Genomic DNA, 142,198 nt, shown 5'->3' with positions numbered 1-142,198 from the left:
AATTGATAACGTCGCCAATGAAGCACTTATTACCCACCTCAGATGCAGGAATCATCACATCCTTGCGTCATCTCCTGCACTGCCTCCTTTGCTGGAATGCCATCCTTAAGTGTCAAGGATTGTTTTCTCAAGGGCACATTTTACATGAAAGGAAATAATGAAAGAACATCAGTGTCAGAGCTTCCCTCCCTCCAATGAAATTACTGTTGCGCATGCTTTATGCTCTGCAGTATAGGCCAATGAATCACTTAGTACCCACCTCAGCTGTAGGAGTCAGGATGATGTAACTGCCCCTATCTCGTGATGGTTCACTGCTGCTCTCAGGGAAAACATGAATGATGTGAGGGTGCTGGAAAAAGAAGCACATTTCTTTTGGACTATGAACATAAAGCAGGCCATTTAGCCCAGCTGTTCCCTGCTAGTGGTTATGCTACTCGTGCGTCTTCCCATCCATTCCCATTTAATCCTGCCTACTACTATCAGCATCATCTTCCATTTCTTTCACTCTTATCTACCTTTGCCTTAAAGCAACACTGAGGATGGAGAATGGTGTGGCTGCACTCCCACCTCACCAGTTGTGTACGCAGCAAGAGCATTCACATTTGTGCTACCACTGGACACGGCATGCTTGTTTCTTTTAGTGCTCAGTCTCTTCTTGCTGAATGTTCCCCAAGTGCTTGACCCCTTTGGACGCCTTCTCTGCTTGACAGGCAGCAGCTGGCAATTGCGGAGTCTCACAAGGCTCTGCATGGTTGTTTCAAGGGCGGATGGGGAAACATGTGGCTGTGTGTCCACGTGCACTGCTTGGATGGGTGCAGGAACAGGTGACTGTGTAACTGAACAGCAAGGAGAGGGTACCGCAGGTGGGGGAAGTGGAGCTTTGAACAGGCAGGCGTATGTATGGTCCATCAGATCATTAGGCCAGGGGGTGAAACGCTCAGGATCCATGGATTGTGGCACGCGACTGATGTCCAGCGCGTGGCCACCTCCATCCGAAGGTGCTTCCGGGCAATTGTTGGGCAAATTAATTGGCTCCATCTCATCAGCAGTCCTTGTGTTTATGGCGCATGCACAGAAAAAGGCACTCCCCTTCCGCTCCGCTGCTCCCCCCCCGTCCCTCCCTTCCCCCTCCTTCCTCCTTCCCCCCCCTCCGTTGCCCCCTCCCTTGAAATGTATTTTCAGAGCAACTTACCTTGGAACAATCTCCTCTGTCTAATAAATATGAAGCAAATGTCCAAAATGACTAAATAATTGAGATAAAATGCCCGACGAAACCTCTCCTCCTTCCATTTTCAAAAACTCGCGCCGAAGCTTTCGGAAGATTGACGCACATGGGGCTCCGGTCATCTGCGCATGCGCTGCGGTCCGGATTGCCAGGACCAGTTTGCGCATGCGCAAAGGCCAACCTGGCGTGTTCCCCGAGGAAGATGACATTACGCGATGACGTCATCTGCGCATGCGCAAACTGGTCCTGGCAATCCGGACCGCAGTGCATGCGCAGAGGACCTGAGACCGTGTGCGCATGTGCGCACCGCGGCGCATCCTGATGACGTAGCGTTGTCATCAATCACTTTGTGTATATGTATGTATATATATATATATATATATATAAAATAGTCACCAATTACAACAACTTGCATTTATGTAGCACCTTTTAACATCGTAAAACATCCCAAAGTGTTTCACAGGAGTGATTATCAAACAAAATTTGACACTGAGCCAGGCAGATATTAGGCCAGGTGGCAAAAGCTTCGTCAAAGAGGCAGGATTTAAGGAACATCTTAAAAGGAGGGAGAGGGAGAGGTGGAGAGGTTTAGGGAAGGATTTCCAGAGTGTAGGGCCTAGGCAGCTGAAGGCACGGTTCCCCATGGATAGGGCAATTCAAATCGGGGATGTGCAAGAGCCCAGAATTGCAGGAGCAGAGATCTCAATACATCTCTACTTTTAAATCCTATATCTCTTGGCATAAAACTCAGTATTTAATGTGTTTTTAAAAAAATATATAATGGCCTTCTTCACTTGAGGTGCTGCTTTTTAATCTCTTTTGAACCCGAACCCCTAAATCCCTGATTTTCCACCTTGGCTAGCAGTCCCTCCATTCAAATTCTAATTATCACTTCCAAACAAAAAAAAAACAAAGTCTTTCACCTAACATTTACCGAAGTTGAATTCAACAAGTCATAGGTGTGGCCCATTCAACATTTTATCAATATACCTTTGCTACATCTTTGATTCTCAAATTATTTACAATGCATTCTATTTTTAATGTTGTCCCCATGTTTGGATACCACTCCTAAGTCCCAATCATTACAATCATAAAATGGTTACAGTACAGATGGCCATTCAGCCCGTCGACTCCATGCCTGTCTTCTGCAAGAGCAATCCAGCTAGCCCCACTCCCCCATCCTTTCTCCATGGTTCTACAAAGGTTTTCCCTTCAAGTACATATCTAATGCCCTTTTGAAAGCTACAACTGAATTCGTCTCCACCACCCTTTCAGGCAGTGCATTCCAGAACAGAACCCCGTGAGTCACCATTATCCGCAGCTAACCACTCCAAGAAACTGCCAGTAATTTCTACTCGTGCAATGGATTTTTCATCCAATTAGTATCCTCCCTAAAATTTAGGGTTGCCACCTCTAGTTGACGTATTCCTGGAGGTTTTGTCACATGACTTGCATTTCCAACTGCCTCATCCCCACACTTGCGCTATTGGTCGCCTGACATGTCCAACCTTCCCACAGCCAACTGGAAAGTGAACAAAATGCTCACCATCTGATTTGATGGACAGTCAACATTCATCCAAGCAGCCTTTATTCTCCCATCTCTAATTTTTTTTTTTAATAACTAAAAATATTAAACAAAATTAACATGTTTTTAATGCTATGATTTTTCTGCTGGGTTGTTTACAATATCGAGGTGATTAACTATTAATTCCTGCAGGTTCCAGGGCAATCCTGTACTGTTGAACCCTACAATAACTCCATACCCCTTAATCTTCTCCAGTATTGTCCTGTGTGGGTTCTCAAATTCTATCTGCATTTCCCTCCTGAAAGAACTCTGTCAATCACAATCTGCATTTCTGAAAATCAGTGTTGGCGGCTTCCAATAATTACACTTAGCTTTAAAATGAATTTACACATTTTAAGCTTCACATCAATTTGTATCTGCCAAATAGCAAGAGGTTACCAGTATTCTGCCTGAGAATACTGCCCCCTTAAAAAGGTACATCGTTGAAGTGTGGCATGACAAGTCACATATCTGGGACCTTATGACACATACCCCATTTTTAACAAACAGACAGCATGCTGTATGCTTCATTCAAGAGCTATGAGTGGAATCTCAAATATTGTGATTCTGTTTGTAATGAATTATGCCTGTGGAATACAAATCTGCAAATTCTGGGCAAAATTTGAACTCCATTTCTCAGGCAGACCACAACACAGGGAAAGACATGATAACACTATAACTGATCCAGATACAGAATGAAGTCGGATTGGATTTATGGGAGTACACTAATTTAACTTAAAGTTCAATTTTTTTAAAAAACATTTATTGAAATGCCTTGGCAACTACATGGAATATTAATAAAAAGACACTTAATTTATTTGCTTGCCTGGATAACAACACCACATTTCTTGACTCAAAGAAAAAAATCCTGACTGTGCTTTCATTGTTAGTTGCAGATATGACGTGGCTACTCTTTATATTAGCTTGACTTGCAATTTTCCGAGCTTAGTAATTTTTTTTAAAGAATAAAACAGCAGTGTGCTTCAGGCCAAATATTTTGCCAGTTAAGTGTCTTTAATGTTGTTACGCAATTAGGAAGAAGAATTTTCCCAAGGAATGCAAAACTTTCAATATGGCAAAAATATATATGTATTGACGTCAAATAACCTTTAGGTACATTGGAGTTAATAATTATTGCACAAAATGCAATCAAAAACAATAAAATACCACCCAATACTACAAATTAATGTGCTTGTGATTTGAATGCTTTTCTTTGTTCATAATAATTGGTACCTTCTCCCCACGTCACTTTAAACAAATATATTTACTGCCTAATGCTTTAAATTAATATTTGTCTAAAATGACGTGGGGAGGAAGTAATTATTACAACACTTGTGTTTATATAGCACCTTTAATGTAATAAAACAACCCAAGGTGCTTCACAGGAGCATTAACAAAATTTAACACTGAGCCACACGAGGAGTTAATAGGACAGGTGACCAAATGCTCGGTCAAACAGGGAGGTTTAAGGAAGCATCTTAAAGGGAGAGAGGTGGAGAGGCAGAGGGGTTTATGGAGGGAATTCCCTAGCTTATAGCCTAGGCCATTCAATAAGATCCTGGTTGATCGCCTACCTCAATTCCACCTTCCTGCACTATCCCTTCTCATGGTTCTAGGACTGTAACAGGTTACAGAAATAGGGAGGGATTCGAAAACAAGGATGAGAATTTTCAAAATTGAGGCATTGCGTAATTGGGAGCCAAGATAGGTCAGTGAGCACAGGGGTGATAGGTAAATGGGACTTGGAGAGAGTTAGGATTCGGGCAGCAGAGTTTTGGATGAGCTCAAGTTTATGTAGGGTGGAAGTTGGGAGGCTGGACAGGACAGCATTGGAATAGTTAAGTCCAGATGTAATAAAGGATGAGGGTTTCAGCAACAGATGAACTGAGGCAGGGGCAGAGTTAGGAGATGCTACAGAGGTGGAATTAGGCATACACTGATACCACTAAAACATTGTAGTAGTAGGCAGTAAACATATTTGTCTAAACTGTTGTGGTAAGTATTTGTAGGTCAAATTTAATTTTGCTGTTTGATGAAAACAATGAGTCGAACCATTTCTGGTTCATGAATTAACCTTAAAAAAAACCTCAGTCTGTACAAACTATAAAAACTATGCAAAATATATTTGAGATGAAACATATCCTGGGAATTTCAAACATATAATGTTTGAAAATATGCTGCATTTCAGAAAATAACTTTGGATTCCAAATTCTCCCTTTATAATTCAAACTATAAACAAATAGAGAAGGTGCAAATTTTGAACCTGTTTCATATACAAAGGGCATTTTGACACTAATAAAACACGAGTATTTTATACAGTGGGAACAGAATTGTCCCTTGATGTGAACTTGAGTCTACAGTCATAAATATTGAAATGTTATGCTAGTGTTTTTTTTTAAAACTTCTTTTGTGTGACCTTTAGGCTATCTGAAAAATAGCAAAATGTGTTCAGAAAAATAGAGCGAGTTTCCTTGGAGATGTTAATTATTATTTTCCCTTATTGTATTCTGTGAAGAATTTATCATTTTCTAGTCTGTTGGGTGGGAAGAGTTTGAGCAGGATAGATGGTGTGGGAGGAAGAGGTAAAGAGACTTTGATTAAGTTGACTTTGGTGACAAAGTAAATTACTTCTGCAAAACTTTCCTTCAGAAGATTAGGAACATAAGAATATAAGAAATAGGAGCAGGTGTAGGCCATTTGGCCCCTCAAGCCTGCCCCGCCATTCAATCGGATCATGACTGATCTGCCCCAGACCTCAACTCCGCTTTCGTGCCAGCTCCTCATAGCCCTCAACTCCCCGATATTTCAAAAATCTATCTACCTCCTCTTTAAATGCTTTGTGATCTAGCCTCCACAACTCTGAGGGTAGAAAATGCCAGACTTTCACTACCCTCTGACAGAAGAAAATTCCTTCGCATCTCAGTTTTAAATGAGTGTCCCCTTATTCTGTAACTATGCCCCTAGTTTGAGATTCCCCCATTAGTGGAAACATCTTCTCAACATCTACCCTGTCAAACCCCCTCAGAATAAAGGCCTGCTTGGGTCTGGAAAAAAAACCCCGACCCGAACCAGACAAACCACATCGGACCCGAACCCACCCCCGCCCTAGTCCTTCCACGTTTTCCCACACCCAGCCCGACCCGACCACCGGAATGTTTACTTTCTCCAGTTGACAGCATTCATTTTACATCCATAGTGCACTCACCATACGTACCACTTTTGGATGGATGGAATGGAAGGAAGCTGCAGCATGACCATGATGACATCATAGAGACGCTCACTGTGCAGACTCATATTGAAATGTTATGCTAGTCCGGAATCACGATTCCCTCCTCGATGTCCCGTACTCCCAGCTCAGTCAGGCTTTTCAAATTTTGACACTTACTTGCTCAACTTCCCTTTTCCTCCCAGCAGAGCAAAAGGTAGTAGTGTGTGTGTCCAACCCAGACCTGGACCAGGCCCAAGCCGGAAGAGCAACCCAACCCGACCCGAACCAGACACGTTGTCGGGTCCTGTCGGGTTCGGGTCGGGTCGGGTCGCGTCACAGGCCTTTACCTCAGAATCTTGTACGTTTCAATAAGATCGCCCCTCATTCTTCTAAACTCTAATGAATAAAGGCCTAACCTGTTTAGCCAATCTCGATACTGTAAACAACCCAGCAGAAAAATCATAGCATTAAAAACATGTTAATTTTTCTTTAATATTTTACCTCTAATGGCTATGTCAATCCCTTCATCCCAGGAATCAGCCTAGTGAATCTCTTTTGAACTGCCTCCAATGCCAGTATATCCTTTCTTAAATACGGGGAACAAAACTGTACACAGTACTCCTGGTGTGGGCTCACCAACACCCTGTATAGTTGTAACAAGACTTCCCTATTTTTAAACTCCAACCCCCTAGCAATAAAGGCCAAAATTCCATTTACCACCTTAATTTCTTACTGCACCTGCATGCTAACTTTTTGTGTTTCATGCACAAGAACACCCAGATCCCTCTGTGCTGCACTTTTTTGGAGTCTCTCTCCATTTAAATAATAGTCTGCCTTTTGATTCTTCCTACCAAAGTGCATAAGCTCACACTTTCCTACATTAAATTTCATCTGCCAAGTTTTTGCCCACTCACTCAACCTATCTAGATCCCCATGCATCTGCATCCTTATGTCATCACATGCCCTCCCAGCTATTTTTGTATCATCAAATTTGGATATATTACACTCTGCCCCCTCCTCCAAGTCATTTATATAGATAGTAAATAATTGAGGCCTTAGGACTGATCCTTGTGGCATTCCACTAGTTACATCTTTCCAGCCTGAAAAAGACCCATCAATCCTGACTTTCTGTCTTCTGTGAGTTAACCAATCCTCAATCCATGCTAATACATTAACCCCCAATACCGTGTGTTCCTATCTTGTGCAATAATCTTTTATGTGGCCCCTTATCGAATGCCTTCCGGAAATCCAAATTCACTACATCTACCGGTTCCCCTTTATCAACTCTGCTCGTTACATCCTCAAAGAACTCTAGCATGATCCCAGTTCCAGAATGGATGGGAGGATTGTAGGGCCTCTAAAATTTTGATTTTAAATTCAAGATAAAATATGCATATTAAATAATATAGAATTTTGAAGAAAGAGCAATTGATTGTCAGAACAGAGGATAAAGGTTTGTGAAACTTAATTCCCCATAGCTTAAATATCGCAGTGAATAAAAGTTGCTTTTACCTCTGCAGTTTCATTGTAATTAGGGGATTGTCAGTCACATGGTGAGCCAGCTGAATAGTGATCAGCCCAAATGTAAAGTTGTATAAGTTATTAATGATTAAAACATGCAGTTAGGTCACAGCAACACTCTCATTGAATGACAGAGCAGGCTCAAGCAGCTTACAGTGTATTCCGTTTTCCAATGTTCCTAGCAAGTCTCTTTTTTTTTAAAGTCCATTCTCAAAGGAAGAAAAAGGACTTGCATTTAAATGGTGCCTTTTACAACCATCAGACATCCCAAATTGCTTTGCAGCCAATGAAGTATTTTTGAAGTGCAGCCACTGTTGTAATGTTGGGAACGCACCAATTTGCACAAAGCAAGCTCACACAAACAGCAATGCAATTATGACCTGATAATCTGTATTTCTTCATGATATTGATTGAGGGATAAATGTTGGCTAGGGCACCGAGGAGAACTCCGCTGCTCTTCTTGGAAATAGTGCCACGGGATCTTTTACGTCTACCGGAGACGAAAGACGGCACCTCTGACAGCGCAGCGCTCCCTCAGTGTGGCACAGGAGTGTCAGTTGAGATTGTTGTGCTTAAGTCCTGGACTAGGACCTCCTGACTAAGAGGCAAGGGTGTTACCAATTGAGCCACGTCTTTCAAGATTCTACTGGAAAAGTTTGATAAACTGTATACACATTAAATGTTTTAGTTGGACAAAATCCCAATCTTAAAAACTATTCAAAAAACACGCTCTCTAAAGAAAATAGTGCAGGGTGACCCTATTGCAGAATTACTACTTAATTCTAGAAGTACTAATGTCATAATTAGTAACAAATACTTATACAACATGTCACACACAACCATAATTAGTACTGAACATTTACACATTTCACAAAATGTGTGCAGCTAAACAGAGGGTGCAATAAATGGCATATGCAAACTTATAACCTAGTTAATTACTATATAATCTTCAACAGCAGTTCAATATTTAACACAACCAACATGATGCCTGCAATTTTTATATAAAACACCTGATCAAATCATTTGAACAGAAATCAGTAAATTCTAACCAGTTAAAAGTGTTTGTATTGTCATGTCTGCATAAAGTGATTTCACAATCCACTTAAGTTATGTTCCTTTTCTGTTCACACTTTGCATCAACACTCTACTTTTTGGCATCTTCATTTAAGAATTGGTAATATGGGATGGCCCCATGTTCCAAATAAACTCAAACACTGCAGCTGGCCATCCGTTTTCTTCACCGCAACCTAAAAAGTATCTGGTGTCTTCTGATGGCATAGCTTTAGTATTCAAAGCTATCATATTTTAATAAGAGAAAGAACAAAATTTATGTAATTCTGTGGTCTTTTTGAAATGCATGTTGTAATTACTGAGTACTGTGCACAGTTATTGTGTGCACATTATAAAAAGTGGACAGAGGCACTGGAGTATGGTGTAAACAAGATTCACAAGGATGATACCAGAACTGAGGGGATATACTTTTCAGGAAAGGTTGAACAGGCTGGGGCTCTTTTCTCTCCAAAAGCAATGACTGAGGGGTGACCTCATAGATGTCTTTAAAATTATGAAAGGGTTTGATAGAGTAGACAGAGATGTTTCCATTGGTGGAGCAGTCCAACACTAGGGGCCATCAATATAAGATAGTCACTAATAAATCCAACCGGAAATTCAGGATAAACTATTTTCCCAGAGAGTGGTGAGAATGTGGAACTCACTTGGAGTGGTTGAGATAAATAGCATAGATGCATTTAAGCAGAAGCTAGATAAACACGAGGGAGAAAGGAATAGAAGGATAGACTGATAGGGTGAGATGAAGAGGGGTGGGAGGAGACTCGTACGGAGCATAAACTAGTTGGGTTAAATTACCCATTTTCAGTGATGCAGACTCAATGTAACCAATGTAATTGGCAGTTAGCCATTACTTCAAACCTTCTTTGACATTCAGTCTTCCACTTGACAGCCTATATAATCCAGGCAAGTAACAACTGTCAATTACTTGGCTTTTGGGCAAAGGTTAGAGTCAATTGAATGTCATCCACCATAGGAGTGCTTTAAAACACCACAACTAAACATCTAAATGATAGAACGTTAAATTAAATATATTTTTAAAAGAGGGAAAAATGGAAAGCACTGTCTATTAGGAATGAGTGACCCAAAGGATTTTCTGAATAATGCCTCCATGTTTCATTGTATGAGCATTCTCTTCAGTGTTAAAAATGTCAAAACTGAGATTGATAGATTGTTGTTAGATAAGGGTATTAAGGGGCATGTAACCAATGGGGGATCTGGAGTCAAGATACAAATCAGCCATGAGTTGATTCAATGGTAGAACAAGCTCGAGGGGCTGAATGGTCTCCTCCTGCTCCTATATGTCTAGTTCATATACCTGTCAAAGTTATCCTTAGATGATTAAGTTATTGCAAAATTAAAACTACCATGCAAGCACCCATCCTTGCCAAAATAGTTTTACATCATCTAGTAGGAAGCTCTTTCTTTAAAAAAAAACCCTGCTTCCTAACTCCAGAATCAGAAACTTACACACTCAAATTACAAGAGTGGCGCAGTGGTTAGCACCGCAACCTCACAGCTCCAGCAACCCGGGTTCGATTCTGGGTACTGCCTGTGCGGAGTTTGCAAGTTCTCCCTGTGACCATGTGGGTTTTCGCCGGGTGCTCCGGTTTCCTCCCACAGCTAAAGACTTGCAGGTTGATAGGTAAATTGGCCATTATAAATTGCCCCCCAGTATAGGTAGGTGGTAGGGGAATTGAGGGAAGGTGGGGATGTGAGAGGGTAATGGGATTAATGTAGGATTAGTATAAATGGGTGGTTGATGGTCGGCACAGACTCGGTGGGCCGAAGGGCCTGTTTCAGTGCTGTATCTCTAAATAAAAATAAATTTTTTTTTTTTTAAAAGAGTTAGACGTAACTGGGGGCCCCTCCCAACAAGTAAATCTAAATTCAAATAGTTGAATGCTGTATTGGGAACAGGCACAAGTTAGGGATTGAGTAACTGATTTGTTACCATAGAAAGCAAGTTTACTCCACACCCTGAAAAGAAATGTGGTCTTTCTACTCACTTTCCTGAAGTTTCTGTTTATGTATCCAGACTAAATACCGACATTAATTACCATTTGTCAGCGTGCAGCAGGCTACTGTCAAGTTCCTGCATACAGGTCAGAGTAGTTCAAACAAAGTGGTGAAGCCATTTGTTGCTAGGGATACTTCCGACAAAAGGCTATGTGTTTTTGTAATAATTAAGCACCAGTTCATTTGCATTATACTGCTCCAAATTACAGTGGAACTCAATGTGTAATGGATTTCTGACAAACTTTCACGGCACTGCTGTAACACTGAACCAAACTCAAAATCTGAAGAGGAGGAAGTAAGCAAGCAAGGTAAAATTCAGCCAATGTTTTGGATTCAAACCACCTGAGCAGTGATAAACTTTCCAAAAACATTCACCATGCTTCTGTTTCCAGTAACGGGAGGGTCTGTAACCGGAACATACAGATTTTGCTTCTGCTTTGACTAATATCTGTATTCTGCCAACAGGGATAGGGCGAAGAGGCAAGCCCTCAGATCTACCTCAGACGGAATAGGAATTGAACCCACGCTGTTGCCGTTATTCTGAACCACACACTAGCCATATAGCCAACTGAGCTAACCTTTTGATTTAAGGTCATTGGGGGGGGGGGGGGGGGGGGGGGGGGGAAAGTCAGAGGCGTGATCAGGAGAATTTTTTTAAAAATGCAGCAAGTTATGATGATACACTGCCTGAAAAGGTGGTAGAAGTAGATTCAAGGAAATTGGATAAATATTTGCAGGGGGAAGAATTGCAGAGTATTGGGGAAAAGAGCAGGGGGAGTGGGGCTAATTTTAAGAAGCATCTCAAAAACATATCTAAAATTAAATAGAGCATGGTTTCCCATGGTGAACTTCAAAAGTCAATCTGGTCCTCAGTACATTTTAAAATTCTGACAGTTAATGAGTTCAACAAGTGTAACACTAGCCCACTGAGAGCAACAACTTGTATTTATGATTCAGAGATACAGCACTGAAACAGGCCCTTTGGCCCACCGAGTCTGTGCTAACCATTAACCACCCATTTCTACTAATCCTACACTAATCCCATATTCCTACCACATCCTCACTTGTCCTTATATTCCCCTACCACCTACTTATACTAGTGACAATTTATAATGGCCAATTTACCTATCAACCTGCAAGTCTTTTGACTGTGGGAGGAAACCGGAGCACCCGGAGGAAACCCACGCAGACACAGGGAGAACTTGCAAACTCCACACAGGCAGTACCCAGAATTGAACCCAGGTCGCTAGAGCTGTGAGGCTGCGGTGCTAACCACTGCGCCGCCCCTTATGTAGCATCTTCAACATAATAAAATGTCCAAAGATGCTTCAGAGGAGCGATTATTGAGCAGAATTGGACACAGCCACAGAGAGATATTGGGGCAGCTGATCAAAGTGGTAGGCTTTAAGGCGCATCTTAAAAGGAGGAGAGAACGAGGTAGAGGGGTTCAGGGAGAGAATTCCAGAGGTAAGGATCTAGACAGCTGGGGGAATGGCCGCCAATGGTGGAGAGATGAAAATCGGGGACGCACGAGAGGCCAGAAACAGAGGAGCGTAAAGATCTCAAGAGGATTGTGGGGCTGGAGAAATGGGGAGGGGCAAGGCCATGGAGGGATTTGAAAATAAGGATGAGAATTTTAAAATTGAGAAGTTGAATTGAAAACGAAGATATCTGATTAAGCTTTGAACATTATAAAGGAGATTCATTACCTGTGTTATAAAAGCTTCCAGTAACATTCTTTTTTTCTTTTGGGCCTCCTTATCTCGAGAGACAATGGATACGCGCCTGGAGGTGGTCAGTGGTTTGTGAAGCAGCGCCTGGAGTGGCTATAAAGGCCAATTCTGGAGTGACAGGCTCTTCCACAGGTGCTGCAGAGAAATTTGTTTGTTGGGGCTGTTGCACAGTTGGCTCTCCCCTTGCGCCTCTGTCTTTTTTCCTGCCAACTACTAAGTCTCTTCGACTCGCCACAATTTAGCCCTGTCTTTATGGCTGCCCGCCAGCTCTGGCGAATGCTGGCAACTGACTCCCACGACTTGTGATCAATGTCACACGATTTCATGTCGCGTTTGCAGACGTCTTTATAACGGAGACATGGACGGCCGGTGGGTCTGATACCAGTGGCGAGCTCGCTGTACAATGTGTCTTTGGGGATCCTGCCATCTTCCATGCGGTTCACATGGCCAAGCCATCTCAAGCGCCGCTGACTCAGTAGTGTGTATAAGCTGGGGGTGTTGGCCGCTTCAAGGACTTCTGTGTTGGAGATATAGTCCTGCCACCTGATGCCAAGTATTCTCCGAAGGCAGCGAAGATGGAATGAATTGAGACGTCGCTCTTGGCTGGCATACGTTGTCCAGGCCTCGCTGCCGTAGAGCAAGGTACTGAGGACACAGGCCTGATACACTCGGACTTTTGTGTTCCGTGTCAGTGCGCCATTTTCCCACACTCTCTTGGCCAGTCTGGACATAGCAGTGGAAGCCTTACCCATGCGCTTGTTGATTTCTGCATCTAGAGACAGGTTACTGGTGATAGTTGAGCCTAGGTAGGTGAACTCTTGAACCACTTCCAGAGCGTGGTCGCCAATATTGATGGATGGAGCTTTTCTGACATCCTGCCCCATGATGTTCGTTTTCTTGAGGCTGATAGTTAGGCCAAATTCATTGCAGGCAGACGCAAACCTGTCGATGAGACTCTGCAGGCATTCTTCAGTGTGAGATGTTAAAGCAGCATCGTCAGCAAAGAGGAGTTCTCTGATGAGGACTTTCTGTGCTTTGGACTTCGCTCTTAGACGGGCAAGGTTGAACAACCTGCCCCCTGATCTTGTGTGGAGGAAAATTCCTTCTTCAGAGGATTTGAACGCATGTGAAAGCAGCAGGGAGAAGAAAATCCCAAAAAGTGTGGGTGCGAGAACACAGCCCTGTTTCACACCACTCAGGATAGGAAAGGGCTCTGATGAGGAGCCACCATGTTGAATTGTGCCTTTCATATTGTCATGGAATGAGGTGATGATACTTAGTAGCTTTGGTGGACATCCGATCTTTTCTAGTAGTCTGAAGAGACCACGTCTGCTGACGAGGTCAAAGGCTTTGGTGAGATCAATGAAAGCAATGTAGAGGGGCATCTGTTGTTCACGGCATTTCTCCTGTATCTGACGAAGGGAGAACAGCATGTCAATAGTCGATCTCTCTGCACGAAAGCCACACTGTGCCTCAGGGTAGACGCGCTCGGCCAGCTTCTGGAGCCTGTTCAGAGCGACTCGAGCAAAGACTTTCCCCACTATGCTGAGCAGGGAGATTCCACGGTAGTTGTTGCAGTCACCGCGGTCACCTTTGTTTTTATAGAGGGTGATGATGTTGGCATCGCGCATGTCCTGGGGTACTGCTCCCTCGTCCCAGCACAGGCATAGCAGTTCATGTAGTGCTGAGAGTATAGCAGGCTTGGCACTCTTGATTATTTCAGGGGTAATGCTGTCCTTCCCAGGGGCTTTTCCGCTGGCTAGGGAATCAATGGCATCACTGAGTTCCGATTTGGTTGGCTGTATGTCCAGCTCATCCATGACTGGTAGAGGCTGGGCTGCATTGAGGGCAGTCTCAGTGACAGCATTCTCCCTGGAGTACAGTTCTAGGTAGTGCTCAATCCAGCGGTCCATCTGTTTGCGTTGGTCAGTGATTATGTCCCCCGATTTACATTTGAGGGGGGTGATCTTCTTGATGGTTGGCCCAAGAGCTCTCTTCATGCCATCATACATTCCTCTGATGTTTCCGGTGTCTGAGGCCAGCTGAATATGACTGCATAGGTGTTGCCAGTAGTCGTTTGCGCAACGCCTAGCTGTTCTTTGTGCAGTACTTCTGGCTGCTTTAAGTGCTGCGGATGTTAAATTGCTGGGGGCTTTCTTGTAGTTCAAAAGTGCAATGCGCTTAGCGGCTATGACAGGTTCCAGCTCTTCATTATGAGATTGAAACCAGTCTGCATTTCTCTTCGCACTTTTGCCGTAGGTGGTCAAAGCTGACTCATAGATGGCGTCTCTGATGTGGGCCCACTTGGTCTCAGCATCCCCTGTGGGAGTGTTTTGAAGGGCTGTTACAAGTGAATTTAGAAATTTTTGTAACAGCTGTGGGTGAGAAATTCTGCTCGTGTTGATGCGCGGGTGGCCCTTCTGCTTGGAATGATGCAACTTCTTTGGTCTGAGTCTAACCTTGCTGCACACCAGGGAGTGGTCGGTGTCGCAGTCCGCACTGTGGAAGCTGCGTGTGATTTGAACACTGTTTAAGGCGGCTCGCCTTGTGACAATGAGGTCTAGCTGGTGCCAACGACGTGATCTTGGGTGCCTCCATGAAACCTGGTGACAGGGTTTAGTGTGAAAGAACGAGTTGGTGATGCAGAGGTTATGATAGGTACACAACTCAAGCAGTCTCTGCCCGTTCTCATTCATCCTTCCAACGCCATAGCGCCCAAGGCAGGAGGGCCATGAGTAACATACACATTACAAATAAGCTGGACATTGCTCCATTTAAGAGAGATGGTAGGTTCATTTAACAGGAATTCTTCTACCCTGAATTAGTGAATAATGGATCCATTCAAACCACAATTACATGGCATAATTCTATACAGGTTTGATAATATGACAGCTACAATGACAACTGCACAAAACTATCTGCCATGGAAATAAATTATGCAAAACATAACTCATTAAGAGTGCTTTGAGATACTTCCACGATATAAAATCCTTGTGCTTCACTTGTCGTGGTTATGATTACCATCCAAGGCCTTTCAAAATAAACTGAGCAGTCTCAATCATCTCAGGTGAGTTTCTACTTTTATATCAAGAGTATATCACAGAATTGTTTAAATTATGGACTTGCATTACTTAGAATTTATAGCACAGAAAAAGGCTATTCAGCCCAACCAGTTCATGCCGATGTTTATGCTCCATCTTAGCCTCCTCCCATCCTCCTTCATCTAAGTCTGTCAGCATAACCTTCTATTCCCTTCTCCTTCATGTTTATCTAGATTCTCCTTAAATGCATCTATGCTATCCACCTCAACTACTCCCTGTGGCAGCTAGTTCCACATCCTCACCACTGTCTGGGTGAGGAATTTTCTCCTGAATTCCTTTTTCGATTTCTTGATGACTATTTTAAATTGATGGCCTTTAGTTTTGCTCTTTCCCACGAGCGGAAACACTCACTCTGTATCTCGTCTATCAAAACCCTTCATAATATTAATGATCTTTATTAGGTCACCTCAAAGTTTCTCTTTTAAAGGCAAAAGAGACCCAAGCCTTTTCATCCTTTTCTGATAAGCATGCCGTCACAGTTCTGGTATCATCCTTGTAAATCTTTTTATGCACCCTCTCCAGTACCTCTGTATCCTTTTTGTCATATGACAACCAGAACGGTACACAATACTCCAAGTGTGGTCTAACCAAGGTTTAGCATAACTTCACTACTTTTCAATTCTAACCCTCTAGAAAAGAAATAAGCCCTAATGCTTGGTTTGCTTTTGTTAAAGCCTTACTAACTTGTGTCACAACTATTAGAGTTGTGTATATTTACTCCCAGATCCATTTACCCCATTTAGATTGTTATTTTTCCGAGTAATATCTGACCTTATTTTCCTTACCAAAATTAATATCTCACACTATTTATGTTGAAAATCATTTGCCAATTATATGCTCATTCTGCAAGTTTATTAATGTTTCTGCAATTGCACTCTGTATTGAATATCCCTCCCAATTTGGTGTCGCCCGCAAATTTAGAAATTGTGATTTTGATTCCAAAATCTAAATCATTAATATAAATTGTGAACAACAATGGTACCGGCACTGATCCTTGGGGGACCCCATTTCCACCTTCTGAATAGCCAACCTTTACCCCCCACTCCCTGCTTTCATTCTTGCAGCCAGATAGCTATTCATTTGGCTACTGTCCCCTGGTACTACATGCTCTGACCTTATTCATTCATCTATTATGTGGTACCTTATTGAAGGACTTTTGGAAATCTAGATATATTACATCTACCACATTACCTTTGTCCACTTGTTTCCTTACATCTTCAAGGAATTCAATGAGGTTGGTTAAGCGAGACTTTCTTTTTTGAAATTCATGCTGACTATTCATAATCATATTCTTGGTTTCTAGGAGTTTTTTTTATTTTCTCCTTTAGTAAGGATTCCATTATTTTTCCTACTACCGATGTTAAACTGATCGGTCTATAGTTCTAGACGTGTTCGATTTCCCTTCTTAAATATAGGTTATAAGGTTAGTTATCCACCAGTCTTCTGGCACTACACCTTTTTCTAATGAATTAAATGTGTAATAATGCCTCTGCTATCTCTTCCCTCGATTCTTTTAAAATGCACAGATGAAATCTATCCGAACCAGGGGTTTTATCCTGTTGAGTTTGATTAGTTTATTTAATATCTTTCCTCTTTATTTTAAAATGGAGTTCTCTCATTTCTAATCTCATCTTCTGATGTCAAGTCCATCTGATCCATCTCCCTGGTAAATAATGAAGCAAAGTATTTAATTAATAATTCTGCCATTTCACTATCATGCCTGAGATTTTATCCTGACTGTTCTTTAGTGGCTCTATTCCCAGCCCAGCTTTTTTTTAATGTGCCTGTGGAATATTTAAAATTTTTTTGTACTTGATAATTTATTTTCAGAGTTCCTCTTTGTCTTTCCAAATGTTTTTTTTTTAAATGTCTCTCCTAATCTCTTCGTATTCTCCCCGGTTCTCCACTTACTTAACGTACTCCCCTATCCTTAACTTCAATTTTACCTTCTGTCTTTATTCATCCATTATGGCATTCCATTATAAGCTTTTCCTGTCATACAGATGTTGTAGTAGTATTCATCCATTGAAATAGTCACTTAATGTCTTGTAGACACAATGCATTTGATGCACCTCAAGTTTCTTCATTACAAAAACATGCATTTAAATTGTTCGGTGTTAAAGGAACTACTCACCAAGACAATGTAAACAGCAAGAAAAAAAACTGGACCCTTGAGTCAAAGGAGATAATAGGAGGAGAGACTAAAAATTTAGTGGGTTTTAAAAGAGGGGTCTTAAAGGAGAAGACGGATGTGTGGCAGCAGAGAGGGTAGGGAGGGAAAGAACTCCAGAGTGGGGCCTGCCAGATAAGGAAGTGGGGATGCACAAGAGGCCAGGGTAAGATGGAATGGAGAGTTTGGGAAAGGAGCTGGCTCTAGCACTGGCAAAGGTCACAGAGATCGAGAGAGGGAGGCTACGGAAGAAGTTGAACACAAAGAGAAGAATTTTATGTCAATATATCTTACTTCAATAACAGGCACCAAAGTGGTGCCAAGGCCATGAACAAAACAATCTTCAAGCAAGCTTGCCAAGATTAGTCCAGCAAAGCGTGACCACATAAACTAACTGCCTGTTTTAGATTTAACTTTTCCAAGTATAAAATGTGTCTGGGAGAAGGGCATTAATGTCGTCAATTGCCCATATGCAGTAAAGACAGCAGTGGATGAATAATATGCAAACAATGTGATCCCGTGGTGGTGATGAGTGTAAAGAGATTTCCCCCCATTCCCATCGATATCAACTCCTGTCACAATGCAGTTTCATAGATGGATCTTTCGATTTTCTAACCCTTCATTGACCAGGAACATCAAGATCCATCTCAGTGCCCTCACTCACGTCTTGGCTATCAGCTAAACTCGACAGAGCTAGAAACAAGCTTTGTGTGGGCTGTGACAGCTCAATACCACTCAAAGAGGTGCATGAGTCAAACAAACGGAGTCCTGCCCTCCATACCCTCACCCCATGCAATTTGATTTCAACTACCCAAGTACTTCCAATGCTTTGTACAATTGCTCTGAGACAAAAGCAGAGTATTAGGAGTGACACCTGTTTGGTTGTGGTTTGGATTTGCTAGTGATAAGAGACCCCAAGAATAGCTTCATCATTGTGATGCATAAACTTAGCTTCACATTATTCTGATGATCGCTCATTCATCCAGAAAAATTAGAATATTTCAGTCTCATCATATGGTATTTAGAATTCACATTTACTTTGATAGTGGGATGAAAAAGTGCAGTTTCTACCCTTCCTCAACCAAAAGCTGCCAATTTTTGTGAAGGCTAATGAGATTTACAGGACTTGAGATCAATACATGCTCACGGGACCACTATGACTTTAGTACTAGAACTGGTACATAATGGCAGTGACAATTCCACTGAATGCATTCAGACAGCAACGAATACTTCTTGTATGGTGAACTTACACAAGGGAAATTTCTGGCGCAGGCCATTTCCAAACTGTGTTAATTTATTTCCCATTTGATTTCAATTAGCTATTGTCCCTGTGGCTTTAATTTAGCATGCTAATTTGTACTAATTATGCTTATAGTTGTCAATTGTGCTCATTGCAAATAAGGACCTGTTCCTTCAACTCAAAAATACACAAACTACCTTTGTCTGACTTGGAGGATAGATCGGCAGTTCTAAAAAAAGCATATGGCCAATGGATGCAAATCAGACCCAATGTGCATTCATACAAGAACGTCAACAAATAAGATTGAGTCACAGGAGATAACTAAACTTTGCATTTAGGATGATTATGCTACTAACATTAATTGGATCCAATGTCCCTGTGCATAGGTACATTAGAAACTAGATCTTTCACTGAAATTTGAAACACGGAGTCTTCTTCTTCTTCTTTGGCCTCCTTGTCTCGAGAGACAATGGGTAAGCACCTGGAGGGGGTCAGTGGTTTGTGGAGCAGTGCCTGGAGTGGCTATAAAGGCCAATATTAGAGTGACAGGCTCTTCCACAGGTGCTGCAGATAAAATCGGTTGTTGGGGCTGTTACACAGTTGGCTCTCCCCTTGCGCTTCTGCCTTTTTTCCTGCCAACTACTAAGTCTCTTCAACTCGCCACACTTTAGCCCCGCCTTTATGGCTGCCCGCCAGCTCTGGCGATCACTGGCAACTGACTCCCACGACTTGTGATCAATGTCACAGGACTTCATGTCGCGTTTGCAGACATCTTTAAAGTGGAGACATGGACAGCCGGTGGGTCTGATACCAGTGGCGAGCTCGCTGTACAATGTGTCCTAAGGGATCCTGCCATCTTCCATGCGGCTCACATGGCCAAGCCATCTCAAGCGCCGCTGGCTCAGTAGGGTGTATGTGCGGGGGATGTTGGCTGCCTCGAGGACTTCTGTGTTGGAGATACGGTCCTGCCACCTGATGCCAAGGATTCTCCGGAAGCAGTGAAGATGGAATGAATTGAGACGTTGCTCTTGGCAGACATATGTTGTCCAGACCTCGCTGCCATAGAGCAAGGTACTGAGGACACAGGCTTGATACACTCGGACTTTTGTGTTCTGTGTCAGTGCGCCATTTTCCCACACTCTCTTGGCCAGTCTGGACATAGCAGTGGAAGCCTTTCCCATGCGCTTGTTGATTTCTGCATTGAGAGACAGGTTACTAGTGATAGTTGAGCCTAGGTAGGTGAACTCTTGAACCACTTCCAGAGCGTGGTCGCTGATATTGATGGATGGAACATTTCTGACGTCCTGTCCCATGATGTTCGTTTTCTTGAGGCTGATGGTTAGGCCAAATTCATTGCAGGCAGACGCAAACCTGTCGATGAGTCTCGGCTGATACTCTTCAATGTGAAGATGTTAATGCAGCATCTTCAGCAAAGAGGAGTTCCCTGATGAGGACTTTCTGTACTTTGGTCCGCTCAAAGACGGGCAAGGTTGAACAAGCTGCCATATGATCTTGTGTGGAGGAAAATTCCTTCTTCTGAAAACTTGAACGCATGTGAGAGCAGCAGTGAGAAGATGATCCCAAACAGTGTAGGTGCGAGAACACAGCCCTGTTTCATGCCACTCAGGATAGGAAAGGGGTCTGGTGAGGCACCGCTATGCTAAATTGTGCCTTTCATATTATCATGGAATGAGTGCTTGTTACATAACAGAAGTACCCTCATGTTCACAAACATAAGCAAGGATGGATCTTCTATTCAACTAGTTCATCCTTCTATAGTATCCACAGTCTCATCACAACTGCCTTTTGAAAGACTCCAATATTTTCCTCCTCTAGCCTAACCAAAAATATACTGTCCTTGCATTAAGCAATTTGGTGAATGAGCATACAGTTAAACAATGCCTCAATTTCAAATTTCTCATCCTTGTTTTCAAATCCCTCCATGGCCTCACCCCTCCCTATCTCAGTATTCTCCTCCAACCCCACAACCCTCTGAGATCTCTGCGCTCCTCCAACTCTGGCCTCTTGCACCGCTCTGATTTGAATCACTCCACCATTGTTGGACCTGCCTTCAGCTGCCGAGGCCCTAAGCTCTGGAATTCCCTCCCTACACTCCTCCACCTCTTGTCCTCTCTTTCCTCCTTTAAGATGCTCCATTAAGCATAGCTCTTTGATCATCTGTCCTAACATCTCATGTTGCTCAGTATCGAGTTTTGTATTATAATGCTCCTGTGAAGATGCCATATAAATACAAGTTCTTGTTGCATTAATCCTGAACTTGCCTCCAACAAAGGACGTACATTTGAAATTATTTAACCCATAATCATACAATCTTACAGCACAATGGAGGCCATTCAGCCCATCATGCCTGTGCCGGCTCTTTGAAAGAGCTATCCAATTAGGCCCCACTCACCTGCTGTTTCCCCACAGCCCTGTAATGTTTTTCCTTTTCACTTGTACATCCAATTGCCTTTTGAAAGTTACTGTAACCTTTTCTCTTTCACATATAAAAGACCCCCTTTCATTGACCTCTTTTCAAGGCTGAAAAGTTGGAATTTTTCCTAATCTTTCCTTATAATTTAAGTCTTCAGACATTACCGTTTGCGGCCCTTCTCGAAACAGCTTCAGGACTTGGGAGGTGTCCCTTCAACTTCAAATAATTTGAAAGATGCAGCCTTACCAGAACACTGCAGCTCCAGCATGAGCCCTTCAGGCTTGCACTGCACTGACCTGAATGTTGCACTGCAACATTCTTTGTACTTCGACTGTTGCTATGGACATGGCCAGAATAACCACTGCTATCACTCCCAGATCTATTACTGCCTTTCCTTGAGTCAGTTTGACACCATTGATTACATTTCGCTGCTCACTGCACACCCCACCCCCCCCCCCCCACCCCCACTACTTTTTCTTCTAATGTGCAATACATTGAAAAACTGTGTAGTTGTGTAATAGAATCACAAATTGTTACAGCACAGGAGGCGACCATTCGACCCATCATGTCCATCCCGGCTCTTGAGAAATAGCTAGTCCCACTCCCCCCAACCCTACAACTTTTTTTCCCCCTTCAGGTGGTTTTCCAATTCTCTTTTGAAAACCATGATTGAATTTGTCTCCACAGGCTGTGCATTCCAGATCCTAACCACTCGCTGCATAAAAAGTTTACCCCATGTTGCCTCTGGTTCTTTTGCCATTCACCCTCAATTGGGGTCCTCTTGTTCTCAACCCTTCTGCTATTGGGAACAGTTTCTCCCTATCTACTCTGTCTCGACCCTTCATGATTTTGAACACCTCTATCACATCTCCTCTCAACCTTCTCTAAGGAGAACAACCCCAGCTTCTCCAACCTATCTTCGTAATCCCTCATCGCTGGGATGAGGGATTACCTCATAAATTATCATAAATCTTTTCTGCACTCTCTGTCAAGCTTTCATATCCTTCCTAAATGATGAAACTTTACCACATTTTAACGTTTACATTCTACTTAAAAAGGCAATGGGGTTTCAATTAAGTTGTGAAAGTAGGTAATTACTATATCATAGAATTATACAGCATAGAAGGCAGCCATTCAGCCCATCACGCCTGTACTGGGTCCTTAAAAGAGCTATCTAATTGCTCCCACTCATCTCTTTCCAGACAGCTCTAAAAGTTTCTCCTTTTCAAGCATATATCAAATTACTATTTGAAAGTTACTACTGAATCTGTTTCCACCACCATTTCCGGCAGCGCTATCCAGATCACAACATTTCACGGCGTAATAAAAAATTCTCATCTCCTCTCAATTATCTTAAATCTATGTCTTCTGATTACTGACCCTCCTGCCAGTGGAAACAGCTTCTCCCCATCAAAGCTCCTTCATAATTTTGAACAACTACTAAAGGTGGTACTGAAACCAGGAGTGATCGCCTTGTCTTAAACAAAGGATTTTTATTTTGTAATTTAATTTTTTTGCAAAGTTATATGTACAGAAAAAAGATAAATTGTTGCAGACATTCTGTACAAACTGTCCCATGACATTAAAAAAAAGTTAACTCTTAACAGCTCATCTTACAACAGCTGAAAATTACATATGCATTTAAGGTTGCCTACTCAGGTTCAATGTATTCTTGGAGCTTTCATCACATGACCTCCCACCTCCAGATGCCCCACCTACACTCTCCCGTCATTGATCAATCGACACATCCATCCTCACCCCGCCTTACCTTCCCATAGCAAATGGGAGAGTGAAGAGATTCTTAGCTTCCTTATTGACAGTCAAGAACCATCCAATCAAACAGCCTTTAATAACTCCCCTTCCCCCAATTGCCCAATAGACAGAAGTGTTCAAAGAAAAGGAAAGATACTTCTTTTTTAATGCCCCTATGATATTTCTCTTAGGTTTTTGCTCGCAGCAATGTCCTGGAGATCAATCTTAAAATCTGGGCGACTCCAGGCCAATCTTATATACATTAGGAAGAGGAGCAGAAATTGTCCTATAACTCCTCTGTCTAGAAATGGAATCAAAGTCTTAGCCTACATGCCAAAGGTACATTATAATTTCTTGAGCCAAGTTTTCATCCTAATTAGGTGATGATTGCAGTTTTGCACAACAGCCAAAAAATCATTTTTAAAAGTACTCTCCATGGAGACTAATACAAGGTTTCCTAGGCAACAGAATGCTCCCATATTTGATAAACAAGTCAGCTGGTTTGTTTGATTTTTCTTTTAAAAAGTAATTTTCACAGAAAATATTTAAAGGTTCATCTGTGACCAACATTGTTGAAGCAGTCTAACTGACGCCATCTGCTAATGTTGCAGGCCTCGGCAGTGTTTCCCACTGGAGTTTGTATTACAGCTTAAAATGTGCTAGATCTTCTTTGGCCTCCTTATCTCGAGAGACAATGGATAAGCGCCTGGAGGTGGTCAGTGGTTTGTGAAGCAGCGCCTGGAGTGGCCATAAAGGCCAATTCTAGAGCGACAGGCTCTTCCACAGGTGCTGCAGAAAAATTTGTTTGTCGGGGCTGTTACACAGTTGGCTCTCCCCTTGCGCCTCTGTCTTTTTTCCTGCCAACTGCTAAGTCTCTTCGACTCGCCACACTTTAGCCCCGCCTTTATGGCTGCCCGCCAGCTCTGGCGAACTGGATGCAGTTTGCAATACAAACAGGCTCATGTAGACCATTTTCAGCAATACCTGTCCAGAACCATTATCGACATGAACTAAATCACAAACTTAATGGCCTACATATAGTCCAGCACTGTTACTTCTAAAGGAAGTGAGGAAGAGAAACAAAGATCAAGTAAATGCTTGGATTTAACAGTAGAAATGTTAACCTATGAAAGCTATATTTTTCTCCAACCCTTGTGGATGTGAAAGACTTGCATTTATATAACACCATTCATAACCTCAGGATGTCGCAAAGCACTTTACAACCAATAAAGTATTTTTTGAAGTGTAGTCACTGTTGTAATGTAGGAAACATGGCAGCCAATTTGTGCACAGTAAGCTCCCACAAAAAGCAATGTGAAAGTCAGTTTCAGTGATGTTGGTTGAGGGATAAATATTTGCCCAGGACGCCAGGGGGAACTTCGCTGATCATCTTCATAATAGCACTGAGATCTTTTACATCCAGGTGAGGACAGACAAGACCTTGGTTTAAAGTCTCATTTGAAAGACAGTGATCATAGCAGAACAACTTAAAAGATGAAGCTATACATCTGACTTTCAAAATAGTGGGTCACGAGATGGAATAATGGCTTGGCAGACTTGGGCGCCAGTGATCAGAGCAGAAATAAGGTTTTATGGACTGGTGATTTTATATAAAAAGCTTGTGGGATGAAAAATAATCCCAGAGAAAATTCAATTTTAAAACAAGGCAATCAAAAGAGAACAAAACAGGAAAGACAACTCATCTAGGGCACAAGAGGAGAGAGGGAAAACCACACAGAATCAGACACACAAGGCTGATGAATAATGAAAGCAAAATTAGTGGAATTGGTGGGGAATCAGAAATGACTGACACGAAAGGGGAGACAAAGAATGTAGTCAAAATACTCCAATACACAACTGGAGTTCTGTGTCCAATTCAGGGCACTGCACTTTAGGAAGGATGTGAAGGATTTAGAAAGAGTGCAGAAAAGGCTTATGAGATTGGGTCCAAGAATGAGGGGCTTAGTTACGTGGAAAGATTCAAGAAGCTGGGGCTGTTCTCTTTAGAGAAGAGAAGGTTGAGAGGAAGTTTGATAGAGATGTTCAAAATCATGAAGGGTCTGGACAGAGTAGAAACAAGAAATGCTGGAAATACTCAGCAGCACTGGCAGCATCTGTGGAGAGAGAAGCAGAGTTAATGCTTCAGGTCAGTGACCCTTCTTCAGAACTGGCAAATATTAGAAATGTAAAAGGTTTTAAGCAAGTAAAGCGGGGGTGCGGCAGAAGATAACAAAGGAGAAGGTGTAGATAGGACAAGGTCACAGAATAGCTGACCAGAAGGTCGTGGAGCAAAGGCAAACAATATGTTAATGGTGTGTTGAAAGACAAAGCATTAGTACAGATAGGGTGTTAACGGACTGAAAACTGAACAAGCCGCAAGTACAAACATGAAAAAAAAGTGGGTAAGCAAACTGAACAAACAAAGATGAAATTAAATAAACAAAAAAAATATAAAGAAGAAAAAAGAAATAACTAAAAATAAAAGTAAAATGGGGGGCCCCGTCATGCTCTGAAATTATTGAACTCAATGTTCAGTCCGGCAGGCTGCAGTGTGCCTAATCGGAAAATGAGACGCCGTTCCTCGAGGTTGCGTTGATGTTCACTGGAACACTGCAGCAATCCCAGGGCAGAGATGTGAGCATGAGAGCAGGGGAGAAGTGTTGAAATTGCAAGCAACTGGAAGCTCAGGGTCATGCTTTAGGACTGAGCAGAAGTGTTCCACAAAGCGGTCACCCAGTCTGCGTTTGGTCTCTCCAGTGTAGAGGACACTACATTGTGAGCAGCGAATACAGTATACTACATTGAAAGAAGTACAAGTAGATCGCTGCTTCACCTGAAAGGAGTGTTTGGGGCCTTGGATAGTGAGGAGAGAGGAGATAAATGGGCAGGCATTACACCTCCTGCGATTGCAGGGGAAGGTGCCGTGGGAAGGGGACAAGGTGGTGGGGGTAATGGACCAGAGTGTCACCGAGGGAACAATCCCTTCGGAATGCTGACAGGGGAAGGGAGGGGAAGATGCGTTTGGTAGTGGCATCACGCTGGAGGTAGCAGAAATGGCGGAGGATGATCCTTTGGATCTAGAGGCTGATGGGGTGGAAAGTGAGGACAAGGGGAACCCTGTCACGGTTCTGGGAGGGAGGGAAAGGGGTGAGGGTAGAGGTATGGGAAATGGGCCGGACACGGTTGAGGGCCCGGTCAACCACAGTGGGTGAGAATCCTCATTTGAGGAAAAAGACACATCAGAAGCACTGTCATGGAAGGTAGCATCATCAGAGCAGATGCGTCGAAGACGGAGAAACTGGGAGAATGGAATGTAGTCCTTACAGGAAGCAGGGTGTGAAGAAGTGTAGTCAAGGTAGCTGTGGGAGTCAGTGGGCTTATAAAGGAAATTAGTAGACAGCCTATCACCAGAGATGGAGACAGAGAAGTCGAGGAAGGGAAGGGAAGTGTCAGAGATGGACCATGCAAAGGTGAGAGAAGGGTGGAAATTAGAAGCAAAGTTGATAAAGTTTTCCATTTCGGGGCGGGAGCAGAAACACCACTGATACAGTCATCAATGCACTGGAAAAAGAGTTGGGGAAGGGGGCCTGAGTAGGACTGGAACAAGGAATGTTCGACATATCCCACAAAAAGACAGGCATAACTAGGACCCGTGAGGGTACCCATAGCAACACCTTATACTTGACGGAAGTGAGTGGAGTTGAAGGAGAAGCTGTTCGATGTGAGAACAAGTTCAGCCAGGTGGAGGAGGGTGGTGGTGGATGGGGACTGGTTGGGCCTCTGTGCAAGGAAGAAGTGGAGAGCCCTCAAACCGTCCTGGTGCGGGGTGGAGGTGTAGAGAGATTGGACGTCCATAGTGAAGAGGAGGTGGTTGGGGCCAGGAAACTGTCAAAATGTCATAGGGCATCAGAAGAGTCACAGGTATAGGTGGGAAGAGACTGGACCAGCGGAGAAAAGATAGAGTAAAGATAGGAAGAAATAAGTTCCGTAGGGCAGGAGCAGGTCTTCCGGGACAGTCCTGTTGTGGATTTTGGGAAGGAGGTAGAAACGGGCTGTCTGGGGTTGTGGGACTGTGAGGTTGGACCATGTGGAGGGAAGATCTCCAGAGGAGATGAGGTCAGTGACAGTCCTGTGGACAGTCGCTTGATGTTCGGTGGTGGGCTCATGGTCTAGGTGGAGGTAGGAATAAGTGTCTGAAAGTTGGCGCTGAGCCTCTGCAAGGTAGAGGTCAGTACACCATATAATAACAGCACCACCCCTTGTCTGCAGGTTTGGTGACCATGCCGGGGTTAGACCTGAGAGAACGGAGTGCCTCAAGTTCAGAGGGGGACAGGTTAGAGTGAGTGAGGGGGGCAGAGAAATTGCGATGACCAATGTCTCGCCGACAGTTTTCAATGAAAAGAAAAAGAACGGGTAACAGGCCAGTGGGAGGGGTCCAGGTAGAGGGAGAGGCGGGTGAATGGGTCTGCTGATCGGTAGAGGACTCCTGGTCAAAGAAGTGAGCCCGGAAGCGATGGAAGAAGAGCTCAACGCCATGCCGAGCACGAAATTCATTGAAGTGGGGGCATAAAGGGATAAAACTGCGACCTTTACTGAGTACAGAATGTTCAGCATCAGAGAGGGGGAGGTCAGAGGGTATAGTGAATACACGGCAAGGGCCCAGATCAGAAGGGGTAGGGTCAGAGGGAAGTGAAGGGGAAGAAGGATCTGGAGGGGCATTAGTCCCCATCAGCTGTAATATATCCAAATTTGCTGACGATACAAAAATAGGTGGGAGGGCATGTGATGAGGACATAAGGAATCTGCAAGGGGTTATAGATAGGTTGAGTGAGTGGGCAAAAATTTGGCAGATGCAGTTTAATGTCGGAAAGTGTGAGGTCATGCACTTTGGTAGGAAGAATCTAAAGGCAGACTATTATTTAAATGGAGAGACTTCAAAAAAGTGCAGCACAGAGGGATCTGGGTGTTCTTGTGCATGAAACACAAAAGGTTAGCATGCAGGTGCAGCAAGTAATTAAAAAGGCAAATGGAATTTTGGCCTTTATTGCCAAGGGGTTGGAGTTTAAAAATAGGGAAGTCTTGTTGTTGGGTGTTGGTGAGGCCTCACCTGGAGTTCTGTGTACAGTTTTGGTTTCTGTATTATAGGAAGGATATACTGGCATTGAAGGCAGTTCAAACAAGATTTACTAGGCTGATTCCTGGGATGAAGGGGTTGCTTATCAAGAACAGCTAAACAAGTTAGGCCTTTATTTATTAGAGTTTAGAAGAATGAGGGGTGATCTTATTGAAATTCTGAGGGGGCTTGACAGAGTAGATGTTGAGAAGATGTTTCCACTAGTGAGGGAATCTCAAACTAGGGGACATAGTTACAGAATAAGGGGACACTCATTTAAAACAGAGATGCGAAGGAATTTCTTCTCTCAGAGGGTCGTGAATGTCTGGAATTCTCTACCCGAGAGAGTTGTGGTGGCTAGATCACTGAAATTATTTAAAAAGGAGGTAGATAGATTTTTGAAATATCAGGGTGTTGAGGGCTACGAGGAGCTGGCACGAAAGAGGAGTTGAGGTCTGGGGCAGATCAGCCATGATCTTATTGAATGGAGGGGCAGGCTTGAGGGGCCAAATGGTCTACTCCTGCTCCTATTTCTTATGTTCTTATTAGAGTCAATTGTGGTTTTCAAAAGAGAATAGGATAAAGGGAGGCATAATGGTACTGTCACTGGACTAGTAACCCAGAGACCCAGACTATGGGAACATGGGTTCAAATCCTGCCACAACAGAATTTGAATTCAACTAATAAATCGGGAATTAAAAGCTAGTCTAATGATGGCCATTAAAACCATTGGCAATTGTTGTAAAAAACCATTTGGTTTCCTTTAGAGAAGGAAATCTGCTGCCCTTACCTGTGGTTGACTCTTACATGCCCTCTGAAATGGCCTAGCAAGCCACTCAGTTGTATCTAGCTGCTACGAAGTCAATAAATAAGAATGAAACTGGACGGACCACCCGGCATCGACCTCGGCACCGGAAACGACAATGGCAAACCCAGCCCTGTTGACTAACATCTGGGGGCTTGTGCCAAAGGTGGGAGAGTTGTCCCACAGACTAGTCAAGCAACAGCCTGACATAGTCATAGTCACGAATCATACCAGACAATGTCCCAGACACTGCTATCACCATCCCCGGGTATATCCTGTCCCACCGGCAGGACAGACCCAGCAGAGGTGGCGGCACAATGGTATACAGTCGGGAGGGAATTACTCAGAGTTCTCAACATCGACTCTGGACCCCGTGAAGTCTCATGGCATCAGGTCAAACATGGACAAGGAAACCCCCTGCTGATTACCACCTATCGCCCTCTCCCAGCTGATAAGTCAGTACTCCTCCATGTTGAACACCACTTGGAGGAAGCACTGAGGGTGGCGAGGGCACAGAATGTACTCTGGGTGGGGGATTTCAATGTGCATCACCAAGAGTGGCTCGGTAGCACCACTACTGACTGAGCTGGACGAGTCCTAAAGGACACAGCTGCTAGACTGGGTATGCGGCAGGTGGTGAGGGAACCAACAAGAGGGAAAAACATACTTGACCTCGTCCTCACCAATCTGCCTGCCGCAGATGCTTCTGTCCATGACAGTATTGGTAGGAGTGACCACCGCACAGTCCTTGTGAAGATGAAGTCCCACCTTCACATCGAGGATACCCTCCATCGTGTTGTGTGGCACTACCATCGTGCTAAATGGGATAGATTTCGAACAGATCTAGCAATGCAAAACTGGGCATCCATCAGGCGCTGTGGGCCATCAGCAGCAGCAGAATTGTACTCAACCACAATCTGTAACCTCATGACCCGGCATATCTCCCACTCTACCATTACCATCAAGCCAGGAGACCAACCCTGGTTCAATGAAGAGGGCATGCCAGGAGCAGCACCAGGAATACCTCAAAATGAGGTGTCAACCTGGTGAAGCTACAACACAGGACTATCTGCGTGCCAAACTGCGTAAGAAGCAAGCGATAGAGCTAAGCGATCCCATAACCAACGGATCAGATCTAAGCTCTGCAGTCTTGCCACATCCAACCATGAAGGGTGGTGGACAATTAAACAACTAATTGGAGGTGGCGGCTCCACAATATCCCCATCCTCAACGATGGGGGAGCCCAGCACATCAGTGCGAAAGATAAGGCTGAAGCATTTGCAACAATCCTCAGCCAGAAGTGCCAAGTTGATGATCCATCTCGGCCACCTCCTGAAGTCCCCGGCATCACAGATGCCAGACTTCAGCCAATTAGATTCACTCTGCGTGATATCACGAAATGACTAAAGGCACTGGATACTGCAAAGGCTATGGGCCCTGACAATATTCCGGCAATAGTACTGAAGACCTGTGCTCCAGAACTTGCCGCGCCCCTAGCCAAACTGTTCCAGTACAGCCACAACATTGGCATCTACCCGGCAATGTGGAAAATGGCCCAGGTATGTCCTGTACACAAAAAGCAGGACAAGTCCAACCCGGCCAATTACTGCCCCATCAGCCTACTCTCAATCATCAGTAAAGTGATGGAAGGTGTCGTCAACAGTGCCATCAAACGGCACTTGCTTAGCAATGACCTGCTCAGGGCCACTCAGCTCCTGACCTCATTACAGCCTTGGTTCAAACATGGACAAAAGAGATGAGGTGAGAGTGACTGCCCTTGACATCAAGGCAGCATTTGACCAAGTATGGCATCAAGGAGCACTAGCAAAATTGAACTAAATGGGAATCAGAGGGAAAACTCTCTGCTGGTTGGAGTCATACCTAGCACAAAGGAAGATGGTTGTGGTATATTTATTTATTTTATTTAGAGATACAGCACTGAAACAGGCTCTTCGGCCCACCAAGTCTGTGCCGACCAAGAACCACCCATTTATACTAACACTACAGTAATCCCATATTCCCTACCACCTACCTACACTAGGGGCAATTTACAATGGCCAATTTACCTATCACCTGCAATTCTTTGGCGGTGGGAGGAAACCGGAGCACCCGGCGAAAACTCACGCGGTCACAGGGAAAACTTGCAAACTCCGCACAGGCAGTACCCAGAATTGAACCCAGGTCCCTGGAGCTGTGAGGCTGCGGTGCTAACCACTGCGCCACTGTGCCGCCTGTGCCACTGTGGTTGTAGGAGGTCAATCATCTGAGCTCCAGGACATCACTGCAGGAGTTAGTCAGGGTAGTGTCCTAGACCCAACCAGCTGCTTCATCAATGACCTTCCTTCAATCATAAGGTCAGAAGTGGGGGTGTTCGCTGACGATTGTACAATGTGTTCAGCATCATTCGTGACTCCTCAGATACTGAAGCAGTCCGTGTAGAAATGCAGCAAGACCTGGACAATATCCAGGCTTGGGCTGATAAGTGGCAAGTAACATTCGCGTCACACAAGAGCCAGGCAATGACCATCTCCAACAAGAGAGAATCTAACCATCTCCCCTTGACATTCAATGGCATTACAAACGCCGAATCCCCCACTATCAAAATCCTAGGGGCTACCATTGACCAGAAACTGAACTGGAGTAGCCATATAAATACCGTGGCTACAAGAGCAGGTCAGTGGTTAGGAATCCTGCAGCGAGTAACTCACCTCTTGTCTCCCCAAAGCCTGTCCACCATCTACAAGGACAAGTCAGGAGTGTGATGGAATACTCTCCACTTGCCAGGATAGATGCAGCTCCAAAAACACTCAAGAAGCTTGACGCCATCCAGGACAAAGCAGCCCGCTTGACTGGCACCCCATCTACAAACATTCACTCCCTCCACCACTGATGCACAGTGGCAGCAGTGTGTACCATCTACAAGATGCACTGTAGCTACACACCAAAGCTCCTTAGACAGCACCTTCCAAACCCGTGATCTCTACCAACTAGAAGGACAAGGGCAGCAAATGCATGGGAACACCACCACCGGCAAGTTCCCCTCCAAGTCACACACCATCCTGACTTGGAACTGTATCGCCGTTCCTTCACTGTCACTGGGTCAAAATCCTGGAACTCCCTTCCTAACAGCACTGTGGGTATACCTACCTCACATGGACTGCAGCGGTTCAGTGGAAGACAGCTCACTACCACCTTCTCAAGGGCAATTAGGGATGGGCAATAAATGCTGGCCTGGCCAGCGATGCCCACATCCAATGAATGAATGAAAAAAAAAGCACCTGAAGGGAAAAAATTTGCAGGGCTACGGGGAAAGGGCGGGGAGTGGGACTAGCTAAATTGCTTTTGCAGAGAGCCGGCAAGAGCTCAATGGGCCAATTGGCCCATTTTATGTTGTAAGCATTCTATGATTCATTCAATAATTCTATGAAAACATTAGATTTAGGAGAGCAAGAAAATTCAGGAATGCTTTCTATGTATATTAAAAATGGTGTGATTTAAATGAAGAACAGACTATTGCATTCTTGAAATGTTGTGAAAACACAACAGCTACTGTGAAGGGAAAATTACAACAGTTGATTACTAACAAATAAAAAGTGAAACATGATTCAAAAGAAATATTTCTTTGCTAAACTTAACCCAAAAGCAAACTGCAAGATACATGGTTTGAAAAAAAAGTTATTTTAACCATTCTTTTTCCCCAAAAAATAAAAGTTCTCCATCTCCATTTAGCTCTCCCAGGAGATCACAGAGCTTTTATTTGGGGTGGAGAGTGTATATATTGTGATGCACCCGAGTACCACAATAGCGTGGGACAGGCTGGATGCACCAGAGGGTCTTTACCTATTTGTCGTTGTTTGTTAGCCTAATAGCCATTTGTAATAGGTTTCAACGACAGATTGAAATACTCCCCACAATCCAATTTCCCTCACTACTTAGTTACCTGAATCAATGCAAATCTTTCCCACAATGTAGCCAGGGTTCAGTAGGTCGTGGGTTTAAGCCTCACTCCAGAGTTTTGAAGCCAAAGTCTACGCTGACACTCCCAGTGTAGTAGAATAGGTGCTGCACTGTCGGAGGTACCGTCTTTCTGATGAAACGTTAAACCAAAACCCCCATTTGCCCTCTCAGGTGGATGTAAACGATCCCATGGCCACTATTTTGTTGAGGAGGGAAGTTCCCTCCAGTATCCTGGCCAATATTTATCCCTCAACCAACATCACTGAAACAAATTATTGCATTGCTGCTTTTGGGAACTGGCTGTGCACAAAATGGCTGCCGTGTTTCCTGCATTGCAACAGTGACTACACTTCAAAATTACTTCCTTGGCTGTAGAGCGATTCACAATGTCCTGAGATTGCGAAAGGCACCATATAAATACAAATCTTCCACCAAATTCTCCCTCTCTTCACTGTCACTGAGCCCCAACCCCCAATCATTTCACTATCTGCATTACATGCTAAGTTTAAGGAGTTGCAATTGGCATCTAGTTGGAAGCAGAAATTAATCATGTGGTCATGTACATAATGAGCAATACATTCCCCAGTTACAGCCCCTAATTATACAGCCTTTTAATATTCATTAATATGCAGTCCAAAGTACAGCCTATGGAGAGGCAAGTCGACCTATTGTATAAAAACCTTTTTATGGGTGTGATGGCCATTTGAGTGTATTTTTGTCCTTCAATACATCTCATTTCCCTAATTTATTCATGTGCAAGAATTAATTTCCTTCTCAAACTCATTTCACAGGAGCAGAGTCAAATGATGTTCTGCAGAACTCCTTCAGGATAAATTGGGTCATCTAAACACCAAAAAAAGAGGGGTGTGTTGCTGTTACCAATAGGGCCACATACAAACTCGGATATTTTCATTTGAATTGTTCCACATGAGCAAGAGTTGCCTCCGTCATGTCAGCCTTTCCTATCGAATCTCATCTGTCCGCATTTGTCAACTCCCATGAAAGCAAGGAGCTCAGACCATTTAAGGCAGTAACTGATGCCACTAAACTAGGCACATGCAGCAGATCAGGTTCATTAATTATCTCAAGAGTGTGGATATACGTTAATAAAGACATGAAGAGATGAACTCATCTTACCCCTAACTCTTTTGAGCAGAGTTAATACTTTGGATCAGAAGATTCGAAAGTTCCACATGGACCGTTGGATGCCTCCACATCAGATCAGACTTCAGCTGCTCGAGTGAACAATGCACTGGGTGTACTCTCCCCAACCGACTGCATATGTTTCACATATTGGAGCTCTGCAGTAGATATGCAACAATGACATCTTGCATTTCTGTAGCACCTTTAACATGGTAAAACATCTGAAGGCACTTCACAGGAGTGTAATCAGACAAAATTTGGCACCGTGCAGCATCCTGAGGGTTAGTATAGTTCCGGATTATAACCAAATAGGGATTCCTTTCAGAAGTGCAGGCTTTCAGATCAGACATTAAACCGAAGCCTTGTCTGCCCTCTCAGGTGGAGGTTAAAGATCCCATGGCACAATGTTGAAGAGCAGGGGCTGGGGCCTTTATTTATTCCTCAACCAACATCAATAACAAATTATCTGTTCATTATGTCATTGCTGTTTGTGGGATCTTGCTGTGCACATATCCTACATTACAACAATGACTACACTTCAAAAATTGGTTGCAAAGCATCCAGAGATCACAGAAGGCACTACAGAAATGCAAGTTCTTTCATTCTTTCTCCTGCTATACATGTTGAATTTTGTATTCTTGTTTGGACTTTAAACCAAAACAAGTAGCATTGAAAAGGGTGGCTCGTTGTTATTGAGTTTTCAGGCCACCTCTTACAGAAGGAATTCTACTAAAGGTACAAACATTCTACATGGTATATGATGGCCTTTGCATTTGGGATCCCATGAATAAACTGCATGAGGCTGGAGACCACAAACTCCTCACCCCAGCAGTTTACAGTTAGCTGATGTAGTCCCCACCAATGAGAGAGAAACAGAACACTGCACATACTGTTGCCTGGCAACTTCAGAGAGTGCTGGGGCCCAACTCTTCAAATATTCTACAGCAACACCACAGAATAAAATACACATACTGTACTGCACAACAAAAGAAAGTCAGCAAGAACATTTGGGGATCTTCCACACCCCTTCTTCGTGTCCCTTCCTCCCAACATTTTGTCCGATAAGTCCCCCGTGAAGTTCCTTGGGAAATTTTATGACGTTAAAGGCTATATAAATGCAAACTGTTGTTCTTTGAGACGATCACATTTTTATAATGTATTTTCTTTCCTAACATCCCACACTATTTCCTGATCCAGCTGGGTGAACAGCATGCACCCCTCAACAACAAGCAGCTGGGAAGGGTGCACAAAAGCACCTTGCAAAGACTTCTGCTTTCAGTCTTGTCTTTACTTCCTTGTATCCAACAGCAGGACTGTACGATTTGCTCAATGCTGCTGCCCTCTTGCAGAATGACAACTACATGGTCAATATGCTTCATCCTCTCTGCGGGGCAACCTGTTGCATCAGTGAGACACATGCGCACGCACACAATGCAAATAAATGCAGCTGTGGATTTTCAGTAGCCAATTAACTGCATAGTTCAATTCTTGCAAATGTGATGCAAAGCCTCAGTAAAGAAAAGCTCATGTTAATATTGCTTGTATACAAAGTCCTGCAATTTCAAATGTCAGATGCTGATGATTTCCGATTTAAAACTTTTCGCAAGAATTAGGGGGAGAAAACATTAATCTTACTTTTGGTGTCAAGACATGAAGGATACAATCCTGCCATACTCCAAAGAGAGGGCAAGCTGATGTTTATGGGCTAGAGACTCCCATCTGTTTTGATCAACTGTCAGACAATTTGAAGTAATTCGTTAGCCGATATCTTAGATTTAACTTTCCACCACCCTATCACAAAAGAGAACTCCGAATAGTCAGTCCAAGAACTTCAGTGGGAGGTGATTTAAACAACAGGCAACCACTTGTGTTTCTATTAATTCAATTTAAAAGTAATTTAGTATAATAAATTGGAACTCAAGGAAAATACAGAACCAAACTATGTTAGCCTTTAATAGCACATCTGGGGCTATTAGTGGACAAGTAAGTTACTCCATGAAGGAAAAATAATACTTCTCCAGATATTATCTAAAAATGAAATTAGCAATGAGAAATGTGGGTTTTGGTACACACTCATCAAATGGTCACCCTTATTTCTTTTAATCATCGATCTGAATCCAGAAGAAAAATAGATATCAGCGCAAAATAAAATGTATAAAAGGTACAAACTTCCAGTTCAGTTTCTAATAAAATGCAGTATCTTCAAAATTAATCACGTTTGAAACAGGATTCCTCCCCTTGCTGCCGAAATGTCTCCACTCCCTCCCCCACAAGAGTTCAGCTACACCTGAAGTTATCAAAGTGCAATGCCAGTCCAGCTCCGAAGGAGTTAAAAGACCTTGTGACAATACTTGAAGCTATTAAAAATTTATTTAAATATACATTCAAATCTGACCATAACATGCATGCAACCTTAGTGACAAATTTCGACAATTATTCAGCTGGATCTATACAAACATTTGGGATTCAGTGTGATTACAACAACAGTTGCTGTATCTGGAGGTTATAAGTTCAGTTGGTAAGCAAAATTTAACAGACACCTTATGATTCAAGTTTAAATAACAAAATATGATATTAAAGAGAGGTCTATATATGGTTCAGCCACTATACAAGATGCATGGAAGAGTGACTTAAACAAATGTCATCAATTTTACTCAGATATGACAAAGGCTCTGACTTTAACTGGCTACAAGTTTACCTCGTGAAGGTGACAGAAGGCACATGATACATCTGGCAAAGCATGTGAGCATTAACATATATTTGCCACCAGCCCAAAATGTATGTTTTGTTGGATAATATTTATTGTAGAGTCATAGACTCGCACAGCACAGAAACAGGCCCTTCGGCCTACCGTGCCCATGCTGACCATAATGCCTATCTATACTAATCCCACCTGCCTGCATTAATTCCATATCCCTCTATGCCTTGCTCATTCAAGTACCTGTCCAGATGACTCTTAAATGTCGCTACTGTTCCTGCCTCCACCACCTCCTCAGGCAGCTCATTCCAGATACCCACTATTCTTTGTGTGAAAAATTTACCCCTTTGATCCCCTTTAAACCTCCTCCCTCTCACCTTAAATCTATGCCCTCTAGTTTTAGTCACCCCTACCATGGGAAACAGACTCTGGCTATCTACCCTATCTATGCCTCTCATAATTTTATATACCTCTATCATGTCCCCTCTCAGCCTCTTTTGCTCCAGGGAATAGAGACCCAGCCTATCCAATCTCTCTTTATAACTCAAGCCCTCTAAACCAGGCAACATCCTTGTGAATCTTTTCTGCACCCTCTCTAGCTTAATCACATCTTTCCTGTTGTGCGGCGACCAGAACTGCACACAGCACTCCAAATGCGGCCTAACCAACGTTATGTACAATTGTAACATGATGTCCCAACTCTTGTACTCAATGCCTCGGCCAATGAAGACAAGCATGCCATATGCCTTCTTCACCACCCTGTCTACCTGTGTTGCCACTTTCAGGGAACTACGTACTTGCACCCCAAGGTCTCTCTGCTCAACAAGACTCCGCAGGGCCCTGCCATTCACTGTACATGTCCTGCCCTGGTTTAACTTCCCAAAATGCATCACTTCACACTTGTCTGCATTAAATTCCATTTGTCACTCCCTTGCCCATTTTCCCAGTTGATCGATATCCTGTTGTAACCTTAGACAACCTTCTTCACTGTCCACTATACCACCAATTTTGGTGTCATCTGCAAACTTACTAATCATGCCCCTTACATTCACATCCAAGTCATTAATATATATGACAAACAACAGAGGGCCCAGCACCGATCCCTGCAGCACACCACTGGTCACCGGCCTCCAATCTGAAAAACATCACCTTAAAAGAGATCACCTTAAATAAGTTCTCTCCCCTCACTACTACCTGACCATTGTTTCATATTGCTGCTCCATAAGCCATCTGTGAGTGAGTGCATCACTCCTGGCAGCTTTGGTTCTGATAGTTTTTTCTATTCAGTAACCCTGCCAAGAGTTAGCAAAACTCACCCCTGACCTACATTGGCAACACCTTGATTTAAAAATTATCATCCTTGTTTTCTTTCTCCTCACCCCTCCCTTTCTCTAATCTCCTTCAGCCCCACAACCCTCCAGCACTCCTCTAATTCTGGACTCTTGAGCATCCCCCGATTTTAATTGCTCCACCAATGGCAGCTGTGCCTTCAGCCACCTAGACGCTAAGCTCTGGAATTCCCTCCCTAAACCTCTCTGACTTTCTCCTCCTTTAAGATGCACTTAACCAAGTTTTTGATCACCTGTCCTAATATTTCCTTACGTCGCTCGGTGTCAGATTTTGTCCGATAATGCTCCTGTATAGCGCCTTGAGACTTTTTTTACTATGTTAAAGGTGCTATATAAATACTTGTTGTTGTTGTTGAGGTGGAAATGAATTTGCCATCTTGGGAGTCTAGTTCCCAACCTGTGCATTACCTATCTGATGACTTTTCAAACAGAAAAGATATATCAAATCATTCTTGTTATTCAATACTTTTTAAAAACATAATTATGAAATAAAACCCACTACAGAATGTAAACTAATATAGCTCTTGGAGTATAAGGAACTGTTTGCACCATTTCATGAACTGAGAAATGTGGAGTAATTCTGTAGATAAATAGAAGCCAGCTGTTTTCAAACATGTAGCACTTGGGCTAAAAAAAACACCAATAAAAGCTGCACTTTTGAAAGTTATGGAAGATTGGCTAATTTATAAACAGCATTAAATTTGCACATCTCAGATGTCTGCCTCAGATGTGGCAAAATAATGCCTGTGCTAAATGCAAAATAAAACCTTGATAATAATGTATCTTTAATAGCTTTTTTGGCACAAATATCCAGCAAAGAGTGTTGGATGAGAATTTGTAAGTCACCTCTAGAATTGTTTCATAACATTTACACGCTCAAGTCCACTGATAAGATAAATGCTCCCACCTTGCCAAAATAAGAAAATGTCAAACAGGCAGATCTGAAGATCGCTTTTAAAAAAATTGACTCCCAATGAGAGAATTATACAGCAACAATTCATTTCAAGGTTACATTTAAAGAGAAACTAAAAGCTCAGAATTTTGGGTTAAACGTGCCCACTGGGATCATTATATAAACAAATATGCTTGACTTAAAACAGTTCTTAACTAGCTGCACGAAAGGCAGCAAGTAAACAATATACTTTAAAAGATTAACCTATTTAATCTATTCTTTCACAACAGCTAAGCATAACAAAAAGGAGGAAATTCTGATCTACAAACTTTGCTGCCATTTAGAAACAGGATGAGGGGGGACAAAACTCAAAGGCATCAAAAGTTGGGAGGAATGAAAAGACAAATGAAAAATAAATAGTTCTAGAATGAACCACATTCAGAAATATTTTTCTTGATTAGTCACATATATTTAAGCTCAGTTGTACTATAACAGGAACAGGTCTGACCAAATAGACACATTTTATTTATACATAATCACACACATTTAGACATTATATACAAAGGTACGCACACACACACACAGCAAATACAGACAGAGTCATTTCAGCTGTGTCCAGTATATTAAAACTTTGACAAGGCAGCTTTGTTTTGTTATGAAACAAAATAGCCAATGCAAAAAAAATGAAAAATCAATGCCAGTGGCCTTTTGTTTCTTCTTCTACAGGAACACACAAGCAACACTGGATGCCTTACCTCCCCTGCCTTATCCTTTGGGCCTGAAGACTACTCACCCTCTTAGCTGAATAACTCACCAACCAGTTAGCTCCAAAACAACTTCACATTAAACAACCTGACGTACCAACCCATGTACCACTGAGCACTGCCTCTTATTCAGATATCATTGCTTACAAGACCCTGTATCTGGTGTGAGCACAAAAACTAGACCTTTCCTATCAGAAGATTAGTTGTTTAAAAAGCTCATCTTTGCTCAGTGCACCTGTAAGGAATTACAGCCTTCATCATGATCTGACAGCACAAACAGCATATCACATATCTCCATACATTTGACAAAACAGTATAAATATACCCAGCATCTATCCTCTCATATTATATATGTATATTTCTCTCTATTCCTCCCACCCTTTCTTTCCCTCTATCTCTCTCCCCCAATATTCCTCTTTCTCTCACCCTCTTCCTCTTATTGTCTCACCCTCTCCCTTTCGCTCTTCCTCTCCTTCCCTCTCTCATCCTCTCACCTTCTCTCTCTCTCTCTCCCTTCCTCTCACCCCTCCCCTCTCTTACTTTCATGCCTTCTCCCCCTCTATTCTCTCATTTTCTCCCTCCTGTTTCTCTCTCCATTTCTTTCTCTGTTTTTCTCCTCTCTCACACACGGGAAAGATGGCCCTATCGGTACAATCAGCGTTTACCTGCAGTGCTGCCTCTGTGTTACAGGTGTGCTGTGGATGCAGGTGTCGCTGCTCCCGGACCGGGACTGCGCTCTCACTTGAGGCGGCTGCTGCAGCTCAGAACCGGTCTTCTGTCTTGCTGGCTCGCTTGCTTGGCTGAGGCTGGCGGAACGGATCCGCCAAGCGGGGGCGCGCCTTGCAGCCTCCGCGCTCCCGATCGGCGCGCTCCCGCTACCTCTCACGCGCGCGCACATCTATTGTTCGGTCCAATCACCGCCTCCTCGAGTGCACAGAAAGAGCCCAGAAATCCCGCAGCGCTGCTTCTCCCGCTACCACCTGACTAATACATTAAATCAAGACTTGAGCCCAAATCAGAATTGAGGGTATGGATACATTTTTGCTGCATGTACTGGACTGGAATCTCCACCAGCTGCGAAGGAAGGAGGTTTTGTTTATTTATTGATCTATTTGCACCTACTTATTCGGTTCCCTAAGGAATATGGGCTCATTGAGACAGTCTCTCCCGAGGATCCCTCCTGAGACTGCAGTAACAGCGTTCATTAATGCAAAGTTAATATCTGTCAGTTTCCTGATCCAGCAATGTAATTTCACTTGCACATCTTCTCCCTCCTCTGTGCAATAAATCCTGATTGTAACAAGTTAACCCACCAAAATATTCCTAACTGCATTTACACATAGTTTTGCCAGCATGATTTCCTTCCCTTCCATGAGTAGATGTGGACATGGGGAGAGAGACTGTCAAGATTTATAGTCAGTAAGCGTGACACAAATTTGCGAAGCCATGTAAGCATGTGCTGAACTGTTTCTTTTTTTTTTAAAGAAACCTGGCTTAAAATAGGTCACATTTTGAAACGAGGGTGAGCCACATTCCTTACTGAGAGATCTGTTTCACGTCTTCAGAATGCTTTTCCCTTTCAAGGTTGAAAACTCACTTTACATTGTTCCGCGCGTCCGGTGTTCCCCACAAAAGTAAGTTTCCATTTTCATTCAGTTGTCAGCAGGACGCACAAGGAGAGGGCTCTTAGCCACAATGAAGGAGTAAAAATTACACCCTCTACTGGCTACTTTCAGAGTGCCATAACCTCAGCTCACTTCAGCTGGAAAATCATCGAATTTTACAGAGCAGAAGGAAACCATTCAGCCCATCGTCCCTCTGCTGGCTCTTTGAAAGAGCTGTCCAATTAGTCCCACTCCTCTTTCCCCATAGCCCTACAAGTATTTCCCCCTCAAGTATATTCCCTACACCACAAAGCTTCAAAGGATCTGAGCAAAATAACTGCAGATGCTGGAAATCTGAAATAAAAACAGAAAATGCTTAAAATACTCAGCAGATCAGGCAGCATCTGTGGAGGGAGAAATAAAAGTTAATGTTCGGGGTCGATGACCTTTCATCAGAACATCCGAGTATTTCCAGCATTTTCTGTTTTTACTTCAGAAGTACTTCATTGGCTGTAAAGCACTTTGGGACATAATGAGATTGTGAAAGATGCCATATAAATACAAGTTCATTCTTTCTTACATATCTAATTCCCCCTTTGAAAGTTACTATTGAATCTGCTTCCACTGCCCTTTCAGGCAGTGCATTCCAGATCACAGCAACTCACTGCGTAAAAAAAATTTCCTCTTCTCCGTCTCTGGTTCTTTTGCCAATTACTTTACAACTGTGTCCTCTGATTACTGACCCTGCTGCCACTGGAAACAGTTTCTCCTTATTTACTCTATCAAAACAGACCAAAAAATGAAGAGGGGTTAAAGGGGGTGAACAATGTACTTTTAATAAGTTCGCTTTTCACAACTCAGATTTATGATAAGCTTAGAACAAAGAACAAAGAACAGTACAGCACAGGAACAGGCCATTCGGCCCTCCAAGCTTTCGCCGATCTGGATGCCTGTCTAAACTAAAACCTTCTGCACTTCTGGGGTCCGTATCCCTCTATTCCCATCCTATTCATGTATTTGTCAAGATGCCTCTTAAACTTCACTATCGTACCTGCTTCCACCACCTCCCCTGGCAGCAAGTTCCAGGCACTCACCTTCTTCTTCTTCTTCTTCTTCTTTGGCCTCCTTGTCTCGTGAGACAATGGGTAAGCGCCTGGAGGTGGTCAGTGGTTTGTGAAGCAGCGCCTGGAGTGGCTATAAAGGCCAATACTAGAGTGACAGACTCCTCCACAGGTGCTGCAGATAAAATTATTTGTCGGGGCTGTTACACAGTTGGCTCTCCCCTTGCACTTCTGTCTTTTTTCCTGCCAACTGCTAAGTCTCTTCGACTCGCCACACTTTAGCCCCGCCTTTATGGCTGCCCGCCAGCTCTGGCGATCGCTGGCAACTGACTCCCTCGACTTGTGATCAATGTCACAGGACTTCATGTCGCGTTTGCAGACGTCTTTAAAGCGGAGACATGGACGGCCGGTGGGTCTGATACCAGTGACGAGCTCACTGTACAATGTGTCCTTTGGGATCCTGCCATCTTCCATGTGGCTCACATGGCCAAGCCATCTCAGGCGCCGCTGGCTTAGTAGGGTGTATATGCTGGGGATGTTGGCCGCCTCGAGGACTTCTGTGTTGGAGATACGGTCCTGCCACCTGATGCCAAGGATTCTCCGGAGGCAGCGAAGATGGAATGAATTGAGATGTCGCTCTTGGCTGACATACGTTGTCCAGGCCTCGCTGCTGTAGAGCAAGGTACTGAGGACACAGGCTTGATACACTCAGACTTTTGTGTTCTGTGTCAGTGCACCATTTTCCCACACTCTCTTGGCCAGTCTGGACATAGCAGTGGAAGCCTTTCCCATGCGCTTGTTGATTTCTGCATCGAGAGACAGGTTACTGGTGATAGTTGAGCCTAGGAGGTGAACTCTTGAACCACTTCCAGAGTGTGGTCGCCGATATTTATGGATGGGGCATTTGTGACGTCCTGTCCCATGATGTTCGTTTTCTTGAGGCTGATGGTTAGGCCAAATTCGGTGCAGGCAGCCGCAATCCTGTCACCCTCTGTGTAAAGAACTTGCCTCGCACATCCCCTCTAAACTTTGCCCCTCGCACCTTAAACCTATGTCCCCTAGTAACTGACTCTAGTAACTTAACTGACTGAAGCTTCCGACTATCCACTCTGTCCATGTCACTCATAACTTTGTAAACCTCTATCATGTCGCCCCTCCACCTCCATTGTTCCAGTGAAAACAATCCGAGGTTATCCAACCTGTCCTCATAGCTAATACCCTCCAGACCAGGCAACATCCTGTTAAACCTCTTCTGTACCCTCTCCAAAGCCTCCACTTCCTTCTGGTAGTGTGGTGTCCAGAATTGCACGCAATATTCCAAGTGTGGCCTAACTAAGGTTCTGTACAGCTGCAGCATGAGACTTGCCAATTTTTATACTCTATGCCCCGACCAATGAAGGCAAGCAAGCCTTATGCCATCTTGACTACCTTATCCACCTGCGTTGCCACTTTCTGTGACTTGTGGAACTGTACGCCCAGATCTCTCTGCCTGTCAATACTCCTAAGGGTTCTGCCATTTACTGTATACTTCCCACCTGTATTAGACCTTCCAAAATGCATTACCTCACATTTGTCCGGATTAAACTCCATCTGCCATTTCTCCGCCCAAGTCTCCAACCGATCTATATCCTGCTGTATCCTCTGACAATCCTCATCACTATCCGCAACTCCACCAACCTTTGTGTCATCCGCAAACTTACTAATCAGACCAGCTACATTTTCCTCCAAATCATTTATATATACTACAAACAGCAAAGGTCCCAGCACTGATCCCTGCGGAACACCACTAGCCACAGCCCTCCATTCAGAAAAGCATCCTTCCACTGCTACCCTCTGTCTTCTATGACCAAACCAGTTCTGTATCTATCTTGCCAGCTCACCTCTGATCCCATGTGACTTCACCTTTTGTACCAGTCTGCTATGAGGGACCTTGTCAAAGGCGTCACTGAAGTCCATATAGATAACATCCACTGCCCTTCCTTCATCAATCACCTTCGTCACTTCCTCAAAAAACTCGATCAAGTTAGTGAGACACGACCTCCCCTTCACAAAACCATGCTGCCTCTCGCTAATAAGTTCATTTGTTTCCAAATGGGAGTAAATCCTGTCCCGAAGAATCCTCTCCAATAATTTCCCTACTACTGACTTAAGCCTGTAATTTCCTGGATTATCCTTGCTACCCTTCTTAAACAAAGGAACAACATTGGCTATTCTCCAGTCCTCTGGGACCTCACCTGTAGCCAATGAGGATACAAAGATTTCTGCCAAGGCCCCAGCAATTTCCTCCCTTGCCTCCCTCAGTATTCTGCGGTAGATCCCATCAGGCCCTGGGACTTATCTACCTTAATGTTTTTCAAGCTGCCCAACACCTCCTCCTTTTTGATAACGACATGACCCAGACTATCTACATTCCCTTCCCTAAACTCATCATCCACCAAGTCCTTCTCTTTGGTGAATACTGATGCAAAGTACTCATTTAGGACCTCGCCCATTTCCTCTGGCTCCAAGCAGAGATTCCCTCCTCTGTCCTTGAGTGGGCCAACCCTTTCCCTGGCTACTCTTTATATATGTATAAAAAGCCTTGGGATTCTCCTTAATCCTGTTTGCCAATGACTTTTCATGACCCCTTTGAGTCCTCCTGACTCCTTGCTTAAGTTCCTTCCTACTGTCTTTCTATTCCTCAAGGGTTTCGTCTGTTCCCAGCCTTCTAGCCCTTACAAATGCTTCCTTTTACTTTTTGACTAGGCTCACAATATCCCTCATTATCCAAGGTTCCCGAAACTTGCCAAACTTATCCTTTATCCTCACAGGAACATGCCGGTCCTGGATTCTAATCAACTGACGTTTGAAAGACTCCCACATGCCAGATGTTGATTTACCCTCAAACAGCCGCCCCCAATCTAAATTCTTCAGTTCCTGCCTAATATTGTTATAATTAGCCTTCACCCAATTTAGCACCTTCACCCGAGGACTACTCTTATCCTTATCCACAAGTACCTTAAAACTTACGGAATTATGGTCACTGTTCCCGAAATGCTCCCCCACTGAAACTTTGACCACCTGGCCGGGCTCATTCCCCAATACCAGGTCCAGTACGGCGCCTTCCCTAGTTGGACTATCTACATACTGTTTCAAGAAGCCCTCCTGAATGCTCATTACAAATTCTATCCCATCCAAGCCCCTAGCACTAAGTGAGTCCCAGTCAATATCGGGGAAGTTAAAATTACACACCACTACAACTCTGTTACCTTTACATCTTTCCAAAATCTGTCTACATATCTGCTCCTCTGCCTCCCGCTGGCTGTTGGGAGGCCTGTAGTAAACCCCCAACATTGTGACTGCACCCTTCCTATTCCTGAGCTCTACCCATATTGCCTCGCTACATGATCCCTCCGAGGTGTCCTCCCGCAGTACAGCTGTGATATTCTCCTTAACCAGTAATGCAACTTTGTTTCTGTCTGAGCCTGTCAATTTTCATCTTCATTAATTAAGTCTTAATATGATTCTCCTTTGTAATTTTCTTCTGTTATCCCTTGATCATATTGCACAAATCTTTTCTTCCCAAAAATTTTTCCTATCCAATCATACTGCTGTGGAAATTTTTTTGGAGCAACAGCCAGCGTGATAATCTCAGATCCAGGCTAAAGTTGTGTTACGATCAGGTGAGGAGGGATCAAATGGTTCCCCTCTTTTCTTTCTTCTTGTTTGACTACAATTGGTTCACTTCTTTTTTGAAAAGGATATACTTGCCAATTCAGTGAGTGTTTAACTGTTTATGCACTGTGATCATAAAGGAACCAATTGGACAGGTTTTCTTGAGTTTAACAAAGAAAGAGGTTAGCTTTATTATTCTTAAACCGATCCAAGTAAAATAATAAAACATGCTCCGACTTTTACATACACACACACACTCGAAGTTCTCTCTCACACACACAAATAAGTTACAGAGTGGGGAAGGATAGATTGGTCAAATTAGAGTCCAGAGAAATAAAGGGGGTATACAGTCTGTGGAGATTGGTGACTCAGCTGGCTTCAGACTGAATTTGGTGATTGTGCAACTTTCCCTCGGTGGTCCTGATGCTTCTGATTTGAAGTTGTGAATGGCTGATTTGGCAGTTCTCCTGGAGACAGTAGTGCGGGGTTGATTTCCTTCAAGGAGTCTCTGTCTGCAACAGGGGCATCCCTGGGTGGTCATGGTCAGCAAACAGGGTTCAAAGCTTGCAAAGTGGGTTGGATAGAAAGAGAGGAAGAAGGAACCCCGCAGGGGTCTTCTCTTGTCAGCGTCTAGCTGCTTGTCTCCTTATTGCAGAAAAAACAGAAGCTGAAGCACACGAAGGGTGGGCCTGTCATATGGCCATCACCCAGCAATTCAAACATGGTCATTACTAGTGTATTCCCCCTTGCAACTTAAATAATCCATGTCCCTTCCCACTGCTAGGATCCCATTGTTCAAGTGATTAGGTTTAGTGGTTCGTCTCCACCAGTTGAATACCTCAGGTAATGGCCTTGACACCTTGCTAATGGAATGGTTCACTCAGATTCCCCAGGTCATTGTCCTTGATGGGTCTTTGCAGACATGGTGTCTCTATCTCAATCGATTGGAATGTGGAAGGGACAGTGATGCAAACTGGAGTAGCCATCTTTATCTGTAAGCATCAAGTCCTCTTTAGTCTCTGTTTTTTTAAACTTCAATTTGGGTTTCTGGTGAATTAAAATTCATCATTCGACAAAATGCACATTTTTGCGACAGTTGCAACAACATTTGATATCAATGCTGCTGTGAAAGTTGTGAATGTGAAAGTGATTGGATTATCATGTTCTTCAGTCATCAAATAGCAGAGATTACTTACCCAACTTACAGCAGTGCGGTAGAGATTGCTGAGTCTTTGTAAAGCTTTAGACTTGAGTTTGCATCCTACTTGCTCACCTTCCTGTACTCGCTCACCGATTCTCTTGTATCCCAGTACTGCTGTACCCTGGAAGACACAAGGTCACTCTGCCCCTCTTCCCCCCTGCCCCCAATTCTTCAACCGATTAGCCACACAGTGAGGGATTTACTATTAATGTAAAAGTATTGAATGCATTTTAATTTTTTTTGAATAAGTTTCTCACTGCACTAGAAACATAGAACGTTAGAGAATTTATGGCACAGAAGGAACATAGGAACATAAGAGCAGGAGTAGGCCATTTAGCTCATTGAGCCTGCTCCGCCATTCAATACGATCATGGCTCATCATCCACTTCAATGCCTTTTTCCCACAATATCCTCATATCCATTTATGTCACTTGTATTTAGAAACTTGTCAATCTCTGCTTTAAACATACTCAATGACCGAGCTTCCTCAGCCCTCTGGGTAGAGACTTCCAAAGATTCACAATCCTTTGAGTAAAGACATTTCTCCTCATTTCTGTCCTAAGTGGCTTCCCCCTTAGTTTGAAATTGTGTCCCCTGGTTCTGGACTCCGCAATCAGGGGGAACATCTTAGCTGCATTAAGCCTATCATGTCTATGTTGGCCGAAAAAGAGCTCACCAGTCTAATCCCATTTTCCAGCTTTTGGGCCATAGCCCTGTAGGTTACAGCACTTCAGGTGCAAATCCAAGTGCTTTTTAAATGTTATGAAGGCAGTGAGTTCTAGACCCCTACCATCCTTTGGGTAGCAGCAGGGGAGTTCTCCCCTGGCCAATATTTATTCTTCAAACAACATCGCTTGAAAAAAACAGATTATCTGGACATTATCACATTGCTGTTTGTAGGAGCTTGCTGTGTATAAATTGGCTGCTATGTTTCCTACATTACAACAGTGACTACACTTCAAAAAATACTTCATTGGCTACAAAGCCTTGGGACGCCCTGAGGTTGTGAAGAGCGCCAAAGAAATGCAAGATTGTGTTACTAACCCTATTTAGGAGGGTTAAGATAATAAGAACATTTTTATCCTAGTTGTATAGTATCTGGATATCTAGTTTGCTGGCACAGGCTGGTTTAAGCGATTAACATCGATGGAGTGTTTTAAACAGCAATATATTGGCCAGTTTAAAAAAATATGGCCTTATAAAAGAACAGCCACTGTATTGCTGGTTAAAATTGTAAACAGCAGCATTGGTAATCTGTAAAAACCTTCCTGGATCTGTGAAGAGCTGCCAACTGTTCATACGTAGTATGACTGAAGTAATTGAAGATTGATGGGAGTATAAGAGGAAATAGTCCTAATTTCTGAAGCTGAACAGATTATCTGAACATGATCAATGAACCATAAAAACATATACATAGCTACAATCCCACATAGGAGATACCCCAATACAATGATAAGCCATCACTTGCTCTGGAGTAGCTGGGACATATATTAGATTATGGAAGCTAAAACACAACAATTCGATTACAGTTCCATTATTGAGATAGCTCCTGTTATTGTATCCTCATACTGATAATGGGGATCACAAGTGAGATTGGATTATACCTCACCATTTCCTCTGGATAAGCTCTCAACTTGTATGTAGAGACCACCAATCTGAAAATCGGATGGATAGATATATAGAAAGACTTGCATTTATATAGGGTCTTTTACAACTTCAGGGTGTCCCAAAGCACCTTACAGTTAATGAAGTACTTCTGAAATGTAGTCACTGTTGTAATGTAGGGAATGCAGCAGTCAATTCGCACACAGCAAGCTCCTACAAACAGCACTGCGATAATGACGTGATAATCTGTTTTTAGTTACGTTGGTTGAAGGCCAAATATTGGCCAGGATACCGGAGAGAACTCCCCTGCTCTTCTTCAAAATAGTGGCCCTGAGATAGTTTACATCCACTTGAGAGGGCAGACAGGTCCTTGGTTTAAAGTCTCATCTGAAAGACGGCTCCTCCGACAGTGCAACATTCCCTCAGTATTGCACCGCAAGTGCTAGTCTGGACTTTTGTGTTCAAATGTCTGGAGATAGATAGACTTTGACATTGTTTCCAGCCTCATGCAGTAATTTCAGCCTCTTCATAATTTTGTGTATCAGATAAGCATTGTTATCATTGTTATAACACCTTGGGACATTTTACTATGTTACAGTTGCTATATAAATGTAAGCTGTTATCATTTCTCAGTCAGATAACTCATTATATGGATAAATAAAGTCAATAATACATGAAGGAGAATTATTCCATAATAATTTTGATTGATGACATGCTGTAGTTCCGATAGATTGAGTTCAATGATAAGGGCGGCACAGTGGCGCAGTGGTTAGCACTGCAGCCTCACAGCTCCAGGGACCCGGGTTCGATTCTGGGTCCTGCCTGTGTGGAGTTTGCAAGTTCTCCCTGTGTCTGCGTGGGTTTTCTCCGGGTGCTCCGGTTTCCTCCCACAAGCCAAAAGACTTGCAGGTTGGTAGGTAAATTGGCCATTATAAATTGTCACTAGTATAGGTAGGTGGTAGGGAAATATAGGGACAGGTGGGGATGTTTGGTAGGAATATGGGGGATTAGTGTAGGATTAGTATAAATGGGTGGTTGATGGTCGGCACAGACTCGGTGGGCCGAAGGGCCTGTTTCAGTGCTGTATCTCTAATCATGTCTGGTAGAAAATGTCATCTCAAGATATTTTTGTTTTTGCTTTCTGTTTGAGCACAGAAAATATAATGGGTCCTTAAACATTAATGCTGGAATTAAAACAATAAATATTGAAAATACGCACTATGTCCATCAATGGAAAGAGAAAGCCTTCATTAAAGCTTGTAGACAAAAAGAAAGAAAATGGGTTTATCACCAAAAATATGTATTTTAATAAGTCTTCCACCTGTGAATGATCTAAAATCACTAAAAATTACTTTAAAATTGTACTGAACCATTTAACAGTTTAATGGGTGTACACTAGTCAGTTTGTTAGTAAATTAACTATATTTTGATGTGAAAAGACATTTGAAATGCATCTCCTAGAGTCTGTGCACCTGTAGGAACCTAAACGCAATTTGAAGAGTCTCCTCGAACCAACGTAGTGGGTGGAATTTTGCAATGTCAATCTGTCAGAGGAATCTAGGACACGGGGTCACAGTCTCAGAATAATGCGTTGGCCATTCAGGACTGAACATACGAACATACGAATTAGGAGCAGGAGTAGGCCACTCAGCCCCTCGAACCTGCTCCGTCATTCAACAAGATCATGGCTGATCTGATTGTAACCTTAACTCCACATTCCCGTCTACCCCCAATAACCTTTCACCCTTTCACCCCTTTGCTTATCAAGAATCTATCTACTTCTGCCTTAAAAATATTCAAAGACTCTGCTTCCAGTGTCTTTTGAGGAAGAGAGTTCCAAAGACTCACAACCCTCTGAGAGAAAAAATTTCTCCTCATCTCTGTCTTAAATGGACGACCCCTAAACAGTGACCCCTAGTTCTAGATTCTCCAACAAGAGGAAACATCCTTTCCACATCCACCCTGTCAAGACCCCTCAGAATCTTATATGTTTCAATCAAAGGGTTGTAAATCTTTGGAATTCTCTACGCCAGAAAACTGTGGATACTCTGTCATTGAATATATTCAGGACTGAGATTGGTAGATTTTTGAGTATTGAGGGAATTAAGAACTATGAGAATAGTGTGGGAAGGTGGAGTTGAAATAGAAGATGGGCCATGTTCTTGTTGAATGGCAGAGCAGGCTCGAGGGGCCGAATGGTCTGCTTCAACTCCTTTTTCTTATGTTCTTATGTTCTTATGGGGAGCGTAGCAAGTGGCTTTGGGCATAATTCTCATGCTTTATAATTCCCTGCTCTTTTGTACCAGTTTGTCTGATTTTCTCCAGACTGTACTGATACAATGACTGGCGAAAAGCAGGAACTCGACCCCTTTATTGTTTTAGGCCTCTTAGCTGAGAACTGTGTGGGAAAACACTAAAAAAATATATATTTTTTTACAACTTTCACAGTTCCAGACTACAAATTATTATAGCCCAAGTTTAGAGATAAAAGGTAGCTCAGGATTGCATAGCATTGGCATACCAACCTGGTAGTGATAGGAACAAAGTGTGAAGACTACTTTCCACAACCCCAGCTGCAAGGAGTGTTATTAGATGTTGCCATGGCTTCTTCTTGGCTTCTTTCTCAAAGTGGATCACACCATGTAGGCATGGAACAAAAAATAACTGGACTGGTCCATCATAGCTGACTATCGCTGGCAACTTGACATCTTCTAGGATGTTTTGCAGTGACAGTGGAAGAGTCTGCATTCTTGACTGGCAGTGACTGCAGATAGAGATAGAATATAGAAATGCTTCAGGGAAAAAAGATTGGCTTTAAATCTACAATTCTTAATTGGTCCAAATTTTTCAATGTAAGCAGGACATTCCTGAAACTAAGGATAACTTATTTTGAGGCTATTTACAAATCTACATATTCCAAAAAGGATATAGGAGCATTGGAGAATATACAAAAAAAAGATTTACAAGGATGCTGCCAGAACTGAGAAGTTACAACTAATGGACTGGGGCTCTTTTCTCTAGAAAAAAGAAGGCTGAGGGGTGACCTGTAGGGGTTTTCATAGGGTAGACACAGAGAAGATTTTTCCACTTGTGAGGGAGACCAGCACTAGGGGCCATAAGTATAAGATAGTCACTAATAAGCAACGTTCCATCCAGTTGGACCGTGCCGTACCACCTATCCATCGTGGAGCAGTTTCTGCGGGAAAACACCTTTGACCACCGATCCATCAGGCAGTGGTCTGCACGGAATGTCCTCAAGGCCCTACGGGCAAAGGAGATGGTGGATCCTGTTGGATGGTTCCCCGAGCAGACTGCCAAAGTCATTTGGCGGAATGCCTCATCACCAGAACTTTCAAACAAGCACCAAGATGGCTGGTGGTGGGAAGAGCCCTCCCCGTCAGATCCTTCCTGCACACCCGAAGTCTCGCCCCCTCCACACAATGCCCCTGCGGTGGCTGTGGTGGGGAAGAGACGGTTGCCCACCTCCTCCTGGAATGTGTCTTTGCAAAGCAGGTGTGGAAAAGGATGCAGTGGTTTTTGTCGAGGTTCATCCCAAGCAGCTCTGTAACACAGGAGTCTGTGCTCTACGGGCTGTTCCCAGGGACGCACACCGAGACAAACATCAACTGCTGCTGGAGGACTATCAATTCGGTGAAAGACGGCCTTTGGTCAGTTCAGCTTGCTGGTCTTCCAGCGCAAAGAGTTGTCCACGACCGAATGTTGCAGACTGGCACATTCCAAGGTCCAGGACTACATGCTGAGGGACGCATTAAAGCTTGGGGCAGCCGCAGCAAAGGCTCAATGGGGAAAGACCACAGTGTAAGGTCCCACCACCAAGCTGAACTGAGGGGCTGGATCCATGGGAAACCCCTCGAACTGTATCGGGAAAATTTTCATTTGCTGTAAAATGTAAAAATGTATCTGGCATGACAAATGTGAAATGGAAGGGTTGTGAGGCAACTCATGATTGTAATGAAGCAAACGGCCTCCTTTGCACTGTTTGTATTTTTTGACTTGGTGCTGTTTGAAACTGGTAATGTATTTTTTTGACAGATTTTTATGAATAAAGTATATTTTGGAAATTAAAAAAAACTAATAATTCCAATAGGTGATGCAGGAGAAAATTCTTTACCCAGAGAGTGGTGAAAATGTGAAACTCGCTGCCTACTGGAGTGGTTGGGGGTAAATAGCAATGATGCATTTAAGGGGAAGTTAGATACGTACATGAGGGAGAAAGGAGTAGAAGGTTCTGTTGATGGGGTTAGATGCAGTAGGGTAGGAGGAGGATTGTGTGGAGCATAATCAGTTTCTGTGCTGTAAATTGTATGTAATTCTATGTTAGTTCCCTGATGGAATGGAATGATGGGATAAAAACACATTTTTTAAATCCTTATTAAAATGAATCTTTGTGTTGCTTTTCCTGCTCCCAAGATGCTGACAAACAGGGTGTTCAGAAAAACATCAAATTCAAGGGAATGTTTTATGACAGTGTTTGTGCTGTTGAAACTATAATGAAACACTGCTGTTAATGGAAACAAAATGATAAATACTCATTCTTGCTCCAGCTTTAGGCATTAAATATTAAGGTCAAGCAGCATGATAAGGAACAAAGTCATGTCCCATTCACAGATGTATATTTTTTGAATAAGTGCTTAAAATATTCCAATGAGCCATGACTTTAATCAAGTGGATCTGACAAGTAAAGTGATTATCTAATTACGGAAACAGACTATAGCATTGTAATCTGGTAATCAACATTCGTGAGGTGAAAAATTCAATTAGTATTTCATACAACGTTTCATATGGTGTTCCAGTATATGTTAATAAGCAAAAAGTTTCTGTTGAGGTAGCTCCTACTTTCTTTGAATTATTGCCTTATAATAAGTAAGATGCATTATCAAATCATAGCTTAAATTGATTTACATAGAATTTACATCATTGAAACAGGCCATTCTTCTCAAATGATCTATGCTGGTGTCAATGCTTCACATGAGCCTCCTTCCATCCCTTTTCACCCTATCAGTTTATCCTTCTATTTCTTCCTCCCTCATGGGTTTATCTAACTTGACTTAAATGCTCTATGCCATTCACCTCAACCACTCTATATGGTGGCGTGTTCCATATTCTCACCACTCTGTCAGTAAATTTTCTCCTGAATTCTCTATTGGATTTATTAGTGACTATTTTATAATGCTGCCCCTTAGTTCTGGTCTCCCTCACAAGTGGGAACGTCTTCTTTAGGTCAACCCTTTCATAATTTAAAGACTGCTATCAGATCATCCCCTCAGCTTTCTCTTTTCTAAACAAAAAAGCCAAGACCTGTTCAGTCTTTCCTGATAATTATCACCACATAGTTCTGGTACAGAAACATAGGAACAGGAGGAGACCATTCAACCCCTCCAGCCTGTTCCACCATTCAGTGAGATCATGGCTGATCTGCAACCTAATTCCTTATGCCCCATATCCCTTATCCTCCATGTAATTATTTTTTCACTATCTCCAGTGCACTTGCATGTACTGATTGTTTTTAATTAAAGGATGATGTTGCAAGTTAGACCACCTATTGCAGTTATTTACAGTATCATCCCAATCACTGTCAGCACTGAAAATTGGATTTTAAGACATATACTAGATTTTGTTAATTGCTTATGCGGAACTCAGCTAGAGGCCAGAAAGATCCCAGATTCAAACCCTTGGTCATTACAATTGATTGATAGGTCTCATTGGCAATTGCTATGGGAGCAGTTGAGGGCTGGGTGGCTTTTCCGCCACAGTCTCTTCACTATCCTATATTGGTTTTGGATGTCATAGTGCTATGCTGCTGCTTCTGCTTGTTCTGATAGTCATGCCAGGTAGGTCTCCTTGTCTCTCTTGATGGTTCTCTTTTTCTGTCGTCTCAGCTCCCTGAGCCATTGATCCTGGTTGCTTTTTGCCTTCCTACATTGCCCAATCAGTGTCTCATCAGTGATCTATTTACACTGCCTAGTCTGTATACCTCTGAGGACATCTTTTTGCAGTGGTTTGATGCCCTTGTCCCCATTAAAACCCTTACTTTCTTCCTGTGCTGGTCATCTCCCTCTCTCCGGGCCCTGTCTGAGGCTGAACTGAAATGTTTGCAACCTCAGCATTCTATTTGATCCTGAGCTGAGCTTTCCACCCCATATCCACTCCATCACCAAAATCACTTATTTCCATCTTTGTTTCCACCCTACCTCAGCCCATCTGTTGCTGAAACCCTTATCTGTGTCTTTGTTACCTCTGGACTTGATTATTCCAATGGTCCCCTGGCCAGCCTCCAAAAACTTAAGCTCACCCAAAATTCTGCAGCACAAATCATAATTTGCACCAAATCCCATTCACCCATCACCTTTTAAATTAAAGCCCGAGGATAGCTACCTGTACATTATTAGTATTTTCTAGCTATACAAGTGCTGCTTGCAGGGAGTGGAGGCTGTAAGTTAAGTGTGGGTATTTTCGTTGGCTGTGGGTGGTGGAAGGTGCTCTTTGGTCTTTTTCTTTCTCAGCCTGAAAGGTACAGGGGATAAAAGCTTATTGTAAGTAGCTGGTAAGTTGTTTCAACCAGCTAGTTTTCATTATAAAGTTAAGTAATGGCATGGCAGCTTGGCCAAGCAGAATGTGCCTCCTGTGCAATGTGGGAAGTCGTGGACATGCCATGTAACCCTGGTGAACATGTCTGCAGAAAGTGTCTCCGGTTGCAGAAGCTTGAGCTTCGGGTTTCGGAGCACGAGCGGCGGCTGGAGTCACTGTGGCGTATCTGCGAGGTGGAGGACTATGTGGATGGCAGGTTTCAGGGGGTAGTCAAGCCGGTGCCTAGGCGAGCACAGTCGGGGGGGAGTGGGGGGGGGGGATGGTGGTGGTGACTGGGTGGCTGCCGGACAGACAAGGAAGTCAGGGCAGGTAGTGCAGGAGTCCCCAGAGGACATCCCACTTTCTAACCGGTATTCAGTTCTGGGTACAGATGGGAAAGAGGGTTCCTCTGGAGAATGCACCGAGAGTCATGACCGGAATATCATGGGTGACTCAGCTGTGCTGGGATGGAAAAAAAGGGAAAAGATGGCAATTGTGGTCGGGGATTCTGTGGTTAGAGGAACAGATAGGCATTTCTGTGGTTGCAGGCGTGATTCCAGGATTAGTGTTGCCTCCCTGGTGCAAGGGTCACTGAGCAGGTACAGAGTATTCTGGAGGGTGAGGGTGCACAGCCGGAGGTCGTGGTCCATGTTGGTACCAATGGCATAGGTAGAAAGAGGGATGAGGTCCTGCAAAAAGAATTTAGGGAGCTAGGCAGCAGATTAAAAAGCAGGACCTCCAAAGTTGTAATCTCTGGGTTTCTTCCGGTGCCATGGGCTAATGAATATATTAGTAGGAGGTTAGAGCAGATAAATGCATGGTTGAAGAGATGGTGCAGGAGGGAGGGCTTTAGTTCCCTGGATCACTGGGCCTGTTTCTGGAGAAGGTGGGATCTGTATAAGACGGATAGTTAGCACCTGAACTGGGACGGGACCAATCTCCTTGCTGGGAGCTTTGCTACTGATTTGGCAGGGGGATGGGATACAGACTGGAAGCACAGTAAGGGGTGATGTACATTCAAATATAGAAGAGGAGCGAAGTCAGTCTGGAGGGCAGAGTAAATGTAGACCTGTTAAGGCTCAAGCAAATAATGAAAGGCTGAATGGTATCTATTTTAATGCAAGGAGTCTTACAAGTAAGGCAGATGAGTTGAGGGCGTTGATTAACACTTGGGATTATGATATTATTACTATCACTGAGACGTGGTTGACAGAAGTGCAGGACTGGCAGCTTAATATCCCAGGGTATAGAATCTTCAGATGTGATAGGGGAGGGGGTAAAAGAGGAGGAGGCATAGCACGGTTGATTAAGAAGACAATTACTGCAGTAAGGAGGGATGATATCTTAGAAGGTTCCTCTAATGAGGCCATATGGGTAGAACTTTAAAAAAGAGGGGGGCAATCACTTGGCTGGGAGTGTACTACAGGCCTACAAACAGTCAGGGAGAGATAGAGGGGCAGATATGTAGGCAAATCTCAGACAGGTGCAAAAATAATAGGGTAATAATAGTAGGGGATTTCAACTTCCCCTATATTAGAGGGGATAGTATTAGTGTAAAAAGCTTAAAGGGGGCGGAATTCTTCAAGTGCATTCAGGAGAGCTTTAGAGCCAGCGCGTAGAGAGTCCTACAAGAGGAGTGGTACTTAATCCTAGGGAATGAAGCCGGACAAGTGGTAGAAGTGTCAGTGGGGGACCATTTCGGGGATAGTGACCATAACTCTGTAAGATTTAAGGTAGTTAGGGAAAAGGACATAGAGGGACTGGAAATAAACTTATTGAATTGGGGGAAGGCAGATTTCAATATGATAAAACAGGATCTGGCCAAAGTTGAATGGGAGCAGCTTCTTATAGGAACGTCTACATCAGACCAGTGGGAGTCATTCAGAAAGGAAATAGTGAGGGTTCAGGTCCAACATGTTCCTGTAAAGGTGAAGGGTAGGACCAACAAGTCAAGGGAACCCTGGATGTCAAGGGATATAGACGATTGGATAAAGAAAAAAAAGGAGGCTTATGGCAGATTCAGAGGGCTGAAAACAGTGGAGGCCCTAGAGGAGTATAGAAAGTGTAGGGGGGTACTTAAAAAAGTAATTAGGAGAGCGAAGAGGGGACATAAAACATCACTAGCAGACAAGATAAAGGAAAATCCAAAGGCGTTTTCTAAGTATGTTAAGGGAAAGAGGATAACCAGGGAAAAAGTGGGGTCCATTAGGGATCAAAGAGGCAATCTGTGTGTGGAACCGGAGGGCATAGGTGAGGTTTTGAATGATTACTTTTCATCTGTGTTCACTATGGAGAGGGACGATGTAGGTGTAGTGATCAAGGAGGGGGATTGTGATATACTTGATCAAATTAGCATTGAAGAGGAAGAAGTATTAGCTGTATTAACAGGCTTAAAGGTGGATAAATCCCCAGGCCCAGATGAGATGTATCCCAGGCTGTTATGTGAGGCAAGGGAGGAGATAGCAGGGCCTCTGACACAAATTTTCAAACCCTCTCTGGCCACAGGAGAGGTACCAGAGGACTGGAGGACAGCAAATGTGGTACCATTATTCAAGAAGGGGAGCAAGGATAAACCAGGTAATTATAGGCCTGTGAGTCTAACATCAGTGGTAGGGAAATTATTGGAAAAAATTCTGAGAGACAGGATTAAACTTCACTTGGAGAGGCAGAGATTAATCAGGGCTAGTCAGCATGGCTTTGTCAGGAGGAGATCATGTCTAACAAATTTGATAGAATTTTTCGAGGAAGTGACTAGATGTGTAGATGAGGGTAGAGCAGTTGATGTGGTCTACATGGACTTCAGTAAGGCTTTTCATAAGGCCCTGCATGGGAGATTGGTGAAGAAGGTAAGAGCCCATGGGATCCAGGGTAATTTGGCAAATTGGATCCAAAACTGGCTTAGTGGCAGGAGGCAGAGGGTGATGGTTGAGGATTGTTTTTGCGAAGAGAGGAATGTCACCAGTGGGGTACCACAGGGATCGACGCTGGGACCCTTACTGTTTGTAATGTACATTAATGATTTAGACGTGAATATAATAGGTATGATCACTAAGTTCACAGACGACATGAACATTGGTGGTGTTGTAAATAGTGAGGGGGAAAGCCTTAGATTGCAGGAAGATATAGATGGGCTGGTAAGATGGGCGGAGCAGTGGCAGATGGAGTTTAATCCTGAGAAGTGTGAGGTGATGCACTTTGGTAGGACTAACAAGGCAAGTGAATATACAGTGGATGGTAGGACCCTAGGAAGTACAAAGGGTCAGAGGGACCTTGGTGTACTTGTCCATAGATCACTGAAGGCAGCAGCACAAGTAGATAAGGTCGTTAGGAAGGCATATGGGATATTTGCCTTTATTAGCTGAGGCATAGAATATAAGAGCAGAGAGGTTATGTTAGAGCTGTATAAAACAGTGGTTAGGCCACAGCTGGTGTACTGTGTACAGTTCTGGTCAGCACAGTATAGGAAAGATGTGATTGCACTGGAGAGGGTGCAGAGGAGATTCACCAGGATGTTGCCTGGGCTGGAGCATTTCAGTTATGAAGAGAGACTGAAAAGGCTAGGATTGTTTTCCTTAGAGCAGAGAAGGCTGAGAGGAGATATGATTGAGGTATATTAAATTATGAGGGGCATTGATAGGGTAGATAGGAAGGAACTTTTGCCCTTAGTGGAGGGGTCAGTAACCAGGGGGCATAGATTTAAGGTAAGGGGCAGGAGGTTCAGAGGGGAGTTGAGGAAAAAATTTTTCGCCCAGAGGGTGGTTGGAATCTGGAACACACTGCCTGGAGGCAGGAACCCTCACAACATTTAGATGAGCACTTGAAACGCCATAGCGTACAAGGCTGTGGGCCAAGTGCTGGAAAATGGGATTAGAATAGATAGATGCTTGATGGCCGAAGGGCATGTTTCTGTGCTGTATAACTCGATGACTCTATGACAAGAGATATGCACTCCCCAGACCGATTAAGGAATTACACAAGATTTCACATTTTGACTTTTCCTATAACAACTAAACTCAAAATCAATATTAACTGAACAGTACATCTTCTTCTTTGGCCTCCTTGTCTCGAGAGACAATGGGTAAGTGCCTGGAGGTGGGCAGTGGTTTGTGAAGCAGCGCCTGGAGTGGCTATAAAGGCCAATTCTAGAGTGACAGACTCTTCCACAGGTGCTGCAGATAAAATTGGTTGTCGGGGCTGTTACACAGTTGGCTCTCCCCTTGCGCTTCTGACTTTTTTCCTGCCAACAGCTAAGTCTCTTCGACTAGCCATTCTTTAGCCCCGCCTTTATGGCTGTCTGCCAGCTCTGGCGATCGCTGGCAACTGACTCCCACGACTTGTGATCAATGTCACAGAACTTCATGTCGCGTTTGCAGACGTCTTTAAAGCGGAGACATGGACGGCTGGTGGGTCTGATACCAGTGACGAACACGCTGTACAATGTGTCCTTGGGGATCCTGCCATCTTCCATGCGGCTCACATGGCCAAGCCATCTCAAGCACCGCTGGCTCAGTGGGGTGTATGTGCTGGGGATGTTGGCCACCTCGAGGACTTCTGTGTTGGAGATGCGGTCCTGCCACCTGATGCCAAGGATTCTCCGGAGGCAGCGAAGATGGAATGAATTGAGACCTTGCTCTTGGCTGGCATACGTTGTCCAGGCCTCGCTGCCGTAGAGCAAGGTACTGAGGACACAGGCTTGATACACTCGGACTTTTGTGTTCCGTGCCAGTGCACCATTTTCCCACACTCTCTTGGGCAGTCTGGACATAGCAGCAGACGCCTTTCCCATGCGCTTGTTGATTTCTGCATCGAGAGACAGGTTACTGGTGATAGTTGAGCCTAGGTAGGTGAACTCTTGAACCACTTCCAGAGCGTGGTCGCCGATATTGATAGATGGAGCATTTCTGATGTCCTGTCCCATGATGTTCGTTTTCTTGAGGCTGCTGGTTAGGCCAAATTTGTTGCAGGCAGCCGCAATCCTGTTGATGATTCTCTTTACACTCTTCAGTGTGGGATGTTACTGCAGCATCATCAGCAAAGAGGAGTTGCCTGCTGAGGACCTTCCGTACTTTGGTCTTCGCTCTTAGACGGGCAAGGTTGACCAACCTGCCATCTGATCTTGTGTGGAGGAAAATTCCTACTTCTGAAGACTTGAACGCATGTGAGAGCAGCAGGAAGAAGAAGATCCCAAACAGTGTAGGTGCGAGAACACAGCCCTGTTTCACGCCACTCAGGATAGGAAAGGGGTCTGATGAGACGCCGCTATGCTGAATTGTGCCTTTCATATTGTCATGGAATGAGGTGATGATACTTAGCAGCTTTGGTGGACATCCAATCTTTGCTAGTAGTTTGAAGAGAACACGTCTGCTGACGAGGTCAAAGGCTTTGGTGAGATCTATGAAAGCAACGTATAGGGGCATCTGTTGTTCGCGGCATTTCTCCTGTAGCTGTCGAAGGGAGAACAGCATGTCAATGGTGGATCTCTCTGCTCGAAAGCCACACTGTGCCTCAGGGTAGACACGCTCAGCCAGCTTCTGCAGCCTGTTTAAAACGACTCGAGCGAAGACTTTTCCCCACTATGCTGAGCAGGGAGATTCCACGGTAGTTATTGCAGTCACCGCGGTCATCCTTGTTCTTATAGAGGGTGATGATATTGGCATTGTGCTTGTCCTGTGGTACTACTCCCTCATCCCAGCACAGGCTAAGCAGTTCGTGCAGTGCTGAGAGTATAACAGGCTTGGCACTCTTGATTATTTCAGGGGTAATGCCGTCCTTTCCAGGGGCTTTTCCACTGGCTAGAGAATCAATGGCATCACTGAGTTTCGATTTTGTTGGCTGTTGGTCCAGCTGGTCTATGACTGGCAGAGACTGGGCTGCATTGAGGGTGGTCTCAATGACAACATTCTCCCTGGAGTTCGGTTCTATGTAGTGCTCCACCCAGCGGTCCATTTGCTTGCATTGATCATTGATCGTGTCTCCTGATTTAGACTTGAGGGGGGCGATCTTCTTGATGGTTGGTCCAAAAGCTCTCTTAATGCCATCATACATTCCTCTGATGTTTCCGGAGTCGGAGGCCAGCTGAATACAACTGCATAGGTGTTGCCAGTCGTCATTTGCTCAGCGCCTGGCTGTTCTTTGTGCAGCGCCTCTGGCTGCTTTAAGTGCTATGGATGTTAACTCATTGGGGGCTTTCTTGTAGTTCAACAGTGCAATTGCGCTTAGCGGCTGTGACAGGTTCCAGTTCTTCAAAGTGAGATTGAAACCAGTCTGCATTCTGCTTCTCACGTTTGCCTTTGGTGGTCATTGCTGAGTCATAGATGGTGTCTCTGATGTGGGCCCACTTGGTCTCTGCATCTCCTGTAGGAGTGTTTTGAAGGGCTTTTTCAAGTGAATTTAGAAACTTATGTAACAGCTGTGGATAAGAAATTCTGTTGGTGTTGATGCAGGGGCGGCCCTTCTGCTTGGAGTGATGCAGCTTCATAGTATGTAGCTACTACACTAAATTACAGAGAAAGGCATTTCCCATTAACGTAAGAATGCTGACCACATTTATACGTTACAGTGTTCTCATCAAAAAGGTATCCTTGCAGTTTCAAGTCCCAAACTCCTCCCAGTGGCAATAGGTTGGATCTCCCAGTGTCCTTCCCAAAACCAATGTCCTCTTCGCTCACTTCTCCTGAGCGCATTTGACTGGTCTTCCGTTAATAAGTCAATTTCAAGTGATCCAGTTGGTCTTTTCTCTTCCGCAAACCTCAACTTTTGAATCAGGTTCAAATCTTAGCGGCCTTTTGCTGCATCGGTCGTCTGAGAGCAGTTGTTTCTTTTTCTATCTTTTGGCTGCACCGCTCTCCTTGCTGTTCTTCCTTTCTTCTTTTCAGCTTGCCTCCAGACGTAGGAAAGCCTGTTGGGCTGAATTGTATAAGTCTGCCACTGAAATTGGCGGCGGGCGAAAACATTGGCGGCTTGCCCACGCCGGCCCCACACTAAAGAGCCGCTGAGATTCCAATCACGTGGAGAGGGCGGGCTGTCTGTCCCCGGCAATGGCACTAGCTGCCTGTGCACAGGTGCTGACGCAATTTTAAAGGGCTGCCAGCCCTACCGGGACATTTAAATATTTAAAGTGAAATTGAATTAAAATAAATAAACACATGTCTTTTGCCCCATCCCATTTCCCCAAATCAATTAAATTAATTATTTGCCCTTTCCCCCCAAAAACACTTACCTTCACAATCTGACCTTCCTCCCCACAAACTGCATAAACTTTAAACTATGACCCTTCCCACCATCCCCTACACCCATGACATTAATTTGACCCCGTCCCCCCTCTCCCGCACTGAGAAACTTACCTCTTCCCCCCTCCGCACCAGTGTTGCACCTTGTTTCTCCGGAAGGGGATCCGAAGGCGTGGCAGTGTCGGCTGCTGGGTTGAAGATTGTGGCGGGACTTCAGGAGGCAATGGGTGAGTAATTAATGCAGGTAATTTAATTTATTTAGATAGTTAAAATGTGGTCCCGTTGCCGAGCTACAGGGGAGGCGGCCACGAGGCCTCGCCGCCGCCGGCAATATCAAGCTGGGCCTTGCCGGTGTTGAGGCCTGTGGTGGGCCTCATCTGGGGCCATCTTCAGGCCCCACCCCCGCCATGGATCCCGACATCGAGGACTGTATAGAATCCAGCACATTGAATTTATCCAGATCAGCAGTCAATAGTCATTTGCCTTTTACAATTCTCAGAGAAAGTCTAACCATAGCAAAACCACATGGGCCTTCCTTTGTTTCCATCTGTTAACAATTCCAACTTCAATTTCCATTTTAAAGCCCCTTGCTCCCTGTTTACAGTCTGTGAGACTGGGAGAGTGAAACCCATTGTCCTTTAGGTGTTACAACCTTGCATTCTCTGCTTTCAAAAGGGTTTTTGATCTGGGTTCTTTGTTTTCATGGTAACCAAGACCATGGTAACTGGCTTGTCTCGGGGCAGAATTGGTGTGAGGTCACATGTCGCCTCCGAACATCCATTTTACACTGCATTAAAGATCAGTTTTTTAAAACATAACTGTACTGCTAAGTCCAGCATTCATAACAATTATTGAAATAAAAATTCCCAGTTCTATCCCCACCTGGCAACATGCATACCAAGGACTTTGATGAGTGTCCCTCTGATTTTCTGTCCCTTAACGTTGAGCTTCTTCTCATATTATAGGCACATGTTTATTCATATAACGATTATATTTATTTATTTATCTGCAAGAGGTAAGGAGACCATAAGTTACTTACATTCTTAGAGCTGATCAAGAAACACTCAATTGTACCAATGATCTTTTAGAGACTTCTTTCCAATTTTTATCAGTAGAGGTGCTTATCCTTCCTCGCTCTTTCTTTCCCCTTTTCCCCCATCTCAGCTCCCCCCTTGTAGTCATGTGATCTTTGGGTGGAATTTTAATCTAGCTCACCATGTGGGAAACTTACTGGGCCTGATTTAAATTCAGTGCAATTAGGTGGGTTTTGAAGGTGTTAAAATCGGACCCACTGGTTCAGGGGGAGAGGTGATTTTGCACCTGCAATGGGGACAATTTTAACTTACGTCCCCAGTTGGGAAACTGACGGGATTGGGTGCAATGTTGGTTTTACTTTCCATTGAAGTCAATGAGTGATATTGACCTGGTGTAAAATCGGCACTTCCCCATGCCCTGCTCCCCAACCCCCTGACCCCCCTGATCCCATGACTCAGTCTGCCAGCAATTTAGGTTAAAATATGCCATGTTGTCTCACTGTGAACAACGCCCCAAGGATCTGATAGTCGTTCATAAACATCTTTTTTATTATCATGAAAAGTAAAGGGAGAAATTGTATTTTGGAAGATGATACTGCCATTTGAATATGATCTTGGAGTATTTAATCTATTTAATCCTTTCACCGCATTAAAACAAAATATGACTGTGATGACACAAATGCCTTCTGGCGGGAGCAAATGGTGAGCAAGAATGACTGTATTCTTTTCCTAAGTATTTAACAGATAGCTGACAGCAGTGGGGAAAGCTATTTCTGGCATTTTCAAAGTAGTTCATGAACCCCTATTTCCTTTCATGAGAAGCATGGCATTAAGGAATTAACATCAACGCCAAACTATCAAGCATACTGCTACACAAAGCTATTGTTCTGCTTTTACCAGCTGTTACACTTATTCCATATTGCAGGTAGAACACAATCATTGACCATTCATTGCCAACATTTAACGACATTTTGAGACACTTGGAATAAAGAATCAAAGCGGTGACTCCTAGAGCAAAAAGAACAACTTGCACTGTGTAGCACCTTTTATGACCTCAGAGGACATGAAAAAGTAGATGCTGGGGGATGTTTCCCCGGGCTGGGGAATCTAGAATGTGCGAGTCACAATCTCAAAATAAGGGGTCAGTCATTTAGGACTGAGATGAGGAAAATACTTTTCACTCAGAGGGTTGTGAATCTTTGGAATTTTCTACCCCAGAGAGCTGTGGATGCTCAGCGATTGAGTATATTCAAGGCAGAGGTCAATGGATTTTTGGTGACTGAGGGAATTAAGGCATATGGAGATAATGCGGGAAGGTGGAGTTGAGGTAGAAGATCAGCCATGATCTTATTGAATGGCAGAGCAGGCTCGAGGGGCCAAATGGCTGACTCCTGCACCTATTTCTTATGTTCCTATGTTCCTGAGGATAGATCGAAGAAGTACCACATCCCATCCCAGGCCAGGCCAGCCAATCTTCTGGGTCTTTGGTGGGCCGGCAGCCTAGGTAGATCCCTCGTGATGTGAGGGTTGCCGATGCTCCAGGATTGCCCTGGAGTCTCTAGGAATTAAAGATTAATCTCCAGGACACTGCTGCTGCAAATCCCAGATGAAAAATTACCAGAGCACTGTTTCAAAAGAAGTTTCATTGAACACTTCTGTTTGCTTGTTTTAAAAATATTGAACATTGGACAAAATGCTGTTTTACTGACTGTCAATTGGGTAACAAAGGGCTGAATTTTAACAGATGGGTTTGGGTTGGGTGGGGCGTTAAAATGTCAGAAATCTGTTTCCTGACCCCAAACCTGCCCGTTTCCAGCTGTAACTAAGGCTGGAAGTTGGGTGGGCAACCAAGCCGATTCAAGGAAGTGGGTTGCTGCTTTAAATGTTAATGAGGCTGCGAGCTTCATTGTCATTCAGGTTTTAAACTTTAACAGCTGTCGGCTGGGTTTCCGGAGTGCTGGGCAATCCAGCAGCTTGCTCAAAGCAAGCACTTGATGGATTCAGGAGCAAAGGGCTGGATTTTGTTGTTCCGCTGCTGAGAGCAGCAGTGGGTGCAGAAAATGGTGGCCGCCCGCACAGGACCCATGCCACCGCGCTGCCACGTAATGCCGTCCCCCCAATCATGTGACAGGGGCAGCATTGATGATGCTGTTCAAGGCGTCACCTGATGCAGGAGCAGGTGCTGGCACCATTTTTAAAAGGCTGCCCTGCACACAGTTCAACATAATGCAGAGTTGACCCCTTTCCCCCCTTCCCTATACAAATCACACAGAGTTGACCCCTTCCCCTTGGTGGCGCCAACTTCTCCTGGACGGGAAAGTGAAGGTGCGTGAGTGCCACGCTACGTGTTCAAGATTGCGAACTGTAGGTAAGATCGCAGTGAATTAAATTAAGATTTATGCAGAGAGGGATTTTAAGTATGTAAAGGAGGGTCCTGTCACGGAGTGACGGAGGGGCTGCCCCAGAGCCTCACCTCTGCCGGGAAGATCGGGACCAGCAATCCTGACGTCAGGCTCCATGCTGTCAGCTGCCACTCCTATTCTCCAGCTCCCACCCTTGCCGGGAAACCCAATGTCAAGCTGAGAACTAAATCCAGCCCAAAGTGTCTTCACACCTAACAACTGGATACAGGTGCCTGCCTGAGGAAACTCCATGATCAGGGTCTCCCCACTGACCATACCTCCGAAGCCTCCGACATCCTCCACATCCCAAACCAACTTCCACCCCCCCCGAGACCTCTGATGTTTCCCCAAATCCCCCTCAACCGGTCCTCGATCTCCCCTCCTATCCCTGAGGCCTTTGATTGTCCCACTCAGGATGCAGTCTCCCCACTTGGATGTTCCCCCCCCCCACCCCCCCCACAACTCTGATTGACCACCCCGCTCCCGGTATGGAGTTACCTATCATTGTGGCCCTCACTGATTGATTCCCCGGCTGACTGAAGGCCCAGCTGTCCTCCTGTGCAGGACCTCTGGCTGGGGAACTAATCACTGATGTCACTAACGGGCTGCGGAGTTAAAACTTCACAGCATGGGGGGATTCCCGAATGGTGGGGCTCCCCCATAGCCGATTTTCTGACCAAGCTGCTCCCTGGGGATCAGGTCAGCAAATATTCTGCTCAAAGAGTGTGTTTGCTTTCCAGTTCGTGTGGGGATGGTGCACTGTGAGGATGAGCATGTCAGTCTTCCAATGGCAGGCGTGTGGGGGTGAGACAGTTTTGCGGCAGGAGGTCATATGATTGAACCTCCAGAAATACATCCAATCAAAGTTGACAACCCTTAGTAGCACAGGTTTAGTGCCAGAAGTCCTGAGGGGTAGGGGCACATCTCAGTACTTACCCCAGGATATATGCCCCATAGATTTTTGGGGTTCATGGGTAGTCATCACATTAACAACCACAGATCAGTGCTGCGCTCATGGCGATGTATTTCTCCAAGTGTGATTGGAACATGTGGCATAACACCATCATGACATCACTTCCAAATTGTAGTCTGCACAAGCACTGCTCCTCTGAAAAATGGAAATGGACATGCTCTTGTCCATGGATTGGGCAGGTAGGCGCAGAGTAATTTCCACTGCAACCTTACCTCCCTGCCAGTTCCTCATTGGTCACTAGCTGTGGCACTCTCAGAAGGTTGTGTGTTCAAGTCCCAACTCCAGAGACTTGAGCACAAATTGTAGGTTGATGCTTCCATTTCCACACTGAGGAAGTGCTGCACTGATGGACCTGCTGTCTTTCGGAGACGTTGAGACCCCATCTGCCCTCTCAGATGGATGTAACAGATCCCATGGCCAATATTTTGAAGAATTGCAGGGGAGTTCTTCCTAGTGTCCTGACCAATATTTATCCCTCAACCAACATTGCTAAAAAACAGATTATAACATTATAACATTGCTATTTTTGGGAGCTTGCAGTGTGCAAAATTGGCTGCCATGTTTCCTACAGTACAACAGTGGCTACACTTCAAAAGTACTTCATTGGCTGTAAAGCTGTTTGGAATGTTCCTGAGGCTCTAAAGGCGCTATAGAAGTGCAAGTTCTTTCTTTTGTCTGCTTATTCTTTTTACAAAAAGTAGAAATATACAAGTATTCCATGAAAGAAATCCTTGTGGCCACTGTTGGAGCTACTGAGGGTGAAATTGCAGTACAATCACCACAAAAGCTCTTGAAAACCTAAATGTGCACCAAAAAAAAAGCTACAGAGAAAAGTACTGCAGAAGTGGCATAAAAATATTATAAAGGAACACCTTGCTTGGCTTTTTAGATGAACTTGGATAGATAACTCGTTCCCTAAAAGCCTGGGTGCCCATTTTACTTGCAAGGCTACCTCACTTAGTGCAATGCACACACCGACATCAGGAAATCGTCTTTAATTACTGAAGACTTTAATCCTGCAGGGTTGGCAGCTTTGAATGATATCCCTGCACCCAAGTTTCCAATCAGTCATGCTCACTTTATGCTCAATAACCATTTGCTCCCAGTTAGAAAATCTACCTTATAAATCAAATAAGAACAAGAAATAGGAGCAGGATTAGGCCATTCAACCCTTCGAGCCCGCTCCACCATTCAATGAGATCATGGCTGATCTTCTACTTAAACAGCATTTTCCTGCACTATCCCCGTAACCCTGGATGTTTTTAATTTTTAGAAATCTATCGATCTCAGTCTTGAACATACTGACTGAGCCTCCACAGCCCACTGGAGCAGAAAATTCCAAAGATTCACCACCCTCAGAGTGAAGAAATTCTTCCTCATCTCAGTCCGAAATGGCCTGCCCCTTGGTTCTAGACTCCCCAGCCAGGGACAACATCATAAAATTATAGAACGGTTATGGCACAAAAAGAGGCCGCTTGGCCCATCGTGTCTGTGCCAGCCAAAAAACGTTCTACCCATTCTAACCCCACCTTCCAGCATTCGGTCTGTAGTCCTACAGATTATGGCACTTGAGGTGCACATCCAGATTTCTTTTGAACGAATTGAGGGTTTCTGCCTCAACTACCCTTCCAGACCCCCAAACCCTCTGGGTGAAAAAGCTTTTCCTTATTTCTCCTCTAATCTTTCTACCAATCACTTTAAATCTATGCCCCCTAGTCACTGACCTCTCTGCTAAGGTAAATAGGCCCTTCACCTCCAGGCCCCTCAAAACTTTGTACATTTCAATCAGATCTCCCCTCAGCCTCCTCTGTTCCAAGGAGAACAACCCCAGTCGATCCAATCTTTCCTCATTGCTGCATTTTTCCAGTCCCGGCAACATCCTCGTAAATCTCCTCTGTACTCTCTCTAGTGCAATTACATCCTTTCTGTCATGAGGTGACGAGAACTGCACACAGTACTCAAGTTCTGGCCCAACCAATGATTTATACAGTTCCATCATAACCTCCCTGCTCTTATATTCTATACTTTGGCTAATAAAGGAAAGGATTCCTTCATTTACCCTGTTGTACCTGTAAGAATTTTGGATGTTTGAATGAGATCACCTCTTATTCTTCTAAACTCCAGAGAAATAGCGAGATCCATGTTAATTGTAGCGCAAGGTTTGCCAGCTGTTTAAACCTGTTGCTATGACCCCTTCAGCAACAACAACTTGTATTTATAGAGCACCCTTAGCTGTTTGCAAATTGAGTCTCACATCCTGCAGAAAAATTTGGACAATCTGGAGACAATGCTATATCAAAGCTAATAAAGGGTGTCAGTGCATATATTAAACTCAACAACACAGTGTTACGGACAGGTGGGAAATGGTGTAGGTGATTCTTCATCTCTCAACTGACCGCAGATAGTGTTTTTAAAAAATTGTGTTTTAGTCCCTGATTATTTTCAGGGTCAAATAAACTGACAGGCTTTCTTGTAGGCTTAAAAAGAAAAATAACTATTAAAAAATACCCATAAATGTTTGCAATCTCACCCACTGACAGGCACACACATGAACACACAAGAAAAGATAGAGATTAGAGGATAGCATGGATTTAAGTCAGATTGTTGTAAAAAGAGTTCCCTTTGAAACCTTCTTGGTTTTCCGGGAGGCATTTTTTAAAGTGTTGCAGGCCTGATGTTCCTTGTCTTTGTTCACTGAAGTATTGCAAATTCCTTTGTTTAAGACTTAGTCAAAGTTGGTGGACAATCTTGTTAACATTTCTCAGATGGGGAGTTTTCAAGGTCACCTTTGGTGCCTTGGTGTTTAAAGGTGTTACAGGCACAGTCTTAGTCTAGGTTGGACTGGGTGTGTCATCTTTCTCGCTGGCTGGCTTTCTCTCTCTCTTTCTCAGGGAAATTTCTTTTTAAGAAAACCCTAATCAGACTGGGTTTCAGTCAGGTGACCATAGATGCTCTCCCCTGATGTGCCCATTCAATATCGTTGAACATTGGGCCATTATTATATAATGGGATTGGAATGTGGTTTATCTTGATAAAGTGGTGCTATTTCCAATCTATTATCTTGCCTTTGGACCCAGAGTTGCTCTGACTGTGAAGGTCTTTGTCAGCCCAATTCTTTATGATAGGGGCCATTTAACATTGAATGGCCTGTTTAACATTTTAATGTGCCTTCTCCAGAACTAGTCCAGATGTGGTGATGATCTTAGTCTCCAACAGTCATGATGTATATTTTCAGTACAGGAGAGGGTCACCTGACCTCTTACTCCATCTTACCTGCAACAAAATGTGTTCATTTTTTTGCAGTTTAATTCACCAGTTCAATTTTTACAGTTTGCTCCAGTTCACTTTAGTTCATAATTGTTCCTTTTGTGAGCACGACATCGGGAAAAAAATACCTTTCTGGAAGCTACCAGAACTCTCTGGATGTAGCAGCTGCTGACAGTTGTCTATCTGTCAGTCACACCATTTGTTCCCAATCCTCAGCTGTCTCCCTGTTCTCGAAATAGAAATGGACAGTGCTAACTTCATATAGAAGGGGTCTGGTAAACATTACCAATAAACTGCTCAGAGCCAATTGAATCCAAATGGCCTTGTGGTTAGTATCAAATGGCATTATTATTTTCAGATTGTATCTATTAGTTTCTGCTAATGACAATTGAAATCGCTTGGTTAAAATAGTAGCTCTTTGTGAGCCAGAAATGCCCCCACTGATGCCTTTATCATTGCTCTGGCCTTGGTCCATTTCACTGAGATATATATGGACTGAACAGGTCAGATTAGCAGAACTAAAAAAGTGTGCAAAGACGTGTGACGCAGCACACAATATACGGATCAAGTTGGTGCTTCCCCTTCAGCAAGCTCATTGCAAACGTAAGCAATCTTTTGGAATGATGTTTGAGATATTTGGTGATTTTTTTCAATCAATTAAGACAAGCATCTTAAGGTACAGGTTAAAAAAAAAATCCTGAAATAGTAACAGAAAATACTTCAAATACAAAGCAGGACAGGGTTATTGCTTAGACTATAGATAATTTCTCCGTTCTAGTGCAAGATCTACACCTGAATCAATAACCTGTTTTTTACTCCTTTTACAATCTGATGACCTTGGCTTGTACATTCCAAGCACTTTCTATTTTAAATTCTATAGAGTGACAACAGTAAATTGAAGTTTTTTTTGTAGGGAACTGAACTAATAACTAAATACCTGCTTGGGCAACTGTTAACGAGACCACACTCTCAGCAAATGCTGCCCAAATATGGTAGGTTAAGAGGCACTGAAACTAGCAAGATAGCATCTGCCATGTGCTATTGTGAATTTTACAAGCAGGGCCTTCCTTTAAATCCTGCTGTGGTAGTTTTTAAATGGTAAGCTGGACAATGATGGTAACTCTTCAAACTGTTTTACTTTGATTGTCTTTATTGTCTTTATATTAGCAATGTTGAAGTCATGCTTTCTTGAAGTTTTTGCGTTCTGACACAGACTGTGATTAGAATTAAAAGGACTTGTGATAGGAGCATTCCTGCCTGCTGTGTAAGCTCAGCTATTTGACCTTCAATGACAAGAGTTTGAGAAATGTTTTTGTTTCATTTTCCAATGAAAGTTTTGCCGCAACGTAAATAATAACTTAAAAAGGATCTGAACCAGGAAAGAACATTTGATGTTTCTGGTATTTCAATTTGGTGATACGTTCATGTATTTAATCTAACAATGCAATTCATTTCCAACAATACCAAATCCACAGTGTGTGTGTTTGTATGTGTTTAATTTAGCTCACAAGAAGCAAAATTCAAGTTCACACTTGGATATTAAGCTAAGATACAGTTAGATCCCCATTGCTTTTTTCAATCACCTTATTAATCCAGGTTCCGTTTCTATTGAATTGAATGCAATTAAAGTGTCCCATTAAAGTGCTGGCAAAAGGGAACAACTGCCAGAGCTGCACTGCTACAAATGTGATTCTTGAGTTTTGCTGACACACGTGAGCTTGAAGCTATAATTCAGCTGATAAGGCCCTTGAATAAATTCATTGCCAGATATGGCTCATAGCCTATTTTTTCAGGGAGAAAAGGTTAATTGAAGAGACTGGGTTTGGGGAAATGAGTGAAGTTGGCTATTTGTGTGTCACAGAATCCACGAGATAGCAAGGGATGGATAAATCCTTTTCCCTTTTGAGGAGCAGAACATTACAGATCAAAGTGATGCACAACCTGTAGCAACTTGGCAGGGGAAATCTTTATTGTGATTGTTCCAGTAACTTTATAAAGGTATTTCTCTATTTGCTTGATGCTTTTGATTTAAGGGTCTATATCTTTCTACAATTAAAAAAGAAACAGGAAAGATGCAATTTGTTTTGCCCAGTAATTTTGAAATAAGAAGTTCTTGAGAATGTGATTTTATTAATAGGAATGCATAGCACCATGCTACAAAGTGTTAACTGTGATTCAGTGGGTAGCACTCGCTAAGCTCCAAGTTAGGAGGTTGTGGGTTCAAGTCCCACTCCTGAGCGTGGAATGTAAAATCTAGGCTAACATTCCCAGTGCTGTACAACGGTTGATACTGCCTTTTAGAATAGATGTTAAACATAAGGACTCATCTCCCCTCTCAGGTGGGTGTAAAAGATCCCAAGGCAATATCTGAAGAAGAACAGGGGAGTTATCCTCGGGGTCCTGGTCAATATTTATCTCTCAATCAACATCATTAAAACTGGTTATCTCATCATTATCACTTTGCTGGTTGTGGCAGCTTGCTGTCTGCAAATTGGCTGCCACATTTCCGACATTACAACAGACTATGGCTAGAATTTTACGCCCACCCCACCCCTACTTCGGAGAGGGCTGGAGGCGTTGGGGGGGGGGGGGGGGGTAGGGTGCAGCACTATTTCCTGCACCTACCCGCCCCTGCTGCCATTTTACGAGCAGTGGAGGAGGTTGAAAATGGCCTACCTGCCGCAGGCCAATTGAGGCCCTTAAATGGTATCTTACCAGCAGCAGACAGCCACTTCGCCACCTGGGGAGGTCACCATGTTTTACCGGGCGGCCTCCTTGCAGGCTGGGTTGGGGCCCTCCTGATCGGGCACCCTGTGCCCCACAGAGGGCCCCCCCCCCACGGCACTAGCCGCCCCTGCTAAAACACCTGTCCCTGCCCTGCTAATTGACCCCGACCCCCTCGCCGGGACCCAGCTGATTTTTCCTGACGAGACCCGAAACCCCACTCACCTTTCGGTGCGGGCGTCCATGGTCCTCTTCTGGCTGGGTGCAGTCCCAGCAATGGCCACTGCTCCCACTGGCACTGCTGGGACTGAGGAGTAGCCGGCCCTCTGATTGACCAGCAGCTCCTGAAGGCAGGACTTCCTGCCTCAGAGGGGTGGAAGTCCTACCAAAGGGCCAATTACAGGCCTGGGCCACGCAAAATCATTGTGTGGCTTCCAAGCCCGGTGGAGACTAGCTCTCCCCCGACTTTTCAGCCAGTTTTGGGGCATCTGCCGCCACGCAAAATACCAGCCTACACTTCAAAAAGTATTTAATTTGCTGTAAAGTGCTTTGAAACATCCTGAGGTCGTGAAAGGCACTATAGAAATGCAAAGGGAAATAAGATAAATACCTAGTTACTTTCTTCTGGTATGTTGAGTGACTGGAACATTTGAGAATTACCAGTTTATGAAGGGGAGTGAAGGATCTCAGTTTGCCATCCCATCTGAAGGACTGCATCTCTGACAATGCAGCACTCTCTCAGTACTGCACTGGAATATCAGGCTAGATTATGTACTCAGGTCTCTGGTGTGGGACTTGAACTCATGATCTTCTGGCTCAGGAAATTTGTTTAGAATAGTTCAATGATGAATCTGTAAGAACCGGTTTTTACCCAGGAGTTCACCGGAGCACATTTCTGGTGGGGTACAGTGAGGGTGACCAATGGTCCAGTATTGACCTGGCGTCTCCTGGAATTAAAGATTCAACTCAAGAGCATTCTGCGAGCAACAGTCAGGAGAATAGTCATTAATTGTATGTTTCTTTCATTTTCTTTGAGCACATCCATTTATTAGTTGTAAAAATATTTGAGATGGGAAATTTGACTGTTTGACTGACAGTCCAGAATCATCCAATCGAGCAACAGGGGAGAGTATTTTGCGTTTTGGGTCGGGAATCTGGATGTCGGAGTCAAATATGGGTCCAAGGCCCGCACTGTGTCAGGAGCAGCAGCCCAACATGGATTTTCCCTTGATTGGCCAATTAGTGGCCAGACGGCGCGCTCACCATCTAATTCAGAATGGCAGGCGGGCTCGAAGCTGGAGAGCCAATAGGTGCCCCTCCAGCATGGAAGGAGCTGCAGCCCCTCAGCAACTTTAAAAGATTTGAACTGTAAAATGGCCACAGCTGCCGGACTAACATTGTGGAGAGGGAAGCCCTCCACAGGGTGGCCTATGGCCGCAGCTGTGGCCAGGTAGGTATTGAGGTGGAGGGATTATCTCGAAGGCACCCTGGAGCACTGCCCCCACCCCCCCAGTCTGTTCCTGGGAGGCCACCTCCATGCAGCTGCCATGCTGGCAATGTTGTGCGAGGTCTGAAAATTCCAGTCGGCCTCTGATCAATGTCCTTAATTGGCTTTTTAATCACCTTAACTAGTTACCCGCTGCGTGTGGAGGGGGTAGCTGTTCTGCCCCAATCCGTCCTTCCCAAAAATGGCTTGGGGCGGGATGGTGCTGGTAAACCAACATGCCGGTTGGCAGATTGAAATTATGTGTCTGCCCGCCTGTTTCAGTTCTGCCCCCACTTCAGGCCGAAAATCCTGGCTGGGGGTGTCTGTTCACTTTACACTTGGTGTGGGAAAGCCAGAATGGGGTTGCTGGGCAGCCAATGATGTAAGCAATGGGGGCGGAGGGTAGGGGAGGAAGCGGGGGCGGGGGCGGTGGAAGGACATGTGATGAAAACTCCAGGAATATATCCAACCAGTGTTGGCAATCCTTGGAAGGATTGCTTCCAACTATGCAAGGGAGGGATTGCCACTCCGGTAACTTGTCACGGTGGAAGAGTTAATGCATTGTCAGTGATGGGCATGCATGAGAGTTCTGGGCGAAACTGCACAGTTCAAAGGCAGGGCGTGAATATTACTGTAAAGTAGCAGCATATGATGTCTATACTCGCGAAACACAGTAGCAGTTGTTAAAGAGTATGGAAGCAATGCTGTACTGATGCAGAGCAACATTAGCAAGGATGTATCAAATAAGGCAACATAACTGAAAATAACAAGGCTGAGCAGATCACTATTTACACGCTCAGATAGGGATGTTACATTGAGCCAAAAGCACAGTAACAAGCCATTCGGTCCATCAGGCCTATGCCAGCATTTATGTTCCACCCTTCTCACACTCTTCTTCATCTCACCCTATCAACATATCCTTCTATTCCTTTCTCCCTCATTTGTTTATCTAGCACTCCCCTCAATGCATCTATACTCCATGTGGCAGTGAGTTTCATACTCTCACCACTCCCTGCATAAAGAAGTTTCTCCTGAATTCCCTATTGGATTTAATAGTGACTGACTTATATTTTTCATTCATAGTTTTGGTTTCCCACACAAGTGGAAACATCTTCTCTACTTCAACACTTAAATACCTCGATTGGGCCACCCCTAAGCCTTCATTTTTCTAGATAAAAGAGCCCCAGCTTTCAGTCTTCCCTGATAGTTATAACCTCTCAGTTCTGAGGAATTTCTATGTGCAAATTTATCTTGTGTCCACCAGCCCTGTTTTAGTTAAAGGCAAACAAACTAGACATTAATAAATTTGAATAGGGTGATGATTCATTTTTTGGCAGACAACTCTATTAATTGTAGAATGTGAGAAACAAAATTGGAGTACTGCACTGTCAGAGGTGCCATCTTTCGAATGAGATGATAAACCAAGGCCCTATCTGCCCTCTCAAGTAGGCATAAAAGATCCCATGGCACTATTTTGAAGAAGAGTAAGGGAGTTCTCCCCAGTGTTCTGGCCAATATTTAGCACTCAGCCAACAGATATTCTGGTCATTATCACATTGCTGTTTATGGGAGCTTGCTGTGAGCAAATTGGCTCCTGCATTTCCTATATTACAACAGTGACTACATTTTAAAAAACACTTCATTGGCTGGAACCAAATTTGGGATATCCTGAGGTTGTGAAAGGCGCTATAGAAATACAAGTCTTTCTTTTCTCTGTTCCTAAGCATGTTGGGACTTATTGGGGCTGACGGAGGGTGATTAGTTAAGTGCACCCAGTGATGCATTATGGTTTCATGGAGCTTGCTTTGGGAATCAAACAATTATTTCACAATTGTTTTCCTAAAACTGACCACAGATTGTTTTTGCTCCCTCTAACAATTGGGAGGGGGATTTGTATGATGGCTCACAGCTTGCAAATAAAGGTGCGTGTTGATGGCACTTTCCTGTCCTTTCCTAAGTTTGCATAACGCCTACCTCTTTGGCCAAGCTTTTGGTCATCTGTTCTAATGTCTCTAGATGCAGAATGGTGCAGAAATTTTGTTTGATATTGCTTGCATGTGAAGCACCTTTCTACATTAAAGGTGTTGCATAACTGCAAATTGCTGTTTTTTTATAAATAACATGGGAATTACTCACAAATTTGAGGAAAATACTGTTTAATTATTGGGGAAGGGGGAAAGCTTACAAAGTCAAACTTCTAACAGATAATGGCATAGATACACAGACTCAAGTAGATGGTAACTTGCAGGAAAGAGCACGGAGGAAGGGGGTAACAGTGCTGATAGTTGTTGAGAGACAGCTGAACAGGGTGGAGGCCTGAAACTGCAAGCTCCTTCTCAATTGTAAGGGAATATATACTTTCACACACAAGGCCTGGTATAGCATCAGGATTGTATTCAGTAGTTCATTGCATTTCATGACAGTGGAGCACAGTCTGAGACATTTGGAGGAGATCCAATGCCCAGTTATGCACCGCAATGTCCCACTTAAGTGATGGCATGAAGCGAAAGAGATCGCATTGCAGTTTAGCATTAAGCATTTGGAAACATCAATAATAGCCACCTTAGTTCCCCAATTCATAGACACAACAATTTGTGTTCAGTTCTGGCCACTACACTTTAGGAAGGATGTCAAGGCATGAGAGAAGGTGAAGAAGAGATTTACAGGAATAGCACCAGGGAAGAGGGTCTTCAGTTATGTAGAGAGTCTGGAGAAGCTGGGATTGTTCTCCTTAGAACAGAGAAAGTTAAGCAGATAATTGATAGAGATATTCAAAATTATGAATGATTTCTGATAGAGTAAATATGGAGAATCAGAGGACCCTGATTTAAGGCAGTGGCAAAATAACCAGAGGAATAAAAATGATGAGTTAGTTTTTTATGCATCGAATTGTTATGATCTGGAATGCGCTGCCTGAAAGGGCGATGGAATCAGATTCAATAGTAACTTTCAAAAGGGAATTGAATAAATACTTGAAAGGAAAAAATGTGCACGGCTATGGGGAAAAAAGCAGAGGAGTGGAACTAATTAAAGAGCTCTTTCAAAGAGCCAGCACAGACACAAAGGGCCGAAGGCTCTTTCTGCGCTTTATTATTCTATGATTTTTATGAATACTGCTGCATATACCCAGTAATAAACATCCACACTGGTGAGAGAATTCAATGATTAGTTTAAGGTATATAAGATAAATCCCTATTCTCTATTTAAGGAGTTGAAGCTGTATGGTGTGAGAATGTATAAATCCTACGTGGGCACAGGTAGCTTCCTCCTTGTGTTAACACTGTTCCATTCATCATATAATAAAGAACAAAGCGGGACAAAACAAATGAGCGGTTGCCCTTGGACTATATTTCTGTGCTGCTTTTTCACACAACAGTTAGTTATATTTTCCTGTGACCTTTCTACTTTCCGTTGGCTTCAGATGGAAGATCCACTTCAGTTAAAGGAGAAGGGCAATGAATGCTTTCAGAACAAGGACTATGACAAAGCAATTGAATGCTACACAAAAGCTATTCAACTGACCAAAGAGAAGAAAGTTCTAGCTATACTTTACAGAAACCGAGCAGCCTGCCATTTAAAAAAAGTAAGGGCCTGATCTCAACTTATTTTTCTAAATGACTGCAATCGTTACTGGCAAATGCTCATTCATTCTGTGTTTTGTTATTTCAATGTAATGGAAGTGACATTTACACACTGATATTAACAATTAGGGAGTCATTGACATGCATGTGGGTGGTCTATCTAAGCTGAAAGTAAGTTGGTTGATAGCAGTATGAAATTGAAGGTCACATATATCAATCTTGCAGCTGAAATTTAGTTTCCTGGAGGAGTATAAAATTTGGAAGATGTGTGGTGAAATTTCCTCTGTTCACTATTTGTAGTGAAATCATAAAAATGGGTCTTACATCTTCTTCTTAGGCAGTCCCTCGGGATCGAGGATGACTTGCTTCCACTCTAGTTCAATGGGTTCTAAGATAGCTGTTAAGTCCAATGCGTGATCTGCGGACTCTGCCACATAAGGGTCAGGTGGATGTGTAGTTTGGAGGTTTGTGCACTCCTTCCGATGCCCCAACTTCACCTCCGCATGTTCCCGATGAAGTCCCTCGAGGTGTACAATGTCTTCCCAAATGAGCGTTCTCCATCTAGGATAGTCTCGAGCCAGGGACTCCCATGAGTTGACGGGGATGTTTGATCTCTCCAGGGATGCTTTGAGGACATCTCTAAAGCATTTCCACTGTCCTCCTGGGAGTCTCCTGCCACGACCAAGTTCTGAGTAGAACAGCTGCTTTGGGAGCCTGGTGTCAGGCATGTTAATGACATGTCCCACCCAGGGAGCTGGTTTTGGATGATTAGCGCCTTGATTCTGGACAAGTTGATTTGGGAGAAGACACTGCTGTTGGACAGTCTTTCTTGCCATTGGATTAGAAGTATCTTGCGAAGACACCTCTAGTGGAACTTCTCCAGTGCTTTGAAGTGCCTGCTGTAGGTTGTCCAAGTCTCTGAAGCACATGCGAGCACAGGGATCACTACTGCCCGGTAAACCATGATCTTAGTCTCGGGTTTGAAATCCTGATCCTCAAATTCCTCAGTCGGCCAAAGGCTGAGCCGTTTACAATGCCATTTAAAGCAGCAAACAGCATATATTTATTTCCATATGAAGTCATTGCTCTTGATACACAATTAATTACTTTCCAGTGATCAACTTCAGATTCAATAAACTTGCGGTGATTATCTCAAAAATTCTTACATTTCATTGACGATTGCTGTTACGTATTAACTAAAATGACCATCATGGCTGTTAGTGTCCCTGAGTCAAAACAAAAATAAGACTTCATGCTTTGGGGAGAGACTAAAGAAACTGGAATTGTTCTTCTTACAGCAGAGAAGGTTAAGGGGAGATTAGATAAAGGTATTCAAAATCATGAAGGGCGTCAATAGAGTAAATAAAGAGAAACCATTTCCACTGACAAGAAGTTCATGAACTGTTCACTATTTATTCGGCCTATGTTGCTACTTTATTACAATGCATCCTAGAAAAGATGGCTCAGAAATATAATAAAGACTGGTCATAATCTCATTCTTTCTTCTTCCTTAAAGGATAATTATGTGCCAGCTGCATCAGATGCCTCAAAAGGTAAAGCGACTTTCTGTGTTGTGGTCTGGCAATGCCTTGACAATCTTGGCAATCCTCATGCTCGTTTTTAAACCCTCCATGTTCTCGCCCCCTCCTTATCTCTGTAATCTTATCCAACCCTATAACCATCTGAGATCTCTGCACTCCTCCAATCCTGGCCTCTTGCACATCCCCAATTTCCATTGCTCCACCATTGGTGGCCATGCCTTCAGCTCCCTGGGCCCTTAGCTCCAGATTTCCCTCCCTAAACCTCTCCACCCTTTTTTTCTTTATGATGCTCCTCAAAACCTACCTCTTTCACCAAGTTTTTGGTCACCTGTCCTAATATCTCCCTATGTGTCGCACTGTCAAATTTCTTCTGATAATGCTCCTGTGATGTGTCTTGGGATGTTTTATTATGTTGAAGGCACTATATAAATGCAAGTTGTAGTGCCGTAGCGATAGGTGATGAACTAAGGCATTAATCTTAAAAAATAATAAATTGCTTCCTTTGTCAGCTATTGATGTAGATGCGTCAGACATTAAAGCTCTCTTCAGGCGTAGTCAGGCGCTGGAGAAGCTGGGGAAACTGGATCAAGCTTTCAAAGATGTCCAGAGATGCGCAACAATGGAGCCCAACAACAAAACATTTCAAGAAACCTTGCGACGTTTGAATAATGACATTCAGGACAAGGTTAGATTTGCAGAATTAATTGTGTTTTTTAGCGAGTAACTTTAATACTATACCTTGAAAAATGAACACTGGGATAATAATTGGATGGCAATACCCTGTATAATAGGACTGAGACCCACTCAAACACTCTGGAAATCATATTGAGATTCTTTTTTAAGGTAAACTGACCATTTTACCAATTTCAAACTAAGACAGATTCTGCTTTTTAAAGTAAAATGGAAACAAGTCCCTCAAAGTAATTTTGAAGATTCTGAACATTCTGTATCACTACAATGCAAAATGGTTGGCAACTTTGATCATTTGTCACTGTTTAATGTAGGTGGAACAGTGCCCTCCTTCACCTTCTTTGTTTGTCCAACTCTTTATCCTGTGTTCAGACAGCAATCATTTAAATTGTACTTCATAAAACATTGAATTATCCCCAATTGCAATATGGCAAAAGTAACTATTCTAGCCTTGCTGCAGGCCTTTAATTGTGCTGTGTCAGTGGAACTCAAAGCACGTAGGCTCATTTCTAGAGGGATGGGAACTGAAAGGAAATGATGTTGGGCTGAATTTTTGAGCCCCGCTGAGGTTGGGAACAGAGGCAGACAGGGCCTGAAAATACTGGCGCCGCTGGTGTGCTGGTTTACCTACCTCATTCCCGGCATCGGCTATTTCTGCCAAAGCAGGTTCAGGGCTACCTGCCCCCATGAAGCAGGCAGCCAATTAGGCTCATTAAGAGTCTTGTTAACCAGAGTTAATGGAGGCCGACTGGGATTTTCCAGTTGGCCTCCAATTTCCCAACGCAACAGATGGCAGTTTAACTACTGGTAGGCATGCACCCAGTGGCAGACCGGGGGTGAGTGGCAGCACGTCAGGCCTGGGTGCGGGTACAGCCAAAGGCTGCCCTGTAGAATGAGTCACCCCCACCAACTGTGGTGGCCTGGCTGCTTTATCTGCTTTTTATTTAAACTTTAAAAAATGTTGGTGATGGGGGCCTCCATCTTGAAATGCCTTCTCAATTACTTACCATCTATTGCAGGCTGGTGCTCCTCTCAAACTGGAAGGCCTCAGATTGGCCCAGCAACTTTGAGAACCCGCCCGCCGTCCTTATTTCGACCGGGAACCTGTCTCCATGCTAATTAAGGGTCACCGCGGTCAAAATCCCAAAGAGTGACTGCTTTCCTCCAGGGACGTGTTCGGGATCCAGAAACTGTCCTGACTCCTGGTTCCCACCCACAAAGTGAAAATTCAGCCTGTTATGCTAAACTTGTATAAGAACCTTGGTTAGACCACACTTGGGGTATTGTGCACTGTTCTGGTCTCTATATTACAAAAAGGATGTGGAGGCACTGGCGAAGGTGCAAAAAAGATTTACAAGGCTGAAACCAGAACTGAGAGGTTATAACTATCAGGAAAGATTGAATAGCCTGGCGCTTTTCTCTCTACAAAAGAGAAGGCCTGTTAGGGGTCATCAAAATTATGAAAAGGTTCAATATGATATATGGAGAGATGTTTCCACTTGTGGGGAAGAGCAAAACTAGAAGCCATTAATGTAAGATAGTCACTAATAAATCCAATAAGGAATTCAGGAAAAGTTTGTTACCCAGAGAGTGTTGAACTTGCTACCACATGGAGCAGTTGAGGCAAATAGCGTAGCTGTATTTAAGGGGAAGCTGGATAAACACATGAGGGAGAAAGGAATAGAGCGATATGCTGATAAGGTGAGATGATGAGGGATGGGTGGAGGCTCATGTAGAGCATAAACACCAGCACAGACCAGTTAGTCTGAATGGCCTGTTTCTGTGCTGTAAAATTCTTTGTCATTCTATGTATATTAATGCAGCAGTCCCATACCTGTGTGTGCAAACTCTGAGATGACCCACTGAATGAGTGGGGAGCCAATTCATAAACAGATCACTGTATATGTTTTTGGATTTTGGGAGATGGTTCATTCACATAGTCTCATTTCTTTATTTTTTATATAATTTATCAAATAAAACATTTTACGCGCTATGTTTGGAGGAATGACTATATATTGTTCTCCTCAACAGCTAAAAATTCAGTTCTCCACAGATGCCAGAGTGGAACGGATGTTTGAGGTCTTGCTTGATGAGAACATTGACAAAGAAAGGAAGGAAAAGGTTTGTCCAGTTCTCAATTCTCTGCGTGGGACTTATTCTTTTTAAGATATTTGTCTCCTCTTCTTCCTTGGTCTTCCCACATTCCTATATAGGAATTAAATGCTTCAATTTTAAAGAGGGTGCAGGAATAGAGAGAGCTGGGGGTATATGTTCACAAATCTTTGAAACTGGCGGGAAAAGTTGAGAAGGTTTTTTAAAAAGTATCTGGGATCCTTAACTTTATAGAGGGCTGGAATACAAAAGCAAGGAGGTTATGCTAATCATTTATACATCACTGGATAGGCCCCAGCTGTATTCAATTCTGGGCACAACAGTCTAGGAAGAATGGCAAGGCCTTGGAGAGGGTGCAGAGGAGATTTACTAGAATGGTACCAGGGATGAGAGACTCTCGAAACTGGGATTGTTCAGCTTAGAGCAGAGAAAGTGTTGGGGAGCGTTAGAAAGAGGTGTTTCAGATGATGAAAAGATTTTGATAGAATAAATAAGGAGAAACTGTTTGCAGTGGCAGGAGGGTGGTAATCAAAGGACATGGATTTAAAGGTAATTGGTAAAAGAACCAGAGGCGACATGAGGAAACATTATTTATATCGGGTGTGTTTGTGATCTGGAATGCATTGCCTGAAAGGGTGGTGGAAGCAGATTCAATCGTAGCTTTCAAAAGAGAATTGGATAAGTACTTGAAAGGAAAAAAATTTACAGGGGATTATGGGGACTAATTGGATAGCTCGTTCAAAGAGCCAGCACAGGCACAATGAGCCATATGGCTTCTTTCTGTACTGTATGATTCCGCACTATCCAAGATTGCAAAAGTAGTGCCAAGCCTCTGCCAGAGCTGCTCTGAATCCAGATGCTAAGAAAGACAGACTTACATTTATATCGCACCTTTCACATCATCAAGAGTTCAACGATTATTGACCCTCCTGCCATTGGGACCCTCCTGCCATTATTTGCTCTATCAGAACCCTACATGATTTTAAACACCTCGATTAAATCTCCCCTTAGCCTTCTCTGCTCAAAGGAGAACAACCCCAGCTTCTATAGTCTCTCCATCTTACTGAAGTGCTTCATCCCTGGTACCATTCCAGTAAATCTCCTCTAAATGAACTTCTCCACAACACTTTTGCAGAACAAAGTTGCGGCTTTATAGCGCAAATGATCTACTGATAGGATGTCAGAATGTGGGTCAATTGCACGACAGGCCCTCTAGCTTGTCCATTAACTAATGTTTTCTTACAAACATAGATTGCCTCCCATTTTCTTTGCAACGGCTTCCAAATGGCAAGGAAACCAATATTGCACATTCCCACAAACCTGAGATCATTGGGGATCTGTTGAATCCACTTCAAGCAGAACTAGGACTAAACCCCAGTTTTTGGGTGTTATTGGACATTGCGATGTATTTTAAAATAATTCTAAACTGAGTTTTAATGCACTGATACAAAGCAATTTAAGAAAAAAAAACGGCAGTGTACTCCTTATCAATTTCAATAAACATTGGCAAGAAAATCAATGTTCATTTAGTTAAAAAATGTGGATGTATTATTGTTAACTGATGTAATTTCTTTCAAGTCCTTTTCTAAATGACACAAAATATCTGCCTTGGTGCCATTGGCCTGTTAGAGTTGTTTCCAGGACAGTCTGCCATGGTTCGGTAGGTAGCACTCTCAACTCTGAATCATAGGGTTGGATTTTGTGTTGGAGGCGGGGCTCCCTGCACGGAGCCATAAAGACAGGGGAAAACCCACCTCTGCCTTTTCGTGCACCGCACCCTACCCCCACCCCCACATCCCCCAGAGCAATTCTCTGGTCTATTTAAATCTAAGTTTCAGGAGCCGGTATCCCTGTCCTTTTAAAAATGGGGATCCTGCCTCCAAGAGCTGCTGGCCAGTCACAGGGCCGGCAGCTCAGCAGTATCAGCAGCGCCACTGGGAGTGGTAGTCACTGCCGGGTACTGCAGAGGCCTTGGACCCAGGTCCAGTGCTGGAACCCCAGACCTCAGGTATGTGAGGCAGGGTCGCCGGGGCCAGTCCGGAAGACCCCGGTGAGGGGATGTGGATTTGAAGTCCAGGGGAAGTGGGGGGGGGGTGGTCCTGGGGGTTGAAGCGGCTCATGGTGGGTTTCTTCCATGGGCCACAGATTGCATTCGGAGGAGGGCGCACACCCCCAGCCTGCCACATTTTGAAAGGCGCCCTCCCCGTGTGGCTGAGGCACACCTCACCCCTTGTAAGATCCCAGCAGCCATGGGAAGAGGCCCTTAATTGGCCATTAATAGGCAGGAATTGGGCAGGAAAGCCGTCGTTGGCCTATCCCACTCCCAGGAAGATCACTTGCTGACAGGCATGCCGTTTCCCCCCCCTCTTCCAATTGGCCAGCAGCTCTTGGAGGTGGTAGCTCGTCCCTTAAAGGGACTGAGTCCCCAACAATGGGCAGTTAATTCCCTGCCTGTCGTGGAATTGCAACGGGGTCCGACAGAGAGCTGAGGCAGGGTCTCCACCCACCTTCCGGCCCGCTGCTGCGATCCCCATCTTCAGAATGCGGCACAGTGGTGCAGTGGTTAGCACCGCAGCCTCACAGCTCCAGGGACCTGGGTTCAATTCTGGGTACTGCCTGTGCGGAGTTTGCAAGTTCTCTCTGTGACTGCGTGGGTTTACGTTGGGTGCTCCGGTTTCCTCCCACCGCCAAAGACTTGCAGGTGATAGGTAAATTGGCCATTGTAAATTGCCCCTAGTGTAGGTAGGTGGTAGGGAATATGGGATTACTGTAGGGTTAGTATAAATGGGTGTTCTTGGTCGGCACAGACTCGGTGGGCCGAAGGGCCTGTTTTAGTGCTGTATCTCTAAATAAATAAAAATAAATAAATAAATGAAATCTAGGGGGCAGCTTGTTCAACCTTGCCCGTCTAAGAGTGAAGTCCAAAATACAGAAAGTCCTCATCAGGGAACTCCTCTTTGCTGACGATGCTGCTTTAACATCTCACACTGAAGAGTGTCTGCAGAGACTCATCGACAGGATTGCGGCTGTCTGCAACGAATTTGGCCTAACCATCAGCCTCAAGAAAACGAACATCATGGGGCAGGACATCAGTAATGCTCCATCCATCAATATTGGTGACCACGCTCTGGAAGTGGTTCAAGAGTTCACCTACCTAGGCTCAACTATCGCCAGTAACCTGTCTCTAGATGCAGAAATCAACAAGCGCATGGGTAAGGCTTCCACTGCTATGTCCAGACTGGCCAAGAGAGTGTGGGAAAGTGGCGCACTGACACGGAACACAAAAGTCCGAGTGTATCAGGCCTGTGTCCTCAGTACCTTGCTCTATGGCAGCGAGGCCTGAACAACGTATGCCAGCCAAGAGCGACGTCTCAATTCATTCCATCTTCGCTGCCTCCGGAGAGTACTTGGCATCAGGTGGCAGGACCGTATCTCCAACACAGAAGTCCTTGAGGCGGCCAACATCCCCAGCTTGTACACACTACTGAGTCAGCGGCGCTTGAGATGGCTTGGCCATGTGAGCCACATGGAAGATGGCAGGATCCCCAAAGACACATTGTACAGCGAGCTCGCCACTGGTATCAGACCCACCGGCCGTCCATGTCTCCGCTTTAAAGACGCCTGCAAACGCGACATGAAGTCCTGTGACATTGATCACAAGTCGTGGGAGTCAGTTGCCAGTGTTCGCCAGAGCTGGCGGGCAGCCATAAAGACAGGGCTAAAATGTGGCGAGTCGAAGAGACTTAGTAGTTGGCAGGAAAAAAGACAGAGGTGCAAGGGGAGAGCCAACTGTGCAACAACCCCGACAAACAAATTTCTCTGCAGCACCTGTGGAAGAGCCTGTCACTCTAGAATTGGCCTTTATAGCCACTCCAGGCGCTGCTTCACAAACCACTGACCACCTCCAGGCGTGTATCCATTGTCTCTCGAGATAAGGAGGCCCAAAAGAAAGAAAGAAAGAGCCCTTAAACACAAAATTTAGGTTAACACTCCCAGTGCAGTGGTGAGGGAGGTGCTGTCTTTTGGATGGGCATCATCTACTGACTCAGAATGCTCTAAAAGATACCATGCCCACTATTTTGAAGAAGAGCAGGGGAGTTTTCCCCAGTGTCCTGCCTAATTACGCTTCAAAAGTTCTTCATTGTCTGTAAAGCACTTTGAGATGTCTGACATCATGAAAGGTGCTATAGAAATGCAAGTCTCTTTTGTTTCTTTCCTTCATTTTTTTTCTTTCTTTTTCTCTCTCTCTCCCACTTCAAACCCTTCCTCCATTTTCCATCTCAAAGCTGTTAGTGCAGGGCCATAAGAAAAGGATGTCTTTTACAATTCTTGATTCCTCAACAAGGGAAATCCTCAAACAATCATAATACCATGTTATGCTTGATGTCGTTTCTGTTAAAATAACTAGATGGCACAAATGTTTGCTATATAATCTTAAATTTTCTCCCTTAAATATGATTTCTTTTACCAGGCTGCAAATAACTTGATTGTACTGGCAAGAGAAGATGCAGGAGCTGAAAGGATTTTCAGAAACAATGGTCTTAATCTGTTGATGCAGCTTATTGACACCAAAAAGCCAGAGATGATGGTTGCTGCAATAAGGACACTTGCAGGCATGTGCAGTCGCCACAAGTCACGGGTAAGTGTTGACCAATGTCAATTTACATGGAATTACATCATATTTACAGCATAGAAACAGACCATTCGGCCCATCTGGTTTATGCCAGTGTTTATGTTCAATATGAGCCTCCTCCCAGCCCTCTTCATCTCACCCTATCATCATATCCTTCTATTCCTTTCTCCCTCTGGTGTTTATCTATCTTCCCCTTAAATACATCTATGCTGTTCATCTCAACCATTCCCTGTGGTGGTGAGTTCCACATTCTCACCACTTTCTGGGTAAAGAAGTTTCTCCTGAATTCCCGATTGGATTTATTGGTGACTATCTTATATTTATAACCCCTTGCTTTGGAGTTCCCAAAAGTGGAAACATCTTCTCTGTATCTAACCTACCAAAAACCTTCTTTCCCCAAACATCTTTAAACATTTCCCTTCAAATATTTCTCCAATTCCTTTTTGAAAGTTATTATTGAATCTGCTTCCACCTCCCTTTCAGGCAGCGCATTCCAGATCAATATAACTCACTGCGTAAAAAAAGTTCCCTCATCTCGCTTCTGGTTCGTTTGCCAATCATTTTAAATCTGTGTCCTTTAGTTTCAGACCTTCCTGACAGTGGAAACAATTTTGTCTTATCTATCAAAACCATTTATAATTTTCTTTAACCACCTCTGCGCTGAGGAAAACAATTTTCTCCACACTGCCTCCATGCTTCAAATCAATAAAGTTCGACATAAGAGACTGTTAGCTCGAATTAAGGCTCATGGAATTGAATTATTGAGCTGCTTAGGAGATTGGTTAGATGGTAGAAGGCAGAGAGTAGGGATAATGGGTATGTTCACAAACTGAAAAGAAGTAACACAAGGATCTGTGCTGGGGCCTCAACTATTCACGATATTTATGAAAGACTTAATTGACACAATAAATTGCCACATATCAAATTTTGCCGATGATATAAAGATTGATGATACGGTAAGTTGTGTAGATGGGAGCATCAAATTATAAAGAGACATTGATGGATGAAGTGAATGGGAAAAACTGTGGCAGAAGGATTTCAACACAGGTAACTATGAGATCATCCATTTTGTAACAACAAAGGATTGATCTGAGTATTATTTAAATGTTGAAAAGCTAGGAACAGCAGAGGTCCGAAGAGATTTAGGAGTCCATGTACACAGATCACTAAAATGTAGTGGTCAGATACAAAAATAGCCAAAAAGACTAATGGAATGTTAGACTCTATATCTAGAAGGCTAGAATATAAGGGGGAGGAGCTTTTGCTACAGCTACAGAAAGCCCCAGTTAGACACATCTGGGGTATTGTGTCCAGTTCCAGGCACCGCATCTCAGAAAGGATATATTGGCCTTGGAAGGAGTTCAATGCAGATTCATCAGAATGTTATCAGGGCTCCAAGGGTTAGATTATGAGCAGAGACTGCATAAATTAGGCTTGTATTCACAGGAATATAAATGTTTAAGGGTAATTTGATTAAGGTTTCTAGGATTTTGAAAGAAATTAATAGGGTTAATTGAGAGAAACTTTTTTCCACCGGTTGAGGAGTCTAGGACAAGGGGGACATGACCTTAAAATCAGAGCCAGACCATTCAACACAGAAGTTAGGAAATGCTTCTTCACACAAAGTGTGGTAGAAGTGTGGAACTCTCTCCCACAAACAGCAGTAAATGCCCCCTCAATTAATAATTTTCTAATTTGTGGTTGATAGATTTTATCAGACAAGGATATAGAATGATATGGAGGCAAGGCAGAAGGACGGAGTTGCGATTCAGATCAGCTGTGATTTCTTTAAGTAACGGAACAGCTGGAAGGGCTGAATGACCTCCTCCTGTTCCTACATTCCATTAGTGTCTAAATATGCTCTGTGGTGTTATCGGGAGGTTTGGGTACTAAGCTGATTGTAATTTTATGTTTGTAGGCAATTGCTGTGTTGCATTTTGTGGGCGTAGACAAGATTTGCAGTATAATGGCCCTGGACAATGAAGAGATTGCATTGGCGACGTCAAGTCTCTTCCAAACAATCTTTGATAACTTTGAAGGAGTAGATAGTAAGGAACATCATGGGAAGGATGAAGCTCTGGTGCTGGGTATGTAACAGTGTGTTGGGATTATACTGAGAACAGTGGTCAAAAGTCATTGAAATACTAATATTCACATTCGAAGAAGATTACCAGTTTCAAAGCATGTTAGACAATGGCTACAGAGGCAATCAATGACCTCATAATCTACTTTTTAACAGCTGGTTTTTCTCAGGCCTGGGCCTCCCGTCAGCCAAGAGTAAAATCCCCGTGGCAGTGGGCAGAGACCCTTAAGTGGCCACTAACTGACCATTTAAGGACCTTGATTGGCCTGGGGTGGGTGGGCCGTTTTCGCCGCCGCCCTGTGCAAAATGCCGGTGGAGGCGAGAGCAGGTTGGGATGGGCACCCCCCCCAGCCTCTCGCTCCATTTTATGCCCCCCCTCCCCACCACCATCCCACTCTTCGTGGGGCGTGGGATGGGGATGGGGGCGTAAAATTCCAGCCCCAGTTTCTCCAGTCTCTCCACATAACTGAAGTCCCTCATCCCTGGAACCATTCTAGTAAATCTTCTTTGTACCTTCTCTAAATTTTTGAATTTTTGACTGTGCACATGCTAGTGTAAGACATTTGATGACATCGCAGTTGTAAATCCATTTTTTTTTGCAGATATGTCAAAGGATGTGAAGATGATCATTACACACCTCCTAGAAATGCTGACTCACAAAAATGTCTCAGGTCATGGACGGGATCAAGCACTTAATCTGCTGATCAGAAATATACCTCGAAAGGACCTGGCTATTAAAGACAACACCAGAAGCTTGGATACTATTGATATGGGTGAGTAAACCTTTCATAATTTTGAACTTCTGAACTTCTCTGTCCGTATAAATTGAGTAATTTTGCCTACACAGTGTTTTTGTGCCAGCACAACATTTTAGAAGACAATTTCTATCCTTATGCCAATGCTAACAGTTTAGTACCACAGCTCACCAGAGGAGGTGTCCCAATCCAAAACAGGACATCAGGTCTGGCAATGAAACTTTCCTTTTGGTTGAACCCCCAGCCGCAACAGCTTTTTAGGGGGAGAGAGTTCCAGATTTCCACTACCCTTTGTATGAAAGAGTGCTTCCTGACATCACCCCTGAATGGCCTTAATTTCAAGGTTATGTCCCCTTGTTTTGGACTCCCCTGCAGCAGAGGAAATAGCTTCTCTCTATCTACATTAACTCTGTTCCTCTCTCCACAGATGCAGCTAGACCTGCTGAGTATTTCCAGCATTTTCTGCTTTTATTTTGTACTTACAGCATCTGAAGTATTTTGTGTTTGTGTTGTGTTGACCTAATGGTTTGCTTCTGTTTACCTTCAGTTATCATTTTAAAGTGGTTTTAGTGGCATGATAGAGAGAAGACAGTTTTGTGTAATCTAAATCTGTCAATTTCTTTCCATGTTCAATTCAAGAATAACATTTTCCCTTCAGGCTTGAAGAAGATTTTGAAAGTAGGAGGACAGTTTCCCGAACTGCCCAACTGCCTGCCACTGACTGAGAATACCTGCCTCACTGCTTCAATTTTACTCAACAATCTTTACTGTGATCTTCGAGGCGATGATGAAAGAGCAACTTATCGAAAAATCTGTGAAGGATATATAACGTAAGTACCACAATGTGTCAGATTAGCCAGTTTATTTGGACTTCTGTGATACACATTTATTACAGCCCTTTAAGGCTTTCGCGTGGTTACCTTTTCATAGGTGCTGTCAGCCTTAGGTAGGGTAGGGTATAGTAGTGTAGTAGTTATGTTATTGGACTGATAATACAGAAGTCTGGTCTAATGCACCAGAGACATGAGTTCAAATCCCACCATAGCAGCTGGGGAATTTAAATTTAGTTAAATAAATAATTCTGGAATTAATAAAAAAGCTAGTCTCAGTAATGGTGACCCTGAAACTACCAGATTTTCATTAAAAACACATCTGGTTCAGTAATATCCTTTAGGGTAGGAAATCTGCCATACTTACCTGGTCTGGCCTATATGTGACTCCAGACCCATGACAATGTGGTTGACTCTTAACTGCCCTTTGAAATGGGCTAGCAAGTCATGCAGCTGTATTCAAGAAGGCAATTCACCATGAGCATCTCAAGGACAATTAGGGATGGGCAATAAATGTTGGCCTTACCAGTGACACCCACATCCTGTGAATGAATGAAAAAAAGCCTACTGGTACTTTATCCAAGGAGCTTTTCACAGGTAGTGGGTGTCAAAAGGCTACCTGGCTGGGGGTGACCTCATTTGTATCATATTCTCAGCTAACATCAGTGCTTTCTAGCATGAATCATTAGATAAAGATCAAGAGCCTTGCTAGTTTGTCCCTTCCCTAGGTCTGTTCAGGGCAGTTACAGCATTCCCAGCAGCACCTTGAGTAAGATAATGATTGGAAATATAGAAAGGTCAACAGATGCCAGATAGCGACACTTGGTCTTTCTGATCTGTATGCTTTCATTTTCTAGTGGGTAATGTAAGCCCAGGTTCAGTGGTTTGCATTCTTGCTTTTGAGTCAGAAGGATGTGGATTCAAGTCCCACGATAGAGATGTGAGCACAAAAATTTCGGCTGAAACTCCCAGTGCAGTATTGAGGGAGTGCTGCACTGTCAGAGATGTTGCCTTTCAGATAAGATTCTAAACCAAGGCCCGGTCTGTCCTGTCAGCTGTACATAAAAGAGCCTATGGCACTATTTTTAAGAAGAGCAGTGGAGTTTTCCCCAATGTCCTGGCCAATGTTGATCCCTTGACTGACAGCACTAACACAGATTATCTGGTCATTATATCAGTGCTGTTTGTGGGATCTTGCTGTGCACAAATTGGTTACTTAGTTCCTATACTACAACAGTGACTAGACTTCAAAAAGTTCTTTATTAGCTATAGCATGTTTTGGGATGCCCTGAAGTTGTGAAAGACGCTATATAAATGCAAATCTTCCTTCTCTTTTTCCTGATAGAGGTCTTTAAAATTATGAAGGGGTTTGATAGGGTAGACATAGAGAAGATGTTTCCACTTGTGGATGAGACCAGAACTAGGGGCTATAGATATAAGATAGTCATTAATAAATCCAATACGATATTCAGGAGAAACTTCTTTATCCAGAGAGTAGTGAGAATGTGGAATTCACTACTAATAGAGTTGTCGAGTAGAATACCATTGATGCATTTAAGGGCAAGCTAGATAAGCACATGAGGGAGAAAGGAATAGAAGGATATGCTGGTTGGATTAGATGAAGTAGGGTGGGATGATTCTTGGGTGGAGCATAAACACCAGCATAGACCAAATAACCTGTTTCTGCGTGGTAAATCCTATGCACCCACATCATATGGACCGCAGTGGTTCAAGAAGGCAGCTCTCCACCACCTTCTCATGGGCAATTAGGGATGGGCAACAAATGCTGGCCTAGCTGGCAATGGCCACATCCCATGAAAGAATTTAAAAAAATCTTCCTCTTGGCTTTGACCTCACAGCCTCTGGAGGAGCTTAAAATATGTTTGTTTTTAGGACATGCTTATTACAACGAGCCTTACATTTGGTGGAGAAAGCAATTCTGAATGAATAGGATTAAGAACGTTCAGGTCAGGTGTATTTTTGGCAGGTGCAGAGCAAAAGCGGCCTAACTCTTTTGTAGCAACGTGTTTCATCTGCAAATATCAGAAAAGCAAAAAACAATGTCTACCGTACTTGTCTGAATTTTTCCATTTTCTGCACATCATGTTCTTAAAGCCTTCTTGATTTTGTGCTGAATTAGAATGTACAGTTCTCAGTCATGTGTGTTAAATGGAGTCTCTCCATGGGATAAGGGAACAATAGATTAAAAATATCACTAAGGATGTTTATTGTATATTAATTGTGTTAATTGTATATTCATTGTGTTTAATTATATGCAGGGCATTAATTAGGGTTTCCCTTGAGCACATATAAAGAGACACTTAATGAAACTATGGTGTGTTGAATTAGGAGCTGTATGTTTATAATGTTTCACTCTGTAAATAAATATAAGGCTACGTAAAGATTAGCTCCACTATCATCCTTCACCAACTGTCTTTCTGGATTAAAACATAATGTTTTATTTCTCAGAATACCTAGCTGGGAGGAATATTCATATTGAATATACACTTTGCTAAAAAAAGGATCATATTAAAATGTGTCAACTGTTCCCTTGACAAAGATGGGAAATTGGCACCAGCTTATGCTTCCCATATAACAGCAACTTTTGGAAATTAAGAGGTGAAATTGGTCTATGTCAGCAGCGTGAATTGGTCTCGGAGCGAAATAGCAGTCAATTTTTCAATGTGCCAGTTTTATTTTCCATTCACTTGGAAAATATTGCCAAGAGTTTTAATTTCAAACCAAGTAAAGGCGACTGTGAGACTAGGAAATGAGTTTCCAAAAAGTTTGAACTATCGTTCTGTGGAGTTCAGTGGAAAGATGATCAGGCACGGTAAAAAATCAACTGCGAGTTCGTGCTGGCGTAGACCAATTTTACTCCGCTAAATGTTTGGCTTTTGGGGAAAGAAAGAATGACAGACTTATATTTATATAACGCGTTTCACAATGTCAGGATGTCCCAAAGTGCTTTACAGCCAATGAAGTACTTTGGAATTATAGTCACTGTTGTAATGTAGGAAACGCAGCAACCAATTTGTACAGATTTTGGACAGTTGTGTGTCATATTTCTGTACTGTGGGATTTGGATTGAGTCTTTCTGAAGCTGCAGGGGGAATTGCACTCATCAAGGAAAGAATAATGATTTGTTCATGCACTGAGAGGTTTCATTGTATGGGAGATGACAATCAGAAATCTCTAATAAGACACATTCGAAGGTTGGAATTTTCATGGTCGTGGAAAGTTAAAAACAGTTTGCACTGCCAGTAAGGTGAAGTTACCTTGCTCATATTTCGATGACAGCTAGAGAAGTACGGAGAAATGTTGCTGCAGTAAACAGCATGCTTTAAAGTTAGCAAACTATTAGATATAAAAACCACACCAGCTGAACAAAAGGTGACTTGTTTCATCACAATGAAACTTCTTCATATTCGGATAGACCTTTTTCCATGTGATTTACTTCAGGAAGTATAATTATGAAGTTCAGATTACACCAGCTTTCATTTGTAGTCATGAAATTCCTTACTGGCAGATCACTGAGAATGTTAGGCACTGGTTGATTGAAAATAGCTTGTATATTAATAACAAAGTTAATGAATAGATCATACACATGAAAATTTTGCAATTGGATTTGGACAGATTGAAAAGCAAGATTTTAATAAAAAAATGAAATTTTGCTTTGAAGGTCTTCAGAACAATGCCATTTGTGAAATATAAGTGGGTCTGATCTATTTGTACCTGACCTTCTTGTATCTACCTTGGACTGGGCCCTTTGTTGTTGATAGGGTTGTTGTGGGGAGGGAAGAGGTAATTTGGCACAACTTCCTTCGAAAAACACCTACTGAACAGAAATTTACTCTCAATTTATTTTGCATGTCAAAAATCTAGAGTAATGGAAAGAATTACATTAAATATCATGCAACACTAGCACTGAAACAACAATTTGCATTTATATAGCACCTTTAACATAGTAAAATGTCCCAAGACACTTCACAGGAGTGTTTATCAGATAAATTCCGACACTGAGCCAGGACAGGTGACCAAAAGCTTGGTAAAGGAGAGTCTTAAAGGAGAAAAGAGAGGTGGAGAGGTTTAGGGAGGGATTTCCAGAGTTTAGGGCCCAGACAGCTGAAGGCACAGCTACAAATGGTGGACTGAAGGAAATCGAGGATGAGCAAGAGACCAGAGATGGAGCAGCAAAGAGATCTTGGAGTGTTGTAAGATTGTATGAGGGTACAGGGATAGGGAGGGGTGAGGCCATAGGAATTTTAAAACCGTAGTGTTGCCAGACTGGACGCCAGTATAGGTCAATGAGCACAGGGGCTGATGGGTGAATGGGAATTGGTGTGAGTTAGGATACGGGCAGCAGAGTTTTGGATGATGGCAAGCTTATGGAGGTTTGTAAGGTGTGACCAGGAGGAAACAAATGCTAATGTTTTCGTACTTCTGCTTAATGAAACTATAGGAGCAAGTTTGATCCTCAGAACATGGAAAAGAACCTGCACGCGATCCAGTGTGTGTCTGCACTCCTTCAGGGACCCTTTGATGTTGGTAACAACATTCTGGCCCTGCAAGGAGTCATGGAGATGATGGTTGCATTGTGTGGCTCAGAGAGGGAGATTGACCAGATGGTGGCAATAGAGGCCATTATCCACGCAGCAAGCAAAGCCAGCAGAGCAAATTTCATCATTGCCAATGGAATCACCTTACTGAAGGATATATATAAGAAGTCAACTAATGAGAAGATCAAAATCAGAGCATTGGTGGTAAGTTTCATTGAAGAGCTTTGCTGCCTTTTTGCCAATTTTAAGGAGATTGAGGTTGGGTTTCTGCTCAGTTGTGCTGGTTTGTCGGCACAATTTTCACCAGTACAAAAGATCACAGAATTTCAAGCACTAATTATGTTCAGCACAAGTTGAGTTTCCGCAATCTTTTGTGCTGGTTTAAAAAACATTGTGCTAGAAGCTGACCCAACCCACAAAACCGATCACACCAAGAGTGTGAATAAATCACCATTGGGAGTTTCAGCTAATTGCGCTCGTTTGTGGGTCTTCGAAGAGAGTCCAAAAATTAGGCTGGATCAGTTAGGCGCAAGGACAATAATAGGAATTTTTAAAAAGTTTCTGAGTGTAATTTTTGTTTAAATTTACAAAGAAACTGACACTGTATTCCAATCTAACTGGTAAATGGTGCTGTATAGTTTTTTTAAAAGTCATTTTCAGTAATTTAAAATTGGGTTACTTACAGGTGGCGGATAGACACTGTGATTTTGAAATGTTTATTTTTTGTGATAAACCAATTTTCAGATGTATTAATTAAACTGCACCAAATTACCACTTCAAATATATCAAGGAATATTTTCTAAAGCAGTTGTTAAAAAAAGTTCTGTTCTAAAACGATGTGTTACGATAGATTTTATTTTTGTACTAAAATATTAGACTCCTGTGTGTTTTAAAAAACTGATAAAAGGATTTTCAGTGGACATGGACACCTGTAAACAGCTGGAATTTTCGGATGGTTGACTTTGTATACAAGAATAGGAAAAGCAAGCAGTTTCAAGGAAGCCAGCCAGGGGTTTTTAACCTGCTCAGAGCAACATTTTGGATGACAGGGGAGATACTGGCCGGAATTTTATGCCACCCCAGCGAGCTGGATGGTGGCAGGAGGGGTTGGCGTAAAATGGAGTGGGAGGCTCTGGGAGGCCTTCCCGATCTGCTCCCGCCTCTGTCCCACTTTACGTAGGGCGGGGTGGGGCGGGGAGATGTGGGGTGGAAAACGGGCTGCCCTCCTTGGCCTGCCTCCACGGGGATTTTACCCATGGCAAACGGGCTTCCTGGAGCCGGGAAGGGCTGCCCGGTGAAAGCTGTCAGACTCTCCGTGCCCCGGTGGGTTGGGGGGGTGGGGGGGGAAGTGCCTGACAATCGGGCACTGGGTGCCCAATTGAGGGTCGCATTCGCTTCCCCAACCACCCCCAGGACCAAAGACACCCCCCTTCCCCCCCAAATGACCACCCTTGCCTCGCCGGGGCGCGACCGATTACCCCCGGCGAGGCAACCCAAACTTACCTGCAGTCCTGGCTCCACGTCCTCGGCTGGGCTGCAGTCCCAGCAGTGGCCACCACTCCCATTGACGCTGCTGGGATGAAGAGCTGCCAGCCCGATGATTGCTCGGCAGCTCAATGGGGTGAGACATCCTCCCTCAAGCGAGTGGAAGTCCCGCCTCGGAACAATTAAAGCTTGGGGACCAGTAAAATATGGGACAGATCCCCAGGCAAGGTGCAAGTGGGGTTGTCACCGAATTTTACAGTGGCCAGCTTCCATCTGCCTGTTGTAAAATCCAGCCCACTATGTCTATTCATGTGATTGGCTCAGGAAGGTTTACTTATAAACCAGTGAGTTAGACAAAGAGCAGGCATTTGAAATTCAGTTGCTGACCTTTCTGGAGATCAAAGTGGAAGACACAAAAAAGATATCTCTCTGGAAACTTGCATCTCTGAAAAGAAACCTTGTATTTGAAAGGTGGCAGATTCCGATTGCCTCCTGTCTCTGAAGAATTCCTGCATCCAGTGTGGTTCTTGTTTCCTCCTATGGTTTGGGAAATCCTGGAATCTGAAGAAAGCTTCTACTGCTATACTGCTGTTGAGAGTCCTAAGCAGACCCGTTGCTACACCCCTGCTGAAAGACCTATGTGACACCCTCTGTAGCCAAATTGCCTTGAACTCCTATCCATCACAGACTGTTCATCAACCTCACCTGGAGAGACTTCGAGTGGCATCTGACTATTCGATTCTGGGACACCTCACCCAACTGAAGTATTTCCTACCAGAAAGTGACAAACTGATTTATTTTATTATTCCTTCTATTCCTAAGAAACAGCTGTAAACCAAAACCCTTTTTTCCCAGTTAACATTTTTAAAATATATATGCGTGTGCATAAGGACTAGGGAAATAAAGAGCTTTCGTATATATATAGGTTTATTTCATTAGTGGTTAAGGCTTATTATTTTTTTCTAATAGATAGTTAATGTTGTTTAAAGAAAATTGATTGGTGTGCTTTATTCTGGGTGACAAATAGAGTGTTTAATTGGCTATTCTTTGGTAACTGAGAAAATTCATTGATATGCTGTGACCCGTGGAGAAGTGGGACTGAATTAACAGTGCATTTCTCCCGCCTTGGTCGTAACAATATGCACTACAAATAAATATATGACTTTCATGTTCTTATGAGACATTCTGGTATCAGCAATGCAACAGCTTGGGATACTTGGGATACAGCTTTGTATCAAGTCAAATTTCTTACACCTCCAATGATAATATGGCTTTGAGTGGTTTCTGCAAATTGGCCCCTTAATATCTGCCAACATTGTCTCAACCTCTTTCTTTCCAAATCATGCTTTCTTTCCCAATCAATCAACCACTTCCAATATTCTGCAGTGGGAATAAAATGAAAATGAGCACCTCTTCCCAGAACATATTTTACTCTATATTCTGAAATCAACTTTATTGAACTGTTCATGAAAAGGCTGATTCTAATTTTTAGTGATAAGTGCTGGCTCCCTGTTTGAAGAGATGCTGTTTAAATATTTAAAGTTTTGTGTGTATTCCCGATAGGGACTGTGCAAGCTTGGATCAGCAGGAGGGACTGACTACAGTCTGCGGCAGTTCTCTGAAGGATCAACTGAAAAGCTTGCGAAACAGTGCAGAAAGTAAGTACATCAAATATTATAATAAAAACTTGCAATTATATAGCACCTCTAACACAATAAAACAAACCTTAAGCACGTCACAGGAGCGTTATCAGGTAAAATTTGACAGCAAGCTACATGAGGAGATATTAGGACAGGTGACTAAAAGCTTGGTCAAAGAGGTAGGCTTGAAGGAGTTAAAGGAGAGAGTGGGGTAGAGAAGCAGAGAGGTTTCGGGAGGGAATTCCACAGATTAGGGCCCAGGCAGCTGAAGGTAGGCTGCCAATGGCGGGATAAAGGAAATCAGGGATGGGCAAGAGGCCAGAATTGGAGGAGCGCAGAAATCTCAGAGGGTTGTAGCTCTGGAGGACGTTACAGAGATTGGGAGGGGTAAGGTCAGGGAGGGATTTGAACACAAGGATGAGAATTTTAAATTTGAAGTGTTGCTGGACCACGAGACAATGTCGGCCAGTGAACGGGCTTCCATATTTTACCTTTCTAAGGTGGAACATCACAAGAATTTTTTTACTAACTCTATGATATATTGCTTGTCGGATGTCAAGTTGTTTATAATCAGAAAGCCTGTAAACAGCTTAATTGTTTAGAATCTTTTGAAAAAAATCTCCGATAAAATTTATTGTAAATGGAGGCGTTTCCAATTAAACAAATAAACAAATATTTAACAAAATGAAAAGCTTGCATAAAAGAAATTGAAGATTACACGCAGTTTGGGTGATGCGGTAATCTGTGAATTTGTGGATGGAAATAGACAGAAAACAAGCTGTTATTTTTCAGTTTATATATTATAGCTAAAAAAAAATTTCAGGAATTAGGCTATATTATGAAGGCTGGCATAAATAATGTATATATAATATATGTATATATGTGTGTATGGCTGTGTACATGTGTCAGCCATGGTTCTGGGGATAGCACTGTTGCCTCTGAAGCATAAGATTGTGGGTTCAAGCCCCAAACCAGAGACTTTCATGCACAGTCCAGGCTGATGTTCCCAATCCAGTACTGTTTCACTGTCAGAGGTGCTACCTTTTAGATGAGATGTTAAACTGAGGCCTCATCTGCCCTCTCAGGTGGATATAAAAGATCCCATGGCATAATTTTGAAGAAGAGCAGGGACATTCGCCCCAGTGTCCTCGTCAAACATGTACCCTTCAATCAAAATCACCAAAAAAAACAGATTATCTGGCCATTAACACATTGCTGTTTGTGGGAGCTTGCAAACTGACTGCCGAGTTTCTTACATTACAACAGTGACCATACTTCAAAAGTACTTCATTGGCTGTGAGGTGCTTTGGGACCTCCTGAGGTCATAAAAGGTGCTATAGAAATGCATGTCTTTCTTTCTATGCATGAAGAAGGCAACAGGGAATAGAATCTGGATTTTTAAAAATGAAAAATTCTGACACTAGTCACATATATCTGGAAACTAGATACGTACATGAGTAAATCACCTAACCAACAGCAGTACTTGACTTTCATTTGCTGCTTTGAATGTCTGTAGATATTTGTCACCAAAAAAAAGAGAATTAAATGAATTAATGTGACTCAAATGAAATATTTTCGCTACAAAACAAACTGAATTCCTTAATTAGGTGGCTATGCAACCAAAACATCGACATTCGCACAAGAAAGTGGGCAATTGAGGGCATGGCTTACCTGACACTGGATGCAGATGTGAAAGATGATTTTGTAGAGGATGAGCCAGCAATGCAGGCAATGTTTGAGTTATCAAAGGTAAACGCTTTCAATCATTTTCATTTCCGAGTGTTATAAAGATTGTTACTCCCTTCTCCAAATTAAAGAAAGATGAATCCTTCGAGAAATATAACAGCATTATATTTTTAATTTGTTGCATGAAAATGGAATAAATAAATATTTTTATAGTATCTGTTTCTATGATTTTATCACATTGCATATCAGAATTTCATCTTTTCATCTGTTGTGTTGTTGGGCCCCGCTACAAACTCAGTTCCTTAGCCACTGACTCCAGCCCTCTCCTGGCAACTATCTGAGGCTGAACCCGACTGTTCATGATGTTGGTGTCATATCTAATTCCGAGATGATCTTCCAACCACATATTTGTGCCATCAATATGCCCACCTATTTCCACCTCTGTAACATCACCTGATTCTACCCCTACCTCAGCGCATCTGTTGGTGAAACCCTCATCCATGCCTTTGTTACCTCTAGACTTGACTATTCCAATGTTTTTTTTAGATTAGAGAGACAGCACTGAAACAGGCCCTTCGGCCCACCGAGTCTGTGCCGACCATCAACCACCCATTTATACTAATCCTACATTAATCCCATATTCCTACCAAACATCCCCACCTGTCCCTGTATTTCCCTACCACCTACCTATACTAGTGACAATTTATAATGGCCAATTTACCTACCAACCTGCAAGTCTTTTGGCTTGTGGGAGGAAACCGGAGTACCCGGAGAAAACCCACGCAGACACAGGGAGAACTTGCAAACTCCACACAGGCAGTACCCAGAATCGAACCCGGGTCCCTGGAGCTGTGAGGCTGTGGTGCTAACCACTGCGCCACTGTGCCACCCATGTTCTCCTGGCCTATGTCCCATCTTCCACCCTCCATCCAAAGTTCTGCGGTCAATGTCCTAACTCACACCAAATGCCATTTACTCATCAGACTTGTACTGGCTGGCCTACATTGGCCCCCAGTTACGCAATGCCTCGATTTTAAAATTCTCACCTGGTTTTCAAATCCCTCCATGGCCTTGTCCCTCCCTATTTCTGTAATCTCTTCCAGCCCCACAATCCTTCGAGATCTCTGTGCTCCTCTAATTCTGACCTCCTGAGCATTCTGATTTAAATCGCTCCACCATTAGTGGCTATGCCTTCACTACCTAGGCCCTAAGCTCTGGAATTCCCTCCCTAAACCTTTCCGCCTCTCTACCTCTCTCTCCTCATTCAAGACGCTCCTTAAAACCTACCTCTTTTACCAAACGTTTAGTCACCTGTCCTAATAGCTCCTTATGTGGCTTGGTGTCAAATTTTGGTTTATATTGCTCCTGTGAAGCACTTTGGGACATTTTATCACATTAAAGACGCTATATAAATACAAATTGTTGTTGTGTGTACATTGAAAGTTCTGGAGGATAGTCAATATTCACCAGCGCCCAAAGGTATGCAGTAACTAGATTACATTAAATCGATGTTAGAGAGGTTTGATGACAAGCCATCTACTTACCCTGAATGGTCAGTTTGATCAATTCCAATTTTGTAAGTAGAAGTCTGTTAACATCGTTTTCTATTCAATTTAGGAAGCAAATCCAGAATCACTGGAAGAAAGCTTCATGAATCTCAAGTGCATGAATGGATTATAAAATATTCACATATGATCACAAATCTCTCGTTATTTCTCATTCTGATGAATCCTTGGGGTTCAACTGGATATGATACTTATTCAGCTCGCAGGACTGATGTAGTGGTTTTGCCTCTGCTGTGCAGAGTTTGGCTGCTCACTGATAATTATCATGTCTAACTGGGTCTTCCACATTCATTGTTAGAATATAGTTGAAAAGAGATTAAAGCAACTGAATTATCGATTTGATTTGTCCAGACAAATCTAACGTGATGTAATTCCTTCACATTCTTAATGGATTTCCTGCATAAGGGAATTACTTTTATTTTAAGAATTATCTTCCTCACTTTAAACAAAAATCTTGTTGAATGATGCAGCCTTTAAATGAGGTTATGATTTACAGAGCATTTTGCTTCTTATTGTAGGAGCATAGAATGGTTACAGTGCAGAAGGAGGCCATTCGGCTCATCGTAACTGTGCCAGCTCTCTGCAAGACAAACTCAGCTAATGCCACTACCCGGCTTTTTCCCCGTAGCCCTGCAAAGTTTTTCTCTTCAGATAATTATGCAATTCTCTTTTGAAAGCCACAATTGAATCTACCTCCGTCAGACTCTCAGGCAGTGCATTCCCGATCTGAACCACTCTCTGCATAAAAGAGTTTTACCTCATGTCACTACTGCTTCTTTTACCAATCACCTTAAATTGGTGTCCTCTGGTTCTCAACCCTTCTGCCAATTGGAAACAGTTTTTCCCTATCAACTCTGTCCAGGCCCCTCATGATTTTGAACAGCTCTATTAAATCTCCTCTTAATCTTTATCTGTTCCATCTTTTCAACAGTCTGCTGACAAGACAATCCTTTATGCAGTAGCATCAATCCTGGTGAACTGCACAAACAGTTACGACATAAAAGAGAAAATCCCAGAGTTGGTTGAGTTGGCCAAGTTATCAAAGCAGCATGTACCCGAAGACCATCCAAAGGTAAAATAAAAGAAAGATTTGCATTTCTATAGCGGCCTTCACAACCTCAGGATATCCCAAAGACTTTTACAGCCAATGAAGTACTTTGGAATTGTGTTCACTATTGTAACGTAGAGAAAACAGCAGCCAATTTGCACACAGCAAGCTCCCACAAACAGCAACAGATAATCTTTCTTAGTGATGTTGGTTGAGGGATAAATATTGGGCAGGACACTGGGGAGAGCTCTTCAACATAGTATGCATGGGATCTTTTGCATTCACTTGGGAGAGCAGATGGGCTCTCAGGTAAACATCCCATCCAAAAGATGGCACCTCTGATGGTGCAGCACTCCCTCAGTATGAGTGCTGGGAGTGTCAGCCTAGATTTTGTGCTCAAATCTTGGAGCATGGCTTGAACCCACAACCTTCTGACTCAGAGGCGAGAGTCCTACCCACTTCAAAATGCTTCAAAACAGAGGTGCCTCTCTCCAACTTTGTAAACAAGCCATCACTGTGTAGTAGGAGGGGTGGGGGCAACCCCTCAACAGGGCTGCTGCAACATCCAGGCAGGGGTGGGAGTGGGCCTCTAGGCCTGCCGGAAACATTGGGCCCACAGTCTGTTGCTGGGAGGCCGCTTCCAGGCAACTAAATTGGCGCCTGCCAAAACTTTGAGGCCAACTGGAAAATTCCAGTCAGCATCCTATAATTGGCCTTAGTAAGGTCTTAACGAGCCATGTTGGCTAACCATCGCATGTGGGTGGGTAGCCTTGCCACCCCTGCATCCTGCCTCCACAAAAATGGCCTGGAGTGGGATGAAGCCGGGGATATGGCACACCAGTCAATACTGGTATTTTCATCCCCCCACAACATCTCCACTCCCGGTCCCAGTGGGGTCTAAGAGATCAAGCTGTTCGTTTTTTTTTTACACAAAATGGTTTGAAAGTGAGAAGGAAATATGAAACTGTGAGATCATTGTAAATGTGAACTGATCACCTCTCTTGTTTTGACAGGATAAAAAAGATTTTGTGATGTTGCGGGTCAAGCGTTTGATCAAGGTTGGTATTGTCTCAGCCCTTGCTGTCATGCTAAAGGCAGACAGTGCTATTCTGACAGACCAGACCAAGGAACTTATGGCGAGGTAAGTTGTTCTTTTCTGTTTGGACAAGGCTTGAAAGGGAATCAGATGCACAATTAAACCTGAACAGTTGATTGGGCCTCAATTTTAATATTTCTCCCAAAAGACACCATCTCCAACATTGCAGCACTCCTTGAGTACTGCACTGAAGCATCAGGCTAGATGATGTGCCCTAATACCACAGTGAGGCATGAATTTGTGACCTTCTGACTCAGAGGCAAGAATGCTACCACTGAACCAGGCTGGCACATAATAGTATAAATCAATGTAGCCTACACCCACATACATTTACCAATTCACATTGGACAGGGACATTCTTTAAAAGAAAGACTTTCATTTATATAGCGCCTTTCCCAACCTCAGGACATGTCAAAGTGCTTTTTGTGATGTTGGTTGAGGGATAAATATTAGCCAAGACACGGAAAGAACTCCCCTGGTCTTCTTCAAAATAGTGCCTTGGGATCAGTGACATCCACGTGAGAGGCAGACGGGGCCTCAGTTTAATGCCTCAACCAAAAGATGGCAGGGAGATCAGCTTGGATTTTGTGCTCAGTTCTCTGGAGTGGGGCTTGCACCCACAACCTTCTACTCAAAGGTGAGCGTGCTACCCACTGAGCAATGCGTGATACCTGAAAAGCACAGCATCTGTCACACCGTATCTTGTGTACTGTACATCATCAAAGCACTGTGTAATATTCATGTACAATTGAATACCATTTTCAGTTTAAAAAAACCTCAGTTTTTTAATAACTTTTTTCTAAACTGCTTCTGAATTGAATTTCTCTCTGGTTCTTTAGGGTGTTCCTTGCTTTGGTTGAGGATGTCAGAGATCATGGCAAAATTGTGGCACAAGGCGGTGGAAAGGTAACAACATAGAATTACAGAGAATCTACAGCACAGAAACAGGTCATTTGGCCCAACTGGTCAATGCCAGTGTTAATGCTTCACGCAAGCCTCCTCCTACCCTACTTCATCTCATCCTATCAGCATATGCTTCTATTTCTTTCTCCCTCTTGTGTTTATCTAGCTACCCCTTAAATGTATTTATACTATTCACCTCAACCACTCCATATGGTAATAAGTTCCACATTCTCACCACTCTCTGGGTAAAGAGATTTCTCCTGTTGGATTTATTCCTATTTGATATATTAGTGAAAATCTTATAGTTCTGGCCCCTAGTTTTGGCCTCTTCTACAAGTGAAAACATCTTCTCTATGTCTACTCTATCAAACCCCTTCATTACTTTAAAAACCTCTATCAGGTCACTCCTCAGTCTTTTGTTTTCTAGTGAAAAGAGCCCCAGCCAGTCTTTCCTGATAAGTCTAACCTCTCAGTTCTGGCATCATTCTTAAATGTGTTATTTGTTGGCATAAATATTTTCAGTTGGGCATTGATGTCACACACACTGCGAACAACTAGACTTATTGGATATTGATATTGATATAATGGATATTGAGAATAGTTACGCTAATGATAGCTATGCATGTTCATGATCTTGATGGTGAGTGATAAACCAGATTGGGTTATAAGACTATACTGATGGAAATGAATAATTAATCTTTACTAATGGATTCATTCTTAATTACAGTATATGTGATTAAAACATCAATGCAGTACGCCATTGCTAAGCACCCTAAAGGCCACATTTTCATCTCAATAACCTTAATAAGCAGTGCGTACACAAAACCTGATATTTCAGTTTGCCCCACAATTAGTACAGGGCTTGTGTTCTGCTTTTGAAAACTTGAGGCTATATTGAGCTCCACATTGTGGTGATGTGTCACTATCAAGGGCAGTCTTGGGTTTGGAGAAGTGCACATCCCCTGTCCACACAATATTGAATTGAATTGTTCTTTGTTCTGCTGAAATATGAAAGAGAAAATCTTTTTCATCTGAACCTATCCCATTATCTTATGAAATCCATGGGCCAGGACTGGAAAGTTATGCTCCCCCCTGGGAGCAGGCTGGGAGGCCAGGTGGCAATTCATGGCCACTTATGGGCCTCTTCCCACTGTTGCTGGTAAAGGGCACTTAATCACATGGGGAGGCCGCCCAGCAATATCTGGCTGCCTCTTTGTGAGCTGGGGTGGGGACCCTCCTGATCGGGCACCCTGTGCCCCATGGAGGGCCCTCCCAATGACATGGGCTTCCCTGCTGAAACATCCCGCCCTGCCCTCGCATTCGAGCCCCACCTGCCACCCCTCGCCAGGGCCTGGCTGATCGGCCCCAGCAAGCCTTGACCCCACTTACCTTCTTCTCTGGCCTCCATCGCTGGCTGGGTCTGGAAATTGCTGCAGTCCCAGCAGTGGCCACTGCTTCCAGTGGCTCTGCTGGGACTGAAGAGCTGCCTGCCCTCTGATTGACCAGCAGTTCTTGGAGGTGGGACATGCTGCCTCGGGGCGGGGGTGGCGGTGGTAGGGGTTGGAATCCCCTACTGCAGGCAATTAATTGCCTGAGGACCATAAAATATGATCATGCCATCCAGGGCTAGCAGAGGTGGGATTGAAACTGGCTTTCCAGTGGGTGGGTGGGCCACCACCTACTTGTGAAATCCCAGCCCCCGAATTTCCCAACCCACCAACAACAGGACAAAGTGTGACAGTGGAAGGCATAAGCATGATGGACTAAAATGCAAGGGAAAGCAAATACAAAGAACATTTTATTTTTAAAAAAGTTATGGACCTATCCAATACTTGGCATTTCCTCGTTGTGTTCTGCAATTGTTTAAACAGATGCCTTTGGTTTTTGAAGGTCATATTAAAGGATTACTAAGCGTAGCAATCAAATTGGAAGAAGTCACTTATGTCATTATGAGATCAATGACAAAGAAACTTTTTAAAGGCTTTGTGAAAAGGGTAGGGAAATAGGATGAGATAAATAGCTTTCAGAGAGCCAGCACCGTGTGATGGGCTGACTGGCCTCCAGCTATGCTGTAAAACTCTAGCATTCCATCATCTCTCTACACACTGCTTTATCTCATTTGTTTACTCTCTTATTCAGACGTTACTGCCTCTCGCCCTACATGGCACTGACGTTGGTAAAGTGAAGGCGTCCCATGCTCTCGCTAAGATTGCTGCTGTCTCTGACCCAGAAATAGCCTTCCCCGGCGAAAGGGTAAGTGAGAAAATCTACAGTAACTTTTTTTTTTATTTCCAAAATATACTTTATTCATAAAAATCTGTAAAAATTACGTTGCCAAACAGTTTCCAGACAGCACCAAAAAATACAAACATTGCAAGGGAGATCAGTTTCCTTCAATACTGTCATGAGTTTCTTCCCAACCCTTCCGTTTCACAATTGTCATGTCAATTACAGTTTTACATTTACAGCAATTGAGAATATTAACGATACAGTTCGAGGGGTTTCCCATGGATCCAGCCCCTCAGTCCAGCTTGGTGGGGGAACCTTACACTGTGGTCTTTCCCCATTAAGCCTTTGCTGCGGCTGCCCCAAGCTTTAGTGCGTCCCTCAGCACGTAGTCCTGGACCTTGGAATGTGCCAGTCTGCAACATTCGGTGGTGGACAACTCTTTGCGCTGGAAGACCAGCAAGTTTCGGGCAGACCAAAGGGCGTCTTTCACCGAATTGATAGTCCTCCAGCAGCAGTTGATGTTTGTCTCGGGGTGCGTCCCTGGGAACAGCCCGTAGAGCACAGACTCCTGTGTTACAGAGCTGCTTGGGATGAACCTTGACAAAAACCACTGCATCTCTTTCCACACCTGCTTTGCAAAGGCACATTCCAGGAGGAGGTGGGCGACCGTCTCTTCCCCACCACAGCCAACGCGGGGGCATTGTGCGGAGGGGGCGAGACTTCGGGTGTGCATGAAGGATCTGACGGGGAGGGCCCTTCTCACCACCAGCCAAGCTACGTCTTGGTGCTTGTTTGAAAGTTCTGGTGATGAGGCATTCCGCCAAATGACTTTGACGGTCTGCTCGGGGAACCATCCGACATGATCCACTGTTTCCTTTTCCCGTAGGGCCTTGAGGACATTCCGTGCAGACCACTGCCTGATGGACCGGTGGTCAAAAGTGTTTTCCCGCAGAAACTGCTCCACAAGGGATAGGTGGTACGGCACCGCCCAACTGCATGGAGCGTTCCGCGGCAATGTGACCAGGCCCATCCTTCGCAACACCGGGGACAGATAGAACCTCAGCACGTAGTGACACTTGGAGTTTGCGTACTGGGGATCTACACACAGCTTGATGCAGCCGCACACGAAGGTGGTCATCAGGATGAGGGCCGCGTTGGGTACATTTTTCCCGCCCTTGTCCAGAGATTTGAACATCGTGTCCCTCCGGACCCAGTCCATTTTAGATCCCCAGACGAAGCGGAAAATGGCTCGGGGACTGCCACGGCGCAGGAGTGGGGTATGGGCCAGACCTGCGCCACGTAGAGCAACAACGTGAGCGCCTCGCACCTGATGACCAGGTTCTTACCCACAATGGAGAGAGATCGCTGCCCCCACATGCCCAGTAACTGAGCAAAGCAGATGTGAGTGGTGGTCACGGATGACTGCACTGGCCTTGATTCAGATTTCCTGATGAACTGAGTGAAGACTCACTTTAAAGAAATTCTGGTTACTTTCTGGCCCAGTTAAATTAGACAAGCCTGTGGAGTTGTGGGGCCGGATTTTCAAAGGGCCTCGGGTCGGGAGCCGATGCGAATGAGATTCGAAAATTGCAGTCCCGGAGGTCGTCTCAATGTGAGGGTGGGAAGGAGGGAATGGGAAACCACTCGCCTCCAATTAACAGTCCATTGAGCTCTTGGAGGAGCTTGTTAAGGGGCCAGGATGGGAGCTTGGGGGAGGGGAAGGCTGGGGGAGGGGGAGTCTGCACAGCAATTTTCAATGAGGATTCCAGCAAGCCCGACCAGTCTGGTGCATGATAGTGTACGGCTGTTGGGCTCGCAGTGGGCAGATGGCAAACATCTTTGGCGGGAGATGAAATGTTTGGGCCCACAGCAGTCTTGTGCTGGGCCCAGTGCAGGAAATGTTTTTTTTTATTTTGGAAGTACTGCCTCACCTTTTTATTCCACGGGCCCTCCATGGAGCTGTCTGCTCTCATCGGCAAGGTAGTGGCGGGCTGCATCATGGCTGCTGCCTGCCTTTGTCACTCATGCTCTGCAGGCAGCTCCTACCTCCTGCAGATGCTCAGTGCCACTAATTGGGCATTTACATTTGATGATTGTGTTGCGTTAAGTGAAGCAGCTGAGGCACGGGGTCGTTGCCTGGAAATCATCCAGGCACTGGGTTCCCAACCCTGCCTTGAAAATTCACCTCCTGATCTTCAATCCTAGAACCATGCAGTAGTTTTAGTCATTTCATAATTTTGTGTAACATACAAGCATTGTTGTTATTTTTATAGTGCCTTGGAGCATTTTACTACATTACAAGGAATGTATAAATCTAAGTTTTTATTATTGCTACTCAGTCAGATAACTGGCCTGAATTGAAAATGAAGTCAATAATACATGAAGGGGAATTATCTCATGATTTTGATTGGTGGTGTTGTGTAGTCCAGATAAATTAGCCTCAGGGAATTTTATAAAACTTGATTGTTTTTCTCATGTTCCCACAATTACCATTGATTAATTAGATTACTGCATGTTTTTTTTTATCACACTTCCCCAGTGAGCATCACTGACAAGGCCAGCATTTGTAACCCATCCCTAATTGCCCTTGAGAAGGTGGTGGTGAGCCGCCTTCTTGAACCGCTGCAGTCCATGTGGGGTAGGTATACCCACAGTGCTGTTAGGAAGGGAGTTCCAGGATTTTGACCCAGTGACATGAAAGGAGCAGCGATATAGTTCCAAGTCAGGATGGTGTGTAACTTGGAGGGGAACTTGCAGGTGGTGGTGTTCCCATGCATCTGCTGCCCTTGTACTTCTTGGTGGTAGAGGTCGTGGGTTTGGCAGGTGCTGTCTAAGGAGCCTTGGTACATTGCTGCAGTGCATCTTGTAGATGGTACACACTGCTGCCACTGTGTGTCGGTGGTGAAGGGAATGAATGTTGAAGGTTGTGGATGTGGTGCCAGTCAAGTGTGCTTCTTTTTCCTGGATGGTGTCGAGCTTCTTGAGTGTTGTTGGAGCTGCACCCATCCAGGCAAGTGGAGAGTATTCCATCACACTCCTGACTTGTGACTTGTAGATGGTGAAGAGGCTTTGGGGAGTCAGGAGGTGAGTTACTCACCGCAGGGTTCCTAGCCTCTGACCTGCACTTGTAGCCATGGTATTTATATGGCTGGTCCAGTTCAGTTTCTCGTCAATGGTAACCCCAGGATGTTGATAGTGGGGGATTCAGCGATGGTAATGCCATTGAATGTCATGGGGAGATGGTTAGATTCTCTCTTGTTGGAGATGGTCATAGCCTGGCACTTGTGTGACGCAAATGTTACTTGCCACTTATCAGCACAAGCCTGGATATTGTCCAGTTGTCCAGGTCTTGCTGCATATGAACACGGACTTCATCCATATCTGAGGAGTTGCTAATGGTACATCCCCACATCTGACCTTACGATAGAGGGAAGGTCATTGATGAAGCAGCTGAAGATGGTTGGGCCTAGGACACTACCCTGAGGAACTCCTGCAGTAATGTCCTGGGACTGAGGTGATTGGCCTCCAACAACCACAACCATCTTCCTTTGCACTCGGTATGACTCCAACCAATGGAGAGTTTTCCTCCTGATTCCCATTGGCTCCAGTTTTGCTAGGGCTCCTTGATGCCATACTCGGTCAAATGCTGCCTTGTTATCAAGGGCAATCACTCTCACCTCACCTCTTGAGTTCAGCTCTTTTGTCCATGTTTGGAGCTGAGGTCAGGATCTGAGTGGCCCTGGCGGAACTCAAACTGAACAGGTTATTGCTGGGTAAGTGCCACTTGATAGCACTGTTGACAACACCTTCCATCACTTTACTGATGATTGAGAGTAGACTGATGGGGCGGTGATTGGCCAGATTGGATTTGTCCTGCTTTTTGTGGACAGGACATACCTGGGCAATTTTCCACATTGTCGGGTAGATGCCAGTGTTGTTGCTGTACTGGAACAGCTTGTCTAGGGGCATGGCCAGTTCCGGAGCATGTCTTCAGTACTACAGCCAGGATGTTGTTAGGACCCAAAGCCTTTGCAGCATCCAGTGCCTTCAGCTGTTTCTTGATATCACGTGGAGTGAATCGGATTGGCTGAAGACTGGCATCTGTGATGCTGCGGACCTCAGGAGGAGGTCGAAATGGATCATCCACTCGGCACCTCTGGCTGAAGATGGTTGCAAATGTTTCAACCTTTTCTTTTGCACTGATGTGCTCGGCTCCTCCATCATTGAAGATGGGGATATTTGTGGAGCTTCCTCCTCCGGTAAGTTGTTTAATTGTCCATCATCATTCACGACTGAATGTTGCAGGACTGCAGAGCTTTGATCTGATGCGTTGATTGTGGGATCTCTTAGCTCTGCCTATTGGATGCTGCAATGATCACTATATGACTAATACAAAAGAATTAATTTGTTATTGAGCCTTGAGGCAGATTTAATCAGCTCCACATCTCTCAGTAGATTATTTTCCACACTCAAAATAAATTCAGGGATGAGTTGAATTAAGGTCAATGTTCTTATCATCCTGCACATCATTTAGTTATTGGACGAGGGGTTACTTCGTAAAATGTAGGAGACTTCTGGAGAGAAACTAGGCCAACATGTCATCAATTTTCTAAATGCAGCCTCCACTACTTGCACCGTTCCCTCCCATTCCAGGCTTATCTTGGACGAACGAATTGACCATTTTGCATTATCATAGGCATCAATTATAAAGGTGCCACTTTAACCATATTAAGCAGTCTTGCTATTTCGGGCAGTTTAAGCAGCAGTTTGCATCTGGTTAAAGTGCCGCTGCACCATGACAGGTGAAACTGAGCAGACCATTATCTCTGTCTCTCTCACTCTCTCTCTCTCATGTTTGGATCATTACTGGGATATTTAGACGGAGCAGGAAGTGCAGGAATGAAGGATGAAGATTCTCTCCGAACAGGCAATGATGGCTTGATCTAAAATACACATATTCAGAAATATTGGTCTCTCGCCATTCGATTCTCTTAAAATAAACAGATATAGTATGCCATGCTACAGCAACCTGGAACTTCCCTGGCTACGTTATACCGGCCATTGCAGATAGCAGACAAATTGTGCTCACACAAACCCAACTGTTAAAAATGGTGGGGATTGTAATACCAAAAGAATGGGCCAGATTTAGTGGTGAAAATATTGATGGGACTATCAGTGCTCATCGCTTTTAAGGAGGAATAGCAATGCAAAACTGGGCATTTATGAGGCGCTGTGGGCCATCAGCAGCAGCAGAATTGTATTCAACCACAATGGCCCAGCATATCCCCCACTCTACCATTACCATCGAGCTGAAGGACCAACCCTGGTTCAATGAAGAGTGCAGGAGGGCATACCTCAAAATGAGGCGTCAACCTGGTGAAGCTACAACCCAGAACTACTTGCGTGCCAAACAGCGTAAGCAGCATGTGATAGACAGAGCTAAGCGATCCCATAACCAACAGATCAGATCTAAGCTCTGCAGTTCTGCCACATCCAGTTGTGTATGGTGGTGGACAATTAAACAACTAACTGGAGGAGGTGGCACCCCAAATATCCCCATCCTCAATGATGGGGGAGCCCAGCACATCAGTGCAAGTGATAAGGCTGAAGTATTTGCAACAATCTTCAGTCAGAAGTGCTGAGTGGATGATCCATCTCGGCCTCCTCCTGAAGTCCCCAGCATCACAGATGCCAATCTTCAGCTAATTCGATTTACTCTGCGTGATAATAAGAGTGTACTAGGTGTGCCCAAGATTGTACTAGGTGTGCCCAAGAGGGTGCTACGTGATGGCAAGATGGTGTCAGGAGTGCCCAGAATGTTCTCCGGTTGATCAACATTGTGTCCGGTTGATCAACATTGTGATGGGCACAAGGACAAGGCACAAGTCAGGAGTGTGATGGAATACTCTCCACTTGCCTGGATGGGTGCAGCTCCCACAACACTCAAGAAGCTTGGCATCATCCAGAACAAAGAGGCCTGCTTGATTGGCACCCCATCCACAAACATTCATTCCCTCCACCACCGCCGCACAGTGGTAGCAGTGTGTACCATCTATAAGATGGGCTGTAGCAATACACCCCAAGGCTCCTTAGACAGCACCTTCCAAATCTATGGCCTCTACCACCTAGAAGGACAAGGGCAGAAGATGAATGGGAACACCACCACCTGCAAGTTCCCCTCTAAGTCACACACCATTCTGACTTGGAACTATATCGTCGTTCCTTCACTGTCACTGAGTCAAAATCCTGGAACTCCCTTCCTAACGGCACTATAAGTGTACCTACCTCACATGGACTGCAGCAGTTCAAGAAGGCAGCTCACCGCCACCTTCTCAAGTGTAATTAAGGATGGGCAATAAATGCTGTCCTTGCCAGTGATGCCCACATCCCATGAACGAATTAAAAAAAAGTAAATGGGACAACAACTTCTAGCGCTTGTAAATGGAAAGTTAAATGTGGAAATAAGGAAGTTGCTATCTGAGTTGCCTTACTCCTCCACAAGCTTCACGCTAGTACCTCACTTAGAGATTCAACATTGAAACACATGCATGAAGTTGCTGTACTTGCATGATAGATACTCACTAACCTCATCAGGAAGAGTTAGGACATGTCCATCCTGGAGTAAGTAAATCTTTATTGGAATGATAAGTCTTAATTACTGCTAAACAAAGTATCTAGCGCTGAAAATTAACTTTAACAAGTGTGGCGTCTCATTCCTTCAGCTTTTAATTATTGGTGGAGATTTAAAGAATGATTTTTTAAAACTTTTTATTTTGTCTCTTTTATCTCTCTCTCTAAATCCCATCTTTATTTATCTCTCTTTATCTTACTTTCTGTACCTAATATGATATCGAATTAAATATTCTAATTGGCACTTCCTGCTTCAGACTCTGCGCTGCTCCTTAATGATTCTTCAATCTGATTGGTTAGGGAGATACAATGTGATACAATGTTGCTTGCCCTGTTCACACAGGTTTTAGATGCCCTCTAGAGGGTGCTGAGAGTTTTGGATAGTAGGCTGTCAGACATTCCCAGTGCAATAGCCCATAAAAGTCAGTGAGCAAGTACAGTTGTAATGAATGGCTGGTGTTGCTCATTCACCAATGAGAGCCAAATCCAGCCTGATGTGCCCAGAAAGGCGAACATTCTGAACAGAAGCTGTTCTGAGTAAAATATCTTGGTGCAATAGCAGAGTTCCAAAAGCTTGCTTCGTCTCCTATCGTATGTGTAGGTATAAAAAGCAACCATGCAATTAGGTCATTTAAAAAAATACCATTTAATTGTGTAAAGATTGTCTGAGAAAAAGGCATCTTTCTGGCACTTTCCTTTCAGATCTATGAAGTTGTGAGGCCACTCGTCAGCCTGTTGAACACAGAGTGCGATGGTCTACAAAACTATGAAGCCCTGATGAGTCTCACAAACCTTTCAGCAAAAAGTGAGAAACTAAGGCAAGTTCATTTTTTTAAATTAAGCAAATTGGGCTTTTTAGGATCTTTTCTGGAAGAGAGAGAGAGAGAGAGAGAGTGTGTGTGTGTGTGTGTGTGTGTGTGTGTGTGTGTGTGTGTGTGTGTGTGTGTGTGTGTGTGTGTGTGTGTGTGTGTGTGTGTGTGTGTGTGTGTGTGTGTGTGTGTGTGTGTGTGTGTGTGTGTGTGTGTGTAGCATACGATCTTACAGCACAAATGGTGGCCATTCAGCTTGTCCTATCTGTGCCAGTTCTCCAAAAGAGCTATTTAATTAGTCTCACTCCCCTGCTGTTTCCCTATAGCCCTGCAATTTTTTCCTTTTCAAATATTTATCCAATTCCATTTTGCAATTCATTATTGATTCTGCTTCCATCGTCCTTTCAGGCAGCACATTCCAGATCACTGTGTAAAAAAAATTCTCCTCATCTCCCCTCTCATTCATTCGCCAATTATCTTAAATCTGTCTCCTCTTGTTACATAACCACCCGTGGAAACAGTTTCTCCTTATTTACTCTACCAAACCCTTCATGGTCTTAAACATCTCTGTTCAATCTCCCTTTAGCCTTCTCTGCTCTAAGGAGAACAACTCCAGCTTCACTCGTCTCTCCACATCTCTGAATTCCCTATATATCTATTTTGGATGCAAATCTCCCCAATTCCCTCATGATCAATAGCCTTTGAACACTTGCTGTCTGTACTCGCATATTAAGAATTGGCACTTCGGTGAGGTACTAGAGGATTTTTGAAGCCAGTGCAGCTGTATAACAGCCAGATTCAACAGCAGAAAATTAGAAAAATAGAACTGCTAAGGCCATTATCCGTATTAATTATTCATATTCTGCTACAGTAAAACTCGAGTATTTTTGAAGCAATTTTGGTGATCTTCCCAGATCAATGAACACTGGTGCACCTGCAGCAGTTCAATATTTTGTGGTTTTCTGTCATAAAAATCACATCCTAGTGTTCAAATCCCTCCATGGTCTCACCTCTCCCTATCACTGTCTACTGCTTCAGGCCATCAAGCCTTCCAGATCTCTGCACTCCTCCAATTCAATTGTCTTGTGCATTCTCAATTCCCATCACTGCACCATTAGCGGCTGTGCCTTCAACTGCTGTGACCTAGAGCTCAGGAATTCCCTCCCTAAATTTCTCTGCCTCTCTATCTTCCTTTTAAGATGTTCCTTGAAATCTACCTCAATTACCAAGTCTTAATATTTCTTTATGTGATTTGGTATCAAAATGTGTCTAATAACGCTCCTGTGAAGCTCCTTAGGATGTTTTACTGGGTGAAAGGTGCTATGTGAATGTAAGTTGTTGTTGTTTGCAGCTCTTGTGTAGAAAGAAGCTCTGAAATTTGTAGACCTCTACCTGACTTTTAACCTTTCACTGATTCCTGATTACATTTGAAGCTGTAGGAACATAGAAACGTAGAAAGATTTACAGCACAGATGGAGGCCACTTGGCCCATTGTGTAAATGGAATTTAATCCTGAGAAGTGTGAGGTGATGCATTTTGGGAGGACTAACAAGGCAAGGGAATATACAATGGATGGTAGGACCCTAGGAAGTATAGAAGGTCAGAGGGACCTTGGTGTACTTGTCCATAGATCACTGAAGGCAACAGCACAGGTAGATAAGGTGGTTAGAAAGGCATATGGGATACATGCCTTTATTAGCCGAGGCATAGAATATAAGAGCAGGGAGGTTATGATGGAGCTGTATAAAATGCTAGTTAGGCCACAGCTGGAGTACTGTGTATAGATCTGGGCACCACACTATAGGAAGGATGTGATTGCACTGGAGAGGGTGCAGAGGAGATTCACCAGGATGTTGCCTGGGATGGAGCATTTCAGCTATGAAGAGAGACTGAAAAGGCTAGGGTTGTTTTCCTTAGAGCAGAGAAGGCTGAGGGGGACATGATTGAAGTATACAAAATTATGAGGGGCATTGATAGGTTAGATAGGAAGAGACTTTTTCTCTAAGCGGCGGGGTCACTAACCAGGGGGTATAGATTTAAGGTAATTGGCAGGAGGTTTAGGGGGGATTTGAGAAAAATAAATTCACCCAGAGGGTGGTTGGAATCTGGAGCGCACTGCCTGAAGAGGTGGTAGAGGCAGGAACCCTCACAACATTTAAGAAGCATTTAGATGAGCACTTGAAACGCCATAGCATACAAGGCTATAGGCCAAGTGCTGGAAAATGGGATTAGAATAGTTAGGTGATTGATGGCCAGCACAGACACGATGGGCCGAAGTGCCTGTTTCTGTGCTGATTACTCTATGACTCTATAAAGTAGTGTAGTGGTGACTTCATCTTTAAGAAATCGAACCTTTAAGAAATCAGACCTCTGATGCAACTGATGACATCATCATACATATATAAGACACCATTTTTGGAAACACACTCAACACATGGCTTGCAAAAAGCACATACTGACACCAGCGAGGGAAAGACCTGGACCTTGATTATGTAGATAAATAAAACAATAAATAGTGTTTGTGTTGAATCTGAATATAAAACCCGCAGTTATCATTTCATGAAGACTTAAGAAAACACAACACATTACTATAGTAGGTTATGGACGTTCAAGTGCTTATCCAAGTGTTTTATAAATGAGATGAGTGCTTCTGTCTCTCCCACTTTTTCAGACAGGGAGTTCCAGATCCCCACCATCCTTGGGGTGAAAAAATTCCTCCCCACCTCCTCTCTAATTTTCTACCAATTACTTTATATCCATTTCCCTCTCTGCTAAGGGAAATAGGTCTTTACACTCTATCGAGGCCCCTTAGAATTTTATAGACCCCAATTAAATCTCCTCTCAGCCTCCTCTATTCCAAAGTAAATAGCTCCAGTCTATCCAACCTTTCCTTTATTATGTTGCAATGCTGGATGTGTATGATCACTGAATATGGCACATTTTTAGCCCTTTAAGGCCTAAAATGCCTTTTTAGCTTTCAAAATGTAGACTTACTTTCTTGTACATGAAATTTGTGACATATACTTTTTTATTTCTTTCTCATTAGAATTAATTCAGTGTGAGTCCAAAGAAATGTTCAGAACACATGCCCATTTTCAATGTTTTGACTAAAGTATTAAAAGCAATTCTATTTTTGATTTGGGGTTAAGTTATCTCTCTCCTCCCCTAATGTTTCACAAAGGGTTAGCGTAATTACTAGATCCCATTAAACTGACCAATACAAGTATTCTCTGATGGTTAAGTGACTGGAAGATCAATTTCAATTACATACAATTTACAGCACAGGAACAGGCCATTCAGCCCAACTGGTCCATGCTCTTGCTTATGCTACACACAAGACTCCCCCCACCCCTCTTCATCTCACCCTATCATCATATCCTTCTATTTCTTTCTCCCTCATGTGTTTATCCAGCTTCCCCTTAATTGCATCTACGTTATTCACCTCCACATGGTAGTGAGTTCCACATTCTCACCATTCTCTGGATAAAGAAGTTTCTCCTGAATTCCCTATTGGATTTATTAGTGACTATCTTATATTTATGGGTCCCTAATTTTGGACTCCCTCATACGTGGAAACATCTTCTATACCCTATCAAAACCCTTTCATAATTTTAAAGACCTCTATCAGGTCACCCCGCAGCCTTCCCTTCTCTAGAGAAAAGAGTCCCAATCTGTTCAATCTTTCCTGATATTTATAACCTCTCAGATCTGGTGTCATCTTTGTACCTTCCTCAATTCCTCTATATCCTTTTTTTGTAATATTGAGACAAGCACTGTGTACGTTTTCAGCTGTGGCTCAGTTGGAAGCTCTCTTACTGCTGTTGGAGGTGCTGTCCTGTGGATGAGATGTTAAACTGTGGCCCCATCTGCTTGCTTGGGTGGATGTAAAAGATCCCATGGCACTATTTTGAAGAAGAGCAGAGGAGTTCTCCCCAGCGTCTTGGCCAATTTTACCATCGCAAAAACAAATTATCTGGTCATTATCGCCATGCTGTTTGTGGGGTCTTGTGTGCAGGTACTGGCTGCTGTGTTTCCTGCATTACAGCAGTGACTACACTTCAAAAAGTACTTCATTGGCTGTAAAGTGCTTTGTGGCAGTGTTTGTGAAAGGCGCTATATTAATGCAAGTCTTTTCCTTTTCTTGATTGGATTTTATTCTAACAACTAACTGATGGAATGAATCAGGAAGAGATTTTTAATAAATAAATAAATGCAATTTTTAAATGCAAAGGAATAAAGCTGCTTTCAAAATGCCACATGAATTTGCACTTAGTGAAATTGTCAACAGACGACTTTGATGTGTGAGTGAGCAACAGCAATTATGGCATGTTATATGCATTTTTCTAGACATCGATTGACTTAATATTTGGTATTAGTGGGTCATTTGGAGATACTGAAAGAAGAAAATGAACAATGTGATACACTGCTCCAGAAAATTCCATTCTAGCTGAGAGCAAACTCAAAGAAAGGTATGCTGGCTTTTGACAGATATCCCACCCAAGTATATAACCGCTAACAAAAGCAGAATACTGTGGATGCTGGAAATCTGAAATAAAAACAGAAAATACTGGAAATACTCAGCAGGACTGGCAGCATCTGTGGAGAAAAACAGATTTAACTTTTCAGGTCAATGGCCTTTCATCAGAACTGAAAAAAGTTAAGAGATGTAGCAGGTTTTAAGCAAATACAGAGGCAGGAAAATGTGGGGAGGAGAGAAGAGCAAAAAGGAAGGTCTGTAATAGGGTGGAAGACAGGAGAAATTAAATGACAAAAGGGATGATGGTGCAAGGTAAAAGGCGATTGTAATGGGACAAATAAAAAAAAACAGAAGATGGGTCCAAAGGAGGTTTAAACGGTTACAGCAGAATAACAGAGGGGGGAGGAAGCATGACAAATCTGACAAAGAGGAGAAGGATCTTGTGACAGAGAAACAAAGGGACACCCCAGGGGTATGGACCACCCCAGCAGCCAAGTACAGATATTGGACCCCCCACCCGATAGTTGCATCTTTTTGAAGTCCAATTAATTACACTGTCCCATTTTCTAGGCTATTTTTTGGTCAGTTGTGGCTCAGTGGATAACAGTCTCACCTCTGAGTCTGGAAGTTGTGGGTTTAAGTCCCACTCCAGAGAGTTGAGCACGAAATCTCGGCTGATATTCCCAGTGCAACACTGAAGGAGTGCTGTCCTTTCGGAGGTGCCCTCTTTTGGATGAAACATTAAACTGAGGGCCCATTGGCCACGTCGGGTGGTTGTAAAAGATGCCCTGGCTGCTATTTTGAAGTTTCCAGGTGTCCTGCAAATACTTCTCCCTTAACCAACTTCAGTTTTAAAAAAAACAGATTATCTGGTCATTTATTTCATTGCTGCTTGTGGGATCATTCTGTGTACAAGTTTGATACTATGTTTCCTACATTGCAACAGTGACTACACTTCAGAAGAATTTCATTGGCTGTAAAGCACTTTGGGATGTCCTGCAACCTGAAAGGCACTATATAAGTGCAAGTCTTTCTATTTTTAGGCAAAAAATAATCAAGGAGAAGGCATTGCCTGAGATTGAATGTTACATGTTTGAGGAGCATGATCAAATTCGACAAGCAGCCACTGAGTGTATGTGCAACATGGTCGTCTGCAAGGAAGTAAGTGAAAATTAACGGAAACAGTAAATATAGTCTTTATATTTAAAAGTTTTGGGGAAAATTGATTATTTTATTTGTCAACTGCAAACAATTTCAGAAAAAGACATATAGACAGGAGGGGTTGGACTTTAAACTACCTCAGTCCTACAGAAACCAGTCAATATAGGAGTTAAAATTAACTTGGGCCACTTACCACTTATCTGCAAGGCAATGCAGTTCACTCTATTCCAACAATAGCCCAGATCTTGCTGCAGTGTGACATCTTGGTGTAAGCTCTGTTAATTAGACCTTATCCGGCATCCTTTAGTTTGAAATATTTTGTGCTCTATCTTATTGGGAGTTTGAACTTATAAGAGTGTGGTGTGGGCAACAGTGCATCTGGGACCTCAGTGAACGACAGGAGCCACAGTCTATCTCCTTAACCAATGAGATTTAAGGATTGAGAAAGAAACAGAGGAACATTGGAGAAGGAAATCGGATGAATTAGAATCAAATCAGGTACAGAAAGAGAAATAAAGAGAGGAAAGGAAATATTTGAGAGAGAGAGAAACAGGGACAGAAAGGAAAAGTAATTTGGAAAAAAATAACATTTGATGTTTTTTAAATTTCCAACAACAATTCATGACATGTAGAAATGAGACTCCAAAGTTTAAATTGTTCCCTTTCTGGACCAGAGAGGTTGATTGGCATTGCATCAATAATTATTATATCTCTAAATAGGTACTTCTTCTTCTTCTTCTTTGGCCTCCTTATCTCGAGAGACAATGGATAAGCGCCTGGAGGTGGTCAGTGGTTTGTGAAGCAGCGCCTGGAGTGGCTATAAAGGCCAATTCTAGAGTGACAGGCTCTTCCACAGGTGCTGCAGAGAAATTTGATTGTCGGGGCTGTTACACAGTTGGCTCTCCCCTTGCACCTCTGTCTTTTTTCCTGCCAACTGCTAAGTCTCTTCGACTCGCCACACTTTAGCCCCGCCTTTATGGCTGCCCGCCAGCTCTGACGATCGCTGGCAACTGACTCCCACGACTTGTGATCAATGTCACAGGATTTCATGTCGCGTTTGCAGACGTCTTTAAAGCGGAGACATGGATGGCCAGTGGGTCTGATACCAGTGGCGAGCTCACTGTACAATGTGTCTTTGGGGATCCTGCCATCTTCCATGCGGCTCACATGGCCAAGCCATCTCAAGCACCGCTGACTCAGTAGTGTGTATAAGCTGGGGATGTTGGCCGTCTCGAGGACTTCTGTGTTGGAGATACGGTCCTGCCACCTGATGCCAAGTATTCTCTAGAGGCAGCGAAGATGGAATGAATTGAGACGTCGCTCTTGGCTGACATACGTTGTCCAGGCCTCGCTGCCACTGAGCAAGATACTGAGGACACCGGCCTGATACACTCGGACTTTTGTGTTCCGTGTCAGTGCGCCATTTTCCCACACTCTCTTGGCAAGTCTGGACATAGCAGTGGAAGCCTTTCCCATGCACTTGTTGATTTCTGCATCTAGAGACAGGTTACTGGTGATAGTTGAGCCTAGGTAGGTGAACTCTTGAACCACTTCCAGAGCGTGGTCGCCAATATTGATGGATGGAGCATTTCTGACGTCCTGCCCCATGATGTTCATTTTCTTGAGGCTGATGGTTCGGCCAAATTCATTGCAGGCAGCCGCAAACCTGTCGATGAGACTCTGCAGGCACTCGTCAGTGTGAGATGTTAAAGCAGCATTGTCAGCAAAGAGGAGTTCCCTGATGAGGACTTTCCGTACTTTGGACTTCGCTCTTAGACGGGCAAGGTTGAACAACCTGCCACCTGATCTTGTGTGGAGGAAAATTCCTTCTTCAGAGGACTTGAAAGCATGTGAAAGCAGCAGGGAGAAGAAAATCCCACAAAGTATGGGTGCGAGAACACAGCCCTGTTTCACGCCACCCAGGATAGGAAAGGGCTCTGATGAGGAGCCACCATGTTGAATTGTGCCTTTCATATTGTCATGGAATGAGGTGATGATACTTAGTAGCTTTGGTGGGCATCCAATCTTTTCTAGTAGTCTGAAGAGACCACGTCTGCTGACGAGGTCAAAGGCTTTGGTGATATCAATGAAAGCAATGTAGAGGGGCATCTGTTGTTCACGGCATTTCTCCTGTATCTGATGAAGGGAGAATAGCATGTCAACGGTCGATCTCTCTGCACGAAAGCCACACTGTGCCTTAGGGTAGACGCGCTCGGCCAGCTTCTGGAGCTTATTTAGAGCGACTCGAGCGAAGACTTTCCCCATTATCCTGAGCAGGGAGATTCCACAGTAGTTGTTGCAGTCACCGCGGTCACCTTTGTTTTTATAGAGGGTGATGATATTGGCATCGCGCATGTCCTGGGGTACTACTCCCTCGTCCCAGCACAGGCATAGCAGTTCATGTAGTGCTGAGAGTATAGCAGGCTTGGCACTCTTGAAGTCCTTCCCAGGGGCATCTTCGCTGGCTGGAGAATTAATGGCATCACTGAGTTCCGATTTTGTTGGCTGTATGCCCAGCTCATCCATGACTGGTCGAGGCTGGGCTGCATTGAGGGCAGTCTCAGTGACAACATTGTCCCTGGAGTACAGTTCTAGGTAGTGCTCAACCCAGCGGTCCATTTGTTTGTGTTGGTCAGTGATTATGTCCCCTGATTTAGATTTGAGGGGGGCGATCTACTTGATGGTTGGCCCAAGAGCTCTCTTAATGCCATCATACATTCCTCTGATGTTTCCGGTGTCTGAGACCAGCTGAATATGACTCCATAGGTGTTGCCAGTAGTCGTTTGCACAGCGCCTGGCTGTTCTTTGTGCAGTGCTTCTGGCTGCTTTAAGTGGTAATAATTAATAGGTACTTACACTGTTAATTATCAGATGTAACTTTCTGCAGCGAGTTTAATGGACAATTAATGTGTAAATCCAGCTAGTTCTTGAAAATAACAGGGAGGTTGAGGGTGAGATGTTTGTGTGAAGCAATAGGAGGAGCGGCATAAATTGGCCAGCAAGTCTGGAGATTGACAACTCATGGTGTATCTCTTCATCCCCTGTACTCACTGGCCGATTTGCTCATTAATAACAGCGTTTGTTGTTAACACACAATTACTGTTCCGGCTGGATCTGTCCCAATGTGTTATCGAGATAATGAGTAGTATAAATAACCTACAACAAGGGGACTCTTTTACTTTTGAGTAAAGTACTTTAGCAGCAGTTGTTAGAGCCCTGAAGTACTTTTGTTTTTGCTCAGGTTCAAGAGCGCTTTGTGGCTGAAGGAAATGACCGATTGAAGCTACTTGTGCTGCTTTGTGGTGAAGATGATATAAAGGTCCAGCGGGCAGCTGCAGGAGCCATTGCCATGCTTACTGCTAGCCGAAAGGAGCTCTGCCACAAGATGACAAGAGTGGTGAGTTGCCACCAATTGAAATATTGCAAGATTAGAATTCTTAACAAAAGAAGGAACTTGCATTTATATAGCACCTTTCACAACCTCAGGATGTCCTAAAGGGCTTTATTACCAATGAAGTACTTTTGAAGTGTAGATGCTGTTGTAATGTAGGGAAATGTAAAGTAATGTGGAGTAGGGCCCATCTGTCCTCTCAGGGGAACATAAAAGATCCCACATCCACTATTCAAAGAAGAACAGTGGAGTGTCTTGGCCAATATTTATCCCCTGACTAACATCACTAAAACAGATTATCTAGGATCTTGCTGTGTGTAAATTGGCTGTCTCATTTGCTACATTACAACAGTGACTGCACTTCAAAGGTAAAGCACCTTGGGATGTCCTGGAGTCGTGAAAGGTGCTATAGAAATGCAAGTTGGTCAGTACTCCTTCATATGATGATGTCATTGGTTTTGCCATCAGTAAAAAGCACTTAGCTAATGTGCTCTTAGTAACTATCGCTCTTCACCCTTCTCGACCCAGCTGCAGACTTTGACATGGTTGACCACACCATCCTCCTCCAACAGCTCCACCATCATCCAGCTGGTTGGGATGGCACTCACTTGTTTCCATTTTTATCCAAAAAATCACTTGCAATAGCTTCTCTTCCTGGTCCCGCACCATTACCTCTGGAGTTCTCCAAGGATTTATTCTTGGTTCCCTCCTATTTCTCATCTACATGCTGCCCCTTGATTACATCATCTGAAAACACAATGTTAGTTTCCACATGCACTAGGGACAAGACTGGACCATTTGGCCACTCGAGCCTTCTCCGTCATTTAATCCAATCATGACTGATCTTCTACCTCAGCTCCACTTTCCTGTCCACTTCCCATATCCCTTGATCTCAGTCCTGAATATAATCAATGATGGAGCATCCACAACCTTCTGGGGTAGACAATTCCAAAGATTCACAGCCCTCTGAATGAAGAAATTTCTCCTCATCTCAGTTCTAAATGATTGATTACGAATATGCAAACATGTGAATTAGGAGCAAGAGGAGGCCATTCGGCCCTTCAAGCCAGCTCCACCATTCAATAAGTTCATGGCCGAACTGATTACTCGACATTTCCACTTACGTCTGATAACCTTTCACCCCCTTGCTTATCAAGAATCTACCTACCTCTGCCTTAAAAATATTCAAAGACTCTGCTTCCACCGCCTTTTGAGGAAGAGAATTCCAAAGACTCACAACCCTCTGAAAGAAAACAAATTCTCATCTCTGTCCTCAATGGGTGACCCTTATTTTTAAACAGTGACCCTTAGTCCTAGATTTTTCCACAAGGGGAAACATCCTTTCCAAATCCACCTTGTCAAGACCCCTTAGGATCTTATCTGTTTCAATCAAGTCGCCTCTTACTCTTCTAAATTCCGGCGGATACAAGCCTAGCCTGTCCAATCTTTCCTCGTAAGACAGCCCGCCCATTCCAGTTATTAGTCTATTAAACTTTCTCTGTAGTGCCTCCAACGCGTTTACATCCTTAAATAAGGAGACCAGTACTGTTCACAGTACTCCAGATGTGGTCTCGCCAATGCCCTGTATAGCTGAAGCATAACCTCCCTACTTTTGTATTCAATTCCTCTCGCAATAAACAATAACATTCTATTAGTTTTCCTAATTATGTGCTGTACCTGCATACTAACCTTTTGCGATTCATGCACGAGGACACCCAGATCCCTCTGCACCTCAGAGCTCTGAAATCTCTCACCATTTTGATAATATGCTTCTTTTTTATTCTTCCTGCCAAAGTGGACAATTTCACACTTTCCCACATTATACTCCATTTGCCAGATCTTTGCCCACTTGCTTGTCTATATCCCTTTGTATCCCCCTTATGTCCTGTTCACAAGTAACTCTCCTACCTATCTTTGTGTCATCAGCAAATTCAGCAACCATACCTTTGGTCCCTTCGTCTAAGTCATTTATATAAAGAGTAAAAAGGTCAGGCCCCAGCACAGATCCCTGTGGCACACCACTCGTTACATCTTGCCAACCAGAAAATGACCCATTTATGCCTACTTTCTCTTTCCTGTTAGCTAGCCAATCTTCTATCCATGCCAATATGTTACCCCCTACTCCATGAGCTTTTATTTTCTGCAATAACCTTTGATGTGGGACCTTATCAAATGCCTTCTGGAAATCTAAGTATAATACATCCACCGGTTCCCCTTTATCCGCAGCACATGTAACTCCCTCAAAGAACTCCAATAAATTGGTTAAACATGATTCCTTATCCTGAGATTGTGTCCCTATATTTTAAATTCCCCAGCCAGGGAAAAAAAGCCTTTCCGTTTCTACCCTGTCAAGCCCCTTTGAATTTTATATGTTTCAGTGAGATCACCTCTCGTTCTTCTAAACTCCAGAGAATAAAGATCCAATTTACTCAGCCTCTCATCATAGGACAACCCTCTCATCCCAGGAATCAATCTAATGACACCTCACTATACTGCCTCCAAGGTAAATAAATCTATCCTTCGGTATGGAAACCAAAACTGCGCACAGTTCTCCAGGTATGGTCTCGCCAAATTCCTGTATAATTGTAGCAAATGTATGTTGATGACACTCAGCTCTACCTCACCACTACCTCTCCTCACCCTTCCACTGTCTCTAAATTGTCTCACAGTTTGTCCAACATCCAGTACTGGAGGAACAGAAATTTCCTCCAACTAATCTTTAGTCCCCACAAAAAAGTCCATTACCTAGTCACCAATTCCACCACCCCCTGGCCACTGTGAGGCTGAACCAGACTGTTCACAATCTCAGTGTCATACTGGACTTTGAGATGAGCTTCCAACCATATATCCGCGCCATCACTAAAAGCACCTATTTCCACCTCTATAACATCGCCCAATGCTACCCCTGCCTCAGCTCATCTGCTGCTGAAACCCTCATCCATGCCTTTGTAACCTCTAGACATGACTATGCCAATGTACCCCAGGTTGGACTTCCAACTTCCACCTTCTATAAAGTTAAGTTCATTCAAAACTCTGCTGCCCATATCCTTACTGGCCTGTCTGCCCATCACACCTGTGTTGACCTGTTCCCGGTTGAGGAATGCCTCAAGTTTAAAATTCACATCCTTGTTTTCTACTCTCTCCTTTGCCTCATCCCTTCCTATATCTATAACATTCACATCACCAATGACATAAGCACACCCATCAGCTAGTTAGTGGTGCTGGAAACTCTATTGCCCATCTATGGTCATGCCTCCATTTTGTTTCTCCCGGATTCTCCCACGGGTCCTGTCACTATGGTACCTCAAAACAGTTTGCAGTTAACAGATTGGAGTGGGATTTTTGGAAGAAACGTGATTGGATTTTGTTTCCTGTCTTTGTGCATAGACCGCTCAGTGGCTGGAAATCCTGCAGCGACTCTGTATCCACGACAACATGGAAGTTCAACACCGAGGCCTGGTCATTGCTTTCAATTTGATAGAAGCGGACAAGGAGATTGCGAAAAAACTCATTGAGAGTGAATTGCTGGAAATCCTGACAGTCATTAGCAAACTGGAAAATAATGTAAAACGCCAAAACATTATCAATGTGGCTCGTGAATGCCTGGTGAAAGCCATGGATTACTCTCTTATTAAACCAACATCCCAGTCAGGAGTATAAAGAGAAGCCAGTGGAAATGGCGTAGATTACTCAATTAGGTCACACTGTGTGAAATACTTGGCTATTTACTCAAAGCTTGTATTACACTAGACATCAACTTTTTTTTGTAAACAAATTGCCTTTTTGACTTTTTATATAGTCATTACAAAGCATTTGTCAGATTTGTTTAAAATGGTTGTTGACTTCATTTTTGCAGCACACTGTTAACTGGAAAACAAGCATCAAAGATGAGTAAGTGCGCTGTTTTTAATTTTACATTTACATTTTTAATGTTGCACTTTGAATGCCAGGGACTGGAGCCTAAACTTCCTTTGAGCAAATAAAAAGGTTACTCTTAAAAACTTGTTTGAAGTTTCCTATTTGCTGGTATATACTTATACTTTTGTTCAGATTTAGAACAATAACAACAAATTGCATTTACATGGTGCCTTCAACATAGTAAAACTTCCCAAGATACTTCACAGGAGCATTATCAAACAAAATTTGGCATTGAGTACATAATGAGATATTAGGACAGATGACCAAAAGCTTGGCCAAAGAGGTAGGATTTAAGGAACGTCTTAAAGAAGGAAAGAGAGGCTGAGAGACGGAGAGGTTTAGGGAGATAATTCCAGAGCTTAGAGCCTTGGCAGCTGAAGGCATGGCCACCCATCGAAGAGCGACTAAAATTGGGGATCCGCAAGAGGCCAGAATTGGAGGAATGCAGAAATCTTGGAGCGTTGTGGGGCGGGAGGAGGTTACAGAGATAGGGAGGGGGTGAAGATATGGAGGGATTTGCAAACAAGGATGAGAATTTTAAAATCGAGGTGTTGCCAGACTGGGAGCTAATATAGGTCAGCAAGCATGGGGAGGATGGGTAATGGGACATGGTGCAAGTAAGGGAGTAATAAACATTCCTCAAATTTTAAATACATCAACTTATTGTGGAAATGGTATTAAAATAAGTTGCCGGACTGACTGCTAAATCTCCATCAATTCTCCTTGCTTTCAAAACAATATAAATGTGAACATTGAAAGAAAGGATTGTTTTTCACAGTCTGAGACATAGGAATAGGAGTAGGCCATTCAGCATTCACCAAGCCTGTCTGCCATACAAGGGCTGAGAGCATCAGTAACAACATGCAATAAGTTTCTTGATATTAGACATGCTTATATTACTATTAAAACCTTGGACTTCTGGATATCATGTATTACATAGTATTGTTTATGTCCAGGCTGTTTATTGACAATGCATTATCCAATGGGTTAACCACTCAACCCATGTGGCTAATTGGAAATCCAAATGTGGATAATTGCATTCCTGATAATAGACACTATTCACATGATCGCAATCCTCATATTGGCACAGTGTGTGCATGTGAACTTTAACCTTCTTGAATGCTTGTTGCTGAAATGCTAAGTTGAAAAGCAGGGTGTGCGAGCATCTTTTTGAATGCTGTGAGTGTTATACTGCCTTGGATACACGTGTGAAATACTTTACTTTTATTGCATGTAAGTTGTTTTCTACTAAAATTAGTGCTTGTGGCGAAAACACTGTCTTCATAGCATCACCCTGTGTCTAGTCAGTAACTTCTACGATGCTGCTTATATTGTGGTAAAATATAGAGAGACAGTGGCATAGTGGTAATGTCTCTGGACTGATAATCCAGAATCCTAGGCTAAAGCTCTAGGGGACATGGGTTTGAATCCCACTGTGACAGATGGTAAAATTTGAATTCAATTAATAAAAACCTAAAACTAAAGCTAGTCTAATGACCATGACACCATTGTCAATTGTTGTAAAAGCCCATCTGGTTCACTAATGTCCTTTAGGGAAGGATATCTGCTGTCCTTACTTGATCTGGCCTACATGTGATTCCAGACCCACAGCAATGTGGTTGACTCTTAACTGCCCTTTGAAATGGCCCAGTGAGCCACTTAGTTCATGGGCAATAAATGCTGGCCTAGCCAATGACACCCACATCCCATGAAAATGTAAAAAAAGGAACAAACCTTTATTCTGCTCCCTGTACCTGATGTATTGGATGCCAACAGGCCAGTCAATGCCAGGTTACACTTGCCAGTGGCTGCCAGCAACAATCACTTGGATGTATATGCATGATAACATTGGTATACTTTTGTTAACACCTTTTAGCTTAGAAATTCGAGCATCCAAAAATGGGTGCACATGGTTTGGAGATGGGTTACAGTGACGTTTCATATTTGTTTAAAGGAGGCCTAAAAGACATACGGAATGACTGTAGTTGGCTGAAAGAATGGGGATGTGTAGATCAAAGGGTATGAATTTAATATACGGATAATTATGGATGTAGGGGTCACTGACAAGGCCAGCATTTACTGCCCATCCTTAATTGCCCTTGAGAAGGTGGTGGTGAGCCGCCTTCTTGAACTGCTACAGTCCACAGGGCGTACGTACATCAACAGTGCTGTTAGGAATGGAGTTCCAGGATTTTGACTCAGCGACAGTGAAGGAACGGCGATATAGTTTCAAGTCAGGATGGTGTGTGGCTTGGAGGGGAACTTGCAGGTGGTGGTGTTCCTATGAAACTGCTGCCCTTGTCCTTCTAGATGTGAGAGGTTGTGGGTTTGGAAGGTGCTGTCGAAGGAGCCTTAATGAGTTGTTGCAGTGTAATTTATAGATGGTACACATTGCTACCACTGTGTGTCGGTGGTTAAGGGAGTGAATGTTGAAGGTGGTAAATGGTGTGCCAATCAAGCAGGCTGCTGTGTCCTGGATGGTGTCAAGCTTCTTGAGTGTTGTTGGAGCCGCACTCATCCAGGCAAGTGGAGAGTATTCCATCACACTCCTGACTTGTGCCTTGTATATGGTGGACAGGCTTTGGGGAGTCAGGAGGTGAGTTACTCACCGCAGGATTCCTAGCCTCTGACTTGCTCTTGTAGCCACAGTATTTATATGGCTGGTCTAGTTCAGTTTCTGGTCAGTGGTAACCCCCAGAATGTTGATAGTGGGGGATTCAGCAATGGTAATGCCATTGAATGTCAAGGGGAGATGGTCAGATTCTCTCTTGGAGAAATGTATGATCAATCATGTCCATTCTTCTGCATTTAGTGTCAGTTGTGACTCAGTGGGTAGCCCAGTATTATCTCTGAGTCAGAAGGCTGTGGGTTCAAGCCCCACTCCAGTGGCTTGAGTGCAAAAGCCTAGGCTGATGTTCTGGAGCAGTTCTGAGGGAGTACTGTACTGACAGAGGTGTTGTCTTTTGGATGAGATGTTAAACCGAGGTCCCACGTGCCCTGTCAGCTGGATGTAAAAACATGATTTCAAAGAATAGCAGGGGAGTTATCCTTGGTGTTCTGTCCATTATTTAGCCCTCAATCAACATCAGTATAACAGATTATCTGGTCATTGTCACATTGCTGATTGCAGGATCTTGCTGTGTGCAAATTGGCTGCCACGTTTCCTGCTTACAACAGTGACTACACTTAAAAAGTACTTCATTTGCTGCAAAGTACATTGGGATGTCCAGGAGTTGTGAAAGGCACCAGATAAATGCAAGTCATTCTTTTTTTCATTTATTTACCAGCAGCCAGCATTGAGTGTGCGTCTGAAAGGGCAGTGGAAGCAGATTCAATAATAACTTTCAAAAGGGACTTGGATAAATACTTGAATAGGAAACATTTACAAGGGGAGTGGGATAAATTGAATAGCTCTTTCAAAGAGCCAGCACAGGCACAATGGGCTGAAAGGCCTCCTTCTGCTGTATCATTCTAAGATCCCCAGAGTACAGGTCCTCATGAAGCAGATTTCCAGTTTCTCAGCCTCTTCCATATCTGGGCCTCCTCTTCCTTAGAATTTATTTCATGTCTTTCCAAATTGCAAGGCTACGAGGGGGCATAACAAGTACCATTGATTCAAGAGACAAGAAATGCAAAAGACTATCGAGGCTACGAAATTTTGTCTTCAAAACTCCTGTACCCTCAGTGACTGCTGTGTGTATAAATGGGCCTCACTGTAGTGATCTTCGGCTTTGCCAAAATTAGGGGTCATAAGTCATGGAAACAAGAATTTTGTCTTATCTCCCAGAAACCATCCTGACACTTGTCTTCCTGCGCAGAACTGGGAGGCTGAGATCTTCATGACAAAAGTGTCATAGGAACATAGGAATAGGAGGAGGCCATTCAGCCCCTCGAGCCTGTTCCCCATTCAATTAGATCATGGCTGATTTGTATCTTAACTCCATTAACTGCTTTAGTTCTGTAACCATTAATACCCTTACCCAACAAAAATCTATCAATCTCAGTTTTGAAATTTTCAATTGACCTCCAGCCTCAACAGCTTTTAGGGGGAGAGAGTTCCAGATTTCCGCTACCCTTTGCGTGAAGAAGTATTTCCTGACATTACCCATAAATGGCCTATCTCTAATTTTAAGATTTATGCCCCCTTGTGACAATTCATTACATTGACATGCAGATAGGATTTGTTGTAGTGTGTCACAGGCAACTTGAACATTGCAGAGGGGAATCCCATTCTGGAACTTGTGGAACTGTGCTGTGTGTAAATTGGCTGCTGTGTTTTCTACATTACAACAGTGACTACATTCAAAAGAAGAAGTACTTCATTGGCTGTAAAGCACTTTGGGATATTCTAAGGTCACGAAAGGTGCTGTATAAATGCAGGTCTTTCTAAAAAATATGCATTTTGGGGAAGCTGGATAAGTACATGAGGGCGAAAGGAATGGAAGGATATATTGATAGGGTGAGATGAAGAGGGGTGGGAGGAGGCTCATGTGGAGAATAAATGCCAGCATGGACCAGTTGGGCTGAATGGCAAGTTTCACATGCCATAGACTCACTGTTATCTCCCACTGTAACTTTCACGGAAACCCCAGTTTAAATGCCTGTTTCCGCAGTTTCTCTGGGCTGTTTCCATTGATGTTCTGACGAAGTTGCAGCAGGATTCTGGGACAACCCCAGTCAATCGTTTATCCACCATTGCTTCTCTCCATCTCCCTCTTCTCCACTTCCCACATCATGCACTATCCCTGGCTCAGAAAGGCAACCACTGGACCTGTTCTTCAGCCTCTGCCAATTCCTCTCTGATATATAGTTGCTCGCACAGGTGGAAAGCCAACCATGAGAGATTTCCTTCAAGAACTTTCCCTCTTTGTGAGGTTACTGCACCTGATCTCCACTCCATAATGGTATGGTTGAGACTAAGAAGTCCATGTGAGGAAAATTTCCTCTGTACACTAATGTGTTGCAAGCATATGCTTTATGCAGTTTTGTTGCACTTAAAGGAGCTCTTCCTGCTGTGTGTAGAATCATGAATGCAAATCAATTCTCAAAGGGTTAACTCAATGGTAGCCTAAAATAAGTAACATCCTCTCTGACTGTCACAAGCCAACCAGGGCAGTTTAGTATTTTTGCAGGCGGTTTTCTCATGCAGTGTCATATTTGCTGGCTCACAATCTCCTGCTGATTCATTGACTGATCTGATATCATCTGTCAGCACTTCACAATATACCTCATTGCCCATACTCCATAACTTGTGAAGATTTTGGCTCATCTCACTGGACTGGTTTCATTACTACCTTGATTTTATTCAAAACAGTAATTAGAGCACATTCTTTAATTATTGCCAACTGGGTTTGTTTACAGAGACAAGAGCCTTTTTAAAATAACTGCAGTTGGCAAATTTCATCTGGTTATATGCTAAACAGGGAATCAAAGAAAACTACAGATTCGTTAATATTATTGGACTGTGATGAGTTTTGACTCTAATTGGATCAATTCAATAATCGTCCAGAATCAGAAGGATGCCATTCGGTCCATCATGCCTGTGCCAGCTCTTTGAAAGAGCTGTCCAATTAGTCCCACTCCCCTGCTCTTTCCCCATAGCCCTCCAAATCTCTCCCCAAGTATATATCCAATTCCCTGTTGCAAGTGACTTTTGAATGTGCTTCCATTGCCCTGTCACGGAGTACATTCAGATCACAACAACTCGTTACATAAAACAGAATCCACTTCCCTCTTTTTTTGCCAAATGACTATTATTTTGGTACTAAAAACAATGGAAATAAAATCAGGAGAGACAGACTGCTGATTCACTATCACATGGTTTACATTCTTGCACAAGGCATGATCTATCCCAGAGTGTAAGTATAGAAATTTATTTATTCACATTGATGTGGGCATTCTTGGCCATGTTATTTGCTCATCCATAATTGCCATTTGGAAGATGATGGTGAGCCCCTGTGGCACTTCGACTAGGTGAGGCATCACCCTCATGGTTTCTCTGCCCTCTTGAGGACTTTCTTTGTCCCTGCAGGTTTCTGTAAATGCTGTTAGCAACCCTGGTGGGGTGCTTCTGTTGTCTGCATTTAGATGGGAGAATATGGGGTCTAATTTTTCCGACATTTCAGGGTTGGATGACCGGACCATAGGGGTTTTCATTTGGGAATCCTCCCAAACCTCCTTTAACCTGTCCTCTTTGTCCCTTTTTCCCCTTTCCTCTCTAACTGTTTGCCAACCCTGTGCCTGTCTGTCCCCTTCTATTCTTGGCAGGGGTCCCTTACAATTCACTAGCCCTCTGCTGGAGGTTCCTCCAAATGCCGGTACAGTTATTCGGGGTGCAGATTTCACTGCAGGTTGGGGCTTCTCCTCAACCTGACATATGTGGCAATTCCTACAGTACTCCACTACATCTTTGTGGATTTTTGGTCAGTTAAACTGCTGTCTTATGCAAGCTTTGGTTTTTCATATACCGACTTGTACAGCCATTGTCAAATCATGGGCCATTTTTCCCGGTACCTCTGCAGCACCACTAACTGGTGAACTACTGTCCACTCTTTGCTCTCAGGTCTGTGAGGAGAACTCCATTTCAGCAGTACCTCATTCTTTAAATAGTAGCAATCAGGGACTCCCTCTGCTTCACTTTCAGACTGGGCAGCCTGTGCTAACTCTCTCAATACTGGGTCAGCTCACTGAGCCACGGAAGATCCGTTTATTCCATTCTCTGGGTCCTCTAACTTTCCAAAGAAAGTTTCAGACAGACCACATGGTCACCTTTCTGCAGTGCCAATTCAATCTTCTCTGGGGGAGCTGGGTTGGTCATGGCCAGATTCACTACACATTCAGGGGAACTGCAGGAGACCGTTTCCTGCCAGTGCCCTGTCTCCTTGACCTCCTTCGGTCTCTCTTTCACTACTGGGGAGGCTACCACCTTCAGCCCCAGCAGATCATTACTGAGGAGCAGGTCAACTTTGTCCACAGATAAACTAGGGACAATCCCTATAGTCAGCGGTCCCGAAACTAGGTTGCACTCCAAGTGCACCTGATGTAAAGGTACGGATGTACATTGCCCTCCAATACCATTCACCAACATTCTGGTATTTACTGCGCTCTCTGGGGGAAAGGTCATGTGAGGAAGAAGGATAGGTTTGGCAAGTTTCGGGAACCTTGGATAACGAGGGATAATGTGAGCCTAGTCAAAAAGAAAAAGGAAGCATTCGTAAGGGCTAGAAAGCTGGAAACAGACAAAGCCCTTGAGGAATAGAAAGACAGTAGGAAGGAACTTAAGCAAGGAGTCAGGAGGGCTAAAAGGATTCATGAGAAGTCATTGGCAAACAGGATTAAGGAGAATCCCAAGGCTTTTTATACGTATATAAAGAGCAAGAGGGTAACCAGGGAAAGGGTTGGCCAGCTCAAGGACAGAGAAAGGAATCTATGTGTGGAGCTAGAGGAAATGGGCGAGGTACTAAATGAGTACTTTGCATCAGTATTCACCAAAGAGAAGGACTTGGTGGATGATGAGTCTAGGGAAGGGAATGTAGATAGTCTGGGTCATGTTGTTATCAAAAAGAAGGAGGTGTTGGGCGTCTTAAGGCAGATAAGTCCCCAGCGCCTGATGGGATCTCCCCCAGAATACTGAGGGAGGCAACGGAGGAAATTGCTGGGACCTTGACTGAAATCTTTTTATCATCATTGGCTACAGTTGAGGTCCCTGAAGACTGGAGGATAGCCAATGTTGTTCCTTTGTTTAAGAAGGGTAGCAAGGATAATCCAGGAAATTATAGGCCGGTGAGCCTTACATCAGTGGTAGGGAAATTATTAGAGAGGATTCTTTGGGACAGGATTTACTCCCATTTGGAAACAAATGAACTTATTAGCGAGAGGCAGCATGGTTTTGTGAAGGGGAGGTCGTGTCTCACTAACTTGATTGAGTTTTTTGAGGAAGTGACGAAGATGATTGATGAAGGAAGGGCAGTGGATGTTGTCTAAGTGAATAAAGCCTTTGACATGGTCCCTCATGGCAGACTGGTACAAAAGGTGAAGTCACACGGGATCAGAGGTGAGCTGGCAAGATGGATACAGAACTGGCTCGGTCATAAAAGACAGAGGGTAGCAGTGGAAGGGTGCTTTTCTGAATGGAGGGCTGTGACTAGTGGTGTTCCGCAGGGATCAGTGCTGGGACCTTTGCTCTTTGTAGTATATATAAATGATTTGGAGGAAAATGTAGCTTGTCTGATTAGTAAGTTTGTGGACGAAGGTTGGTGGAGTTGCGGATAGTGATGAGGATTGTCAGAGGATACAGCAGGATATAGATCGGTTGGAGACGGGCGGAGAAATGGCAGATGGAGTTTAAACAGGACAAATGTCAGGTAATGCAGTTTGGAAGATCTAATGCAGGTGGGAAGTATACAGTAAATGGCAGAAACCTTAGGAGTATTGACAGGCAGGGAGATCTGGGCGTGCAGATCCACAGGTCACTGAAAGTGGCAATGCAAGTGGATAAGGTAGTCAAGAAGGCATACGGCATGCTTGCCTTCATCAGTCGGGGCACAGAGTATAAAAATTGGCAAGTCATGCTGCAGCTGTACAGAACTTTAGTTAGGCCACACTTACAATATTGCGTGCAATTCTGGTTGCCACACTACCAGAAGGACATGGAGGCTTTGGAGAGGGTACAGAAGAGGTTTACCAGCATGTTGCCTGGTCAGGAGGGCATTAGCAATGAGGAGAGGTTGGATAAACTCGGATTGTTTTCACGGGAACGACGGAGGTGAAGGGGCGACATGATAGAGGTTTACAAAGTTATGAGTGGCATGGACAGAGTGGATAGTCAGAAGCTTTTTCCCAGGGTGGAAGAGTCAGTTACTAGGGGACATAGGTTTAAGGTGCGAGGGGCAAAGTTTAGAGGGGATGTGCGAGGTAAGTTCTTTACACAGAGAGTGGTGAGTGCCTGGAACTTGCTGCCGGGGGAGGTGGTGGAAGCAGGTAAGATAGCAACGTTTAAGAGGCATCTTGACAAATACATGAATAGGATGGGAATAGAGGGATACGCTCCCCGGAAGTGTAGAAGGTTTTAGTTTAGACAGGCATCAAGATCAGCGCAGGCTTGGAGGGCCGAATGGCCTGTTCCTGTGCTGTACTGTTCTTTGTTCTTTGTTCAAAAGAGATCTGGCGGCCCCTGTATCCCTGAGTATTGCTATGGGCTTGCTTGCCCCAGTCGAGGGGTATAGGGTTACTTTCCTTTCACATGCAAAATCCTGATAACCTTCAGGGATCCTATTAAATTTTCCTGCACACACAGCAGTATGTTTTCTGGGTCTTACTGCTGCTGCAGTCAAAGCCACAGTCTGCTCGGCTGCACTTTCTATCAGGGTCCGTTCTCCTTCACTGAGCGAGTGTGCCCTGATGAACCCTGCAGGCTTTCCCTGTAGTTTCCAGCAGTCAGCTCTTAGATGACCTACCTTATTACAATGGAAGCATACAGGCCTCAGGGTGTCACTCCTACAAACAGCAGTATCCCCTGTGTGTCCTGCTTTTCTTTCTCTCCCAGTACTGCTTGGGCTCCTATCACCAACCCACCCTTTGTCCTTTTTGGATTTGTGGGGGTGACGAGGAAAGGTTTTCCCCTGGGGAACCGACTTGTATATTAGAGTAAACTCATCAGCCAGAACTGCGGCTTGCCTCACTCTGTGTACTTTTTGTTCCTGCACATCAACAAGCGCATGGGAATGTCCAGACTGGCCAAGAGAGTGTGGGAAAATGGTGCACTGTCACGGAACACAAAAGTCCGAGTGTATCAAGCCTGTGTTCTCAGTACCTTGCTCTATGGCAGTGAGGCCTGGACAACGTATGTCAGCCAAGAGCGACAGCTCAATTCATTCCATCTTTGCTGCCTCCGGAGAATCCTTGGCATCAGGTGGCATGACCCTATCTCCAACGCAGAAGTCCTCGAGGCGGCCAACATCCCCAGCGTATACACCTTACTGAGCCAGCGGCACTTGAGATGGCTTGGCCATGTGAGCCGCGTGGAAGATGGCAGGATCCCCAAGGACACATTGTACAGCGAGCTCGTCACTGGTATCAGACCCACCAGCCGTCCATCTCTCCACTTTAAAGACGTCTGCAAACGCGACATGAAGTTCTGTGACATTGATCACAAGTCGTGGGAGTCAGTTGCCAGTGATCGCCAGAGCTGGTGGACTGCCATAAAGGCGGGGCTAAAGTGTGGCGAGTCAAAGAGACTTAGCAGTTGGCAGGAAAAAAGACAGAAGCGCAAGGGGAGAGCCAACTGTGTAACAGCCCCGACAATAAATTTCATCTGCAGCACCTGTTGAAGAGCCTGTCACTCTAGAATTGGCCTTTATAGCCACTCCAGACGCTGCTTCACAAACCACTGACCACCTCCAGGCGCTTACTCATTGTCTCTCGAGACAAGGAGGCCAAAGAAGAAAAGACATGGGTCTTTATAGAGAAGGGGAGAGAATTTTTAAACTCCTCAAGGAGAATTACCTCTCTGAGGTTTTCATAGCTGGGCTGTACTTTAAGAGCCCTTAACCTCTGGTCAAAAGCCAGCTGCTTACTTCTCTCAAACTCCAAGTAAGTCTGATCAGCTTATTTCTGGCGGGTTCGGAACTTCTGGCGGTAGGCTTCCAGTATGAGCTCATATACCCTGAAGACAGCAATTTTAGTCAGTTCATAATCTGTTGAACTCTCATGTGGCAACGGAATAATAATCATGGGCTTTTCCAGTTAGCTTGCTTTGTAGCAGTAGTGTCCAGCTCACAGCCGGCCGTTTTAACTGTCTAGCAATTTTTTCAAAAGTTACAAAAAATGCTTCCACGCCTCCCTCATTGAATTTTGGAATTAATTAGGAAAATTTCAAAAGTTCAGCACCCAGCCCCGAATTACTTGTATTCTCTACATTGGCCACGCTTTCACTGGGGTTACTCTGTCACCCCCTAGCTAACTCAAGCTGCCTCAGCTCTCTTTCCTCCTGTTCCTTCTGGAAGGTTCTTTCTCTCCCTCTCTCCTGTCTTTCTTTCTCTCTCTTTTTTGTCTCTTCTCTCTCTCTCTTTGACTCTTTTTCTGTCTCCTGTCTCTCTTTTTCTCTTCTAATTAAAGTTTCCTCTGTTCCAATTGTATCTTTGCTAATATTACCCTGTCGGAGTCTATTTCGAACCCTGTCTCTACTTCTTCAGGTTCAAGGGAAAAATGGTTGGCCACTAATCTTAGGAGTTCTCATTTCCTAGCTTTGTCACTGAAAGTGATCCCACACTGCTCAGCCATTTTCCTCAGCTCCACGATAGACAGTGCCTTTAACTTATCCCAAGTTACTTCACCCTGGCTTGAGGAGGTATGGGCTTTGGTCATGGACATGTTAGTATTCTAGCACCCAAATCACAATAAAACCTGTATTTAAGTCTGTTCTGTTTTTGATTGTGATCAATTTGGTTTCCCACTTCCAATTTCTCGTTTGTCTGTGGGTCCAATCTAGACGCTAGTCCCCAGTTTTCTGTTAAGACTGGGTGAGGAAGGGTCTCAGGCTGCCCTCTTGCCCCTTTCCTGGTTTGGAGTAACAAGGTTTATTTTTTAAAACACAGTGATTTTTAGCTGACCGCCTCAGTGAGCCCTTTGCTCACTGCACTCTAATTGTAATTGCAAATGAACCAATCAGACAAGTTTTCTTAGTTTTAACCAAGAAAGATGTAAGTTTATTCGCCTTATCACTCTAATTCAGTTAAAATCACTAAAATACTCGACATAACCACGCTAGTATGCATATGAGAGAAACACACACACAAATAGATACAGAGTGGAAGAAAGAATTGGGGAGGGGGGCGGGTTTGAAGTAGAATTCAAATAAAGGGAATTCAGTTAATGGGTGGAAATGTCCTTGATAAAAGTTGAAGTCTTGGAGCTCTCGCAGGGGCCCAGTGCACAATTTCCAACTTGCTTCTCTGGTACCAGAAGGCTGAAGAAGTGTTCTTTCTCGAGACTGAAGCTGCCACCATGGGTCCCTGGGACTTTGTTGGAGAGAGAGACAGGGAGAGAGAGCTTCCTTCTCTTTTGTTTTCAAATTGCCATTTGTTACCTTTCTCTGAGGCACAATTCAAACAGTCCCCTGTCTGGCCAGCAGGTAAGTCATCTGACTATCTCTTTGTTTGAAATAGCAACTTCTCAGAGGGTTGCTGGACCTCAGAGTCTTCCAGACACTTGGTGAGGGGGTGGGGGTGGTTATGGAGGTTTTGCCTCTTACAAAGTCAATGGCTCTCAATGTCTTTTGATCATCACTATTGACAAAACCCATCTTGCTAATTGAATCAGGGAGCATTTCAATAATCTTTCTATTCAACTGTCTCTCAGAATGCAAATGTGCAACCATGTTTTTAGCTGTTCAACTCTGTGGTCCTTTTAAACATGTTATGTTCAATGTCAAGTAAAAAAAAAGTTCAAGTAGTGTTCCATGTGACGAAGTTAATATGTTTTCATTTGGCAGGTGTGATTTCCGTCACACGGTCATTTAGGACTGAGGTGAGGAGAAATTCCTTCCCTCAAGGGTTGTGAATCTTTGGAATTCTCTACCCCAGAGAGCTATAGGTGTTCTGTTAATGTGTATTTTCAAGACAGAGGTCAATAGATTTTTGGGTACTAGGGGAATTGAGGGATATGGGGATAGGACAGGAAGGTGCAGCTGAGGTAGAAGATCAGCCATGATCTTATTGAATGGCAGAGCAGGCTCGGGGGCCTATTAAGCTACTCCTGCTCCTATTTCTTATGTTTATTATGTTCTGATCAAATGCTGTCTTATCAGGAATCTGCTTCCACACAGCAATGCCAAATGTATGAAGCTGTTTTAACAAGACACTTAGCCTTGAAGTAAAATGTTCAAAACAAGTACTGACTTAATACACTTATTTTGCAGCTAAAACCCTCATCCATGCTTTTGTTACTTCTAGACTTGACTATTCCAGAGCTCTCCTGACCAGCCTCCCATTTTCCACCCTACACAAACTTCAGCTCATCCAAAATTCTGCTGCCTGCATCCTAACTCACACCAAGTCCCTTTTACCCATCACCCCTGTTCCCACCGTTGTCCATGGCCTTGTCCCTCCCTATCTCTGTTACCTTCTCCAGCCCCTACAACCCTCCGAGATCAGTGCACTCCTCCAATTCTGGCCTTTTGAGCATCCTCCGATTTCTTTTGCCTCACCATCGGTTGCCATGTGTTCAGCTGCCTGGGCCCTAAGCTCTAGAATTCCCTCCCTAAACCTCTCCACCTCCCATCTCAAATTTACATTTCTCATCCTTGTATACTAATGTAAGCGCAGTTGCCAATGGTGCACCAAACAGAACGCATAGCAGCTCTGATACTTTAACAATCCAAATAAACCTGAAATGACCCGTGTTCCCCCTTGACCAAGCTAATCTTGCCATCTTGCTTCCTATCTGTCCTATCTCTTGTTTGCCTTCCTATGAGTTGCAAAACTGCTTCCTTGTGCGGTCTTGACATTTTCACCATCAGGAAAGACTGAACAGCTGGGGCTCCTTTCTCTAGAAAAGAGATGACTTAGTGGTGATCTGACAGAGGTCTTTAAAATTATGAAGGGATACAATAGGGTAGACATAGAGAATATGTTTCCACTTGTGGGGGAAGACCAGAACTAGGGGTCATAAATATAAGATAGTCACTAATAAATCCAATAAGGAATTCAGGAGGAACTTCTTTAGCCAGAGAGTGGTGAGAAAGTGGAACTCACTACCACAGGAAGTATTGATGGGAATAACATAAATGCATTTAAACGGAAGCTAGATAAGTAAATTCAATGTAATTCTGTGTAAGCTTCAAGATTGATGTCTCTTTCCCAGTTGCAGTTTTTTTTGGTATTGGTTACTTGCTACCTGTTGCTTTGTAATACAAGAATACTGAGTTAAAGGAATATGCCTGGCAAGGATGCATCTTATCACCCATATGCTTGAGCATATACCACTCTTATCAGACTTGCAAGTGATGCTCCATTTAAATACCTTATCTTCAATACTGATATAATTCACTGTTTCAGGCAATTGGAGTTCTCACGGTGGCTTAGATTTAAAAAGGTGCTTTGTTGCTTCTACAGGTTCAAGAATGATGGTCCAGGTCAGGTTTAATTTGATTGATGAGTTTGCATGAATGAGTATGAACACATAAACTGGCATTAAGAAGTGTCCCCTATGATTGTCTCCCAAACTGTGTGCAATTGCTTGCCATCCTTGATTGCAATCTGTGCTAAGCATGCGGGTTCAGTAAATATTCATATAAAAATAGTATCAGCCAGGGAAATTCAGGACATGCCAGGCTTTAATAACATTTATGCCATTAAATAATTGAGGTTTAAAGTTTCAATGACATTCCTGGAATAAGTTAGCAAAAATGTTATCCTCAGGCAACCTGCTAATTTTCTTTTTCTTTTGGGCCTCCTTATCTCGAGAGACAATGGATACGCGCCAATTAATTGAATACTAATTCTGAGACTTCCAGCGCTCTTCTGTAATGGTCTCAGTGATTGTGGTGATCACAGTGGCTTTTATTGAGGCTAACATTCCCAGTGCCAGGATTGAGGGAGTGCTGCATTGTCAGCAGCACCGCCTTCTTGATGAGATGTTCAACTGAGGCCCCATCTGCCCTCTCAGGTGAATGTAAAAGATCCCGTGGCTGCTATTTCGAAGAAGAGTTGGGGGAGTTATCCATGGCACCCTGGCCAGTATTTATCCCTCAACCAACATCTCACACAAAAAAGATGATTTGGTCATTGCTGTTT

General features: G+C 43.7%; 2 protein-coding genes across 8 annotated transcripts in view; one reads left to right on the top strand and one right to left on the bottom strand.

Moving 5' to 3' along the window:
• Nucleotides 1-41,414, bottom strand: part of pip5k1ba (phosphatidylinositol-4-phosphate 5-kinase, type I, beta a) — a 163,958-nt gene extending 122,544 nt beyond the window's left edge. For 2 of the 7 annotated variants that reach the window (XM_068030557.1, XM_068030554.1), the window contains exon 1: nt 40,422-41,300. The gene's annotated coding sequence lies outside the window, so the exon portion shown is untranslated. Of the gene's footprint in view, nt 1-32,893; nt 33,166-40,421; nt 41,302-41,353 lie in introns of those variants that run through there. The other 5 variants (XM_068030551.1, XM_068030558.1, XM_068030550.1 and 2 more) reach the window with 5 other exon arrangements.
• A 29,981-nt stretch (nt 41,415-71,395) lies between these two features.
• unc45b (unc-45 myosin chaperone B) lies at nt 71,396-127,441 on the top strand. Its single transcript, XM_068028941.1, has 20 exons — nt 71,396-71,472; nt 78,006-78,167; nt 79,682-79,718; nt 80,216-80,391; nt 82,428-82,517; nt 86,980-87,147; nt 89,060-89,228; nt 89,827-89,997; nt 90,638-90,809; nt 95,272-95,572; nt 98,417-98,511; nt 100,101-100,242; nt 102,676-102,816; nt 103,806-103,933; nt 104,728-104,794; nt 106,931-107,044; nt 114,353-114,468; nt 119,980-120,097; nt 123,339-123,494; nt 126,876-127,441. The coding sequence occupies exons 1-20, from the start codon at nt 71,470-71,472 to the stop codon at nt 127,146-127,148; spliced, it is 2,799 nt and encodes a 932-aa protein (XP_067885042.1). The 5' UTR covers nt 71,396-71,469; the 3' UTR covers nt 127,149-127,441.
• Nucleotides 127,442-142,198: the final 14,757 nt, after the last annotated feature.

Source organism: Heterodontus francisci, chromosome 4 (genome assembly GCF_036365525.1).
Source record: "Heterodontus francisci isolate sHetFra1 chromosome 4, sHetFra1.hap1, whole genome shotgun sequence".
Classification (NCBI taxonomy): domain Eukaryota; kingdom Metazoa; phylum Chordata; class Chondrichthyes; order Heterodontiformes; family Heterodontidae; genus Heterodontus; species Heterodontus francisci.
Note: the sequence above shows the minus strand (reverse complement) of the source record. Positions and strands in the feature narration are given on the sequence as shown.

Excerpts from the sequence above, each read along its gene's own strand:
- unc45b (XM_068028941.1), top strand. Across the intron at positions 87,148-89,059 it reads GCAGTCGCCACAAGTCACGG|GCAATTGCTGTGTTGCATTT; the intron begins GTAAGTGTTGAC and ends TTATGTTTGTAG. Across the intron at positions 103,934-104,727 it reads ACCAAGGAACTTATGGCGAG|GGTGTTCCTTGCTTTGGTTG; the intron begins GTAAGTTGTTCT and ends CTGGTTCTTTAG.